The sequence below is a fragment of the Camelus bactrianus genome, chromosome 5 (genome assembly GCF_048773025.1).
Source record: "Camelus bactrianus isolate YW-2024 breed Bactrian camel chromosome 5, ASM4877302v1, whole genome shotgun sequence".
Lineage (NCBI taxonomy): Eukaryota > Metazoa > Chordata > Mammalia > Artiodactyla > Camelidae > Camelus > Camelus bactrianus.
The window spans coordinates 48576358-48677787 of record NC_133543.1 but is presented as its reverse complement, the minus strand read 5'-3'; the positions used below and the strand labels follow the sequence as shown (position 1 = coordinate 48677787).

The 101430-nt window shown below is 36.9% G+C and overlaps 1 protein-coding gene and 1 non-coding gene across 8 annotated transcripts; both read left to right on the top strand.

The window, feature by feature from the left end:
• The first annotated feature begins 9244 nt into the window (after positions 1-9244).
• Positions 9245-101032, top strand: TTC21B (tetratricopeptide repeat domain 21B). 7 transcript variants are annotated; one of them, XR_012507008.1, is made up of 32 exons: positions 9245-9385; positions 13319-13448; positions 13539-13649; positions 16547-16713; positions 18935-19057; positions 21812-21969; positions 23603-23687; positions 24753-24851; positions 25947-26139; positions 26541-26638; positions 26958-27158; positions 30454-30583; positions 38762-38919; positions 40448-40669; positions 42213-42451; positions 44229-44301; positions 45245-45355; positions 46038-46176; positions 49969-50075; positions 55189-55377; positions 56470-56580; positions 57554-57635; positions 62104-62254; positions 62460-62621; positions 64337-64532; positions 68132-68356; positions 73431-73551; positions 77071-77138; positions 78345-78591; positions 80224-80444; positions 89854-90416; positions 91570-101032. XR_012507008.1 is itself a non-coding variant. In XM_074363821.1 (29 exons), exons 1-29 carry the CDS (start codon positions 9365-9367, stop codon positions 78420-78422), a joined length of 3948 nt encoding a protein of 1315 aa, XP_074219922.1. In that variant the 5' UTR covers positions 9245-9364; the 3' UTR covers positions 78423-78876. The 7 variants fall into 7 exon arrangements, 2 of the variants coding, with proteins under 2 accessions (XP_074219922.1, XP_074219924.1); XR_012507010.1 differs by lacking the exon at positions 91570-101032 and having other exon boundaries at positions 90243-91553; XR_012507011.1 differs by lacking the exons at positions 80224-80444; positions 89854-90416.
• Positions 59182-59254, top strand: TRNAD-AUC (transfer RNA aspartic acid (anticodon AUC)). Its single transcript has one exon. It is a non-coding gene; the product is annotated as a tRNA-Asp (tRNA).
• Positions 101033-101430: the final 398 nt, after the last annotated feature.

The following is a 101430-nucleotide window of genomic DNA, read 5'->3' as shown; positions in this document are numbered from 1 at the left end:
TGTGGGAAATGGAGCAATGGTGGATGACCACTTGGGGTACAAAGAGAGAATACTCTGTATTAGAGTACTTTGTACAGAGAAGGTAGTCACTAGGTATTTAGTAAATGAGCAAGTTAATGAATTTTTAGCATTGCTCTAAATAGTTCTATTTGTAAAAGAGTTGTTTACCCCTCTAAGGTCTTTTCCCCTTTACTTACACACTTTATCAGAGGGCTGTCTTTATAAAGATATATAAAATAATAAAATATCACAAAAGTTACAAATGAAAATTGGCCTTGGTACAGTATAGTAACATTGAATATATGTAATAAATATTTAAATGGATATACATCACATCCATCAGCACATGTATAGTACCTCTCTGTTATCTACAAAGAAATAGACACAGAGACAAGTGTGAGTATATGTATAGTTGTGTATATGCATAAATATTTTCAAGGTGTGAGAGTCCAGAAATTGAGTTTTGACTTTTTAGAACTTAAGGATAAGGACTGTATAATACTCACCTCATTCTTTGCTATGATGGAACTATTGAGCTTCCCATTTAAATGTATTCCTCTAAAAGGAATTAGGGCTTCTGGACTTTGTTTTCTCTTCAGGATCACTTGGCCTGATCCTTACCTGCATTATTAATGTCCATCATTCATCTAAGGTGGTGAAGAAATGTCTTGTTCAGCTGTATTTCTTGCAGTCTCAGAAAACACAGATTTCTAAAGGTAAACAGATTGTGCTTTTAATCTACCTCAGCCCTAAGGGCGGCCATTTGCCCCACCCAGGAGAAGTATCTATTGACTTATACTCACTGATAACCTCAAATAGGGGCAGCACTCGAGCAGATCACAGAAACTATAAGATTGTGATCCTATAAACATGTAAGGAGGTGGATGATAGGATTTCTGGAGAATGGTTAAAGTATGTAGACATATTTCTCTCAATGACAAGGAGAGTGAGGAGGGAATTCATTCAAACACAGCAGAGGTTGTTCTATATGTAATATGTTATAATTTGCTAAAATAAAACTCATTCAGCAGTTAACTGCATGAAATTTAGTATGAAACTAGCTAGGTATGTCTTAGAATTTCATTTAATTTTTTTTAAATTGAAGTATAGTCAGTTTACAATGTGTCAATTTCTGGTGTACAGCATGTCTCCGTCATACATATACATGTATATACATTTATTCCTTTTCATAGTCTTTTTTCTTATAGGTTACTACAAGATATTGAATATAGTTCCCTGTGCTATACAGTGGGACCTTCTTGTTTATCTATTTTATATATAGTAGTTCATCTTAGAACTTTATGATTCTCCTCTCCCTGCCCCACCACACCATAATCCTAGCGTTTCCATGGCATTCTCTTCAGACTATGCCTTAAATATCCAAATCAATGCAAGGGTAACTTCAATATGGTGGATTCCAAGTCTCTGGGCCTATTATATAAACCTCTTTTACCTTTCAGCAATCTTAGCGCATTAAAAAAACAAAACAAAACAAAACAAAACAAAACTACTCACAGAATTCTAAAAGCCAACCAGGGCAACAGTTAAAAATATAGTTCCAAGTCTCACCTCAAATTAAATCAGACTCACCAGAAAAGAGCCTAAAAATGTCTAGTGAGTTGAACTATTAAAATGAGGTAGAAGAAATCAATACAAAGCTCCCCAGGAGAGTCTTACAATAAGCAAGTCTTGAAAAGCCTGTCTTAGTGGTTGGTAGCCTGGTAAGGTGCAAGGCCTTCAGGAACTCATCAATAGTTGAGTATAGTTCTTAATTAATAAAATACTCAAATGTCAGAATGTGCACGTCACCAGGTGGCCCCCTGAGTTACAGCGTTTGGTTCAGTATGATCCTGTTATGAACCCAAAGATTTCCCAGCAATATGGGCTGAATAAAGAGAATAAAACAGCTTACTCTTCAGCCTACATGATGAGATTTACTAAAAGAAATGAGTTCTAATATCAGGGAAACAATTAGCTCATACAGACCTTTGTAAAAATAAATTCCCCCTTTCTCCTCTGGGGAAAACAGCTCTGCGCTGGGACAAAGGATTCGGTAAATGGACTTCTGCTTTGGGCAGAGCAATCTGAACAACAGGTGGTCGTTTATTCATACAAACAACAAATACCAGGGGAGATCACGGAGGTAAAGATTAACTTCTAGGCCAATAACCATTCTAATATTTTAAGGCTATAGAACACTTTTAACCCCCCTAATGGTATCTTATGAGTCACATGAGGATTAAAAAGTTACGATAGGGAATGGGACAAGTACTCATAGGTCTTTGCAAATTTTATAGAAGTTTGCTGGTGTTTTTTGGTTAGGCTGTAAAAATAATGCATGCCTCTTACTTAAGGGAAAAAAAACTAACATGTACAGAAAGGTATAAAATACTATTGTCCTACTCTCCTCCCAGAACAGCTTCTTGACTAACTGCCCAGGCAATGTTTTATGTATATGCAAACATATTCTTTATTTGTTACTATAAATAATATAATATTTTATGTTGTTTTACACTTGACCTTACAATTAATACATCTCAGTATATTTCTATCTCACACTTATAAATCTACCTCATTCTCTGTAAATGATGCATAGCATTCCAGTCTATAAATTTAATTAAAGTCACTTACTGATGGATGTTTACATGTCTCCAATTTTGCTGTATAGCTAGCAAGGCTGTGATAAGTATCTCTGTTCCTGTATTTTTGTGAACTCTATAAATATTTCTGTTGGATAAGTTCCTGAAACTGGATTTTCTAGGTCAAAGGTATTCACATTTTCCATTTTTATGATAGACAGTTGGATTAAGTGAGGTGCTTCTCCCCGAAGCAGGGGCCATCATAGGATGCTCTTTAATTTTTTCATCTCCCAGCATCTTCCAGAACAAATAATTCTACAACTATAACATCTCTTAAGGGCAGGAACCACGCCCTTCTTATGTGGTATAAGACAGTGCCTGCATTGCACTTTTTAAAAAGTTGAATAAATGAACAACTTACCAACATGAATAGATATTACAAACTACACTGAATCCATCCTTTATAATATCTTGAAATTTATGACTAAGTACATAAAGCCAATAATACTTTTTTTCCCCAGTGAACCTAGCACAAAGCAGCATGCACAACAATGTTGTATTTCAGATGGTGGGAGCTGCATGACTGACCATCTGAAATATGGGATGTAATATTATTATTAAAAAAAATGCCTACTTGAGAATGGAAATGAGAAGGAATGGCAAATACTATTAGCCCATTCATAGGCTATAAACAGGAATATATTCAATTACTACATATCCTGTGAATGATAAATAATGTAATTAAATCATCCATGAACAATTATACTTAAAAGAAGTGACCTCATTCAGCAATAAAGTTCTTATTTTATAATACTGAAGAAGATTGCAACATTCATTTCTAAGGTAGAAATTATCTCAGTTTTTTATGACAGTAGCAAAACATGATTACACACCAAAGTCAAGGCCACAAAATTTATATAGTAGGAAATAAGAAGCCCAAATCAAATGTTGCTAAAACTTGGTGTATATTTTTTCATGTGTTATCACATGTAACATTAAATAAAAACATTTACTTAACTGTTCAAACTTCCTAAGCTACTGGTTCCTAGTCCCTCTTCCAGAAGATCAGAAATGCTGTTGTTACAAAAACTGCAACACCTTAAGCTCATCATTTAACTTTCCTGAACATTAGGTTTTTCACTCAGAAAATAAAAGGTTTGGAAGGCATGAAATTTCAAGGTTCACTCTACTTTCAAAACATTATTTTTCTGAGAATAAAACCAATTTCTGGTAGCATAAAACAAACGATCATAATTAACAAGGTGAATCAAGTAAACCTCGCATTAGTTTTCTAGGCTTTTAAGACAACAGGCAAAGGATTTCTCATAAGAAGGGATAGCTTCTGTCTACCCACTGATTTTGGTATAATAGTTCACTGGGGGAAAAAGATGTCCACATTACAGAAGGTCACCTGGTTCTTAGGAATCTGGGGAAGATAAATTTCTTTCTGCTTTGAGAGGCTGTCTTTCATCAGGGAGCCCAAGTCCCAGTCTCTAATGCAGCTCTGAAGTAAAACCTAGCTCTGGCTTACCCTGACAAGTTCAGTCCACTTGATATTGTCTGAATTACAATTTGGAAACAAGTTCATGGATTTTAGAGCCTTTTATAATCAGGCACTCATCTTGACAGCATCTCCTAAACCAATGGTTTGAGGATCAAGCTCTGCCTGGACCTAAGCTAAGTTCATCTCGGAATCCCTTTAGTGTTTTGGTCTTAAACCTCATTGCAGATCCCCTTGCACCACACTATATAAAATGATGAACTTCAACTACATAGAAACGACGACTTTCTAAAGTGTTCTTACCAACTATTGACACCCTAAAATCACATAAAACCTTTTTATGCTAGGCTAAGGCTGACTATTAGTACAGCATCCAGATTCTTCTCTGTGTCCATTAAATACCTTAATGATGAAGAAAGTGTAGTCAATAAATAGTCTTAATATCATATTTTAAAATGATTGTTAAAGCAGTGGTTTTTCAAAGCATGGTCTTCAGAACAAGAGCATCACATCACTTGAGAAAGTGTTAGAAATTCGTATTTTTGCCTCCCCCTCCTCACTGAGCTAGAATCTCTGCACAGGGCAGTCCAGTAGTCTGTTTTAACAAGCCCTCCATATGATGTGACGTTGGCTCAAGTTTGAGAACCACTGCTTTAAAGCATTCCTTGCCTTATGTTGGGAGGGTAATGTTCCCCAGTGGTCAAAAACATGTATGCTATTTAAAAATAAAAATTATATATGTATATATAATAGATATATTTTTTCACAGTTTTCACAATTTTTTAAGTGAACTTGGAACTCAATCCCAAAATTCACATGTGCAGGAAATTTCTACTTCTTTTAAATCTAACAAAATCCAAAGCGAAGCATCAGTCCTACTGGATTGCCAGGAAATCAATTCTCACTGAGTATTATACAATCTTTTCTCCCAGGACTCAACCAGAATCCAAGAGGCTTATATGGTGTTCAGGAAAGAGAAAGTTTCTTGACCCTCCAGTCCATTGTAGCCTCTGATGACACCGTTATTGTCCAAACTGAAGTAGATCCGTGAGGTCAGTATCCTAGACCCAGCTCTGGTGGGTGCACCCTACAACCATCTTTCCGACCTGACGTTTTGCCTCCTTCTGCGTGCATTGCCACGGATGGGGAGAGGGGAATCTCCAGAAATCATGGGAACCCATTGCTTTATATCTCTCTCCCCGTTCCTGGAAAGGACTCCTCCCTCTCTTTTCTCAAAGGCACATTTCTGATTTCTCCTACCCACCAAGAAACACAGGCTCCTTTCTTTCTTTCTTTCTTTCTTTCTTTCTTTCTTTCTTTCTTTCTTTCTTTCTTTCTTTCTTTCGATTTATTTTTTCCCTTTTTTTAAATTGAAGTATAGTCAGTTTATAATGTGTCAATTTCTGGTGTACAGCATAATGCTTCAGTCATACATACACATATTCGTTTTCATATTCTTTTCCATTATAGGTTACCATAAGATACTGAATATAGTTCCTTGTCATTTCTTTAATAAACGTATCCATTTGCAAAAGATCCAAAAGGCTTTTAAAGTACTGTAAAACAGAATTTCCTGAGATGATGCAAACGTCCTAAATCTGGCGTGTCCAGTCCAGCAACCACTAGCCACATGTGGCTATTGAGCATTTGAAATGGGGCTGCTACAACTGATGAATCTACTTTTTAATTTGAATGAATTGTAGTGTGAACTTAAACAGCCTCCTGTGGCTAGTGGCTACCTTTCTAAAGGCTTCTGCTTCCACCCTGCTATAAAAACACTCATGGGCTAGCCATCTACGTGAATCAAGGGGAACAGAAAATTTGAAGAGCTACATGAAACAGCATCTCAAGGAAGTTCTCTGGTGCTGAGTAGAAGGGTGTTCATTGCACTGTTTAACTTTCCTATATCTTTGAAAATTCTCAAAATAAAAATTCGTAGGAAAAAAAAAATCCTGCCACAAATTAAAGCCCAGTTATAAATGGATTTACGAGCAGGGATCTTGAGGTATGTGCTCCAGCTGTTTTAATTCAGCCAGTTCAGACGAGTGGTAGGGCTGATGAGGAGGGCCCAGTGCACGAGAAACCAGGAGACGAATGTGAAGAGAGAAAACCCGAAGACTTTTGAGGTGGGGAAAAAAAATCTCCTCAGTCGTCAGCAGGAAAACAGAATCCCCGCCTCCAAGCATTCCTCAGAATGGGCGGGCTCCTTCCCGAAATAGATGCAAGCCCTGCACCGGGGTGGAGGGAATGTCACGGGCGGCAGTGTGAAGGATACTCTGATGGGCTTCTGGCTTAATTCCTCACAGATGAAGAAGTCGGGCTGGCAGAGCAAGAGGTATTTAGGGAAACACATTGGAGCCACAAGCTGGGAAGAGATAGTCTGGTGGGGCAGGGGAGTCATACAGGGACTGGTAGCCACAGATGTTGAAATGGACGCAGGGAAGGGAGGGAACAATGGAAAAGACAGAGAAAGAACTACATTTGCCGCACCCAAGGAAGATCGCGCTAGACCATAACATCCTGCAGAACCTCTAGTCTACGGGGCAGGCACAAGGTCTCTCTTCACTCCTTTATTTCTGCAGACGCAACACTTGACATTAGCATGTATTGCCTCAAAGAAGTATTGGTGACTATTTGGAAACACTGCCCGAAACAAAGTTTTTGAGAATCAGACACCTAGAAAGCTAAAGCCTGATTCTTCTCAACCTTAAGATAAAAATTAGAACAGAGCTCTGGTTATCACACATCCAGAAATAACAGAGTGTCTAGGAAAATGTGCAGTGTGCATTTGAAGTCAGGGAAGATTTTTCAGACATGAACTTGGACCTAAGTGAGTAAAATCTAACCTAATGTACTGTCTTACCTTAACATCACACCAGGTAGACAGGGAGTGATCACTATTCTTTGTTGTTATTCCATCAACTAAAGATTCTTTAAAGTAGTGGAAGGAAAGACAGATGCCATCTTGTCAAGATATTCTGTATAGCACGGTTGTAAACATTTAAATAATTCATTATTTGTATTTCAAAGACCACACTCTTTTGAAATGTATTTGTTTTCTCTCTTACTTTTGCATAGATGAAATGTCAAGATGTCAAGAAAATCAAGAAAAAAATTACTCCTGGTCAGTCTCTGTCACAGTATGTGAGTAGAAACATTCTCTACATCTGATAGTTCAGGTGAGGAAGTAGCAAATTTCCTGGTATCAGATGTTCTTAGCCACCAGACAGCTGAAATGCTCAGTTATTTTTAAAGAAAAAGTATCATCCAGTGGCCTAAAAGGAGTTAATTGTAGGAACCGAGGGGAAGGATTCCCTGGACTATAACAATTGATGTGAATTTCACTTTACTCTTGATATGCTAATCCTTACAGCTGGGCAAAGACAACTCAATTTAGCCCATTTATTGCCCTTAATACAGCTATTAAAGCTGCTAATTTATTCATTTCCTTTTGTGAAAATTTATTTAATGTCTATCTACCTTTACTAGACTTTAAATTCCAGGAGGAGAAGACAAGGATTTTATTCTCTGCCATTGGCACTCATTAAACATTTGGTAAATGAATGAATGATTAAATAACACATTGTTAGAACTCAGATCACTTCCTCAACTTTCTCCATAGTGTCATTTAGCAAAAGGAATAAGAAAGGTAAGTGACAATTATCATCTTCTCCCTAATTTACTTAAATGAATAAAACTGGAAAATTTTAAAGGGATGAGTTATGAAAACCATCTAATTTTTTGCATCAGCAGACACCATGGTTCATACACAATTCAAATGTACATTTGTACTGTCTTATTTGGAAAAGAAAAGAGGACCAGATAGCATGTGTAAGGCTGGATCGCAGAAAGTTAGCTTGATTGTCTGTTTTTTTAATCATGATCCTCAGATACTTTCTTCCAGATGAATTCTTCCTTTGAAACCAAAAGCATACAGTTTAAAATTATATTCTCTGCTGAGCACTTTGGCATGTGGTATTGTTGCACACTAAATACAGATTAAACTACAGGCTTTGAAAATCAGACCAGCAGGTGTTACCGGTTGTCCATCACCACATTTAGCTTGACTATGAATGTTGGAAACAAACAAAAAACCCACTCTTCATGAAAATAATATATGCCTCTTTGGGTAGAATGCTCTTATAAGGGAAACCAGTGAGAAATACTGCCTAGCACTGCAGCCTGTGACAGTAGTCACCCTTCCCCTCAAGATCGTCATTACTAAACCACTGGCATGAAAAAAGGTTCAGGTTCGTTGCTGCTTAACAAACTTAAAATCTGATTTAAGGCAACTATGAATCAGTAACTAAAGTAAGATAATTAGAACTAGGATTGAAAATTGGAATCCATGTTAAGAGTTTGCAAAGATTATTTAAACCTCACATCTTAACCACTGTTTTAAAAATATTTAAGAAGAAATAGGAAATCTCTTAGTTCATTACATTTCAATTTAATTCACTAAATAACTGAAGAGATCTATGAGCAACTGGCAAGTTACCCGATCAGTACAAAAATAAACGTTTTCGTAGGAATTAATTTTATTCTTAGTTTAAAATTAGCAGTATTTTTTTTAACTGAAAAAAAAAAGTTTACTTCATTTGTTCCTCCCATTATGAGGGGTGGGTGAAAATAGGACTAATTTAACGTGCTTTTTATCAACAGACACGGGATTGCAGCAACGCCTGCAAAGATGGGCCCGAGAAGCTCAGCCCTTTCTGCTGAGAACTTCTCTGCGCCACCTTGTGGCCATAATGCAAGTACTACACGTGAAAGTTAAAGGCTTTTTCCTGAGCTGGTCAGGTCTTCAAATAGCCGCATTGCGGGAACCTGCCTCTACACAAACTTGTGGAAAATGGTGTCCTTCTTTGTAGCCACTGATGGGAAACAGACTTGTCCGTTTTCCTACGTCCTCCCCATTTCCTTCATTCTTTAATTCCTTCTCCTTGGGCCAGCCCACGCACCATCCCCCTACAGTTGTTTCCCTGTTAGACCTCCTCTGCCTTCCCCATCATCCGGTCGGTCTCCCCCTTTCCCTCTCGCCGCCCGCCCTCCGGGTTCCCGCCCGCACCTGGACCCCGCAATCCCAGCGGCGGGGGCCCGCCCCCTCCAGCCGGCAGCCAATGGATGCGCGGCCCCGCCCCGCCCCTCCCCGCCCCTCCCCGCCCCTCCCGCCGCGTCCCGAGCGGATTTGGGCCTGGGCAGCGCGGCCCTGCGCCCCTGGCTTTTCGGCTGCGCTGGGGAGGGAGAACGTTCCGGAGGCCCGAGGCCGCGTCTCGGGGCAGCCATGGACTCGCAGGCGCTGAAGGTGAGCCGGCGGGACCTGGTCCTGTGTGGTTTTAAGGGTGGTGAGGGGCTGGGGGCGTGGGGCGCGCGGGCCGCCTTGGCGAGGCCGCGGCTACCCTGCGGTGCCCCCGCCTCGCGGGCGGGCCTGTAAGCTCCACCACCGGCTCTCCCGCCGCGGGCTCTGGAATCTGGAGGTCGGGGGCAGCCTTCCCCGCGCGCTGCTTTCTGAATTGCCGTTAGTGTGCTTGGTCAACAAGAGTTGGTCAACATATGACTCCTAGTGCGCCTCCTGGGTGCGGTTTTGAAGGACTTAGAGCAAACTAGTGCCAGCTCGTCCGCGGAACGGTAAAAAGCACAGACAGATTGTATGGAACCAATTAAAGACATAGGGCTTGAAAATGGAGGTGTCTTTATTTTAGGGTGGTGGTCTTCCCTATTTATCACTGATCCATCCATTCAGCAAATATTGAAAGACGGTCCAGTTAAGAAATGATATGAAAACAAAGACATGAGGCTTCAAAATAAGTTACTTTGGAGCATGATGGCTTCTCCATTTGTTAACTGATTTACTTGTTCAGCACATATTGATAGAGGGCTCACTGGGTGTCCACTGGAGCTGGAGATAGTGGTTCACAGAACGGAGCAGTCCTCTCCTTCACAGATTTTATAGCCTAATGATGGAGAAAATCTTTTAAATTAATTCAGCAGATGTTTCTTGAATGCCCTCCTGTGTGTCTGGCTTTATTCTGAGCCCTGCAGTAATAAAGCTAAGAAAACCCCTTCCAAATCTTCCTACATTTGTGGAGGGGGAGTCAGTCAGTAAACAAATCAATAACACGTGTACCATGTTGGTGATGAGTGGATGGTGGACAATTTGGCCATGATAAGGAGTGATGGAGTGTCTTTTGCTTTTTTTGCCTAAAGTTTTTTTTTTAACATCTTCCTGTGAAGCCTTCCCCTAAACTCAAGTATTTTTATTTCCTTAAATTTATCTTTTTACTGCCACCCAAGTTAAATTTTTATTAAAAACACTTTCATGCTAAAAACTTGTTTAGCTCCACATCACTTAGACTAGAGGAGCAACTAAATCTGAGGCGCGTCTTGACCCTGGCGTTCTCTCCAACCTCGTTGTCTGGTACTTCCTGTTGTGCTTCAGGCTCTGCAACAGGGAGTGGCAAGCTTTGTCGGTAAAGGGCCAGGTAGTAGGTGTTTTCAGGCTTTGTTGGCCCTAAGGTCTGTGTGGCATCGAGTCTGCCATGGTAGCGTAAAAGCAGCAAGCAAATGAGCTTGGCTTTGTTTCAATAAAACTTGACTTACGGACACTGAAATTTGAATTTCATATAATTTCATGTGCTATGATATAGTTTTCTTTTGTTTTTTTCCTCAACATTGCATTTGAACATGTACAAACTGTTCTTAACTTGCTGACTATATAAAAACAGGCAACAGGCCGAATACGGCCCGGAGCCCACAGTGTGCCAGTCCTGCTCCTGCCTGTAGGGTGGCTTGGTCCTCTCCATCCCCACCCCATCCCTGTGTATCACTGCTCATTTCTCACCTCTGCCTGGCTAACTCCTGTGCCTTGGGAATCATGAAAGGGGAGCAAGAAGAGTGTGTGAGTGTGTGGGTGTGTGTGCAAATCCAGTCAGGTCTGAAGTCCTCCCCAGGAATCTTTCCCTTCATTTTACTCTTTGAGCCTCCCGTATCCCAGCCTCATTCTCCTACATTCCCACAGTCGTTTATAAGCTCTTTTCTTGCATTTACTACATTGTATTTCAGATAGTCTTTAGATTCTTGTCTCGGTTGAAAATTTTAAGCTTTTTGGGGACAGGAACCATATCTTAATCATTCATATTCATAGTACCTAGCACAGTGCCTGGCACTCGTGGGCAGTCAGTAACTGTTTCCTGGACTGAACAAGTAACCTGAGCCAGGGCCGTGGTCAGAGGTGCAGGGAGTGGGAAGTAGACCAGGGAAACAGGAAGGACCTACTGAGGGGTTGGAGTTGGGGGACTGTGCAAGTGGGAAGAGAGGATTCCCGACTCCATGTCTGGCTTGGGTGGTGGGGAAAATGCAAATAGGAATCTGGACCTGCGATGAGTGATCTTGGTTTTTTTATGTCATCAACATACGAGGTTTGGAGGAACTCTTTTTTTATTTCAGAATAGAGGCTTTACAGTATGATCTCCTAATTAATCCTCACAATCATCTGTAAATGACTAACAGCGTTTTACAGATGAGCAAACAGGTGCTGTGAGAGGGACCAGAAATTTGAAACCAGGTCTTTTCACCTGTAAGTCCATGTCCTTTTTGTGATAACATGCCGCTGCCTTTCAGGAGAGTTGCAGGTGCTTGGTGATGCTAAACGCTGTACAGAAGGCAAGTAAGATATTAAAAGTGTCCTTAGTTGTGGCAAACTAAGAGGTCATTTGCAACCTTAGGGAAGAGACTCTGGAGGAAAACTGCACTTTACTGAGGTGTGCCGTGGGGGTCTTGGAATTGGTGTCCAAATCATGCTTTGCAGAAACTGGCAGAGAAGGGAATGGAGAAGAGTAACCATAGGAAGGAAACAGTAAAAGTTAGAGGACGGTTGCCTAACTGTTCCAGAGAAGCATGTGGACTGGAGCTCTCCAGAAACAATAGACTGCTTAAAAAAAAAAAAAAAAGTTGTCTAGACACTCATTTTTTCTTACTCAATTCAACAAGTATTCATTGAGCATTGATGGACCACTGTCCTGGGCACAGGTGGTTGGACTTAACATTTCTCTGCTCTTTACTGACGTAGAGCATCTTTTTATAAACTTATTGGCTATTTTATAACTATTTTTCTGAATATTTGGGATTTTTTTTCTTTTTTTGACAGACCAATTGACCTTTTTTTTTTTTTCTATTGAAGTGCAGTTGATTTACAATCTGTAGTTTCTGGTGTACAGCAGAGTAGACACTCATTTTAATCCTGTCAATCAATGCTTCATCTGCATTTCTGACTTCTGCCAAATGAGCTGTAGAGTCAGACTAGGTAGGTGTGGGGTGGCCCGTATTGGTTTATGGAGGTGAATCAGGTGTATCACATTGATGGTGAATATGTTCCCTCTTTGATTAGCAGCTAAGCCTTAGCTGTGATCCTGAGGAAACTGGTGTAAGCCATAGACCCAATTAAACCAGAACTAAGATCTCCTGATAGTAGTTTTCTGCCTTGTAAACCAAAATGATACAATTTTGAAAAAAAGCTTAAAGATAGTGATTTCCATTAAAAATAGTTTAGATCGTTTTTAACTGACAATTATTTGTTGTAGAACTCAGAAAGCAAGATAACACTTGACAATAAACTGCTGAGTTTAATTTGACATTACTGTGAGGTGCTGTAGAAACAAAATAGAGGCAAGGGTTTTCTAAAAGAACCTGTAGTCTGACAATGGAAGATGGAATGGAGTAATGGAAAATGTTTTTTTTTAATTCTTGCTTTTTTGTCTGTTTTCCCATTTTCTAAAACCTTTTTAAGAAAGTGGGCAAAGGAAAGTGGTAGAAAGTAGCCCGATTTCAGTAATGTTAACAAATATGGGGGGAAGAATGTAGCTCAAGCACTAGAGCTCATGCTTAGCATGCACGAGGTCCTGCGTTCATTCCCCAGGACCTCTTCTAAAAATAAGTAAATAAATATACCTAATTACCTCTTCCCCCCAAAGATAAATAAATAAATTAATTTGTAAGATTAACAAATAGATTAGAAAAAAGATTGAAATTATTAGAAAACATTGAGTTATTTCAGTCACATTGCGTTCTACATTCCTTAGTATTAAGTGCTAGCCTTTAACAATATTTTAAAGAACTTGGAAGAAAAAAAAATACATCAGCTAAGTTTTAGATTGCACAAGATCTTAGGTTAATATCTGCTTCTTAGACTATTTCAGGACACCAGAATTTCTTTTAACATTTAGTCTTTATTTCCTTTCAGACTTTGATTAATTACTATTGTCAAGAGAGATACTTCCATCATGTGTTACTTGTTGCCAGTGAAGGAATTAAGAGGTATGGCAGTGACCCGGTCTTCAGGTTTTATCACGCCTATGGGACATTGATGGAAGGTATGTGCTAATTATCAAACATGTTCTGTAAGTTTTAAATTTTTGTTTTTCACTAAGAAGAATTTTTCACTTCATGATTTTGATTTTTAGGTAAAACTCAAGAAGCTCTTCGAGAATTTGAGGCCATTAAAAATAAACAGGATGTATCACTTTGTTCTCTAATTGCACTGATACATGCTCACAAAATGAGTCCCAACCCAGGTATAGTATTTAAGTACAATGCTTAGTTTTTTCTACTCAATTCATTTTGACTTTTTTTCTAATTACCACAGCATTCAGTCTGATCATACTCTATTGTATTTTGTCTGTAGGTACTATTTATATCATATTTCTTTTATCTTCCTGACCAGATTATAAGTTTATCAAACAAATATTGCTTTCATGTTCCTTATATCCTGTGGCAGTTTCATTAGTATATAGGGATTACTTGAATTGACAAAATGGTGAATGTTTATTAACAAAGGTTAAACAAAAATAAGGACAGCTCAAAACAGGTATATACATAAAATGCTCGGTAGCAGCCAGATTTACCACTTACGTGCAAATATATAGAACGCTACGTGCAGTTTCTCTCTACTGCTGTGTCTTAAGCTTCTTGAAAGCCTTTACATCAGAGGGGTTAGCTCCTGGAAGATATTCAGTAAATTTGTATCCAGTAGTAGACTGGGAAATATGGCTAGATTATAGAAGGAACTTTATGCATAAACCAGCAATTAAAATTGTGTGAACTGTCTTAATGTATAGTGTATCTTAATGGCTGTATATGTCCAGTAACAGCTAATAGCACTGTAAATATAAATCCTGTTTCAAATAATTAGGCAATTACTAAGTGTCATAGAATTTTTTAATATTGGAAACAGTTTTTTTCTTAAGCAAAGTATCACTTAACCTCCTTCACCCATGTATACTTGCACACATCAATAAAAAGTTATTTAAAACGTTAAATGTGTTCAGCAAATAAATAAATCTAATTGCTGCCTACTTTCTGCAAGGGACTGTGTCAGATATAGTTGGATACAAAAGAGAATACAAAAGAGTTGTAAGAAGTAATCTATGACATCAAGTTTATAATCTAGTTGAGAAAAGAAAATGTCAGATCCACAAAGATTAAATTCTAATGTTACTACTCAATAAAACGATAGAAAATAAAACAAATGAATCCATAATTAATTGAAAGTGGTGTGTGTACTATTTATCCATAGGAGTAGGCTGGGAAGGCATTGTGGAAAGTGGAGACCCAATCTTGTCTTTTAAGGACAGCTGGAGTATGAAGCATATTTGTCAGACAGGAGGACTTGGTGGGCAGATACATGGAAGTGGTTCAGGATTAGGCTCCTCTCTATCCCCTTTCTCTGTGTTCCAGCAGGAGTGTGTTAGCCGGATCAGAGAATTTGTATAGGAAAGCGGTAGTCAGTAAATCTTTAAATAATAATAGTAATATTACTAAATATTTTCTTCCTAGAATCAAGCTTTCATTTGATTATTCTTGAGAGAATCGATTCTGCTGGAAAATGTGATTTCCAGGACACTGAAGATATGGAGACAGAACTCTTGTTTAGAGACACCTGAGTACTCACTCTGCCTTTCTCCATAGGGGGTGCTGAGTGGTTTTGACTCAGGAAGGGGCAAGACGTCCTGCAGTATTGCCTGGGGAGGGCCTAGATTTTTCATGTACATTCTTCCTGAATGCTGATATAAGTCTGATTATAAAAGGGCTGTGATGCATTGAGAATATCTAGCTGATTTCTTCTAGCAAGAGCTAGCTTTGCAGAGGGTATCACCACTGACTGTTGCCCTACGAGGGACTTGATGGAGCTCTGGGCGGGAAGGTATGGTGCCTGTTCCTGTCCTGATGAGTTCTGTTTCTCTCTCAGGACTATTTCGTGAAAACTTCTGAAGATACTCAAGTAGGTGTATTGAGGGCAGGGCAGATGGAATTTTCTTGCCAAGCAATCTGTAGCTCTCCAGAAACAATTTTGTTTCCTAAACTCTTGAAAGTTGTACCTTAGTAATTCCACATTAAGTTTAAATATGTATTTTTAGAGTTAAAAGGAAGAGTCACATACCTTTCCTTGGTAGCCAATTCCAGAAAGGTAGTCTGTCAGAATCTTGGCCCTCAACTTTGACATTTCTTTTTCCTTATTGCATAGCTGATCCACATTCTGATTCAATCCAGGATTTGAATCTAATTGACATTTGTGCCCTAAGCACATATTTAACAGATTAAATAGAGTGATGAGGGTTATTAGAAGTAGACCACCTTTTAAGGGAGCCATTGAGCAGTCAGTATTAAACTGTGTAAGTAACAATACTTGTATTACCATTCACTGGACCATGACAGCAGCCTGATATGTTTATATATTTAAGAATTGAATTAGGGAGTTAGGTAATTTCACTAGTATTCCTGGGTTTTCCCCTATATAATTGTATCATTTTAGATTCATTGCTAAGTTTTTCAAGTCTTATTTTTTTTTTTAAAACTGCATATATAGCCTTCCTGCCTCTAGAATGACATAAACTATACAACTGGAGTGTGTGTTACAGTGGTCGTTAAACATGTGTTAGCACTTGAAATACGTCTTGTTTGACCTTAATTTTAAATTCAATACTAATTAATTTACTTTTAAATTTAAAGCTGACACTTGATTCGTTTATTAGATAAGTTATGTTTAGAACAAGTATATGATTCTACTTTTTTAATTACAAATTTTATGAAATCTAAGTGCACATCAAATTTCTGAAGGAAATTCAGCACTTTAATTGAGCTGTGCTTTGTGTAAAGTACATATCAGCTTTTAACTAGTAAGAAGAAAAAAAGTGTGTCATTAATAATTTTCACATCAATTATGTGTTGAAGTGATAATTTGTATATATTGGGTCAAGTAAAGCATATCATTATAATCAGTTTTCCTTGTTACCTTTTACTTTTTGGATAAAGTTGCTGGGAAATTTTAAATCACGTGTGGCTTGCTTTTTATTTCTATTAGGCAGTGCTGCTGCAGAGAGAACTGTATTCTCTGCTGTGAATCATCTGACCTGTTAAAAGCTCTTGATCTAGAATTTAGTTTTTATTTAATGACTTTTTATTCCTCTCTCAGATAGAGAAGCTATTCTGGAATCAGATGCCATTATGAAGGAGCAGCGTAAAGGAGCTGGCCCAAAAGCTTTGTACCACGCAGGCTTATTTTTATGGCACATTGGTCGTCACGATAAGGCGAGAGAATATGTTGACCGAATGATCAAAATGTCAAACGGCAGTAAAGAGGTAGATGGTTTTCATATTTTGAAATAGTAACATTAAAAGGAGCTTGTGATATTTACATATTCAGTAGTATCTGCCTTTAAACCTCAGAGGAAACTTTTGTTACTTACAGATCCAGTAGTAGTCTTTGCTCTCACCCCCTCTATTCATACTTTATAAATAACTTTATTTTATTTTAATATTTTATAATTTGGTAAAGTTGTGGTTCCCTGAGGTTGTTTATTTTCACGCTGTTTATTAACTCTTGACAAGGTCCCTCCCCAACTCCTCCCCTCCTTTCCTTCCTCCTTCCTTCCCTCCCACTCTCCTTATCAGACTGCTGTAGACACAGGGCACCATTATTTGCACTGTTAATAATAGAAAGATGAGGAATAGCTAAATGTTACTTTCACGGGTGGATCATCTAGCAGTGTTACAGGGCACATACTCGGCTAATACTGTGAGAAAATTGACAAATAACATGAGAGAAGTGTGATGAAAACGCATGGGAAATAAGTTATCACTGATTGCTCTTTGTGCTAAGCACCACTGTCAGTACTCAAGGAGAGATCACATCTCTGAATGTTAGAATGAGGAAGGATTTCTTGAAGGAAATAGCATTTGAACCCAAACCTGAAAGATGGGTACAGTTTCCACAGACAAAGTTTATGGAAAAGGGAAGTAGATACTCCCAAAGTGGGAAATGAGGAAAATCCGGAGGCATGTTGCTTGTAGGGATAGTGAGAACCTCGTGTTTGATGGGAACTCGGGGTACCCAGATGAAGAAGGTGGAAGAAAAGCTTCTAGAGGTCAATAAAGCCTTTTTGTTGTTGCTGCTTTTTGTTTATTTATTTTTTAATTGAAGTATAGTTGGTTTACAGTGTTGTTAACTTTTGGTGTACAGCATAGTGATTCAGTTGTACAAATATATATTCCTTTTCATATTCTTTTTCATTGTATAAAGGTTTTTAATCATGTCAGTGATATCATTAGAGTGTAAATCCAGAAGATTAACTTAGCGATGGTTTATAGGATGACCTGACCTGGGAGGAAACTAGAATGCAGCTCAAAAGGATAATACTTCCTAGCAGAAGGTTTTGAGGGTCTACAGTAAAATATTGTACAGTGAGTAGGAAGTTGAGAATTGTTAAATATAAAACTTGCAACTGATTATAAACAGCGGGGGAAAGATACTGAAGTTTCAGGTATACCAGGGATGTCTCTCTGGGGTTTTAAATGGATGATTCAGAGGCCAATTAACATGAATAGAAAAACACATTGGGATGAGAAGGGATCTTGGAGGGAAGTGATGTACTGGTTTAAGACATGCCGTATTTCAGGCTCTGGCAGAACAAGGAGATGGAAGATAGTAGATGAGCTTTTAGAAAACGAAAAGTTTAGAAGAGGTATTGAACAAGAAATAGAGGTTGGGACATCCACACAGAGACAGTAGTTAAAATGGTTCAGATAAGGACACCAATCTAGTGAATAGAAATAGCATTGTTTGAGAATCTCATCTGTTTTAAGGTGTGGTACAGGGAGGAAAATAAAATCTTAAACATTTATAAAGTTTATGAATTAACCTGGAAACTTTGTGATAGAAGAGCAGATTTCATAATTTTTTATTTGGGCATTAAAAAGAAAAATAATGAACCTGTATCCATCTTCTTTCTAATTCTATAAACTTTACAACCCATTGGCTCACTAACATTTCTGAAAGTGAACATCTATGACTTCTTCATTTTTAAATTTCTGAGGCCATTTTATCCTTTCATTTGAAATTTACTGGTCTAGTCAGATTGAGGAGAAGATAGTTGCCAAATTACCTCAATTTTTAATAAATGTGAAGCAAAGCATTTCTGTTTTCCTATCTTAGTTTATTTGGTCTGTTTGCCCAAAAGAGGTAGTTAATTCTTAATAGTGTATTGAATTATGTGTTTAAACAGTTACTAATAATTTACTAGCAAAGCCCCAAGTAAGAATATTGGTTATTTAGCATTAATGGAATATTTGTCAAGCTTATTAATATTGAGCACAGTAGTAATCTTAAAAGCTGAAATTCCTAATAGTTGCCAAGACACTGATCTGGCAAAAGCTTGAAAGCAATTTTATTACACAGTTTTATCATTCATAACATTATGTGATAGTGATTTTTGTTACTAATTACAAATAAAAATGACTCCTTCATCAACATTTCTTTATTTCTAAACACATGGAAATATGATTAGAATTACTCATTTTACAGGGACAGATTTTGAGAGCATGGCTTGATATTACAAGAGGAAAAGAACCTTACACTAAAAAAGCACTAAGATATTTTGAAGAAGGATTACAAGATGGAAATGATATTTTTGCTCTGCTGGGTAAGGTGAGTTGGAGTTATGGTAAAGTAAGTTTTTTAAATGTATTTGTAATGAATCTGAAATACAGCTAAACTAAGTAGCTCAAAAAGATAGTTTTCATGTTATTTTTTACCAACTCAACTATAGGAGGGACTTACATTTGTATAGGACAGTGAACAAGTAAACTAGAAAAGTATTCCCTGCTAAATTCCTGAATTCTGGGTCAGATTTAATTGTTTTTGTTGTTGCTGTTGGTGGTGGTGGTTTCTGTATTACTGACTCACCAAACGTCTATGATGTGTCTAATGCATGAGGCATTGCTCTGCATACAAGGGGTACCCTGAGCAAAAGAAAACCTCTTGCTTTTTTATGGAGCATATGTTCTAGGGGTAGAGACAGACAATAAACAGAATCAGTGAGTGAATTACATAGTATATTAGAAAGTGATAAGTGCAATGGAAAATAAATAAGTCGGGGACAGATGGAGAAGTACAGCTAGGGTATAAACTTAAAATTTGAAATGATGTAGTCAGGGAAAGTGACATTTGAGCAAAGACTGGGCAGCTTGAGAGCACATTACAAATAGAGGAGATGCTTTAAGGCATGTTCAAGGCATTGCTTGAAGAGGCCTGGAGACTGAAGCAGAGTGAGTGAAGAGGAGAGAAGTCGAGGCTAGAGAGAAGGAAGGTGGGGGTCAGGGCAGGTGAGCACAGGGGGAATGAGGTGAGGCCAGCTGATTCTGTAATGCCTTTGGCTTTGACTTTGAACCAGATAGATCACAGCCAATGAAAAAAGAAATAATATGATCTGACTTACATGGGAGGGATGACCAAGTGGCAGAGACATTAGAAATCGTTAGTGGGTTCGAATGTTTAAATTCAGTTCCTTTCTTTAGTTCCATTGATGCCTTCTGAATGCCTTAAATTTAAAAAAAAAAAAATTTTTTTTGATTCAGCAAAAAGAAATTATATTAGGAAAACACTATGTTAAATTAGCAGTAATTTGTGGAGGAGGGGTATAAAAAGAAAAAAAAGAGAGGAGTATTAGTGTGTTGGCCGTCATCAGTGTCCCTCCATCACTCTTGTCAGTTTCTGTGGGTAGTGAGCTTGGTCAAATGTTTGCTACCAGTATTCATGCTAACTAGTACTCACGCTAATTGGACTCAGGTTTTACCTAATGGCACTGCTAGAGGTCTGGGGAATTTAGCAAGTTTATAAAAAAGTTTTTCTTGATTATTTCTCCTCCCTGTTCCTTAAAGAGAAGCTAGTTGTTAATCTTCTAAGGTAGGGCTATTTCAAGGGTAAATATAAGCAGCTTAGATTAGAAACGGACTCAAGTTTAATCCACATGATACAAACAAACAAGCCCAAATCACTAATCTAATATGTAAGATTGGTTTAAATTCTTTTTCTGATAAAACCCATTCCTATTATATATTTATTTTCCAGTTCATTCAGCAGGACGTTTATATTAGTCTAATTGCAAATGGGAATGATATGAACCAAGTACATAGCAAATTTAGTTTTGTTTAATATGATAAGCTGCATTCATCACGGAGGTGATAATCTAAGGAAGTATTAGATATGGTCTTTTAGCATGATTTTGTTAATTTATATTACCAGCTATTTAGGCAGATTCCAAGGACATACGTATTTTTAAAAATTACCTGTGTTAATCTTTTTGCTATTATTGGTAACTACTGAGAAATTTAAATAATTTATTTTGACATACTGCATGGCATAGTCATACTTCTTCAGTTATATGGCAATATAGTCTCAAACTGATTTCAGGAATATATTGCAGTTCTACACATCTGTTGAGGCTGTATGCTCTTTTTGAGTTGAGATATTCCAGGACTAAATTTATTCTTAAAGGATATCCAAAAGCAAATATTTAAAAATCTGTCATATGATAAATATGCCTCATCATCTGTTCTTAAAACACTAGCTATATTTATAGCTTTACTTTTTTCTGACTACGAAAGTAATAACATGGACATTGTAAAAAAAAAAAAATTCTTAGAATACAGTAATACCTGAATTGAAAATAAATATCACTGTTGGAGATAATCAGTTCAGCTATTATATTGTAAATGACGTTTCTTCATGTCAGTAAATACAGATCTGCAAATTTACATAATGACTTTTAATGGCCACCTAAAGTTTTATTAAATAGGTACACTATAACTTAATCCCTTGCCATTTTGGGTTGTTTTAATTTTTTTCTGTTATAAATCTGCCATAAATGTAATCTGTATCCTTTTTTGTGTTCTTGTCTAATTATTTAAGATAATTCCTAGAAGTAAAAATGTTGAGATAGGCTTAAACTTTATTTTGCTTATGCTTTAAGATTTTGTTTTCTTTAGCCTGAAAGTAATTTTTTTTAAAAGGTACAGAATCTCTTAGTTTTAGATGCTACTTGCAAATATCCTGGGAATATTTTCTGAAAAGTAATTCTTCTGTTGTAAATAGAAACATTTTATGGTGTTTCTAAAAATATTTTTAAAAATTTTAGCCTGTAATTATATTTCTCAGTTATTTAAAGGTAGATTTTGAAACAGTCACTTGTTATGTCAAATATTTTTATTCTGTGCTATTTAAAAATTTTATTTTGATAAAAATATTGTTTTTCTGATCATAAAAGAGATGACTTCCTTACAGAAGACACAAAAAACAAATACAGAAAATATTAAACACTAGTATTCTGCTTATTCCAGGATAACTGCTGTGAGAACCTTAGTATACATGATCACAGTTTTGATGTCACTTTTTCTTCATTAGGCACAATGCCTTGAGATGCGCCAGAACTACTCAGATGCTCTGGAGACTGTGAACCAGATAATAATGAACTTTCCAAGTTTCCTTCCTGCTTTTGTGGAGAAAATGAAACTACAACTAGCCTTGCAGGATTGGGACCAGACGGTTGAGACAGCACAGAGGTGAAGTAAAAAAAGATGATAAGTATCTTTGGGTCTGATTATAACTGAGAAAAAATAAAATCTGTGTACTTCTTTATTGTAAGCTTTTTTTAATTTGATTTTTTTTTCAAACAATATAGAATTGAGGAAAACCTTAACATTGCATTTTTTTTAAAAGTGAGTATTTTTAGTTTTATTTCACTGTATTTGATTTTAATTTAAAAAATTTTAACTGAAGTATAGTCAATTTACAGTGAGTGTTGTGTTAGTTTCTGGTTGATGACATAGTGATTCATAAAAACTGAATTTATTGATTTACATAAATATCTGAGTGGCTATTCTCAGACAGACCCTCAAATGCAAAAAGACAAAAACATCCCTGACCTCATGAAGCTTCTATTCAAATGAGAGGGACCATGTAATAAGCAGAACCAGTAAAAAATTATGCGGTGCAGTTCTTTTTCAATAGTTTTCTTGGCTCCTCTTTAGCAGTTGACTATCAGAGTAACAAGTTAAAAAAAGAAACCCTGTAAGAGATTGGGTTGAACTGCATTAAATCTATAAATTATTTAGGGAGAATTTTTTTAACCCCAAATGAGTATTATCATTAGGCAGCTATTGGTGTGCAGCAAACAACCACAAATCTCAGGGCATGTGATAATAAGCACTCATTGCTCATTTGGTGTGGGTCAGCGATCTAGACCAGGCATGGATGGGGCTCTGCTTCAAGTTTCAGATCCAGCTGGGAGGGTGTGGCACCTTGTTGCAGTTTGGACTCTGCTATGAGTGTGTTCTTCCCTGGGCTCAAGCCAGCTACCCAGGAAGCTCTTCTTACGGTGACAGCAGAGGTGCAAGAGGACAAAGCAGAAATATGTGATGCCTCTGAAACAGGCTTGGCACACTGCCATTCCTGTCCACATCTCATTGGCCAAGAAAAATGTCCAAGTCTGTAGTCAGGGGGCAGTGAAGTACAGGCCAGCATGTGTAGGAGGAACTGCTCAGTTACCTGGCAGAAGGCGTGGATCTAGGTAGAGTGGAAAAGCTGGAGCTAATGATTCAATGTAGCACACCATGCTCAATAAGAAACCTACTGTCTTACCCCATTTGTTCAGTTCCTGAATGCCTTTGAGTAAAGTTTTATAGGAATTTTTTGTAGCTTTTGCATATTTCTTACTAAATTTGATTTCTATTCCTATTATAAAAAGGATTTTTAATAGTATTTTCTAGTTTGTTTTTATCACATTGGAATCTGTTTTAATCTTGTGAATTATATTAATAGATTTTTTAACATTCAGCCCATCTTTACATTCCTGGAAATCTTATAATAAATCTACATAGTCAAGGTGAATTATTCTTTTAATATACTGTTGGGTATGGTTAGCTAATACTTTATTTAGGATTGCTGCAGAATTTAATGAGACCAGTAGACTATTCATATCTTTCTTAAATATTAAAATTAAGATCCAGAGTTTTTTTGGTTTTAAATGAGATTGATAATTTTCATAAAGCAGGTGTCATTTTACTAATTAAAATTACTTATTTAGACAGTGGAATAGTCAGACCAGCAAGCCAACTTTTCAAGCCCTCGAATAAAAATACATAAGTTTATTTCAACATTAACTGAGGTGGGGTTTTTTTGTTTTTGTTTTTTTAGGTTAATTTTTCAAGATAATCAAAATGTGGAAGGACTCAGAATGCTGGCCCTTTACTATTTGTGTAGGGAGGGGGATTTAGAGAAGGTAAGTTGTACTATTTATATCTCCTGTATTAAATGTATTTTTAGTGACACACACATGCACCTACATGAGAGCCTTGAAGTGCTCTTTTAGAATGTATGACATGGTAGTTTTTAGTTGATTCCTAGAAATACACCTTAACAAAGAGGTAGGCTTCTTAAATCAACCAGTAGAGCAAAAATATCATAGAGTTAAAACTACCCTTGGAAGCTTTTAAAATTATTGATGACAGCTTGTGCAGTTTCTATATAAAACTGATGTGCAATAATATATGTGATTAATTAACACTGGGTTATTAATACTGGGTATGCAGAGAACATACAAAATATTCATAGTATTTTTACAATTTTATTGAGTTCACATGAGTTAAATGGGCTTAGGATGAAATTCCATTGGTCCTTATAAAGCACATGTTCCTCCAATAATGAACACATTGACTGTATACTGGGTTATGGAATGCCAAAATCCAGTCTGAAGTAAATAGTGTTAAACAAGTAATACATTTAGTCTGTGTTTAGTCTGGTTAAATTGGTTAGTGAAGTACTTATTAAACACTTCAGTTAATACTAGAAGAATCTTAGTAGGAACAACTCTTCAGTAAATCTTCCAGGCATTGAAATTACTTCTGCTAAGTATCTTAATGATTTTTTCTGTTCTAGAAAATATTTTAAATATAAACCAGGCTATATAGGTAATCCAAGGACTGATTTCATATAATATGAATATTTGTAAATATGTTATCATTCATCTCATATGTGTCATGAATTAATTATTGAAGAGGGTGCTTGGCACATATAGTTAATTGAATATTATGGGTATCTTTACCCACCTAAAGATTTCCATTCAATAACAACTGCTTAACGCATTTAAAAATGCGATTATTTATAATTATTGAGCTTTTTGAGAAGGACCTTTTATATTTATTGCAGCATGTAAGATTTCATTGGAAGAGGGGAAATTTATAAAAGCAGAGATCTTTTTAAATAATATTTGTTAGTATACATGTTATGCATTATGTTCTTTCATTCTTAGTTTATTTTAAAATCATACGGGATACTTCTGTTTTAGGCTGCCACAAAGCTGGAAAACTTAGAAAATGCATTGGATGTCATGGAACCACAGAATGCTCAACTTTTTTATAGGATCACAATAGCCTTCAGCAGAACGGTAAGAGTGCTAACAGAGCTGCTATTTGTAGCTGTAAGTATGAAATAAGTCACAAAGGCTGAGGCAGCAAAAAAGCATATGACCCAGAGTGAAAATATGGCATGTCTATAAATATGTGATACATTCTTAGGAAAGGTAGTTTAGAGGAGATAGTTTCCAACTCTCAGAAGCCATCATGGAGGAAGTGACTGATTCTTGTGAATCCGTTAAGGATAGGGAAGTGCCTTCCAGACAAAGGAAGTGAGAAGTGGTTTCTTTTCATAGGATTTATGACTAGGGTTGTTCTTTGTATTTGTTTTGTGTTTTTAAAACTGTTTTTAAAATGTTTTAAAGTGAGTAATAGAATATTTTGGTGGGGGAAGTGGTTGCTATCTATTTTTTTATAGTAGTAAAGAAATAATTTTATTACAAGCATCCAGTAAAAAGTAATCAGGAATGGAATAGAAAAATATAGCAGAATTTGAAATCAATGTAAGAAATGAAGGGACTGAAAAGTTAGCTAAACTAGAAAAAAATAGGGAAAAAGCACACAAAGTAAGTAAAATAATTGTTAAAATAAAGTTGAAAGAAAATGATCAAGGATATTAATTGTTAAATGACATGAATAAGCTGAATTCTCTTACTTGAAAACAAAGATTGTCAGATCATGTGAAAAAAGCAGATCCTTGCCCTAGTTTTTGATTCAGTTCTGTATATGTCTATGAATATATGTGTAATGCTATATATACATAAATATATATATATAAAACATTAAAGTAGTGATTTTCTTGTCTAATTGTAAGACAATCATGAGGCAGTTTGAATAAGAGCTCCAAAAAATTGACTTTTGCAGTAGTATCATTAGAAGCAGTATGCTTGTCAAGATAGCTGTTTTTTAAAAGCACTACTCATTAGGATATTTAAGTTCTGATAGGGGATAAACTTGCTGCACTGTCTACATAGTAAATAGAGCAGTTTTGTTTCTTTGGTTATGAAATCATTTATTTTTTTCCTACATTCTGCTTCTGTGAAATACAAATAATATATATTATGAAACTAAATCTTCCATCTGATTAGAAGTGTTAGAGTTCAGCTTAAATCTTTTGTTCTCTTTAGTGTGGACGTAGTGAACTTATTCTTCAAAAGACTCAAACATTGCTAGAAAAAGCTTTTAGTTTAACTCCTCAGCAGTCGGAATTTGCCGCAGAACTTGGATACCAAAAGATTTTACAAGGAAACGTTAAAGAGGCATGGAAGTGGTATAAGACTGCCATGACACTAGATGAAACCAGTGTCTCTGCACTGATTGGTATGACAACTCTTTCTGTGAAGGTTCCTCTTACAGATGCAAGTAACGATTGCTTTCAATACCTGTCATTAAGGAAGAAAAGACATATTTTATGGTTTTCTACAATTAATCTATTCTCTACTATCTACAATAGAAAAAAATCATGTAACTTTAAAATTTTTACTTAAAAATTTTGGGAGAATAGTTTTTTATGAGAATTCCCATAAATTATGAATTCCTTAGTAACTGATTTTATATGGGTACAAAGCTACTCATTTTATTTCCCTTCACTCTTCTTTCTGTTTTTTTAATCTAAAACTATAATGTATTATGGCAAAAAATTGGTTAATTGTTTGTGTTAGCTTGAAGTGTACGTGCCTGAAATGATGTGGATTTTGACTGTTTTTGTCCATTTGGTTTAGGACTTATCCAATGTCAGTTAATAGAAGGGCAGTTACAGGAAGCAGATCAGCAGCTGGAATTCCTTAGTGAAATTCAGCAGTCTATTGGAAAATCAGCGGTATGGTATTCTGTTTTATCAGATGGTAGTTCCTAGCTACTATTTTTAAAATAAGAAATTTTATATGTCTTAATATTTAGTAATGATTTTAGAGGACTGATGTATACTAATTTTAATATGTAATTATATGTGTTAATTTACTTCCATGTAAAATTAGACTTAATTCTTCCACAAGATTCTAAAAATCCATCCAAGCTAATACTTTAAAGTTTGAACAAATACTGCACATAAGAGTGCTTCACATACATTTGAAATCTAAGTAGAAATAAATGGCTTTATGACTACATGGAGTAATTTACGAAAACTACTTATTTTCCAGGAATTAACCTATTTACATGCAGTTCTTGCCATGAAGAAAAATAAAAGACAAGAAGAAGTTATTAACTTGTTAAATGATGTCCTAGACACTCATTTTTCACACTTAGAAGATTTACCTCTTGGCATACAGTACTTTGAGAAGTTAAATCCTGATTTCTTGCTAGAAATTATTACAGAATATCTGAATTTCTGTCCAATGCAGGTAAGTAATTCTGGGACTTATTTTCAGGGCTGCATTTACATGATGTTTTGTAAAAGGTGCTAATAAAGTACCTTCCACATGTTAGACTATATCAGTATCTTAAAAGGAAGTATTTGTATCTATATTAGATGAGATAATTTTAATGAAAATATTTACCTTAATGACTGCTATCAACTAATAAGTATATTGATTTACAGATTGATTTGCAATTCATCAAATCTTAGACTTGAGTTTAAACAAATAGTAATTTGTTTAAAGACACCCACCTGGTTTGTAAATTCACTCCATAGCATCTTCATTCAGTGCTCTTCCACCTTGGGATGCATTCAAAGATGCAGTTCAGTAACTATGATTATTAGACTGTGTATCCTATGTTAAGTCAGACTTGGCTTTGTGTTAAAAAAAAAAAAAAAAAAAGATTCACCCATTTACTGGTCCTCCTGTCCTGCTCTCTGGAGTGACGTGGAGCAAGTCCAGTTACTTAGTCTCGGCAAGGATCATTCGTCATTCAGAAAACGGACTGTAGATTTTGGAAGTTAGTTTTCATGTTCCTCTAAACAGTTCCAGGTTTTCAACCATTTATTACCAAGTTTGAGAACCCTGGTTGTGAGCCTGAGGATATTATTTATTTTGTCAGTGCCTCGTTAAGCTCACTATTCCAAATGTGGGTTTGGCCTTCAAGACTTTAGTTGGATCCTTTGCTCCCTAACTCTAGTTGTCCATCCAGCTTTCTTTCTGTGAATCACATTATGTTATTGACTCTTACTGAATTAATAGTTAACTAAAGTCCTTAAATCTGTTATTCACTGTAATTTTGGACCCAAGTGTAGGTACTCTGCATTTATCCCTATGAAATTTTATCTCCCCAGATTTATCCCATAATCCAGATTACCGTATCCTTTTGGATCCTGATTGTTATTTATTTGGACCTTTCTTGTCAAACATTATCTACCTTATTTAGCTCTGAGTAGAACTGAGACTGGAACCCTCTGTTGTATTACCAGGGAGTTCATTCCAAGTTGATGTGGATCCATTAGTCAACACACTTTATTACAGACAGTGAGCAGGTGACTATTATACTCAACTCACAGTTCAACACAGGGATATTATGACAGGTGCTATCAAATACTTCATTCCCAAAAGCGTAGCTTTTAGTATTCTCCCTGATTTATAGCTACAGTAACTGTGTTAATAAGGGAATGAGAATGATGACCTTTCCTTAAGGGAGCCCATGCTGCCTTTTGTTGACCATCATGTCCTTTTCCAGACTATCATAATCTATTTTTTTTTTTTTCAACTAATCCCCCTGGAATCTCACCTTGGGATTGGTCTTTGTCTCTGTAGTCATGACCTGTTTTCAGTTGCTCATGTGTTGGAAAACACTATTCAGTACTCATGCAATATTCAGAATTCATTCAGCACATGCTTATAGAGCACCTAGCACTGTTCAGAGCTGAGCAGATGGTTGTGTAAAGACAAACTACAACCCTTGCCCTCCTGATGCGTGAATACTAGTAGGAGACAGACGGGATAACCAAGTCAGTCTTATAGTATGTTAGAAGATCACGGAAGAAAGTAACAAGTATGTAGGGGTTGGTGATTTTAGATAAGGTGGTCTGGGTAGGCCTCACTGAGGTGGTAAAGTTTGAACCAAAACTTGAAGGTCATGTGGAAATATGGTGGAGAGTGTTTTAGGCAAGGGGGAGGCATTGTGCAGTGGCCCCAAGGGACACAAGGAGAGGAGAGTGGCCAGGACAGAGTGAGGAGGCAGGGAGCAGTCACTGCAAGGTCACAGCCCAAAAGACCAATTGTAACTTCTCTGGTCTTACATTTTTCCATAATATATCAGCATGATAGAATCAAATCAGTATTTGAAATGCTGTTTTCATGGGGAAATATCAGAAAGGCAGGCTTGTCTTTCCAACTCTGTTTCTACTTCTTTAGCCCTTTTATATATGATTTTTTTAATCAAGCTGATACTGTCTTAGAGATTGTCCATGTAAATCCTGGGGCTTTTTTTTTTTACCCATGACTCACTGAAACTACAGTAAAAATGCAGGTTATTTTCAATAAGTAATTCTTAGCAAGTGGCAAAGAACATTTTCAGAACCTCACTCTGTTACCTATACTTTCATTATTTTCTGTTACACTAAAAAAAAAATAAGTATGTTTTAAGAATATACTCTGTATCCATTACTGGGTGTAGAAGTTTTAAAAGTCTGATCTTCAAGACACATAAAGGCCCTGAGCCTGATGAAGGAGGCAACTAAATATGAAACCACTATAGAGCTGTATGACAGAGAATGCTGAATTTTATTACATAGATTACAAGTGCGGTAGAAATTTCAAGAAGTTAAAGTATTCCAGGCACCAATGGTTATATACACTGAAAATCGTCTTGCGCATATATTTTTTGTGCCTCAACTAAGTGAGAAGATGCCACACTTTCTCGTGAGTAACGATGGCTCCGTGTAGGAGTGATGGGCCGGACTCCAGTTAATAACCTGTATGCGGAGTGTAAGGGGGTTGGGGGGAGGATTGTACCTCAGATGAGGGAAAGAGCATTCGTAAGGCAAAGCTGGGAGAGTGAACATTTTATACGTAAACTGTAATATCCCACATCTGAGTTGTGAGTGGATAGCTATGGATAAAGACTGGGTGAGTAGACAGCCATTAAAATGATAAAAAACATGGTCTAGTACTGCTTTAGTTATCATGTTCACTATTAATAAAAAGAGGAAAAACTGTGCAGGCCTACAACATGGCAGGCAGAAACGCGGGGACAGTGAGGTCTGAGTGTGAGTGTGTTCCACCTTCACATTTTTATTAGGATGACAGATCTGAATTCCCTAGAAACTGACCTTCCAGTATTCTAGGGGGTGTGAAAGTTACTGAATTGAGTAAATCACAAAGCAGGTTTAGAGTTAGAACTGACATTGCCTCGACTCTCAATTCCAGCAAGAAACTCTACCTCTTGTTATCCTTCCTTTGAACAGATATATCTCCGTGATAAAGTTTTTGAACTGATATGTACATATACTCCTTTTATATGTTATCAAATTATAACTGTATATTAATTTCACAGTTAATTTTTACTGAGCAAACGCCATTATTTATATAGTCTGTTCATAGATCCCAGGGAGATAAATTCGTTACAGTAAAGATTGGACAGTGAATAGAATAAGAAAAATTTTAGAAAAATAGGTGGTTTTGCTCTTCGCATTACAAGTAATACCTGTTTATTCTTAGCTAAATACTATTATAAACTTATAAAATGATCTGTTGATTTGTTTAGCCTGCAAGTCCTGGGCAGCCTCTTTCTCCGCTTCTCAGACGTTGCACCTCAATCCTGGAAACTATAGTAAGAACTGTACCAGGTCTTCTGCAAGCTGTCTTCTTAATAGCAAAAGTGAAATATTTGTCAGGTAAGGTATACATTAAAAGCTTAAAATAACCTTTATATTCTGATGTTGATTTAAAAAAAAAGTATGAACAAACTAAGCACTCCCCATACATGAAGAATAGTCACAGAGTATGCGCATTATACATGTGCACAGTTAAGTAATTTTTATCCAGAATGAAACTGCATAACTTTATCATTTCATTCTTAAAAAAAAAGTACTATAAACTTTGGTGATTCAGGTGAATTTCTGGGGTAATACAGTTCTACTACTTAAAAAAAACTCATCAAATAATAGTGGGGCCTGGCAATAATAATTTATAGTCTTTAATCTTTCCTTTGAACAGATCATAATCCATCATTGTTGACTCACCAGCATCACCAAATGTGATATTTACCAGGCTTCAGGCCCTTAAGAAATTTACTGATTGATTCTTATTTAGTTTCTGTGATTGGTTATGTATAGCTTTGAAAAATAACCTCAGTTATAACCTTAGCTTTTTAGGACACAAATGTATGTATGACTCTATACATAAAAATAGACCATCATACAATGCTTATATATGTACCTTTGCTGGCTGACTGCTGTACAGGGTGAATTAAGTTCGTAAAGTCCTCAAGGGCAGAGACTAATTTAAAGGTATTCATTCTAACGAACAGTTAATTCTTGTGCATAATAGAAAGAGTTAAGAGATTGACTTTACTAATTTTTTTGGATCTCAGTTTTAACTGTTTTAAAAAAGAACCAAATGATTTCAAAAGCTTATTTCACCTCTGAAATACTCTAGTTGTAAGAATTCTCTCTGGTACCTTCTTCTGATTGAGTTCTGTTGAACCACATGCTATTTCTACCTCCTGCCCATTTGGAATGGATATCACCTACTAGGTGATCCAACTGGGACTTTGAGTTCTGTGATTAATTTATTAAACACTCATTTATTTTGAATTTTGATGTAAATTAGTCTCAATATAGTAATACTTAATTGCCAAAGTCTCTTAGAATGAAAGTCTTGTATGTTAACTCCATGATTTTAAAAGAGCAGCCTGAAATAATTTGAAACACTGCTGGCATGTGTGTGAATAGCAGTATTTTTGCTAAATTGCCATCTGCAGTGACTTCTGGCACCAGCTACCTGGAGTTGGACCATACTTCGCAGATTAAGGGCACTATCCTCCATCAGGCTGCCCTCACTTCAGACAGCAGCCACAAGTTCAGGGGTTCCCATTGCCACCTGCACTTTTGACTAGCTGGCTACAAATTTAAGGGTTCTTATGACCCTCTTCAGGTTTGATAACTCACTAGAAAGATTCACAGATCTCAGGAAAGCACTGTATTTAGGATGAGAGTGCTATAATAGCAAAGGATATTAATGTGGACCAGCAAAAGGAAGATATGCACAGGATGAAGTCTGGGGGGTCCCAGAGGTGAAGCTGCTTATATATTCCGGAGAGCAAGCCTTTGTCGGTTTCATCTTTTGCAAAAATTTTCTCCCATGCTGTAGGTTGTTGTTTTGTTTTGCTTATGGTTTCCTTTTCTGTGCAAAAGCTTGTAAGTTTAATTAGGTCCCATTTGCTTATTCTTTTATTTCTCTTGCTTGGGTAGACTGCCTTAGGAGAACATTGTTGAGATGTATGTGAGATAATGTTTTGCCTGTGTTTTCTTCTAGGAAGTTTATTGTATCTTGTCTTACATTTAAGTCTTTGGTCCATTTTGAGTTTATTTTTGTGTATGGTGTAAGGGAGTGTTCTAGCTTCATTGATTTACATGCTGCATCCAGTTTTCCCAACACCATTTGCTGAAGAGACTGTCTTTATTCCATTGTGTGTTTCTTGCCTCCTTTGTTGAAGATTAATTGACCAAAAATTTGTGGGTTCAATTCTGGGCTCTCTATTCTGTTCCATTGGTCCATATGTCTGTTTTTGTACCAATACCATGCTGTCTTGATGACTGTAGCTCTATAGTATTGTCTGAAGTCTGAGAGAGTTATTCCTCCAGCCTCTTCCTTTTTCTTCTGTAATGCTCTGGCAATTCTGGATCTTTTGTGATTCCATATAAATTTTATTATGATTTGTTCTAGTTCTGTGAAATATGTCCTGGGTAATTGGATAGGGATTGCATTAAATCTGTAGATTGCCTCCGGCAGTATGACCATTTTAACAATACTGATTCTTCCAATCCAGGAACATGGGATATCTTTCCATTTTTTAAAGTCTTTAATTTCCTCAATCAATGTTTTATAGTTCTCAGTGTATAAATCTTTCACCTTCTTGGTTAGATTTATTCCTAGGTATTTTATTACTTTGGGTGCCATTTTAAAAGGGATTATTTCTTTACTTTCTTTTCCTGTTGATTCATCATTAGTGTAAAGAAATGCAACTGATTTTTGTACGTTAATCTTGAACCTGCTACCTTGCTGAATTCTTCGATTAGTTCTAGTAGTTTTTGTGTGGAACTTTTAGAGTTTTCTGTATATAGTATCATGTCATCTGCATATAGTGACACTTTTACCTCTTCTTTTCCAGTTTAGATCCCTTTTATTTCTCTGTCTTGCCTGATTGCTGCAGCTAGGACTTCCAAGACGATGCTGAATAGGAGTGGTGAGAGTGGGCAACCTTGTCTTGTGCCAGATTTTAGTGGGAAGCTTTTGAGTTTTTCACTGTTGAGTACTATGCTGGCTGTAGGTTTGTCATGTATAGCTTTTGTTATGATGAGGTATGTTCCCTCTATACCCACTTTGGTGAGAGTTTTTATCATAAGTGGATGTTGAATTTTATCAAATGGTTTTTCTGCATCTGTTGAGATGATCATGTGCTTTTTGTCCATTCTCTTGTTGATGTGATGTATTACATTGCTTGATTTGTGTATGTTGAACCACCTTGTGTCCCTGGGATGAACCCACCTTGTTCATTGTATATGATCTTTTTTATGTGCTGTTGGATTCTGTTTGCTAGTATTTTGGTAAGGATTTTTGCTTTATGTTCATCTGTGACATTGGTCTGTTATTCTCTTTTTTGGTAGTGTCTTTGCCTGGTTTTGGTATCAAGGGTGATGGTGCTTTATAGAATGAGTTTGGGAGTGTTCCCTCCTTTTCAATCTACTGGAAGACTTTGAGAAGGACTGGTGTGAGTTCTTTGTATATTTGGTAAAATTCCCCAGTGAAGCCATCTGGTCCTGGACTTTTATTTGTAGGGAGGTTTTTTACTGCTAATTCGATTTCATTTCTAGTGATCTGTTTGTTCAAGTGGTCACTTTCTTCTTGATTCAGTCTTGGTGGACTGTGTGTTTCCAGAAATTTGTCTATCTCTTTTAGGTTATCCATTTTGTTTCCATAGAGTTGTTCATAATATTCTCTTGTGATATTTCATATTTCTGTGATATTGGTTGTAATTTCTTCATTTTTTCCTTTCTTATTTTGCTTATTTGTGCTCTTTTCTTTGTAAGCTTGGCCAGAGATTTGTCGATTTTATTTACTCTTTCAAAAAACCAGCTCTTGGTTTGATTGAGTTTTTTTCCTACGTTTTTTTTAATCTCTATTTTATTTATTTCCTCCCTTATCTTTATTATTTCCTTCCTTCTGCTGACTTTTGGGGGGTTTTTTGCTCTTCTTTTTCTAATTCTTTTAGCTGGCAGGTTAGATTGTTTATTTGAGATTGTTCTTTTTTGAGGAAGGCCTGTATCGCTATAAACTTCCCTCTTAGCACTGCCTTTGCCGTGTCCCATAAATACGTGTGGTTGTGTTTTCATTGTCATTTGTCTCAAAGTAATTTTTAATTTCAACTTTGATTTTATCATTGACCCACTGGTTTTTTTAGTAGCATGTTTAATTTCCATGCTGTCATTTTTTTTCTCCTTTGTTTTTCTGTAGTTGATTTCTAGTTTCATGGCATTGTGGTCAGAAAGGATGCTTGAGGTAATTTCTATCTTCTTAAAATTGTTGAGGCTTCTTTTGTGCCCAAGTACATGATCAGTCCTAGAAAATGTTCCACGTGCACTTGAAAAGAATGTATATTCTATTTTGGGGGGGGGGGTGTAATGTTCTGAAAATATCAACAAGACTAGTAGTTGTTCTGTTGTATCATTTAGTTTCCCTGTTGCCTTATTTTCTGTCTGGAAGATCTGTCCAGAGTGATGTTAATGGGGTGTTAAAATCTCTGACAATGATTGTATTCCCATCAATTTCTGCCTTTATCTCTGTTAGTATTTGCTTTATGTACTTAGGTGCTCCTATATTGGGTGCATATATATTAACGAGTATAATATCCTCATCTTGTATTACTCCTTTAATCATTATAAAATGTCCTCCTTTATCTTTTTTATGGCTTTTGTTTTAAAGTCTATTTTGTCTGAAATCAGTATTGCTACTCCTGCTTTCTTGTCATTTCTATTTGCATGGAATAACCTTTTCCACCTTCTCACTCACAATCTATGTGTGTCCTTCTCCCTAAAGTGGGTTTCTTGTATGCAGCATATTGAAGGTTCTTGTTTTATTATCCAGTTTGCACTCTGTGTCTTTTGATTGGAGCATTTAGTCCATTGACATTTACAGTAATTAATGATAGATGTGTGTTTGTTGCCATTTTGAACTTAGTTTTGCAATTGATTTGGTATTTCCTCTTTGTTCCTTTCTTTTTCCTTTTGTGCTTTGATAATTTTCCTTTGTATTATCTTGGATTTTGTTTAGTTTTTGTGACTCTATTGTAAGTTTTTGGCTTGTGGTTACCATTTTTTGTATGTATATTAACCCATTACTGTAATTTTATTAAACAGATAGTAATTATAAGCTCAAATCCATCCTACCGAGAACAAAAAATTTAAAGAAAAAAAACTATTTTCTTGCTTCCCTCTCCCACTGTTAATGATTTAGATGCCTTCTTTTACAATTTCGTGTTTATTCTATTTGTAATTCATGGTAGTTATCACCTTTACAGTTACGGTCTTCTCATTTCTGTAGTATCCTGCTTCTTTTCTATTTAGAGTAGACCTTTCAGTATTATTTCTAGCATGGGTTTAGTGTTGCTAAACTCTTCTAGTTTTTGCTTGTCTGTGAAGTTCTTTATCTCTCCTTCTATTCTAAAGTATAACCTTGCAGGATAAAGTATCCTAGGCTGCATCTTTTTTTTTCCATTTAGGACTTGGAATATATCTTGCCACTCCCTTCTGGCCTGTAGTGTTTGTGTAGAGAAATCAGCTGAAAGCCTTATGGGGGTTGCCTTGTAACTCACTCTTTTTCTCTTGCTGCCTTTAGGATCATTTCTTTATCCTTAACCCTGGCCATCCTGATTATAATGTCTTGGTGTGGATCTGTTTGGGTTCTTCCTGTTTGGGACCCTCTGAGCTCCTGTACTTGGATATCTGATTCCTTCTTTAGGTTTGGGAAGTTTTCAGTCATGATTTCTTCAAATACCTTTTCAATCCCTTTTGCTCTTTCTTCCCCATCTGTAACCCCTATTATGTGTAGATTGGCACGCTTTGTATTATCCCATAGGCCCCTTATATTGTTTTCACTGGTTTTTGTTTTTCTCTCTGCTGTTCTGATTGGGTACTTTCTGTTGTCCTGTCTTCTAAGTCACTTATTCATTCCTCTGCATTATCTAGCCTGCTTTTTACAGCCTTTAGATCAGCTTTCATCTCAGCAAATGAGTTTTCCAATTTTAATTAGCTTCTCTTTACAGCTTCAATTTCATTTTTGACATAGTCTCTGTCTCTAAATACAGTCTCTTTTAGTTCCTTCAGTACCTTGATCACTCCTTTTTTGAAATGATCTAGTAGGCTATCAATGTCTATTTCATTGATCATCCTTTCAGGGGATTTCTCTTGTTCTTTTAATTGGGAGTGGTTCCTCTGCTTCTTCATTTTGCTCACATCTCTTTGGCACTGTGGCTTATGGAGTATCAGTTATCTACTGTGGTCCTTAAGGAGTTTATTTATCTAAAGCATATGTGGAAATAAAACTAAAAAAAAAAAAAGTTTAAAAGAAGAGGGGAAAAAAAGGTTTGAAAACAGTATAATCAATAACAGAAGAACAAACTGAAGCAAAATAAAAATTGAGTTGAGATGTATTTTAAAAACCTTAAAAGATGAAAAAAATATTTGAAAACTGAGTATAATCAACAATAGGAGAACAAAACCAAGAGAAATTAAAATGAAATTGAGGTGAATTTAAAAAATAGTAAAATATTTTAAAAGAAAAAATTTAAAGGGATTAAAACTAGAGACATATATAATTGTTTAAAAAGTAAAAATTTTAAAAAGTAACAGAAAATAGAGCAGAGGGGAAAAAAGTGGTTGTGTTCCTGTGGAGACTGTGTGCTCTTAATGATTTTGTTGAAGGGTGGTTGCCAGGTCTTACTTTCCTTTGGTTAGGGATGTGGCCATTGACCTGATGGTCAGAGTCTGCCCGTGTTATTGAATGGGGCCTCCTTTTTGTTTCGTGGTTGTCACTGCTTCTGCCTTAGCCCTGTTGAGCGAACTCAGCTCTCTGCTTCCAGAGGCCCTCCGTTCACACCCCTGGTCTGTGCTGCTCCCAGTGCTGGTGGGCAGGCAAGGTCACACCCCCCTCCCAACACCTGGTCAGGTGCTGTGCTCCTACATGGTAGGCGGGCAGGTCACACCATCTCCCAGCACCGGTCGCTTCCCTGCTCTGTGCAGTTGGCTGGCCACGTGCTGTTTTGCTTTTTCTTCTTTCCTTTTTCCTTTTCTCCTACCAGATTTCGTGGTGTATTTTGTCTTTTGAAGAAGGTAATGTTCTGTCAAAGTTCAGCAGGTGCTCTGATTGGGTGGGTCTATGGATGTCAGTCTTGGTGTATTTGTGGGAGAGGATGAGCTACGAGTGTCCTTCTACTCTGCCATCTTGGCTAATCCAGTAATAATCTCTTTTTTCAAGTTATTGCCTTAATTCTCCTCCTTCCTAAAAGAATATGGGGGTGGTAATTTGCATGCAGATTTATTAAGCTTAACCTTCCTTTTTCCTTTTTTGTGTGCACAGTCTGAGTGTTGGATTGTATCACAATGAAAAAGAATCTGATATTTATTTTGCTTGGTGGTTAAAATTTTTTGACACTGTAGTTAATAAGTTATCATGCTACCTCAGCCAAATTTTTGTTCCTAATCCTTTGTCTCTAAGAAAAATATTTTCCATTTAAATGGATTTTTTTTTAGAAGAGGTTGAGTTTTTGGAAACTGAAGGCCCTGTCTGTAAGCCTTATTTTGTCTGCTAAGGTGTCAGGTAAGGTTACGGACAGTAACTGGACAGATAATAATTTAGGATCTTTTTCCCCAGTTCTCCTGACAAAGTTATGTAGGGGGTTGGCCTAGCTATACCTAGTGAAGGCCAGTTTATGAGATGGCTGAATGCAAGTCAGTGTGGGTTACAGCACGAGACACTCCTAGCACCTTGAGTCTATGCCGTTGTTCCTCTGAGGAGTCTCTTCCTGCCCCATCTGTCAGCCGCAGGTGGATTCCAGTATGATAGTCACTTTAATCTTAATCATTTCCTTCTAATTTAAGACTCTAGGTGTACTTAATAACCTGTGATGGAATATAGTGTGCAAAAATACTGAGTCACTATGCTGTACACCTGAAACTAATATAATATAAATCAAATATACTTCAATTAAAAAAAGGACTCTCAGGTGTACAATAGGTATATTTTCAAAACATTTGCTCTTTCGGTTAGTATTTAAAGGCATTTAAGATCTATAACTCACATTTTGTAAACCTCTGGTATATATCCTTCTGCCTTTTTTGTTATTTTATGTATAGTAAAATTTTTTGGTCAAGAATGATTACTAGACTAAACCTTGTTTGTTAATGTAGCACTATAACATTCTAGCTATTTAAGTTTCTGTCTTTTATGTAACTTATTTTAATGAAATTGTAAATTAGAAAAAATTTTGACAAGGAAAATAAATGAAGTTACACTTCATAGGACTCTCAGTAACAGTGGTGTTGGATTCTGCTCATTTTACATTCTTTTCCTGATCTGCTCCTTATGACCAAGAGGTGGCCTGACTTTAGGTATGTACTTTCACACAGACTAAAATGAAGCAAACTAGTGCAGGTAGAGGCTAAACTATGGCCTGATAAATGGGGGACTTTATCAGAACTGTTCATAAGTTTAAATACTTTTCTCCCTCTTCTTTCAAACTTCTGCCTCTCAATCTTTTGAATTTGAATTATAACAGCGCTTTATTTCCTCATTAGGTGATATTGAAGCAGCTTATAATAACCTGCAGCATTGCCTCGAACACAGTCCTTCCTATGCAGATGCTCATCTCCTGATGGCTCAGGTTTATTTGTCTCAGGAAAAATTCAGGTTGTGTTCTCAGTCTCTTGAACTTTGTCTGAGCTATAATTTTAAGGTAAGAGTTCCAGACTTAAGTGGATAAGACATAATCACCCTCCTTGAACCGTGAGCAGATGTTTACATATTTAAGTATTTTGTATTTTAGCTTGTAATATTTTGCTAATAAATGTGTTTTTAAATGGAAGATATTTTGAATCACAAGCAATAGGAGAAAAAAAGGAGGCTATTGGGATGTAGTTAAAAAAAAAAATCTATGGACTTGGCAACACTTGTGTTGCCTGGAATTAGTGTCTGGTCTTTCCACTTCTCTCTCAACCTCTGTTTTCTTTTCTATGAAACTTATATAATACTGTACTATTATAGTGAACATTAAATGCAATAATGAGTGTAAAGATAATTGTAAACTATAGAGCGTTATGCCAAATATTTTTATGTAAAGGATTTTACTGTGTTGCTTGTTTCTTTCTTGGACCTTGATTTTTAGTTACTTCTTTTTAGATATATCATCAAAAAATGCTTAGTCATTTTGAAAGTTAGCATGTGGCTTAGGGATATAAGCATGCTAGACTTCTATCCAAGATATTCAGTGTGAACACCCCATATCCCCAAGCATTTCAGAAAACACTGGGTTCAGGTGCTTTCTGAGCTACCTGGAGTAGTGGAGGAGCGCCTCAACTTTGATCTTGGTTGGCAGTGTCTTTAGCCTTGTGTGAGAACCCATTTTCTGTGAACTGAAGAATTCAAGTTCCAGGCAAGGTTTTCAGGAGATAATGCCTGTTTCTTAGGACAGTAGTTCTCAAGACTGGCGGTGCATCGTGACCCCAGTGCCAGTGCCCACGCCCCACCCAAAGAATCAAAACCTCCGAGAGATGAGTGTAAGCACATGTGTTTACACAAGGCCCATAGGTAAATGTGATGCCTGCCTGTTGCTCAGAACCACAGCCTCAGGAGGACTGTGGCCATCCTAGATGTCAGATGGCTGCCAGTCACCTCATTCTCGACCGTCTTCTTCCCCTTGATTCCTTCCTCATTTGTTTTGTCCTTCTCCAATTTTTTCTGTATATGCCTGTATATGTTGGTATATTTTTTCTGTATATGTTGTGTATATGTTGATAGCCAAAATAAAGACATTACTACATGTTTCAGAGTAGTATCAAAGGCTAAAACCAATGTGTGACCAACGTGTCCTGAAATTTTTAATCTTAAAATTAGAAAAGAAAGTGTTTTTGGAAATCTAATACTTTGGAAATCTAATGTCTGTACTGGAAGTCTCAGTTAAAGCAAATCACTTTCCTCAAATAATTTCTTAGAATCTGCTAGCTTTATAAACTTTGGGTTCAGTTTTTCTTTCATGGTAGAAGCACTTAATCAACTTGTTTGTCATCCAGGGGGACACACGGTAGTGGCAGGTTACTTTAATTTAATACAGGAAAAGATCAGAAAGTAAGAAGACAGACATAGACCTCATGTGTACAATCACAGGGTAGATGGTCTTCAAAGATCCTGTTAGTTTAATGTTTGATGGATTGTTAATTATGTGTTGATGTTGTCCAAGGAAGTATTTCTGGATATTATTTTTTCAGGTGAGAGATTATCCTCTATATCATTTGATAAAAGCTCAGTCACAAAAGAAAATGGGGGAAATAGCAGAAGCAATTAAAACTCTGCATATGGCAATGAATTTACCAGGAATGAGAATTGGAGCTTCCTCAAAATCAAAGTACAGAAACACTGAAGTTGATGCAAGCCATCGTCTGTCAATCTTTCTTGAGTTGGTAGAGGTTCACCGCTTAAATGGAGAACAGGTGGGTCAAGTTTTAATTCAATGGCTTCAGTCTGAACTTCATTATTCAAGTATATATATTTGTAGGAAATGAAAAAGCTGAAATTATTCCCTTGACCAAGTGGTAAAGTTTAGAAAATTTATTTCTCAACACTTGGCACCAGATCATGTACTTTCTGTAGCTCTTGAAGTTAGGCATAAGTTTGTCCTTTATGTATCAGTGTACTTATGTTGGCTACCATGAAATGTAATAGTAAATGTATGTGTAATATAAGTAATAATCAATGTGATACAATGTACTATGATAGGTATTAATGTAATGTATATAATAATGTATAATTACTTTGGCTACCATGAAAGGTAGTAATAACGTAATATAGTTAGAATTCTGTGAATTCCTAAAAGGATTCTCACACACACACACACACACACACACACACACAGCTAGAATAAAATGAAAGTGGTAGCCTGAAATCCTTATAGTTGAGAAAATGAAAGAACCAACCACTGAAATAATGCAGCTTTGGTAAACACATAGGACAATACTTAAAAAAATACAGATAGATCATTAAAATCAAATGCTTGAGAATAATACAGATAGATACATAGAAAGATAGAAAACAAGCATGTAATTCTGAGAAGAATTGTACAAAATGAGGACCTTAACATTTATATCTGTTTTGTAGGTTGCAGCAGTTGTTAATCAGTTATTTTCGTATTTCATATTTTAGTGGGAGTTAAGAAGGCAATGTCTAGATACTTGCCAAATATCAAAGAATTTTTTCATTAATAAATTAACATAAAATACATTTAATAAGAACCAATTCCACCAGATATAGTTGATTCTCAGATGCACTATTTATTTTCACACTTTAATGTTTCTTAAATCAGAATGTCTCAAATGTGTAAAGTTGAGATGAATTAAAATAAATGACATTTCAGATTCATTGAGGTACAGATTTGGAAATGAGGAAATATATTCACCTTAAGTATAACAAAAATGATACCCTGGCATAGGGAATAAAATAATTTGCTATATAATGAAGAGCCATTGGTTACAGTGAATGACTGTGGACTGGATCCCACCAGAGATGCAGTAATGAATGTGGCTAAGAATTTAGGCTTTGGAGTCAGGCTGCCTGAGTTTGAATTCTGATTCTGTTGTTCGTTAACTTCTTAACTCTCTGAATCTCATTTTCCTTACTGCAAGGTGGTAGGTAACAATAGTAATGACCTTAGAGGATTTTTGTGAGAATTAAATGGGTTAATACAATGCTGGACGCAAAGTAAATGTTTTTAAATTATAGTAGCAGCGATTCTTGTGTAGCAACTGCTGCTGACCTAGTTACGAGAACACTTTCCAGCTAACAAATATTTATAATGTCATCTGAATTTGGACTTGAGTTTAATTTTAAATTTTTGTACTTTTCATTCAAAAATCCATCAATATTTCATGAATATCATAACTGTGCTAGCATTTTTTGCTCATTCTCTACTAGTAGAAATTGCTGGTTTCTAGTGTAATTTGTTGAATTTTGAATGTTATTTTAATTTCATCTTTACAGCATGAGGCAGCCAAAGTTTTACAAGATGCTATCCATGAGTTTTCTGGGACATCTGAAGAGTTGCGTGTTACCATTGCTAATGTAGACCTAGCTTTGGCCCAAGGAGATGTAGAGCGGGCTTTAAGCATGCTTCGGAATGTGACAGCTGAACAGCCTTATTTCGTAGAAGCCAAAGAAAAAATGGCAGCTATATATCTGAAGCACAGAAAAGAGAAAATGTTATATATCACTTGTTACAGGTAAGTGGTCATTTCAACCCATTATATTTTGACACATTTATCTCCTAAAATTAACCCCCAAATTTATTTCTTTCCTTTAACTGCTTTTTAGACACTTTATAGATTCTTTCCTTAATGTGTTTTTGCTTCCTTCTACTGCCACCAACCACAATCACTCTAACCAAGTTACTCACTCTCCCTAAAACATAAATCAGAATAATCATGATTATTTCAACCTGTGGCTTACTCTGGGTTCTCAGCTCTCCTCCCTCATCAGATGTTATTTTTGGACCCTGAATCTTCCTGTTTGGGAAGGGAAAGAACAACAGTTACATATATTCTAACAGCTTAAAAGCATTATGTAACGTTAACAGTTCATGGGCTGTAGTCATATTTAACACTCAATACTATAGTTATAGCAAAAGAAAATTATGGCTTAGTATACGCCACACTAAGGTATGGGTTACAGAAGTGGCAGCAATTTAAAAAGTTGTGTCATATACTACTATATATAAAATAAACAACAAAGGCCTACTGTATAGCACGGGGCACTATATTGATGATGTAATAGCATATAACGGAAAAGAATCTGAAAAGAAAATATGTATGTATATGTATAATTGAACTGCTTTGCTATACACCTGAAAGTAACATTGTAAATCAACTACACTTCAATAGAAAAAAAATTTTTTTAAAGTTGTGTCATACACTGATACCTTTAGGTTACTGGAATACACAACACACACATACACAAGTGCATATATGTGCGCACACATACACACAGACATGCACGTATACACACACACAGGTTGCTCTCATTCCTCTCCCCAAACAAAAAAAGATACAGGCACATACTCCATGTGAGAGAAAATTAATTTTTATCTTGAGAACTTAGTAAAATGTTGATGAATAAGTCATATTGCTTCATCTATATTTTGTAAATATCAAAACTCAGAAAGCTGCTCAGATTCTTTGTAGGTGCTGAGTGACTCGAAATTGAGCAGCACCCCCTGTACAGGTGGATGGAGTGGAGTTCCCAGATTATATTTTCTGTGATGTTTCCAAAAGATCAGTGCTATCATCTCTAATGATAGGAAAATACTTTAAAATAGAGTTGATGTGTTTGGGTACACTATAGTATAGTAGTTAAAAGCAAAGGGTTTTGTTTCAGGTAGATCTGACACATTAGCTATAGTAAACTCTTAGCGTCATTTATAAAATCATAATACTCTTTTCTCATGGAGGTTTTGGACGAATTAAATGAGATACTGTAAATTAAAGACTTAGCATCACATTATTATTTGAACTCACACTTTGGTATTTTGACCTTTAGAATCTGCATTTTGCAGGTAAGAAATAAGCAGCAAATACCAAAGAAGATTTTATATTTTTTAAGGTAACTTGCAGTATATGATTTATGCCATGAATATCAGAGTTCAGGATGCATAGGAGGACAATAAGTGTTTATCATGTTTTGGAGCTTCATTCCCGTATCGTTTCAGAATTAAAGAGAGCAAAACATATTTCTGGATAATGAGAGTTTACATGTTTACTATCTACCTGTACAGATTTACCTGTGTTTCAGAAAATGGAAAGATTTAATGAAAAAAATTGTTGACCTAGCATAAACAATCTGAGTATGAGTGGGTTTTTTTTTTTAACATTACACTTTTGGTTGGGTATGAAGAAGGTACTCTGAAGGCAATTAGTAAATTGAAATAAATAAGCTTATTTTTATTTAACTGATTTAGAAGAAATTTGTATTCAATATACTAAGTAGAGCTGGTCTGATTTCCAGAGAAATTGCTGAAAGGATGCCCAGCCCTCGTTCTTTTCTTCTCCTTGGTGATGCATACATGAATATTCAAGAGGTAAGGTCTCTGATGCTACTGAACATAAATTTTAAAACAAACAAAATACCCAAAAAACTTTTCTTTGTAATTAGTATAACATCCTATTGAAAGGAATTTAGGGTTTTTTTTCCAGTATTATTGGGATATAATTGACATGCAGCACTGTATAAGTTTGAGGTATGTAGCATAATGATTTGACTTACATCATGAAGTGATTTTCATAGTAAGTTTGGTGGATAGCCATCATCTCACATAGATACAAAATTAAAGCAATAGAAAAAAATATTTTTGCTTGTGATGAGAACTCAGGATTTACTCTTTCAAAAGCTTTCACGTGTAACGTACAGCAGTATTATATTTTTTGGAATGTTGTATATTACATCTCTAATACTTAATTGTAGCTGGAATTTTGTGCTTCTTAACCACCTTCATCCAATTCCCCCTCCCATTTTAATAATGTTTACCTAATGCTCAAAGATCCAGTCATCACAGTACAAAGGAGACAGCCATTATAATGAAGTTATTTTTTCAAGTTGAGATCCAGTTGTTCAGCACTACTGTTTGAAATAGAGGTGATACGAAAGATAAGGTCAGAGTCACCTTTAAACAGAAGGATGAAGAGAGCTACTGGTTGAAATGGTGATTTCTTCACAGGGAAGCAGTCCTCTGACTCTGATTCTAGCTGTAATAATGACGGCCGGATGAAGAGTCAAGAAGCCGTCTCTGGCATGACTTATTTAGGAAGACATGGGCATAAGTAATGTGGGTGGGATTATACAGGTAGTTAGACCTGCACTAGCGACTATCTCCTCTCTGAAATTGTTAAGGTTTCTGGACTTCATATGTACTTTATGAGTCTTGTTAAGTATTTCAGATGTAGAGCTTAATTACAGAAATGTTGCCATCTCATGGGATCCAGCTAAGCTGTTACTTTATTATCTCTTGTATCTGCCAACATTAGCCTGAAGAAGCCATAGTGGCATATGAGCAAGCATTAAATCAGAACCCAAAGGATGGAACATTGGCAAGCAAAATTGGGAAAGCTCTTGTCAAGACGCACAACTATTCAAAGGTAAATAAATACTATGAGAGATTTCAGCAAGCATCCTTTGTATCTTAATGGTTGTAAACTCCAAATGTGTCTTTATAAACTGGAATTTGTGTTAAAGACTTTCTCGGTGTCTCAGATTACTCTGCTGCATTTTGTAAAGACTGGACCCTAAGAAGTTTACTTTGGTGTCTTACACCAAAATTTTGCCACCAAATAAATTACGATAAACTTACTATTGTTGCATGTCTTTCATCATATGACAGCATAATAGACGTCCTTTCTGTTGAAGCAGTTGTGGTGTGCCATGTGCTTTGAGGGTTGGTTGGTTTGCTTTCTAGTAAAGATAATGGATTTTCCTTTAGTTGTTATATTAAAGCCCTACCCCTGGTAACTGTTAAATGTATATACAACAGCTAGCAAAGTATTTGCATTCAATGAAGTTCACTAACTTCTGCAATAAAACTGGTAAAAAAAAAAAAATTTTTTTTTGAACAAATACTTTAGCTACTTATCTTAAGAAATGCTAGCTTTCTTGTGTGATGTTTGAGTCTAAGAAGAACGGCATACTTAACCGATAGTAGAAATACATGGTAAGCTGCTTTTAGGTTATTTCCAGTTGCTCTAGGTCACAATGTGTGCAATATCTGTGCTTGAACGCCATTCTCATTGCCTTTCTTTCCTAACTGAAATGGATTTTGTGTAGGCAATCACTTACTATGAAGCAGCTCTGAAAAGTGGACAACAAAATTATCTTTGCTATGACCTGGCTGAACTCTTATTAAAATTGAAGTGGTATGACAAAGCAGAAAAAGTTCTCCAGCATGCTCTAGCTCATGAACCTGGTATGAAAACCTTTCTGATTTGAAAAAATATACCTGATATCTCTGATCTTTTTATTTTTATAGTAGTATGTATTTGTATCCTCAGTATATTATGTGTGAGGTTGGTTATTTCATTTATCAGAATATCACTCTCCTAAAATAAGATATTTAAAAATCTAAAAACAGATTTATGAAATAGTTAATTGTGGTATACAAAAGTACTTTACTTTCCAAAGTGACATAAAGGAAGTTTCCTTTAAATTGCAGGTATACCTGGTGTTTAAACAAGTAAACATTTTCATAAACCTTTTTTTAAGTTTGTTTTTGTTTTTGTTTTACATTAAGCACTATGAAAGAGTGTAATGTGGAAGTCTCGATTTTCTGCTGTGAATTCTACTTACCCTGTTCTCAAACTACCTCCCTAGGGGTAACTATTTTTATGCTTTACTGTATATTTTATATATATATTTATGTAAATACCTGAGTGTAACATGCATATTTTTTTCTTCTCATTCTTCCTATTCTGCAACTTTTTTCACATATAGTATGTTGCAGATATAATTTGATGTCAGTACGTTCATATCATTCTATCTGATGGAGTCACAATATTTTATAACTCTAAGTTATTTAACTTCTACCTAGTGAGTTTGTTTTCCATTCTTTTGATATTGTAAACCATGTTAAAATGAATATCCTGGTGTCTCATTCCTTGGTGTACACTTGCTTATGTTCTTAAGAGCAAAATGCTAAGTTAAAGGGCATGTACATTTAAAATTTAATTAGGTACTATCAGATTGCCTTCTTACAAGTTCATACAAATCTACTTTTTAAAAAAACATTTATTTTTAGTGGGGGAGGTAATTAGGTTTATTTTTAGTGGAGGTACCAGGGATTGAATCCAGGACCTTGTGCATAATAAGCCATGCACTCTACCACTGAGTTATACCCTCCTCCCCAACAAATATGCTTTTTAAAGATCTGTATTTTTAAATAAAATCAAGTGCTTGCACATTGCAAAAATTTAAAGATGACAAAAGTAAATGAAAGTTGTGTCCCTCTCCCACTTCAGAAAAATCCCCATTTAACCGCTTGTGTATCATCCTGATCAGTCTCCCCACCCCTGTCTCTCTTTCTGTCTTTCTCTCACATACACACAATTACATCACACTTTTCTACCAAAAAAGGAGTCATTATACCTATAGGTCTGCAGTTTGCATTTTTTATTTAATAGCTTCTCTCCATGTTGGCAAGTATAGTTTTTGTTTTTTTTTGTTTTTTTTTTTTTGCGTAGGTAGAGTATTTATTCTATTGTATGTTGATACGATAATTTATTGGTGAGTCCCCTATTGATAGACATTTAGATCGAAGAAAAGTTAGAAACATTACTGAGACAAAATCCTGTGTACTTCCTAGAGTTGAATCTTGCCCCATTGTTCTTTCTTAAGGGGAAAAATGTCCTGACATTATGTAGTGTTAATTATAGAGAAAAAAAACTACCTTGCTTTTGTTTTGAAGACTCATAAGGTTAGATATCATTTTATAGCTATAGATCCTATTTTCACTAGGACCTTCCCTTCGTATCCTTTGTCTAGTCATTTACCTATTACTCATTCGTCTGTTCCTGGTTACTCACGTGGCAGATGTTTTCTCCCAGGCTGTCCTTTCTTTACCAAACTAGTTTCTCATTTCCTAAGTCAAGTAGAATATTTAACACCCACCAGGCTTTTCTCTTTTTGACTTCTGAATTTCTTGTCATGCTCAGAAAAATCTTCTCTAATCCTAATGTTACAAAAAAATTCTTTTGTTTTCTGGGATTTTTGTAGTTTTAATTTTTGTAATGGAGAACTTTAATTCATATACTTTAATTCACACACAATTTTCACTATATAGTTTCCCAAGTGAATAGCCAATTTTATTGAAATGTCACCTTTACCATACAACAGACTTTTTTGTACCTATCACTCTGATGATTCTGGTTGAGTAATTTTCTTCCTCCCTTCCTTTCTTTCTCGCTTTTTCTTTCTCCCTCCCTCTCCCTCTGCACTTACTGTATAGTGTTATTAATTCCATGAAAATATTTGCATGAGTCTTGGCAAACTTTGCTTGAAACGTTACACATGGTCTTAAATGTGGATATGCATTTTTTAAAAGGATGTGGAGGAGTGATTCAAGTAATATGTTTTACTTTTATTGGCTTGAGTATATTACATTTATGCAGTATACTTTCATTTAATAAATATCTGCGGAACACATCCAATAGTGTACTTAGACGCCTTCATGTGCATTTCATTACATATTATTTTATTAATGCTCACATTATTTTTGGGGCAAATCAAATTATCTCCACTTTCAAATTAGCAATCTAATACTCAGTTTTCTTGATATATCCAGGTTTACCTGGCTGATGAATAGTAGCACCTGGGTTCTAGTAAATATCTTAAACTTAGCATGTCTAACACTGAATCCCTGGTCTGTCTCCCCACATTTGTTCATGTGCAGCCTTCTTTATCTCAGTAACTTCATCCTTCTTTGTAGTTGCAAAGAGCCAAAATCCTTACCTTCTCCCTTGTCCTTGCCCATAGGAAATTTTCCTCGATTCTACCTTCGGATGTATTCAGAATCCTCCTATGTCTCTTTATTTCCACCGCTGTCACCCTGTCTAAGCTACCGGTCTCTTAGAGACGATGGTCTCTTCGGTGGATTATAGCAGTAGCCTCCGCCTGGTCTCCCTGTTTCCATCCTCAGCCCCACACCTGACACAGCCTTTCCCAAGCCAGCAGCAGTGCTGGCCCTTTTACACAATGGGAGTCCAGTCATGCCTGCTGGAGCTCAGCCTTGTCCCCCTTGCTCTCTGAGCCAGTTTTCCAGCGGCTCCCATGGCCCTTCACGTGTGCTTGTCGTTGCTCCTCTGACCTCTCCTTCCAACGTGCTCTCACCATTGTCGCAGCCTCCTTGTTGTTCCCTCTTCCAACTTAGAGCTTTTCTACCTGTAAGACAGCAATAACAGAACCTCTCTCTCAGGATGACACTTTAAAGAAATAACCTATATAAACCGCTTCAAACAGAATGTGGCATTGACCATGCACTCAGTAAATATGGAAGAAACATCTTGTTAATTATCTAAGCTTCTTTTATTACTCTTAGATTACAAAATAATACCAAATATTTAAATAGTCTTTACCATGTACAAGACTTTATTTTAATTGTTTTGCATATATTAACTTATTTAATAATTTACTAACTTTTAAATTTTTACAACAACCCTATGAGATAGGTACTATTATTTCCCCTATTTTACAGATGAAATAAGGCACAGACTGGATAAGTATTTTTCTTGTTCAGTTAGTACCATGGTTAGCCAGTAAGAGAGAAAGCCTAGATTTGAAACCAAGACAGGTTGGCATCAAAGTCAGTGTTCTTAATGACTACTTTATTGCTTATCAAGTTCTATTATTTAAAAAATAGCAATTGTCTTCTTAATTTGCATTTATCAGCTACCCTATCTTGTTTTTGAATGATTTCAATAAGCATAAATGCTTATATACTTAATGAAAATTGAAATTCTTATCTGCGTTACTGTTACCTCTTATATGTTGAAGAAGAGCCTCCAGTTGTTCAGTTCTTTAACTTTTCTTCCAGGCAGTTTTTATCCTAAATTTTTTTCCAGTTTAGCCATTCTTCAGTTAACTTACTGAACATTTTTTAGTTTTATTAACTATTTTTCAAAATCAAGTTTAAAAACTTACAGAAAATGTAAACATTTATTTTAAATGAATTACTGTTTTTTTCCCTATATATTTTATTCTTTCATAGTAAATGAACTATCAGTTCTCATGGAGGATGGACGTTCTCACATTCTTCTAGCAAAAGTTTATAGTAAGGTGGACAGACCTGATGATGCAGTCGCTTCATTACAACAGGTAAACTAACGCCTGTGTTTGTGAGGGCTTGAGGGTGGGAGGTGGGTGCAGAAGAAAATGTGCCACATGTGAAAGGTAGACAATCTTTTGGCCCAACTCACAGAAGTTAAGTCAAATAGAAATAATGACTGAATGCCAATGGATTGTACTGTTCAAATATATCATTGCTAATTATTGTAACAGTTAGGGAAGGTTGATGTTTTTAAGCCTATTTTACAGCTGAGAAAGCTTGCTTTAATAACTTGCATGAGGCCACATGACTAGTGTCATAGGCAGGATTTGAACTCACCTTTTTCCTCTTCCACTTGCTCATATCTTCTTCAATTTATCTTAATATTTTGTGGTTTTCAATGTAGAGGTTTTGCATGCATTTCCTTAGATGTATTCCTAAGTGATTGATGTTTTTTGATGATTTTTCAATTTCTAGTTGGCTAACAGGTTTTTTTATAAAAGATAAATTTTCTCTAATGCACTCTCTGCATCTGTTGATAGTCATGTGACTTGATCCTCCAGTTTTTTTCTATTGTGGTGTATTAAATTGATTTTTGAATGTTAAACCATATTGAAATAAATGTCACCTGTGGTTTTTTTAAAGATATTGCTGGAATTTAAAGATATTTCCTAATATTTTGTTCAGGGTTTATACATACATGTTCATGAGAAAGACTGGTCTCTAAGACATGCTGTTTCTTTAATGTTTGGAACAATTTAGTATTAATACTGTTGAGACTTTGAGGCATCTTTGATGGAAGATTTTTATTAATGGATTCAACATCTCTAAGTTTCAGACTCATTTTAAAATTTGTTGGTTTGGATGGCTATATTTTTTAGGTAATTTGTTCAGTTTATTAAATTGTAAAATTTATTGACATAGGTTTGTTCATTATATCTTATCTTTTGAATATCTGCAAGTGCTGTAAAAAGTCATCTTTTTTATTTTATTTTCCTTCTATTAATTATCAATTATGCCATGGGTTTCTTATCTTAATGTTTTCAAAGAACCAACTTTTGCTTCTCTGGCTTTATTAAGTGTTTGCTTTTTACCTCATTAGTTTCTGCTTTCTTTGGGTTTGATCTGCTGATCTTTTTCTAGTTTATTGAAATAGTATGTTAGGTAGTGGATTTTTAGCCTCTGTTCTTTTGTTATTCATTTAAGGTGATAAATTTCTCTCTAAGCACTGCTTTAGCTATATCCCACAGGTTTATTATTATTCAGTTCATAATATTTACTCATTTGCACTTTGATCACTTCTTTGACCCATTGGTTATTTAAAAGTGCAGTGGTCAATTTCCAAGCAGTTCCAATTTCCTTATTATCATTTTAATACTGATTTCCAGTTTAATTCCACTGTGGTCAAAGACATACTTTGAATGATTCAATCCTTTGAAATATGTTAAGGCTTGCTTTATATCCTACACTGTAATCAGTTGGTAAAGGTTCCATGTGGATTTGAAGTTAATAGGTTTCTGGCATTACTGAGTGCTTAATTCATTGTATATCCAATTAGGTCAAATCTGGTCATTGCTTTGCCCCACATCTCTGAGCTTGAAGTACAACATCGAGCACTTCACTACGGATCAATCCCATGTGCTTTCCAGAATACCATAGTACTTGCCACCTTTTGACCTGATTTTCATGTACCTGGAAGAGTTTTACATTCTGCAAATAATTCATTGAATGTTTTGACTTTGAGCTTTAGCTAACAGTGGTTAACATATGCACACATACATACATACACACATATAAAATGACCTGTGTTTCAGTGGCAGTGTCCAATAATATTTATTTGTTCTAGTTGTGAATGAACTGGGCTTGTACTAGTAGAGTCCTGTGATCCCCATGTAAACTTAGGATTTTCATTAAGATGTAGTCTTCAACAATCTTAGTATCTTTTAATTGTTGGTATGTTATATCTCTATTTTCTGAATCACATGATAAAAGAATTACACGTAACCCGAGGTTAGTTACCATTAGCTACAAGGAAAGTGTAATTTTTGTAAATTTAGACTTTCAAAACATTTTAGAAGTGAATTTGACTTAAATCATTCTATTATGAATATCATTAGTCCCACTAACCTGGTTGCATGAGCCCCTGTGTTAATATGACCAGACACATTGAACAATACCAAAAAAAACAAACAGTATACTATGACTAGACAGTGCCAACAAACCAAGGTCAAATTCACTTTAAGTTTATATGTTATAGCACAGGGATTATTCATCTTTCATAAAATTTGAAGAGCCATAACATTCTTCCCACCTGTAATATTCCATGCATTCTAATCTCTAAAAAGATAAAGCTTTTTGAAGTACAATTCAAACAACTTGAATCTGAATGTAATATTACAAAATAATTCAAGAAAAATACAGTTTCAGTAGAAACTTTCTAAGTGTAATCCAAGTTTTTGATATTTTAAATTCATTTATTCAGCAACTATTTATTGAGCTTAATTCTCCACTTGATGGAACTTGGGAGTTCCATCATGACAGTTTTGCATGGTTGCTTAACATTTCAGGCAGTGGCAGAACCAGTAAATTTAGGGAAATCCCAAGTCTTACTCATTTTACTTCCTACAAATTTCATACTCCTGAAATAACTCCACATTTCTTCTTCACCCCTCTCTGTCACCTTGTAGCCCTGTCCATCATCATCTTTTGCCCAGACTCCTCCTAACTAATCCTCATCCTCTTGTTGTACGAGAGGTGAAGCTCGTGGGATCCATCTTCAAATCTGTCCACCGTGATATGTTCTCAACATTTCTGTTGAATGACTGAAAGGAAATCATCGATCATTGTCATTCTTTTTAATTGCAGAAACAATTATAGGAAAAATCATTTTTTAGTATATTAATTATATTTTCTATGAAAATAAAAGCTAAATCAGGAATAAACAACCTATATGCCATAAAACAATTTTAGGACTTTATAACTTTTATAGTTTTAATATGTACAGATTATATTTGCTTTTGCTTCTTTCACTTAACATTCATTTGTATGGCTTTTTCCAGTATGTTTACATAGCTCCATCTTCATCACATACAGTAATGTGTATTCTAATTTTATTGGTATATTTTATTATGATATGGTCTTAGTAAGATATACAGTAAGGCTATAGAAATTAAAAGGGAAATTAAGAAGCCTTTGAAATAAGATGTTCATATGTATACTTTATTCTACCTAAGGGTTTGAGGGAATTTACAAAAATATATATTAAAAAAGGAAGGGGAAGGGAAAAGTAAATGTGTTGACATTCAAGATTAATATAGTTATTGTAACAGATAATTAAAATTTATTTCTGATGAAACCAAGGAAAAACATAGGGAATGGTATCAATTCTTCAAAAAAAAACTTTATTCTACATGAAAATATTTCTTAATGATTATTGTATACATTTACAGAATTTGAGCATTCTTTTATGTCTTTAATAGAAAATGCAAAAAACTTTTACTCAAAAAAACTCCCCCTTTATTTACCTTTAAGAAAATTGCAAAGCATCACAAAAGCTAACTTGTAATGGGTTTTCTCTAGGATGCTAAGCTCATGAAGCCCACATATTTGACATTTAGAGATTTATTTGATGCAGAGACAAAATTCAGACTGTCTAGAGAATGAATTGCATATCTCTTAAACCTAGCAGGACCATATAATTTTTCAAGCCAGAATACTCGTTAGAAAAACAAAAGGCAGCATTTGTCATTAAGCTGGCACAGCAGGTATAAAAGGGAAGTTAAAAGCCAGACAGAGAGGCATGATCACCCTACTTAGACCAGTTGTTTCAGAATTCTTTGACTATGAATGTGTGCACATGTGCAAAACCATGCACGCTGATGTATGCAAAATGTAAAGCATCAAAGACACAAATGTATACATACTTCTATCTGTATATAAACACACATTAATATAACCAAAACAAAAATTTCACAAAGCAGTATTAACTTTTGACACATGCTGTATACACTAGTATTTTCTAATCTTTTCTCTTCAATTTCCAAAAGAAAGCTTATCATGATGCCCTAAATTAATATTATGACCTGTAATTCCAAAAAAATAATCAGCTTTAGACCATCTTCATCAAATACCAGTTGTCAACCAGTATTGTGACAGGAGTCCCCAAAAAGGCTCCCTGTGTGTAGCATTATGTGTGGCAGATGGTGGGCATTTATACTGTTCATTAAATGGATGCATGAATGCATGAGTGAATGATTAGCTCTAGCTCAAAGTTAAATTTTATTGTGCAGGCCTGACGCATAGGAGTTCTGTCACTTGTTAGAGGAAAGTCTCAATGTTTCAGAAACCAGACTGGGTGGAAAAGCTGATACTCTTCCAATTTAGCAAACTCCATTATTACCCTGAGGAAGGCCCCTGCCTCCTTTCAGGGTGTCTGTGCATAGTATAGGACCACACTCTGAACTGATTAACCATTTCCCGATCATTAGGCATTTGGGTTGCATCCAGATTTTTTAATTTTGTTTTGTTGTTGTTTTGTTTGTTTTTGCAACAAATAACAGATTGTTTTTCTTTATAACAAATAATATGTTTCCTTTTTTCCTTCTGAGTGATGTCCTTAATACCTTCCCAGGAAAGGAACACCTAACTTCAGTAGCCTAGTTAGTTTTATCAAGTTAGCATGTTTTACTAGGGTGATCCTCAGAGAGACTGGACTGATTTATATGCCACTGACAGTATATAGATGAATGTATTGCCTGAAACCTGCCAATATTTGATTTAGTACCTTTTAGGTACTATTTTTTGAATTTAATAAACATTTAAAATTTTAATTATAGCATCTAGACGTCTTTTCTAAATACTCGTTTCATGGTTGAATTCCCCTCTTAGTGAGCTTTCTGTACATATCCTTATTACAGTGGAAAAAGACTCAGTAATTTTATAGTACATTTGTTCCAAAGGTAAGTGCATGCTGGCTCATTTGCAAACAAGTACATTTTTAAGACCTCAACTAAGACATTTTCTTTGGATCAGGCTTTGTTAAATTGAAGGCCAATAGTGCTCAAATAAATCTGTAAAACTATGCTACATGTGAGTTACTGAGAACTATTTTATTTCTTTTCTATTTCTTTTTTTATTTCCTTTTTTATCTCTCTATTTTTCCAGGCTCGCGAATTACAAGCTCGGGTACTAAAACGTGTTCAGATGGAACAGCCAGATGCAGTTCCTGCACAGAAACATTTAGCAGCTGAAATTTGTGCAGAGATTGCAAAACATTCTGTTGCTCAGCGAGACTATGAAAAAGCAATTAAGTTTTATAGAGAGGCTCTTGTTCATTGTGAAACAGATAATAAGGTCAGTACCTTTATAAAATTTTAAGCACTTTCTATTCCAGATGTTGTCTAATTTTCCCAAATGTAAACTTCTTACCAGCTTATTTATAAAGATTTGAAAAATGTAACAAAAATGCAAGTTAAATTTTAATATTGCTTCTAGAAATTCTTCAAAATACATGATGCCTTAAATAATGTTAGAGGCTAAAAATTATTATGGAACAAGTGATACAAAGTAAAACTCCAAGCTGTTTGATTTTTATATTCATCTGTGTCACTTAAAAAACAATTTTCAGTCTCAAATATCTGAATCTGGATGGTTCAATTCCATTTACTAAACAGTGACTGTACACTTCGGTGTTTCAGTTGCCATTTGGTGCTGGGTATACAGAAGTGATGAGATTGAGCCTCTTACCTCAAATGGCGTAGCATGAGAATAAGTGTCAAGATTATACTAGTGTAGAAAACTTACATTCATGGCCAGTTTATAAACAAATGTTGTTACTCTCTCAGATCATGGTAGATGATTAACAATTTTTTTAAAAAGTCTAATAAATGGCTAAATACCTAAATAGGTGATGTAAAATGAAAGGCAACCATAAATTTAAAGTTTAAGATTGGACATTTTGAAATTAATACAACTCTTTCAGATGTAAGGCAAAAATAACCTTTATTAAGTCATAACCAAACAGTGCCTTGTTCAGTGTTGGTTAAAGGGGTTGGAATCAGAGTTGTAAATCTGGAGCCTACTTAGGGGTAATCCGCTGCAACCTTTTTATTGCACAAATGAGGAAACAGGTTTGGAGAGGGGATAGGGACTAAGCCCCATCACGGAGAAGCTTGGACTAGAATCCTGTCTCCTGATTTAAGACCAGTGTTCTTTCCACAATGTTTTGTCTCTCTCCACTTTTCAAATGAGTTAGGTCTGTTTTTCCTTTTTTTCCCCCAGTATAAAAGAAACCAGAGTTGAGCAGACCTATAGTTTTCCTGCCTATCATGCTTGGCGTTTTTATTGCAATAACTTTTGGTCAAATGGTTTACTCTGTGCCGAGACATTTTCCTAATTCACTTTTTATTCCAGGCAGTTTCTGACTCATCTTGCCGTTCTCTGCAGATCATGCTGGAGCTGGCTCGACTGTACCTGGCCCAGGATGACCCCGACGCCTGCCTGCGGCACTGCGCTCTGCTGCTCCAGAGCGACCAGGACAACGAAGCTGCCACCATGGTCAGTCCAGGAGGCCACGGTGCTGTAAAGGCCGTTGTGTTTTATATCTGTTTAGTGTGGACGTTCCACATTTTAGCTGATGAAACTAATATTAGATGCGAGGCCTGGCTCATTCTATCTTTTAGAAGAAATAACATTCATTATTAGTACATTTTACTGATCAAGACCAAGACTGTAAGAATGGTGAACCTCGGTCAGGCCTTTATTTGCCCTTTTATGTCTTGTTCATTTTCTTTATGACTTAAGAGGATGCTCAGTGAGGAAGAGTTCATGTGGTAAAGCTAAAATTTGCTACAGACTTTTAAGTATTTACTCAAATGTGCTGCACTAATTTAACAGTTTCAGTGGGACTTTTTGGAGTTACAGAAAAAAATCTTTATGTATCATTGAGATGGTGTGTTTTAAATAGAGTTTTGCTTTTCTTTCTCATTTTTACCTGGATTGAGGTTTTTGTTAGATTTTTCAAACACATAGATAACAGTTTGTGAGGATCATTTAATAATTTTATAAATGAGTCATAACTAAAAAGAAATATAAGAAATCTCCTTTTTAAAACACAGAAGGAAATCTCAGTATGTCTTGCTTACATTAAATTCCTTTGAAATATTTAAGAATGTTTGGGTTTTTTAAAAAATTTTTTCTCATTATTTTAGCTGCATCTTCTCTATGATAGCACACAGAGTGTGTGATTCCCTTCAAATTTCAGTTTTTAAATAACTACTTAAAACATTTCCTGCTAAATACAATTTTGTGAACAGAGTGATCTGTTTCACCTCCTTAATTATCTTCTGTTACACTGATCTCAGTGCTAATCTGTTTAAGGTGTGCTTGAATTTTAAATGGCTCCATTTTGTAAGACTTTGCCCTCCTCATGTTTTCCATATGTGTTTTCATAGCAATAAATCTTGATACAAAGAACATGCTTTTGTAAAATATATGGCAATATTTTTAGAACTAACTTTTACCTTTATAGATGATGGCAGATCTCATGTTCAGAAAACAGGACTATGAACAAGCAGTGTTTCATTTACAACAACTTTTGGAACGGAAACCAGGTAAATATCTGCTGGTTATATTATTCAGTGCAATCAACTGCCTTTCTCCTTTTTTTGTCTGCTATGCTCCTTGGGAAAACCCCAGCCCTGGCTGAATCCAATGCTCTGCTTATTCCACCCCTGTCCTTGAGTAGCTGAAATGGTTATAAGGAAAATGCAGCACCACTGACTGGTCTCCCTTTAAGCTACACCCACAGACCCCAAATTGGCCCTCAGATGCTGCCTGGCAGACCTGCTGTATTTCTCTAACGAGTTTACTCACTACATATACTTTTTACACTTTCTTCTCAAACCCCGGACACCCTTTCCCTCTTCCTGTCCTCAGCCAGAAACCTTGTCTCCTGCCTCACTGAGGAAACATAAGCACCTGGAAGAGAACATCTCCATCTTCCTGTCCCCCAGCCTGCCCGCTCCCCAGGTCTGCCCTCCTGTCCTCAGCAACTTCTCCCTGGGGCCCTGGCTGCCCCCTCCTCTCCTGCAGGGACTTACTCCTGCGTCCTCTCTCCTGCGTCACGGTTTCCTTCTCAGTCAGCCCACAAATGTGCTGTGACATCTCCCCGCTTTAAAGACACCAGTAAATAAAACCCAGCTCTTAACTCCCCCACTACTCTCGCCTTCCACTTCCCGCTCCACTCCTCTGTCTTCCTTTATGGAAAATTTCCTCTAAGGAGGTTGTGCTGTCTTGACTGTCTGCTCCACTCCTGCACTCCACGGGGGTTCTCTGGGGTGCCTGGTGACCTCCGTGCTGTCAGATCCAGGCCTGATTCTCACTTCTCTGCCTACCAGGCCTGACTCTGGATGTAGCACCGCTTATCCCCATCCGTCACGGAAGGCTTCCTGCATTTGTCTTCCAGGATGCTCGGCTTACCTGGTTTTTCATCTCCCCTCAGATGATGCTATTTATCTTTCCTGTGTTAGCCTGTCTTCTCTTTAAGACCTACAAATATCAGAAAGTTCTAGACCTCAGTTCTCGAACCTTTTTTCCCTGTTGTATACCTTCACCTCTTAGGTGGCTTCATCCAGACCCACAGCTGTATGTCCTGTGTCCAGATCTGACTCACTGACATGCTGCTCGTTTGCAATCCCCTCAGCTGCCAGGAGGCTCTCAGCCTGGCGTGTCCACAGCAGAGCGCGGGGTCTTTCCCTTCCCTCCGCATCTGCTCCTTCTCATGTCAGGAAGTGGCATCACCATCTGTTTGCTCAGGCTCCAGACCTTCCAGTTACCTTTGTCTCGTCTTGTTCTCATACACCACATCCAGTCTGTCAGCAGATCCCTGGTGCTCTGCCTTCAGGGTACATCTGGAGTTCCATCCCTGTTACCGCCTCTGCGGCTGCCACCTGGCCTCAGCATCCGCATCCCTCACCCATATTACTGCAGCATTCCCATAGCTCATCTGTTTCTACTCCTTGCCTCCAGATGATTTAGACACATTTTGAGCTGAAAGTAGCAGAGACCTCCCCCACACCCCACAAATTCTAGTGGCCTAAGTAACTTTGGCTTTTATTTTTCTCTTATGTAAAAGAAATTTAAAAGTAGATTATGGAGGGAGGGTATAGCTCAGTGGTAGAATGCGTGCTTATCATGCACAAAGTCCTGGGTTCAATCCCCAGTACCTCCATTAAAATGAATAAACCTAATTACCTCCCCACCAAAATAAATAAATAGATTAAAAGTAGATTATGCCAGGATGGCCTAGAGTTTTCACAGTATCATCAGGGAGTCTTAAGTCCTTCTTTTTTCTGCCATCATTAGCCAAACGTCCACTCCAAGTATCACGTTCAAGATGCCCACTGCAGCATGAGGCATTGACGTTCCCAGGCCTGGACGGGCCAGGTCGGGGTGGAGGTGGGCCAGAGGGCATACCTTCCCAGTGAGTCTTCCCTTTTTCTTTCAGAAAATTTTCTAGAAACACCTCCATGGCTGCAAAAGAGGGTGAGAAATGTAATCTTCTAGCTGAACACAGTGCCACATAGAAGCAAATCAGAACTCTGATCGTGAAGAGGGGGCAGCAGATATTAGGTGTAGGCGGCAGCCCAGGCAGGGTGGTGTCTCGAGGCTTTCCAACGCTGTTCCCTCTTCCTGGAACATGTTCTGCTTCATTCCACCCAGGACTCTGCTCCAGTGCTGCCTCTTCCTAAGAGAACCCTTCCCCAGCCATCCTATAGCAGTAACACCTCACTGCTCTCCATCTGCGTGTCCTGCTCTTGGTTTTTTGTTTTATATCACCTTTGTAAAACAAAGCAAAACAAAAATTGTAAATCATAGGTAATGGCATCAGGTGGCTAGGAACCATGTCTTCATTGCTATCAAGATCGAGAACAGTATCTGGCTGAGTTGGTGCTCAGTAAATATTGGATGGAAAGAAGAGTGGGACGGGAAAAGGAAGAAGGGAGGGAGGTGGGGGAAAGGGAGAAGCGGAAGGAAGGTGGAACAGGTATGTATGTTACTTCCATGTGTTGCTCAAATAGTTGAGATCTTAGAGGCAGTCCTCGAGCTGTCATTCAGGTCTTCCGACCCCTCATGCCCTGTCTCAGGATGACGCCACGGGCAGTCAGAGCTGCTTGGTTAAGGCAGTATGGATGGGGTGGCTGTGCTTCACGTGGGGCAACGCAGAACCAGGTAGACTCTACTTGTATTTATGGATGCTTTTAATTGTTAAAAGTGTGAATTTAGAGAACTGTGCTTTATACTTTCAATCTTTGCCTTAACTAGGAATATTTTAAAGAAAAAAATCCTTTCTTTCTGTGGTGATATCAACATTTGAATTTATTTTTATTATCTTTTAAAATTTTCTTCCACCTTTGGACTTTCTCGGGCCATGTTCTTGTTTCCTGCCCTGTCTGCTCCAGCTTATATTCTGGTGTTATTTGAAAGGGTGCTGTTAATTAACTTCTTCTGCTTAATCTGAGTTCAGAGTGTGGGCCATCCTTCCAACTGATTTGCCCAGACCTTACTCTTACTTTCTTTGAGCCTAAGTTTGTTTTTGTTTTTTTCCTGTCATGGCTTCTGCCTTAGCCTCTAGACTCTATCTGTCCTTTTTCCCCTCTCTGAACTACCCTTTAAGATGATACACATAGTACTTTCATTAACTGTCTTGTTTCCACTAGTTTTGGTTACTGTGAATGCTGCTGCTGCGAACACTGGTGTACAAATATTTGAGTCCCTGCTTTTAGTTCTTGAGGGATATATACATATATCCAGAAGTAGAACTGTGGTATTATATGATGTCTTCTCTTTTCTTGGAAAATAGAATTAAGGATAAATTGCTTTTAAAAGTTTGTGTGTGTGTGTGTTTTAAGTGTAGGAGTTCATCCTATCGAAGTGATAAGGATAGCTTATATAAATAAGGGTTTTTACAAATCCCCTACTATGAGTCCTATGTAACTTGTGAGTCTAAACACCTAAAAATACTAAAGAAGAACAAAAGTGAGCCATCAAGATAGCAGACTATTGTGCAGTCACTAAAATATTTTTGAAGATCATTTAATGACAACTGGGGAATGTTAACTTTATAATGTTGAATCAAAATCAGAACCCCAAGTGTGACTCCAACTTTGTATATATGTAAGCAGTGTATTTCTTTGTTTACATTTAAATATTTATAGATTGATTTTCACTCATAAATATATGAAAGGAAACATACCAAAATGTGGTCATCTCTAGCTTGTGGGGGAATATGAGTAATTTTTTTTTCTCCTTTGTTTTTCTGTATTTTTCCAAATTTTCTAAAGTGCCTATACATTATTTTTATAATCTTAAAAGGTATGTATTAAATGATTTTCAAAATTTAGTATCTTAGTGATGAGAAAGAACTGAACAGAATTGGGGGAAAAAGCCTTTTAAGGAACCTGCAAGGAAATTATACCTGAGACCAAATAACTAAATTATTTCTCCTTAGAAGAAGATAAAATAGAATTAAAATACTAGGACTAATATGTTACAGTTCTAGTATGGTGAGCTGGTATTTAGTGTGTTAGGTACATATACACAGTAAGGCAGGTCTGGAGTAAAATCCCTAATTGCCCAGCTTAAATATGACCATCAGGATGTCCTATTCTCCTGCTCTTTCTAGCTGCAGTAAGTAGAAGGTAGATCTCAGACATAGACTTGGCCCTTGCAATCAAATTGAGCCTCCTGAATTTTACAGTTAAGAGTTTAGATTCTAGAAGGGTTTGGGTCCTAGAAATAATAATTGAAAAGTAACTTACAAAAAATGTACATCTTTATAGATTTGCCCATGTTGAACCCTCTCACACTGTGACCAGAACAACCCAACCTTTATCATTTCATGAATCATCCATTGTCCATACAATCTCTCTAGGGACTTAAAACCTGTAAGGCACCCCCTCACTTATATTTAGATTGTACTTCCTTTGAAGCAAACTATACTTTAAGGAAGTAGGATTATAACCATCAAAACAGAAGATACAAAATGTTGTCCATAACTGAAATGTTCTTTGTTTCTAGATAATTATATGACATTATCTCGTTTAATTGATTTCCTAAGAAGATGTGGAAAACTTGAGGATGTCCCAAGATTTTTCTTAATGGCTGAGAAGCGTAACTCCAGAGCAAAACTGGAGCCAGGATTTCAGTACTGTAAAGGACTATATCTCTGGTAAATTTATTGACAAATAAATTCTACATAATAGGTTTTTTCCCTCATTGTGACTAGAGTAAAATAAATGTGCTTTTCTTTGAATTAAAAATTTTCTACATTTTAAAATATGGTAATAGTTTTATTTACCAAATAAATTGTAAGCGACTTGAAGTTTGTAGTCACTAATTGAAATAAAGTAATCTGTTTTTGAACACCTAACAAGGTATACTGGAGAACCAAATGATGCTCTTCGACATTTTAATAAAGCTCGGAAAGACAGTGACTGGGGCCAAAATGCCCTTTATAATATGATAGAAATCTGCCTGAATCCAGATAATGAAACTATTGGAGGTGAAGTATTTGAAAATCTGGATGGAGACCTGGGGTGAGTAGTATTTGGCAAGTTACTTTTTTTTTTTTTTTTTAAATACTTTGGGGATAATAAGCAAAGATATTCTATAAAGGAGAACTAAATTCCAAGATAGCACTAATGACAGTTCAGTGAATACATCAAAGCTGGAATAACTGTTCTCTGAAACAAGCATGAAATGCTTTTAGGTTTCCTGAATCAGAACAGACATGTTACTGAAGACATTCCCCTAATTACTCTGTGGGAAACAGGGTGAACTATAGAGTGTGACTACTTGGCAGAAATTGTCCACATAATAACAACTCCTTAACAAATGGTACTAGCTATCTGCCAACTCCATACTGTATAGTTTATATGCATCGTCTTATTTTACAATATTGTTACTGGGAATAAATAAGCCCAGAGTTAATTTGTCTAATGTGATAGAGATAGAAAATGGTGGATGCAAGATTCAGGCTGAGTGCTGCCTACCTTGGGTTATAGAGGCCATTGAAAGATTTAGAGCAGGGGAGAGGCATCTTTATTTTTTGTTTGTTTTAGAAAGGTTAAGGTAACATACTCTTTTGCAGCTATAAGCTCTTCCTGTGGGAATCCTCAGCAAGTAGTTGAAAATGCCAAACTGGAACTCAAGAAGGGAGGTCACAGCTGGAGATACAGATTTGGGAGACAGGTGTTCAGAGTGGATAGTTGGAAACCTAGGAATGGCCTCGAGTAGAAGGCAGTAACAAGTCTGAGAACAAAATTTTGGGTGTGCTGACATTTGAGGGGGTTGAAGGAGGGAGGTTGGGAAAGGGTAATCACTTTGGTGAAAAGAGAACCCAAACTGTTGACATTACAGAAGCAAAAGAAGGAGGACTTGGAAGAAGGTTACCAATAGTGGAAAATGTTTTAGAGAAGATAGAAGCCTGAGAAGACCAGTGGCTTTAGTGATTAGGCTTTAAGAATTTAATTTGCTTTCATTAATTGATTTGTTTATATGTTATATCTAGGTTTTGGTGTGTACATAGAAACATAAGTTGCTGTTACACATTCAAATTGTTACTGCACTTAAAATTTACAGCCTTTTGACAAATACAGAATTTCTTTCCTGAGACTCTGATAGGCAACTGGGTAAAGAAAATTAAGTAGACTGTATGTCTGGCAAACTTAAATTCAAATCCCAGGTTTAACATTTGTTAGCTCTGTGACCTTTGGCGAATTAATTTATCTGTTGGAGCCTCAGTTTTCTCATATATAAAACGGATTCAGCATAGATTGAATGAAATAATACAATGCATAGCACACAGTAAGTGCTTTAACAAGGTTACTTTCTGCTTTCTCCTCTTTAAAAAAATTTTTTTTAAATTGGAGTGTAGTTGATTTACAGTATTATATAGTCTCCCTTTCTTTCAAGTAGATATGCTACTTGAAAATCGTATGATTCTACTTATCCTGAATTCTGGTTTTAGCTGAAATGAACCTACTTACCACATGTAGATATGACCCAATTTTTGTTTTCAGTCTAAAGTGAATGTTTAATGGTGTTTTATTGAAGCTATATTAGTTTTGTTTTTAAAAATATACCTGTGCCTTATCTTATATTAGGAAAGAATGAGTGACATTCTCCAATAGGATGACTTTTAAACTGGTGAGAAAAAAAGATGCCAGTGTACCCTAGAGCTTACTCTAATCTCAATGAATTTTACTTCGTGAGTAATAGACATAGGAGATTTACTTTTAATTCTGTACAGTAATTCAACCGAAAAGCAAGAGTCTGTGCAGTTAGCAGTGAGAACAGCAGAAAAGCTCCTTAAAGAACTGAAACCGCAGACTATTCAGGGCCACGTACAGCTTCGCATAATGGAAAACTATTGCCTAATGGCTACCAAACAGAAGTCTAACGTTGAGCAGGCGTTGAACACCTTCACCGAAATAGCAACGTCTGAGGTTAGTAGATTTTCTTTTTCAACTTCCCGTATTTCGTTGGTGGTATAAAAACAGGTATTTTGGTTGGTTTTTTTATTTTCTGAAGATGGACTTAATTATTTACTGTTCTTAAAAATTAGATACATAGTTTGGTATGATTTTATGTGCTGTACTTTTGTTTTCAGAAGAGGCCTTTTTTATGTTGATGTGTTGTTGATATATTTATCTCTACTAGAATGGTGAACTCCAGAGAAAGGAAGTTCTTCAAGAGGGCATATATTAATTCTCACGGGCATAGCTTTATCTTCTGTGCCGTAGCCTCAGTTAACTTACTAAGTGAAAAACGCGTGGCTGCATTGATACCTTACCTTTTCACTCACATGAACTTGGAACTTTTCCAGCTCTAGGGCTAAGTGAGATCAATACTGAAAACTTATAATTCAGTCATGCAAATAATGTTTTTTAGCAATACTTAAACCACCCCCTTGCAATAATAATAAATATTAAATAGTAATATTATTTAATAAGTATTATTATATCCTTTTTTCTTCATTCAGATCCACCTCCTTTCTCACCCACTGGGTTTCTTTCCCTTACACAGTGTTGTATTTCTTCTGTTACTTGCTGTTAAGGAAGGAGTCCTGGGAACTCACCCCATCAATAATTGGTGTAAGAGCTAGTTCTAAGCGTACACTTGGGATTTCATATTCTTCTACTCATCAATGTTGAAGATCATGGAAGACTCCAAATTTGGAGCCTCCCAGAGGCTATACAGAATTCTGCTATGTTTTCTTGTGGTTAAGGGGTCATAGTAGTGACAATAAACTACCAGAAACCCCCTACAGTGACCCCCTTCCCCCGCCTCCCAGGACCCTGGAGGGCTTTGGGAAACCTACAGCTCCTGTTGGTGTCTGCGTTCAGGTATCCTTGGTGGCCCCTGACTGCCACTCTCAGCCACCCTGGGGACAAAACAGCATCTGCAGCAGCTCCGTCCAGAGCAGAGCCCTTCTGCTGACACTGAAGCAGTGCTCTCAGGGCTTGTGCTCAGGGAACTAACTGGCTGTGGGCAGCAGACAGGTGACAGCAGCTGCCTATGCCAGAAATAGGGCTGTCCTGTAGCCTAAGGAGATCCGTAAGGGCGTGATGAAGCACCCGTTCAAGTAAGGAGTCATAGCCGCTGAGTGTCGTGAAGTAGCATTCTGTTGTGTAACGAGAAAGGGTTTAAATTGTGAGGTTTGAGAGAACGTGAGCAGCAGTGACGTCACAGCTATTTCCTAGAAAGACACTGGCGGTTTTCTGTTTTGCTGAGACTGCGTTGTTTTTTAATCATTCTTTCTTATGTGACTAGTAATATACTATCTTCAAATGTGTTTACTGACCACAGGATCCAAAGACTGATGTATGAATTGAAGTCTCATAAGTGAGTTTTATCTTGCATTTTTTAAACTCATAGGCTGCATATATGAAATGCAGTAAATATTCATTAAGCAGCCAGTGGGTGCTAAACACAGAAGGAATCACAGAGGTAAACCACATATAGTCCCTTTCTTCAAGTTTCTGGTAATCTAGGGAAGATGAGACAAGCATACTGACTTGTAGTACAAAGCAAAGTCTGTTACAGTCTGTCCTAAAGTTGCAGATAAAAGTGCTGTAGGAGGCAGTGTAAGGAGCACGGACGGGAGGCCCTTCCCGTGCTCCTTACACTGGAGAAGGTATGACTTAAGAACCAGGATAGCTTGCATTGTCACAGACAGAGATGAAGGAAGTGCATTCTGAGTTACGGGGGAAATGTGAACGAAGGCAGGGAGGCAGCGCAGCACAGGGTGTATGCACAGCAGCGTGTGGCGTTCAGGTTGGTTGAAAAAGGTATGTACAGGAAGGCATGGGAGGAAGTGGAGGAAGATGCATTCAACCCAAGCTAAAGTGTTTCCACTTGCTCTCATCCCGGCACCTTGAACCACAAAGGTGCATTGTTTATGTAGAGCCACACTGTCCTTTGTGATGTAAAGTTGTTGCAGTTCAGAGTGAGAGACAGAAGCTGGCTGAACATTTCATGATGTCTGCACCAAGAAAGGTATCACGGGTCTGGTGCAGGGCTTACATCGCAGGCTTGCAGTTTTAGAAACCATTCTTCAGTTCACTCAGGAGTGATCAAGTTGTGAGGAACTGATTCCTTCTTATCAAACTCAAGGTGTGTGCCTATAAAATCAGAGTTTATTTTTCAATGTATAGTGTGGGGTATTTTTAATATGTGAATAGGTCTGGACATTTTTCCAAGACTTCTTGGGCTGTCAGCACTAGGATTGCTGACAGATAACATAGCAGGTCTCTATTTTCTTTCCTCTCTAACCCACCTGGGATGGGGATGCAGTTCAATAATTGATAATACTCCACGCAGATCTTCAAAATCTGATACCAAATTGGTTGGATTTGGCATTCAAATAAAACCTTTCTGCCATTCCTTAATTAGGAGAACAAATTATGTATTAGAAGTTTATTGCTAGACATAAAATTAGACCCAAGGAAGTTCTGTATTCCCACAGGCTGTCATCAAGCTCTAGTGAATTGCCCTTCTCTACTCCAGGGTTATTTCTGACTTCCAACCATGACCAGTGTTGAACATTTTACCATTCTGCCCTCCTTTTGTTCCTTATTAGTTACTGAAACTTGCTGTCTTACAGTGGCACCTTTATAATAGTTATGATATAATTTCTAAATCAGTTTCTCATCTTTTATTTATATTTTAAACTGAAGCCTTTCTCTTTATAAAAGCATCATAATCCCTTTGCTGAAATTTGACACCCTCTGGCTTTATCAGGCACGTACCCGTCATTGCTTAGGCTTGTTAGTTTTCTGGATAGATGGCTAATTGCCTCCATCTTTTATACCAATTCTTATTAGCTTGTTGGTTGCACAGTGACATTTTCTGACTTTGAACTCTGTCTAAAAAGAACATCGTGTTTCATAGATACTATCAAGGATCTGCAGACTTCAAATCTAAAAGCATATTTTAAAGCATGAGTTTATTTCATATAATTTCCAAGTGATTAATTGCATGCCTTATTTATAACATTTTACTGGTTAAACTTTATTGGGAAAAGAGGCTTTTGAATAAAATGAGAAGGGAGGGGGAAAAGAGAAGTAGAAGTCAGTATAGACACGGAGTATCATTTGATGGGAAATCATTGTTTGTTAGTACTGTTTTACAAGTGAAAGAACTACGGGGCCAGAATGCTAAATATGAAACACAAATGTTCCACTAGGATTACACTGAAATAGAATTTTATTTTTCCAGTTTCTGTACAAAACCAAAAACAGCCAGTCAATCCCATTAAAGATCGAGTTGTCCTAATTATCTGGGATTGTGTGGTCAAGGCACCTGCACACTTACTGAATTACCCTGACCACGTGGCACCTGACCAGGTTCTTCCTGGAAGCTTGAGGTGACTTGCTGTGTTAGGTAGTGACCGTGTCACGGGCATCTGTGTGGAGCCAGAAGCAGAATCCGCAGGCCGGTTCCTGTATTGTGTGGCACCTGCTACTTCCCATGTGTTTTTCTTCTAAACAAAGGACATCTGTGTTTTGTGTATCTGGGGGTCTGAACTCTTGTTCTCGTACAGAAGGATCATATCCCAGCGCTCCTGGGAATGGCAACAGCTTATATGATCTTGAAACAAACTCCTAGAGCCCGAAACCAGCTGAAGCGGATTGCAAAGATGAACTGGAATCCTATTGATGCTGAGGACTTTGAGAGGAGTTGGCTGCTACTCGCTGATATTTATATTCAGTCAGCAAAATACGACATGGCAGAAGAACTGCTGAAGCGATGCCTGCGTCATAACAGGGTAAGTGACCAAAGAGTAAAAGTAACTTGTTAGTCTTTGTCGGCTAAGCTTTCTGTAACAGGTTTTTAAAGAGTGCTGGTCCATTTCTAGGGATTTTTGTGTGTTTTTGGAAAATTAAATGCTTATTCTTACCACAATCAGGAAATAAACATTAATAATAAAGCCATTTGCCCTTGAGAATAAAGAAAAATAGAGATTTATGCAGTTTCACGTTTCAGCTGTCGTATGCCCTTACAGAAAGTGTTTTTGGAATGTCAAGCGTTTGCCTGTGATTATCCTTCTCATCCCAGAACTAATGAAAATTGCAGAACATTAATTGCAGAGTCTGTCCCTCCTATTAAGAAATATTCTTGATGAATTTACTGCAGCTGCAAGTTATTTTCACATTATTAGAATCCACTCTGCATATTTTGTGAGGGAAAGTCTTTCCAGCATTTAATTTGATTTAATAAAACTCCTTATCGTTAGGTATAAGATTGAAAATCTTTAAAGTCCTTAGAATTTTTTTGATTAAAAAAATTTTTTTAATTGACGTATAGTTGATTTACAATGTTGTGTTAGTTTCTGGCATGCAGGAAAGAGATTCAGTTATACTATACATAAATACGTATTCTTTTTCAGATTCTTTTCCACTGTAGTTCATTACAAGAAACTGAATATAGTTCCCTGTGCTATATATAGCAGGACCTTGTTTATCTGTTTTATATATAGTAGTTGGTATCTGCTACTCTCAGACTCATAATTTAGCCCTTCCCCCCTTCCCCTTTGGTAACCATAAGTTTGTTTTCTATGTCTGTGAGTCTATTTCTGCTTTGTAAATAGTTTTTGTATCATTTTTTAGATTCCACATATAAGTGATACCATATGAAATTTGTCTTTGACTTACTTCCCTTAGTATGATGATCTCTAGATCCATCCATGTTTCTGCAAGTGGCATTATTTCATTCTTTTTCATGGCTGAGTAAGTATTCCTTTGTGTGTATATCCCACATCTTTATCAGTCACCTGTTGATAGACATTTAGGTTGCTTCCATGTCTTGGCTATCGTAAACTGCTGCTGTGAACATTGGGGTGCATATATCTTTTTAAGTTAGAGTTCTCCAGTTATATGCCCAGGAGTGCAATTGCTGGATCATACGGTAAGTCTATTTTTAGTTTTTTAAGGAACCTCCATATTGTTTTCCACAGTTGGTGCACAAACTTACATTCCCACCAACAGTATAGGAGGGTTCCCTTTTCTCCACACCCTCTCCAGCATTTATTATCTATAGATTTTTTGACAATGGCCATTCTGTTAAAGTCCTTAAAATTTAAGGTGCTTTACTAACAGTGAATTTTGGTGCTTGATTGACCCCCAAAAAGGATATCTTTTTATAACATTTTTAAAGTTAAGAATGTGTCATTGTAAATAAACTACTTTATTTGTTGAAGAAATAATTGTACTCAAATTAGAAACTTGAGGATATTTATAGATTCATATGTTGCTTCATATCTTCATAACAGTATTTTATCCCCTTTGAGCAAACTGATTACACATTAAATCTTTCAAAGAAGAGTCATGACCACCTAATACTATTAAGTTACTTTAAGAACTTTAAAAACCTAAAACATCAAGCCATTTATCAATTTATAGTTTATACATGTAATTTAAGTTACATTGACCTTAAAAAATAGAATACTCATTAATAGGCTTTGGAAAACCTAAACTGCCAAATAACTGGCCCTTACATGCCTAATCTTGAACTAAGGAAGATCTGGAAATTAAGGTTTCAATGCAGATAGAATTTCAGTTTGCCAGAACACTGACAGCACTACATTGCATGATTGAATGTGATGGCTGCTTTAGGGGTGTCAGCCCTGCTGCTTAGGCATGTCAGTATTCGAAGGATGAGATGCAGGAACTGTGCAAGATGACACTTGTCATACCAGATGACAGAGATGCTATCAGAGATCATTAGAGTCGCATCGAGGACTCAGGAGCCAACTTGAGGATACTCCCACTAGCCAAAGTTGAGAGACTTTAAATATCAATAATAACTACAGTGAATTGGAACACCAAATATGTTTAAGTACATGAATTTACAAAGATCCGGAAAAAAAAAACCCTAATTGGTCACCACTGAAATATGCTAATAAACTATTATTTCTAAAGCTGGCGATTAAAGGTAAAGAATTAAGCATTTATCCTGCCTTTGCAGTATGAACCATAGTGCTGGGAAATGAAATAGCAGAAAAGGCAGTTTCTTATTAGAGATGTTTTCCAGCTAATAAATGAAAAGAGAATGATAGAATATCACTATTTTCTAACCCTGGTGAATTAATGAATGAGTATAACATCACAAGATGTTACATGCCTCTCAATATCACTAATTATCAGAGAAATGCAAATCAAAACTACAATGAGTATCACCTCACACCAGTCAGAATGGCCATCATTCAAAAGTCCATAAATGATAAATACTGGAGAGGGTGTGGAGAAAAGGGAACCCCCCTATACTCCTGGTGGAAATGTAGTTTGGTACAGCCGTTACAGAAAACAGTATGGAGACTCCTCAGAAAATTAAAACTAGACCTACCATATGATCCAGCAATCCCACTTCTGGGTATATGTCCAGAGGGAACTCTAACTCGAAAAAATATGTGCACCCCAGTGTTCATAGCAGCACTGTATACAAGAGCCAAGACATGGAAGCAACCTAAACGTTTATTGACAGATGACTGGATAAAGAAGTTGTGGTATATTTATACAGTAGAATACTACTCAGCCATTAAAAAAGAATAAAATAATGCCATTTGCAGCAATATAGATGGACTTAGAGATTGTCATTCTAAGTGAAGTAAGCCAGAAACAGAAAGAAAAATACCACATGATATCACTCACTCATATGTGGAATCTAAAAAAAGGAAAAAGAGGACACTAGTGAACTCATCTATAAAACAGAAACAGACTCACAGACATTGTAAACAATCTTATGGTTACTGGGGAAAGGGGGTGGGAAGGGATAAATTTGGGAGTTTGAGGTTTACCAATGTTAGCCACAATATGTAAAAATAGATTTTTTAAAAAGTGCTGTATAGCACAGGGAACTATGTTCAATAATAACAATAATCTTGTAATAACCTTTAATGAAAAAGAATATGAAAATGAATATATGTATATGCATGACTAGGACATTGTGCTGTACACCAGAAATTGACACATTGTAACTGACAGAACTCTAATTTTAAAAAAATAGAAAAAAAAAAAAAAGTCACGTGCCTAAGAACACACCATCTATGACAGGGCCGTCCTGGGGTCACACAAGTGAAACACTCACTCTTAAGTCTGAAGTGTAAACGGGCATTTAAAATTTCAGTAATTATCTTCATTAACTGATGCTGCTATAACAAAGTACCATAGACTGGGTGGCTTATAAACAGCAGAAATTTATTTCTCACAGTTTTAGATGCTGGAAGTCTCAGATGAGGTGCCAGCATGGTTGGGTTCTGGTGAGAGACCTTCCTGGTTGCAGGCTGCTGACTTCTCATCGTGTCCTCATGTGGCAGAAAAGGAGGGCAAGAGAGCTTTCTGGGGTCCCTTTTATAATCCTACTCAGGAGTGCTTCACCCTCATGACCTAAGTACCTCCCAGTTCCATCCCATTGGAGGTTAGGAGTTCAACATACGAATTTTGGGGGGGATACAAATCCTCCATTGCAGTGTTCAAGATGAATGATACTTAGTGCAGAATTTTTTAAAAAAATCAAAATCCCAGAACGTGAAACACACAGCATCTTACGGTGCTGTGCTGAGCTATACGGAAGCCTGAAGCAAAAAGGAAAATATGTACCCTGATCCACACTTACATTTTTCAATGGTTCATTTTCCTGCATTAAAGTCAGGAAAGTAAAATTCTAATAAATAGAGAAAATATTGAAACCTAAAATAATGTGGTAAGTTTTAATATACCTACTTTTCTATTTTTCAATTTTTTTAATTAACATTCTGAACAAATAGCAATTAAAAAATACCTAAAAACGTGTATACAGCATTGTGCATTTTTGCTTTTTCCTAAGGAACAGTGTGGCTTGGCAGAGTGCTGATCTATGAAGTAAGTAGTTTCACCTCTCCCCTCCCAAATCAAAATCAGATCCGAACCTCTGGATCTAATACAATTTTCAGGAAATATTAATCACATAGGAATAGGGGGAGGATATAGCTCAGTGGTAGAGTATATGCTTAGCATGCACAAGGTCCTGGGTTCAATCCCTAGTACCTCCATCAAAAAATAAGTAGACCTAATTACCTCCCCCCTCAAAAAAAAAAATAGGATTATATTATATAACTATCACAAGGATGCACTCAACTAAATTTGGGCTGTGAGAAACTTTAGGGTAAACATTCTTATTTCTGCTACATTTAATTGGAAAGAGAGAGAAAGAAAGGAAACCTCTAGAGCAAAAAGAAGTTTAGAGACATTTCAACCAGTCAAAGTGTGTGGGCCTTACTTGGATCCGCATCCTAACAAGCAAAAAAGTACATTAAGACCATCTGAAATTTGAATAGTGACTGGATATTTGGTGATGTCAAGGAGTTTGTTACATTTTAGGTGTGATAACTTGTGGTTATGCTTAAAGAAAGTCCTTATTTTTGAAGAGGCAAACAAAATATTTATGGATGAAATGACACAGTATCTGAGGATTTTCTTATGTGATAACACAGAAGGACAAGTGTGTGGGGTGGCGGTGAAATAGTGTTAGTCATGAGTTAACTGTTGAAGATCTGGGTTCATAGGGACTGTTATACTGTTATTTCTATATATGTGTTGAAATTGTTTGTAATAAAAAGCATACATGTATATGTATAAAACATGTCCTTTCATCTCACCCCAAAATCCTGATTCTGTAGGTTTGGGGGGGGGGGGCATCAGAATCTTTTTATGTTCCATAGATGATGTGATTGCATAAGCAAGGTTGAAAACCACTGTTTTATGTCATTTGAATGAGTTAATATAGTTGACCACTATAGTCATAAGCATGCCATAAAATCTTAGTGATAGCAAGTTTAATCTGATACATGTCCCATTTTTCTTCAGTCTTGCTGCAAAGCTTATGAATATATGGGATACATTATGGAAAAAGAGCAAGCATATACAGACGCTGCCTTGAACTATGAGATGGCATGGAAACAGGGCAACCAGACAAATCCAGCAGTAGGTGAGTTTAAAATTTAGACACGAGATTTTCCCAGGAAACATGGTTTTCAAATGTAAATCTTAATTTAAATGCATTTGATTTTCTTTTTAAGAACAAAATATACGTTGAGTCAACATCCTTTGTCAGTCCTTCTGAAAAATAAATTTTATATTCATAACAGATTACTGGCTACCAATAGTTATTAGGTATAGTTTCCTGAGATTCAAACTTGACCTCAGTCACTGTACAGACCATCTAATCTAATTCTGCCCTTTCTCTGCCTTCACCCTCTGCTATCTTGACCATGGTATTGCTGTTGGGGAAAGTGTTCCATTGCCAAGAAAGTTGGGAAGACACTGCATTAAATCAAGTTCTACTGGTTCCTCTACTTCAGAACTTCATGAAGTCTTTAAACTCTAATGTAGACTGTGAGGGCTATCACAGAGGGGACATGCTTCCCACTGTAGTTTGAGCATGGAACATTTTTTTCCTCAGCATCTAGAAACATGATCTTGTTCCGGTGGTAGATTATTAGGTTGAGTGGCATCTGGAATACACTGAGTGACAAATGTCTCCCCACATTGTGAGGGAGCTCTTCCCCCTGCTTCTTTTTCTTCATCTGAAGCTGAAATAGGCTTCAGTGACACTGTCCTGTCTGTTCTCTGGAGCAGCCCGCAGGGTCCTTTCCCTCTTATATATGATGTGGCCTCTTAGGACTGAGAGACATCACAGAGTTGGCACTGAGTTTCTCTCCAAACCATCCTCAGATACTTGTCCATTCTTCCTGAGACTCGCTTTCAAGTCTTTCTCCCTCCTTGTTGCTGTCTCCTGGAAATAGTGTTTCCCAAACTGTGCTTTGATATCCTAGGTGAGACAATAATGGTTATTTCTTTAAAGAAGAGAGAGAGTTGAACATGAGATTAGATTCCATGGCCAAGTAAGTTTAGAAAAGGCTATTTTACTTGTCCATGTTCCTCGTGACCTGTTGTACCAGAAATAAACAAATTCTCAACTATGATTTAAGAATGAGTTGTATGTATAATGAAGCTTTTTTGTTGTTGTTCTTAACTAGGCATTTAGTAGTTGTTCATTGAACCTAAGATGGCACCTGTCTTTTCAGCAGTGTCTCAGCAATGACTCAGATTTAATCTGCAGTCAGATAGTCCATCTTTACACTAACTGCTGTCAGTTCAGGACTTCCCCTACCTTGTATTTTTCTAAGGTTTGTTATTTTACTAGACTTATATAGAGCACAGGAGCTAACATTTGATGACACGGTTTTTCCTTCTCAGGTATTAATGCATATTAGAGAATAGTCAGATTGTAAAATGAAAATTCCTTAAAATCTTTAAAATATATGTAATTTTGATGCTTTATTCCCCAAAATGAATGCAGTTAGAAGTTCAGTTATTTAAATATTCTGTTCCTTGGAAGACCAGCAGGTAAAGAGGGTCCGACTCACTGTTCTTTGATTGTGTCATCTTTGTTTTTTTATAGACGATTTGTCAGTTCCTCTGACTTCTTAGTAGGCATTTCTCTGAGGCTCTCAATTAATTCTTAGTTTCTTCCTTAACTTAAGATTATCATTGCATCCAGTACCCCCACCCTGCCTGGCCAAGTTAATGATGCATTTATTGCACTTTTTCACTTGCTGGGAAATCCTTAAAATCATGGTTGTGTTCTTTCCATAGGGTTCAGGCTTGAGTATTGCCACTGTGAGAGGCATCTGGGTCCGAGAGCCCCGGAGAAGGAACACAGTCATGTTCACACCCAGTCCCAGGGTCCGTGACAGTCACCAGGCTGCTCATGAAGTTGGTGTTCTTGCTTGCTCTCTCCCTCTCTCTCCCATTATCTTTCCTGATTACAAAGAGTTGGATTCTTGTAAGCCTGACTGGTGTCATGCAGCTGTGGTACATGTGTTCTTGCCATTTCTAGCCCTTTGTTTCCTGTAAAATTTTTCAAAGGAAATGATCTATCAGGTTTCTTTCAGTATGAGAACTTTGTGCTTCTAATAAGAGTGTGTGTACAGAAAAAAAACCCTGCTAATATTCGCATGGTGCTCTCAAATTTTTAAAAGCATTTCACAAATATTTCTTTTGATCTTTAAAATTACACTCAGAGAGAAAAGTCATTGTCCCCATTTTTTGGATGAGGAAACTTGAAGTTGACAGCTCAAGTGACTTGCCTCGGGTCTCAAAGCTAGTCAGGAAGACAGAAACCAAAATTTAAGTCCAAGTTTTTTTTGGCTCTAGTTTCTGTCTTTGTCATGACAGCTTAAGTTGTTTTCCTTTTTAAATGTCACAAACTCTTTTTACTAGTCCATTTTATAATGACTTTCTAATGATAAAGTTTACCTTTCTGACACTTACTGTTTTCATCTTGGACAGTTCTAAATGCATCTGCATGTGTGTGCGTGTGTTTGGAATACTACGAATTTTAGACAGTTCCTACTCCTTGCTTTTTACTACCATATGATTACATTAGCCAGTAATTATTTTCAAGCTTTTTTTGAAATTCTAAAAATTTGGTTCTTAAAGCCCAAGAGCAGCAAATTCCTCTTTTTCATATTTCTAAGTGGCAAAGCAAAATACTTATGCCACAGTGTAAAGTAATAGGTAATTAACATCTATTGAGTCTACTTTTTTTGTCTTGTTCTTAGTTTGCTTACTATTAGGGTATTTTTACAGGAGAACAAGCAGTGATCTAAGAATGTCTTAACTTCTAAATTGTCACTATTTGAAATATGACATCTAAGTATCAGTGATTATGATAATTGTTACTCATCACTGATGTGGGCATCTAATGACTCATGCACTGTCTTCTGAGCCCCTCTCCTGCCTGCCCCGCCCTCTCCACATGTACTCCAGGGCTGTTGGTTCCTCTGTCTCCCTCCACCACTGGCCTTTCCATGTGCAGTTCCCTCTGCCTAGCAGTGTTCTCATTTCCCACTCCCTTGGCCTACTTTATGCCTCATCCTTCAGATTTTAAGTCTTGCCTGACACCCACCTCCTCCCCCTCCAGGTTTCTTATGAGAGTGCTCCTTGGCCTGTACCTTTATTTCATTGCATCATCTCACTTTTCAAATTATTCATGTTCTAACACAATTACTTAAAGTACTTTCTTTCCTAATAGAATGTAAATCTCATGACTGTAGGAACCAGTTTGTCTGATGTGTTAAGTGCTAGGTAAATCTATACTGTGTAAATGAATAGCTGTGTTATCATTTACTGCCCTGTGATGAGTTATTACTACAATCTGAAACAAATGGGACTTTTCTGGTAATTTACAAAACCACATTTGTGGGATGGCCGTCTTCTAACCCAACTGTATATCCACTGTGGTCCTTTATTCCAACTCCATTTTCCTTCCTACCTGTTCTATTTCTCCCCACCTTCTATCATCTTCTCATTTCTCTCCATCCTGGTACAGTCACCAGCCTCCACTAAGTGTTCTCTCATATTACAGTAAGCAAACAAAGGAGGAGGCCAAGAAAAGATATATAAATAGTACTACATCATTACTGGCTTTTTGTCTTCACAGGATACAAACTGGCATTTAATTACCTAAAAGCCAAAAGATTTGTGGATGCTATTGACGTATGTCACCAGGTAACACTCAAATTTAGATTTCTTAATATTTTCCAGATGCACAGTCTCCTAATTTTAATCTCAAGATGTACATGAATGGAGAGGATGTAGTATTTTGGTTAAGTGACTTACCAAATACATCTGGGTGAAATATGTTTTCAAAGTTTAAAAAAGTTTGCCTCAGTTAAGTAAAACATGTTTAAAAAAGACATGTTTTTAATTAGGACTCAAATAATAAAATATTTGTCAATTTAAAGAAAGGCTCAAGGAGAAGCATGATAAATAAAACATAGTTGTTAAGTCGGAAGATGTTTGAGGATTGTTAGATTCTCCAGGTCGTTCAGGATAGAAGTTCTTACAATCATGTCTAAGTCTGGTCACGAGAGAATTCAGATTTATAAATTAAAGATGAGGTATTTTTGTCATTTAGAAGTGATTCAGTTTCATTTCTATAATTGATTCCTGACAAAATGGCCCCTTACTAAAATGACAAATATTTAAGTTACGGTTTTAAAATTTGCAGTTTCTTTATATATACATTGTCCTATTGATATTCCGTGTAAGGCATTTTACTAAACTATTGGGCGCTCCAAGAAAAGCTCCTTAGGAAAGAATTACGTAGTGGCCCTTATCCTGGGTGGCTGTATCAGCATCATTATAGTAAATACTGGGCCTCAGTGATAGCTATTGATTACCGAGTCTGTAAGGCAGCATTTCACATTAAGGTTAAGGGTGTACATTAATGTAAGGTTATACATTAGAATCATTTGTGGAGTTTTGTTTTTTTTTTAATGAGTATCTCCTTCTAGACTCAGTAGACCTAGAAATTTGTATGTTTCAAAATCATTCCAGGTAAATCTAGTGTGTGCTCCTAGGTAAAAATAACTCTCTAAGGGTTTACTGAATATCATGCATAGCTAAATTTTAAAAAGTATCTTAAATCTATTGACATGTAACTTTTCTGTAACTTTTCGGTAAGGAAATAATTATATATCTATTTTCCACATACAGTATTCAGATTCTACCATTTTCATCTAATCACTGTTACTAGAAATAAGACATCACCTTAGATGTCACCTTTAAAAAATGTTGTTGTATTTGTAGTTAATATAATGAAATCTCGACTGTAATGCCACTTCTGCTAAGTTTTGTAGCTCCCCAGTTCTTGGTAACTAAAAGTTCTAGTGCTCCTGTTTTATTTTGGTTTTCGTGTGTGTGTGTTTGCAGGTTCTTGAAGCACATCCAAGTTATCCAAAAATCAGAAAGGATATACTTGATAAGGCCCGTACATCTTTAAGACCTTGAAAATTATTTTAACTCAGTTTGTTGTTGAAGCAAGGAATCTGAGTTCTTGCAGTTCAAAATCGACTTGAGCTAATACTCTGCAATGGGAGCATACTTTCCTTTCTCCATCAGAGGCCGCTGTTGTGTATAAAGAGGAAGTGCTACGTTAGATGGATGTCTTCTGATGGAGGTGAATGAGAGCTGGTTTCTTTGACTCAATTAGGTACAGATTTGGTAACTTTGTGCTGAAGCTTATAACCCAATTTCTACAAAGAATATCTTGTTGAAATCTAGGTAATTAAGTATCCTATATGTTTTCTAAAGAATATTAGTTGTTTCTTTCAGGAAATATTTAAAATACTATTGTTCTGTTAAAAAAATTTTTTGTAACATTATTACTTCAAAGGTTTGAGTAAATTTCCTTGTAAATACTTAAGAAAAAGAATATATTTTTAATAAATATTTTACAAATTTATGATTTATAGTCCTCTTGGAACTCAAAAGGCCTGGTAAGTTTTGCAAACTCAAGGTAAGCTCCCCAGGCAGTCTGCAGTACTAATGAGTAGAAAATGTGACTTTCCTAGAAAAATCTTTTTGGAAAAGTATAGAGTGTGTGTTAGTTCAACAAAGAGAAGGGAAACTGATTGTTACTGCTCTCAGTGCCAATGTGATCTTAAGAAATAACCAGTACCTGAAATTGGTAAACCTTTATAGCAATATTTAACCTTAGCCCAAAGATTAGGTCTTCTGGTGTAACTTTAGACACTGTAACATCTGGTGGAGAATAGTTTTGATCAGCAGGGACTCACAAAGCACACCATGTGAAAGCAACTGCTGACCCCAATCTCCTTTACAGCTCTACCACCACCCTAGGAGAGCATTCTCACCCCTTTATACTGAATTTAACCTGATCTTCATAAACTCAGTTCTTAGCATTATTTCTAATATGTTGTCTACATCATTTTTAGTTGCCTTTAAAAATACAGTAAACAGTCTTCAATTTTAATTACATTTTCAATAAACACAGTATTGTGTAAAGAAGTATAAAGTCACTTTTCCAGGGGGGTACAGCTCAGTGGAAGAGTGTATGCTTAGCACACACAAGGTCCTGGGTTCAATCCCCAGTACCGCCACTAAAGAAATGAATAAATAAACCTAATTACCTCACTGCCCCCCACCCCCAGAAAAGTCACTTTTCCTTAAATACCTTGTATGTTTATTTCATTTGAACTACATTCTCTTGATCACTTCTCCAATTTTTCAAAATCCTTTTAAAATTCTGATTGTTGTAAAATTCTAATCAGTCTTATTTACGGCATTTCATGAAACTGTTTAATTAGAGCCTTTATGAAGCATTTTGTGTCTGTTAAAACACTTTCACATGTCTTACTACATTTTATCCTCAGAATCCTCAAACATAGATACTGCTATCCCTGTTTTACAGTTCTGGCGCTGTGACAGATTCTTCCTCTGTAATTCAGGGGAAAAAAGTCTCTCTCAGCCTGAATGGACCATCGTTAAGGACATACTATATCAGATTACCCTTAGTAGTTCCAGGGAATCTGTATCATGGAATGTGAGAATCATGGAAATTCGACAGAGAAAGCAGAACATCTGCTCTCCCAGTGGGACATCTCCACATAAGTTTCCCTCTCTGTGAAGTGAGGGGTGTGTGCATTTCTTAAGCAGCCACTTAGTCTGCCATTTATTAGATACTCTTCTAGGAACTTTCCTTAAATTGTCTTTGAATTGTCACTCAACTCTCCAGAGAAAGATTTTTCAGATAACAAGATGAGGCTCAAACTGTATGATTTTGTCCAAGGTCACAGAAAAATTGTCAGAACCTGGATTCCACGGCAGCCTTTCCCACGTTAAGATGCCTTCCATAACCAAGAGACGGTGTCTATAAGAAAAGTCACCTGCTCCGCGTCTGACTAGCAGATGAAACAGTGTTCTGTTACAGAGATGGCTAGGTGATGAGGAACAAGGCGAACGGAGTGGAGTGAGCAGTTCTTACAGACGTGCAAACTACCAAAGAGAAGCGTAAGTGAGGAGCGGTGGAGTGTCGCAGTTAAGAATGTGGATTTGAAGTCACACCAGCCTAGCTTTAAGGTGTGACTTTATTTACTACCTACTAGATCTTTAGTCTCTCTCAAGTTACACAGGCTGAGGATAATAACCTTCCTCAGGTGGTTGTTAAGAATTAAATGAGAGAACATACATAAAACCTATAAGAAATCTGACTCACTTAGGCTCTTAAAAATGAGTAGCTCTACTTATTTATTATAAGCCAAACAAGGGCAACTAGTAATTGCAACTGAGAACCTTCACAGAAGAAAAGAGACAGTGCAGATGAAGCTGAGATGCAGAGGACCAGTAAGTTCCCCCAGAAGCACAGCTGTACAGGAGTCAGGATTCCCACTGTCACCCTCCCTCGCTCCAGCAGACATTAAGCTGCTCTCTTTACATGCATAAATCTCATTTCACCCATCTCCAACAGACTTTTGCCCTACGCCCTCTACTGGAATTCTCTCCCCATGCTCCTCTCCCTTATCCCAGCTTCCTGGCTCACAAGCTTCCCTCTCTAGGCTTATTATTTCTTTCATCGGTTTATTGTCACCTCCTGAGAGGCCATGTCCATGTCCAGCCATCATGCCAGTCTGTACCGTATCACCCTTTTAAAACTATTTAGCATTTAGTAGTCTCTGATGTTTTTCTTGTTCACATAGCCAATATCGCTCATCCAGGAAAGCTGGAGCTCAAGCTGAATTGCTCCCTGAAGGAACTGGTGCCCACTGCAGGTTACACGAGTTTGGGTCCTGCACTGAGGATAGAGAGGGGAGGGACACAACGTGAACTGAAGAATTTCTGTGACTCTGAGGTCTAAATACCACCAGCCTCCCAGGAAGGAAGCAGTCACAAGTTCAGTGCACTTTGACCTTAGGCCAGCCAGTATGGTGAACTGGGTCCCAAAAGGAAATTGCTTTCTTCCCAGAAGTCAAGAACCTAGAGCAATTCTGGAAGGGTTTTATGTATGGACAGGTGAGCTAGGTTAAACTTTGTACAGAAAGGTAATGGAATCACTATGGAAACCAAAAGACCAGTTAAAGACTGGCAGGACTCATGAATAGCCTTATAACAGGATCATATAACAGTGCTAGTGCTGATAAAGTAGCAAATGCTTTTATGTTTTGCTTTTTGTTAGAAGCTTGGCAACAGGGCAAGGAAATTCCCACATTCATACTCTGCTGGTGGAAGCGTAGTGCAACCTTTCTGAAGGGCAACTTGGCAGTATGGATTAACATTCTGTCCTCTGATCAGGTAATCCCATTTAGAGAAATTTATCACAGGAGACATTCAGAAATTTTCTTAAGCTTTTTGCTTTTACAATTTTTTAAAGTGAAAAACTTTTTAGTTTTTCTGGTTATTGTCCAAACAATCAACATAAGTGAAGTAGTCAAATATATTCGTTTACCTAATAGCGGAGTACTATATAGTCATCAAAAACAGTTTTCAAAGATGTTTTTACTATTTTTTTTTAACTTTTTTCAAAGATTTTTAACTTAAAATTCTCACAAAGTAATAAGTGAAAATACAGGAAATATAACTCCGTATAAGATTAATTTGTAAACTATAAATAGACATATAGACAGATACGCACACACAACTGAATGAAACTAACCAGATTTCTAACAGTAGTTATATCTGAGTGATGAAGTATCAGAGCATTTTTATTTCTTTGCCATTTTTCAAGTTAACTGCAGTGAACACACTAAAAAATTAAGGATTTTCCCTTTTTTTAAGAGAATTGCTTTCTCAAACTTGCTTTTTTACTGACTATTTAAAGCTGTTTTGCTGAGCAAAGATAAGCAGAAAAAAACTAAACAAAAGCTGACATTCTTTCAACTCTTAACACCTCCCCCTTACTACTAGTGGTTTATACAAGATGTAATCTGATTCATTTCAATTGTCAGGAAAAGATGCAAGAAGTAGAAGACAGAGAAAGAGTCTGTGGGAAAATGGAAATAGGAAGGTGGTGCTAGCAGTAGCCAGGGGCGAGAAGTCTCGTCAAAACGAGTGAGGAGCCCGGCCCTGCAACCAGAGACAAAAACGAGAGCAACACCAGTTCTATGCGCTTCCCTTGATTCTAGTCACAGACCTTTAATGATAATCCTACCAAATATAACTAAGAAGCCAGAGGAAATAACTGAAGTCACAGAGGGCCACAATGTGTGGTTGTGTAGTGTGTGTCCTAGATGGGGTGACCTGGCTGAGGGGGAGCAGAAGCCGCACTCTGGGTCTCACACCCTCAACTCTGCCCCCTTGGAGGAGGAGGATCCCTTACTAATTTGAACAAAATTTGGATGGAAGGTGAGGAACTAGAGACAGGGAAGAAAAATGTCTGCCTAGAGGGCTGAGGGTAAGGGAGCAATAGAGTGATGGCTGCAGGGGGATCTAAAAGGTTTTAGTTTTTCAAGACAGGAGCTACTTGAGCATCTTGGAATACTGATAGGAAAAAGCCAGTAGTTATTGAAGGTATAAGACAGAATGGGGTCCAGGGGGTGGTTTAGAAAAATTAGAGTTCAATGAATATATATATGTTCATGTATAATTGAAAAATTGTGCTCTACACTGGAATTTGACACAACACTGTAAAATGATTATAAATCAATAAAAAATGTAGAAAAAAATTAGAGTTCAGAGAGTTTTGTAAAGGGAGTAAAGGAACAAAATAACTGCAGAAGGAGGTATTACACATAAAGGGGGCCTCAGGAGCCCTTATGCTAATTGGCTCCAATGATTTTATAATCATTAAAATGGCCGTTGACCTAAAGGCAGTACCACTCCTTCATATGCATGGAATTTGGGGGCCTTAGTGTCCCTTGGGCTGTGAAGTATTTTTCACTTACTTCCAGGTTCCTGGTTGTGGTTGCTGGAAGTCGCCTGCCAGATTAGAGGGGGTTACTGTAACATCATAAATCATAGTTATGAGCAAAAAAGTGTTACCCACCTTTTAATACTCTTCTTAAGAACCAGATGTTTTCTAGAGAAATGCTTGACTCTACAGTCTGCCTTACAGTGCACATAAATGAGTCTGGCACACTGCCCATAAAAGCAACTTGATCCCATAAATGAGGAAGGCTGAGTAACGAGCAGGTTCTAAATGACTTCCTTCCGAGTGGTATAACCTTAGAATCTATGGCAATCTTTAAACCAGGCTGTTTTCAAATAGTGTGTATGTTATTTTTATATTTCTTCAAACAAATTCTTTTGGCAATGTAAAATAAACTCTGTTTTTAAAAAAAAAAAAAGTGTATTTTAGGAAGGTAATTACTATTTCAGTTTCCGCCAAAAGCAGGCTAGTTTTATTTTTAATGGGTAAATGATGTAAGAACCTGAAAAAAACAAAAAAACAAAACCACTTGAAACACTAAGAATAGGGCTGTGAAGTATTAGGTAGTATCCTCACTTATAATGGGCAGTAAGTCCTGTTTCACAGGTAGAGTAAACTTTCTGAAAAACACACTAAGCTTAAGAACTATTGGAGGGGGAGAATGTGCTAAAAATGCTAGGCAGTTACATAAATGCTCTTTTCAAACAGTTTAAATACGTGAAGTTGCTCTAGTCACTGAATGAAAACTCCAACATACACTTTCTTGAAAAATTAATGTGAAAAATTGGCTAGAAACTTAAGTCACACATTGCAGAGGCTAGTTTGAGGGGGATACAGGGGTTGGGGAAAGACCCAGATACTGAGAACACCCAAGAGCAAAGTTAAAATGATGGAACACATACCACACAAAGAGGCCAGGGGAAGACACAGAACCAGGGAGATGTGTGTGATCCTGATGGCACTTCTCTGTGCTAACCACTAACTCTGCTGTCTCTTAGGAACTGCGGTATCTGTATGTGTTAGGTTACTGCTGTTTGCACAGATTTCCTAAAAATGTAAATATTTTAGTTCCAATAAAGTTGTTTTTTTCCACAAAAAGAAAAAAAAAACTTTTTTTTTAGACTTTTTCATTTGGACATCATTTCAGACTTAAAGAAGTTTTGTAAATAAGAAAAGCACCCACATGCCACTTACCCAGATACTGCTAATACTTTAACTGATTTGCTTTATCATTTATGTCTTCTGTGTATATACAGATTTTTGTATATAAATGTATACACAGATATACACACCTATACATACCATGTTTTCTCTGAACATTTTGAGAGTAAGTTGCATACATCGTACATGCCTCTGTACTCCTCAGTACTTCATTGTGTATTTCCTGAGACTAGGGATATTCTCCGATACAATCACATTTCAGTCATGAACTTGAATACGTTCAGCATCGATCCTATACTTCTAATCTGCACTCTTTACTGCCAATTGATCCAATAATGTCCTTTATAGCATCTTTTTCCTCCAGTTGGGTTCCATTCTGGGATTGGGCATTACACTGACTTGTTATGTCTCTTTAGTCCTGTTTAACCTAGAGCGTTTCCACAGCCTTCCTCTCTTCTTTATACAACAGCCATTTTTGAAGAATACAGTCCTCTGTCCCCCTTTGTTTTTTCTAGTAGGATGTTCCTTTGTTTTGGGTTTGTCTGGTATTTCCTTAAAACTCAACCTGAATTGAGCATTTCTGACCATAATACTATGTAAGTGATGTGGTGTCCTCATGGTATCACATCTAGAAGCACATATGTCCATCTGCCCTCACTGGTGACATTAATCTTAATTACACAAGTCAAATTTTCATATTATATAGTTATTTTTTCCCTTGCCCCTATTAACCAATCTGTAAGGAAACACTTAGAGCATACAAATATTCTGCTCCTTTAAAAATTTTCCCTAGATTAGCATGATTCTTGCCTGATTTAATTTTCACCATGATGATTATAAATGATCATATTCTTATGTCAGCACTTTCTCCACATGTTCAAACCAGTCAGCCCTTAGCATTTAACTATTAGCAAGAGCCCCTCTTTTGATTATTATTTCTTTACTTTTTACATATCTAATTCATCTATTTAATATCATGTGTTCATGAATTCCTATTTTTTCCAATGGTTCATAATTCATTAATGCCTATATTTTGGTGCTCAGATGGTTTCAGATTTGGCCAGCAGGAGCAACTTCAAGTTGGCTCCTTTGGCGTCCCTTTTTTTTTTTTTTTTTTAAAGCACTTTCCTACTTTTTAGCATAACAAAATATCCCAGGTTCAACTTCTAATGACCCTGCCCCAGCCCTGGAATCAGCCAGTTCTCCAGGGAGCCTTGGCATTGGGACAGTGGCATTGGAGATCAATATCTTAGTGCTAAGTGTGCTCACTGCCACTAGGGTGAATTGCTTCTAAACGCTTTCAACAAACAGAAGACATACGCACATATGTGCACTCACATACATATATATGTGTATGTGTGTGTGTGCTCACACGTATACATACATACAGAGCTATAAATACACACATACTGAAATTTGTTTTAGGAATCACAAAATTACACCGGTTCACTCAATTCAATTCAATTTATCGCCGTAAGTTTCTTATGTTCCTGCAGTTTTCATCTGTATGCCCCTTTCACAGTGAGACCCTGAATCCCAGCAATGTCAACATATTTGTTCATTTCATCAATCCTATAATCCATCTAAAATAGTTTCAAAATTGCTTCACCACTCATAACAAAAAAAAAAAAAAAAACCCTACCAAAAAGAACTCAGGATTTGTCTCCCCACTTCTCCCAGCACCACCAATTTTGATTGATTTTTAATGTTGATAAATTAAACATATTTTAAAATGTTACCATAAGCATTTCCCAATGATATGAGGTATTTTAAAAATCAAACTAAATAATTTATTGCTGACAGGAGGGTGCGCTCTGCTCCTTAGACCAGCTTTGCAATTTCCTTCCAAATAGGCATCTACTTGCAAAATAAGTACCATCCACTCCCACACCAACCAGTGTCATATTAATGATGCAGTGGCAGGAAGAAGAGTAGGAGACTCTGGAGCTTAAGCAAAACATCATGTGCTGATTGAGAGTTGAGATTTTTTTTTTAAGTATGTAGTAGATATATATCATCATAAATGGATTTTTTTGTTCGCCTTTACGTATTTTCAGACCTTCTGCTGTGATAGTTTACATGGTGGTTATAAACGTCTCTAAAAATACAGTTAAGAAAATTTTCTTCTTAGATTATTCAAAATACTAATTTCTGGTTTATAACAACTAATAGCATTTTCCCCTCAACCTGCTTTTTCAAACTGCTGCCTTTTTCGTTGAGTAAATCCTGCTGGTCTTTACTTGAAAAAGTCAGATTTATTTCCTTTCGTCTTTATTTTTGTATTTATGTTTTATATCTATTTTCTGGAGTCCTACGGCCTCATAAAATGATTTTGAATAGCAGAGATGATGGGGAGGTCAGCTATGTTAATTTCAAAGCGCCCCAGTCTTCAGTATGAGGTTGCCTAGCAACCCCCTCAGGCCTCCTTTGTGGATGCGAGGAGAGGAAGCAATTCTCCTATACACTCTCAAGCCGAGATGGTTTTATAAAGTGAAAAACCTTTTGCAGAGGGTCCAGCACAACCCGTTTCTTCTTTTTTGCCCACTTTGTGCACTTCATATATGATGAGAGAAATATTCCACCCTTTGATGCCTTAGATTGATAGAGATATAAAACGGAGCTACACACGCTACAGTCAAACAGTGGAAGTGACCTGTATCCCTATGTTAAATTGAAACACATTAATTAAATCTCTCGTCGTCCCTTTTTTTCTCACATGAAAGCACGCTCTCCCCTCAAGTTCTAAAAGCCAGTTATGTTAAATGAAACTGCAACTGCCTGCTGAGCATCAGTTACCATAGCGACGTGAGGCGGGAGTGTTTTTATCCTTAGGCACAGGATGGCTGAAGTGTGTTCAGCCAGGGACTCAAGCAGCACGCTGACTAGAAATCAGGCATCTGGGAAGAAACAGCTCTATTCCCTTTTCTCTGTACTAACTTGAAAAAATAACTACCCCCTCTGCTATTCCTCCAAAGTTATTAGCTTTTTAAAAGTGAACTTCAGGGGGTGGCAGAAGTGCCCTACCTTCGGGCACACAGGAGAAGGGAGAACAATGACACATGGCAGCAAAGCCCACGTGAGCAGCTGAGCCACGCAGAGAAGAGTGCTGTAGGAGATACGCTGCCCTTTCAGATAATCGAAAATACACAGCAAAAGTAACAGCTAGAAATCCATGTATTTCCACATTGTAAAAACACTGACGTCCAAAGTTTTGAACCATTTATGATCCCCTGACCTTATTTTCTAGGCAGTCGATGCTATTCAGGAGAACATTCTGATCCAGATCAATACCAGTTTGTGGAGAGACTTCATAATTTATAGTCAAATCAGGTATAAGGCTACAATGAAACACTACTCAGCCATAAAAAATTTTGAATAAAATAATGCCATTTGCAGCAATATGGATGGACCTGAAGATTGTCATTCTAAGTGAAGTGGGCCAGAAAGAGAAAGAAAAATGCCATATAACATCATTTATATGAGGAATCTAAAAAAGAACAATAATAAAGACACAAATGAACCACTTATTATTTATAACTAAGATGATTGATTTCTTGAATATGTATAAGCACATTTGACTGTCCTTTAGATTGGATTACCACATTCTGTTGATTCTTATTTTGTAGTTGGCTTTATTCCTTTGATAACTATGTAAGTTTAAAAAGCTAAAGCTCTCATCTCTTCTTAGAAACAATAAGTAGTACATATATGTAAACTAAAAAGTGCAGTGTTACTGTATATATGTATTTACATGCAATATAATGTGTATGTGCAGTCGAACCGTAATAATTCTACCTAATAAAACTGAAAAAGGAGGGAAAAAATAAAAAAAAAAAGTTTATACATGACCCTCCAAAGGAGCAGTCTGAGTTCCACAGAAAGGCTTATTAATACAGGTGATAGGATCAGATTAACTATCAGAAAGGAAAACAAAAAATACTGCAAAAAGTAAGAGATAGGTTGTCAATTTGTCAGTATTAACAAGAGATGGGCTTATTTTCTCAAATAAAGACAGTATGTGGGAAAGAAAAATCAGGTGTAAGGCAAAATGCTTTGAGTCATCCTCACTTGCCTCCAATCATGGCTGATGTAGAGAGGCAGGATAGCACAGTGGGCTTTGGCGTCAGACAACCTGGCTTAGCATCCTCTGCCACTTATCAGCAGTGTGATTTGGGGAAAGATCCTTATGTTCTTGGCGTCTCGATTTCCTAACACTTAAAATGGGAGAAAACATAAGACTGTCGACAGTGTGAAGTAAGAGAATGTCGGCAAAGGACCCGGCATTAATACGGGTTCAAATGCTGAGCGCTGTTGTTATGAATGTGGCTTATCAATCACCCATTGCTTACTGAACACCTGGCCATGCTCGGCATTGTGCTTGATGTGTGAGGGATACTGAGTTTCCAGCAAAAAGAGGGCAGCCAAGTTTGAGGGTGCCTACTACTGGTCATCCACCTTTGGGGCACTTCAATTTGGTACATCATTCCCACCAAGATTCTTTCCATATAGACGTACTCTTCGTGGGTCTGTCTCGAGCGCCAAATCATGAGGGAAAAGTCTCACTGCTATTTTACAGCTAAATTTTTCGTTTCTACTCAAATTGACGTTACCAGCACCCTCAGTCACCATATTCCTCAGACTAGACAGTGCCTTCCACAGGCAAGGTTAAAATAGTATGTGACCACCAAAGAATGCACTTCCAAAAGAGCTGCCAAACTGTTTTCAGCAATGAAACAACATGGAAAGTATATGAACTCCCAAAGTGCCTAGCTTGGGCTCTCTTTTTCTGGCAACAGTGTATCTTCTGGTGTTTACTAACACATCTTTGACATAATTCCTAGAAAGCATAACTTCCTAAAATTCAGATCATGTAGTCTAACCCCTTTATTTTAAACATAAGTAACAGAACTCAGGGACATTGACTAATTTATCCAATTCATATGGCTATATACATATACATATATGATACTACATGTATATAGACATGCACACATATACACACACATATATAAAGAGAATGAGTAAGTTCTATAGGCTTTTTTCCTATTTATCTCAAAGTCGATCCCAAGCTCCTCATTATTAATACTGATTACAGTTTGCAAGTAACAGAAACCAACATAAGATGGCCTGAGTTCTGTGCAAATTTCCACAGATCATGGAGGCTTACTAAGGTCGGCCCTGAAGCTAAAAGACAGGAAGCAGCTGGAACTGGGGACTGGAATGCGGGCAGGACTGTACCTCTCTGCTGCTTTGCGCATGTCTGTATTCATCTATCCACCCATTTACTAATTCAGGTCATTCAACAAATACTCCCTAAAGACTGATTCCGTGCCTGCACCGCACCCTCACTGAGCAGACGTGTCCTTCAGCTCACATTTCACTCTTCCCGTGTTACAGGTTTGGCCACATGCAGAGACATGCACAGCCCCTCAGCCCCGACCTACCTGACTCTGCTGAGGAGGGAGGCCACCCAGTGAAACAGGTCACCCGGGTCTACCTCTGTGGATCAGAAAGTTGCTGGGCAGACAACCCCAAAGGCTCTACTACAAGCATGTCATCTGATCTTTTGCACCTCTCCCTTCCCAGGACTTAATGCAGTATTTAAAAAAAAAAAAAAAAAAAAAAAAAAATCCTCAGGCACTAGCATAGCTGACCAAAGGCATTAAAAAGCACAAAGTTCAGTTAAAAAAATAGACAAAAATCATTCAAGTTCCATTAATAAAATTATTTTCAATGTGGTGAATTCTTCAAAATCCTAATTCCTCCACCTGTTTTCTTTCTACTAGATGTCTGAAAAACCCAAACCAGGACATATCAAGGGCTGCCCTACTTCAGTGTTAACTAGATTTGTGGAGCCTGCAATGCTGAGAGTCTCAACAACTTGATAGCTGCCTAGGACAGAACTTTTCCAAATCAGGGAGGAAGCCACCATAAAGACCCGTGCTTCTCCAAATCGATTAGTAAGCTGTGTCAAAGAGCATGTTGATATATGGCAAGACCTTTGATCTTTATATTCCTTCCTCTGTGCAAGATGGCTCTTATATTTACGCATTATGTTATTACCATGTGAAAGGAAACCATTAATCATTATCCCAGCTTGTGTGAAAGGCAGGTTGATACTGGGAGGGGAATAAATCAGGCTGGACCCATTTAGCTCTGATGTATTCCTTGTTATGCTCCCCCATTAAGTGTCCGGGACTCCCTCTTTCCTGCCGCTACCAGCCCCAACCCCACCCCCACCCCCCTCCTTCCTTTTCTCTCGCTCACATATGTCCTGGGGCATCGTGAGGTGAGAATAAGTTAGAAACCAAGCAAAATTTAAGGCAATCAATAAGCATCATTTCTTCAGAGAGGACCCGTACAAGATGTCTGCTGATGGAGTGAAATCTTCAGAAGCAGCAGCCAAGAACAGCTAACTGAGCCCCCAGGGGCAAGAGATGCTCATTTGGATAAAAGTGAAGGCTTCTCAGTGACATCTCTGCTCCTGTGAGAAGAACCACATCTCACAGCACACACTTGGGCAAGAATATCATTGCAAGGTTGCTTGAGGTCCCATCTGCATAGCTATAACCACCCCTCCTGCCCCTTTGCCCTCACCTGTCTGTTCACATATACACGTTGCTTTCCTCTCTCCTTGTCTGTCCCCATCATATAACCCCTTCCTTGCCTGGAGTGAAGCCCTGCTCTCTTCTGTTTCTGTTCAAGATATTTTCTCAATGCCCTAAATTATCTTATCCTGGCTTCTACCCAAAGTATTTTGTCCTTTCCTATAACTAATCTAAAAAAGAAAATCTCTTCAATATTCAGATTTTTTATAATAAACCTTGATGGCACATTAGACCCAAAATCTAATCAACAACAAGAACAACAACAACAAAAAATGTCTATTTTTGCTCAAATGCAGGAGGAGTTTAAACTCCCAACTCTTTGAGTGAAGCAAGGAAAGAAGAAAAACAGAATAGTTGGTTCTGAATTAAGATTTTAACAGGAATGAAATATCTACAATTCAAAAGATATTACTAAAGAAGCAGAGAAGTGAAAAGTGTGCTTTAAAGAGTTCCTGTCTCATGCTGGCCTTCTTATATCAATCATTTCTCTCCTGCTTTCATGTAGATAGTTGGGCGCTGCCTGTCCTGGACTTCCATCTGTCATCAGGAGAACACAACCATCTGGTGTCAGAACAGATCATCAATCCTTCCACATATCCAAGTTATTTTTTAATTTAAAAAAATTTAAGTGAGAAGCTGTTGTTAAATTCCTCTGGTGGTTCTGTCCAATTCCTGTTAGGGATCTATAACAACTATGTGAGTGGTGCTGTGATGTCAGGGCAGAAACACTGCCCTAGAAGTCTGTATTAGTTTCTCATTGCTGCGATAACAAATCACCACAAACTCAGTGGCTTGAAACAGCACAAATTAATTTCCTTACACTTCTGGACATCAGAAGTCCAAAAGGGCAAAAGGGGTCTTATGGGGCTAAAATCAAGGTGGCGGCAGAGCTGAGTTCCTTGTGGAGGCTCTAGGGGAGGGAGAATTTGTTCCTTGACTTCTCTAGCTTCTAGAAGCTGCCTGCATTCTTTGGCCCATGGTCACATGACTGACCTCTGCTTCCATCATCACATCTCCTCTGACTTTCCTATCTCTTTCTTGTGATTATATTGGGCCCTGCTGGAAATGCAATATAATCTCTGCATCTCAAGATCTTTAAATTGATCATATAAGCAAAGTCCATCCTGCCATGTAAGTTTATATATTCATAGCTTCCAGGAATTAGGATATTGATATCTTAGCAGGATTGGGGGAATTCTGTCTGCCACTTGGTCTGACATAACTAGAGGCTTACTTCCTGGAAATCCGAAAGCCTGATTTCCAATCCATGATTAGGAGCTTCAGTCACAAGAATGCATGGGGATTGTTGGTGTTTGGGTTTGACCTTTGGCTTGCTTGACTGTGTCCAAGTCCTGGCCCTGGTCCATAAGGGTGTTACAATGAAAAGCACTGGCTTTCAGTTAGACTAATCTGGGTTCTTATCTCTGCCACTTAGGAATTCTGAGAACTTGGGCAAGTCCTTCAGCTCCTCTGAGCTTCAGTTTTCACTTCTCCTCCATAGGATGTTTTGGGAGAAACAGACTCAGACTTGCTTACAGGAGTGCTCTTGGGACTAACAAACACTGAGGGGAACGAGGGAAGCAGAACTGGCTTCAGCTGATCCCACTGGGACTCTGCAGCTGGGATGACCTTTCAGCACTGTCTCCCTGGAGGGCAAACAAGCTAGGCCTTGGTACCCCCTGCCACAGCTGGGACTAGGGTGAGGCAAGGGAGGCACACACCTCAAGGACAAAATTTAGGAGCAAACAAAAACCTCAATAACCAAGATGAATAATATTTTATTGCACTATTTTAAAAAATCTAAATTAATACAAAATCCACAATGAACAAAATATTGAACATTCTGAATAAAGACAGTATCAGTAAGAGAGCTGCATGGAGTCTTACTGGAGCCTCTGGCAAAAGGAGGAATTGGTCATTACTGATACTGTCTTTATTTAAATTGGGGTATTTTGAGCAATCCAGATTCCTGACATTTTTGATTTTTAAAAATAGTGCAGTAAAATATTTCTCTTGCAGCAGGAAATAGCTCAGTGGTAGAGCACATGTCTAGCATGCACGAGGTCCTGGGTTCAATCCCTACTACCTCCATAAAAATTTTAAAAAATATTTTTTAATCTCGATTTCTGAATTTTTTGACAACCCTAAATCTAGCACCAAAGACTATTCCTCACTTGCTTCCCCCTCCTCCTGGCCCTGTGTTGTGTGTGGGCTGCCCTCCCCTCCCCCCAGGAGGAGAGATGATCTTAGGCCAAGGATCATTCCTGGAGAGAGGCTTAGCTGTGAGCCATCCACAGCCAACACTCCTGGCATCTAGGGGAAGGAATACCTTGATCCTGAATCAGGGGATGGGACCTTCCACAGCATCCACTGGCAGGATGACAATGCTTACCTACAAGGAGACTTTGTCACATAGTTTTTCCCTCATTGGGATGGAAGGATAGTCATGCAACACTTGTGTGGCTACTAAAGCTAACTGTTTCAGGTACCTGTGAATGAGGTCACAAACCTTGACCTGAACTCTTCCTTCCATCTTCCTGACAGCCAAACATCTGAGTGAAGGGTCTGAGTTATTTACTTGGACCTGAAGCTGCCATTAATATTACTGTCAACATACTGCTTTGATCTATGGTTTCTTAGCTTTGGTTAGAATTGCTGAGCAAATGTGCCAAACTGAAACTTGTCTATCCTGTGACCTGACTAGACCCTTACCCCCAGACAGCCTTCTTATGCTGGTGATCACAACCAAGTGGTGGGTAGGCATAACTCTTTCATTGATACAAGGGGGAAAAAATACATATATATATATATAAAGTACAAGCCTTACCAAATGTGGGTTCATGAATGCCTTTGGTGACTCTACCGTATATACAACATGTTCTAGAGACTTGTTAACCTAGCATGAAGAAAAAAATATAGATTCTTTGTCTTTATCCAAAGAGTAGTGATTCCCAAAAGGGAAGGGGTTTATAACCCCTGGGGTTGTGTCAGAATCTCCTGGGAAAGGTGTGTAACTCTGCAGTCCCTTCTCAACTTCCCACTGGAGAAAGGTTCTAGCGCTTAACCTGGTCTCCTGTAAAAGGTTTCATACGACTGCTGGGAGTCACTGTCACTGATGGGGGAATAACACTTACATCAGGTACACTGAAACATAAATGGCCAGAACCACTGTTACAAATTATCTACAGTGCACATGAAACAAAAGTGGCAAACCACTGAACAACTGACATGCATAGTGGCCTTTTTGTCACACGAAAAATTTAACTGCAGCTTTTTCATGAGCCAAATTTCAATAAGGTCTATTGAATAGTATTTAAAGAGTGCATCAGGTAAAGGGGGTGGGAAGGGATAAATTTGGGAGTTTGAGATTTACAAATGTTAGGCACAATATATAAAAACAGATTTTAAAGAAGTTTCTGCTGTATAGCACAGGGAACTATGTTCAATGTCTTATAATAACTTTTAATGAAAAAGAAGATGAAAATGAATATATGTATGTATATGCATGACTGGGACATTGTGCTGTACACCAGAAACTGACATATTGTAACTGATAGTACTTTAGTTAAAAAATAAACAATGCTAAGACTGTTTGCTTATACAGTTCATCCAAGCAACTAAAAAGTCAAGAATAGTACATACATGGAATCCTCACACACTGTTGGTGAAGACGTAAATTAGTACAGCCACTATGGAGGACAGTATGGAGTTTCCTCAAAAAATTAAAAACAGAACTACCACATGATCTGACAATTCCACTTTTGGATATTGTTCTAAAGAAAACAAAAACATTAATTAGAAAAGCTATAGGCACCCCTATGTTTAATGTAGCATTATTTACAAAAGCTAAGATATGGAAGCAACCTAAGGGACCATCAATAGGTGAATGGATAAAGAAGATGTGTGAGATACACACACACACACACACACACACACACACACACACACAGAATGGAATATTACTCAGCCATAAATAAGAATGAAATCTTGCCATTTCTGACAACACAGATGGACCTAGAGGGTATTATGCTAAGTGAAATAAGTCAGAGCAATACAAATACTATATGAGGAATCTAAAAAACAAAACAGACATAAAATAGAAATAGGCTCAAAGATACAGAGAACAAACTGGTGGCTGCCAGAGGGGAGGGGTTGGGGGAGGAAAGATATAGGCAATGGAGATCAAGAGGTATGAATTTCTAGTCATAAAATAAATGTCACAGGGATGTAACGTACAGGATAGGAAATATAGTCAATAATACTGTAATAACTTTGTATGGTAACTAGATGTATTGTGGTGATCATTTTGCAGTGTATAAAAATACCTAATCACTTTGACGTACCCCTGAAACTAATATTGTAAGTCAATTATATTTCAATTAAAAAAAAAGAATAGTACATGAAAAAAAAGAGTGCATCATTTGTAGAAGCAGTCTTTTTTCAGTCATACTGGAGATTTTTAATTTTTATATATTAGCTGAAAGATAAAGATGGTACTTTATTATATTTTCATAAGCCTTCACCAAATTGGAAAATGAACATTGTTCACAGTCCACTTTGCTTCTTGCCTTGACACTAGTTCTCTAGCTTTTTTTTATTCTCTTCCTTCTTTAAATAATTTCACATCTTACTAATGCCAACCTCACAATGACTGTGATGAAAACAGCAACAGAATTTGTGACACTGTGTGCTCGTCAGATAATGCACCTCTGCAATGAATCAGTTTCTTTTTCTGATTTTGCAGATCATTTAGCAAAGTGTACATCCTAAAATGGATCGTGTAAATGCTTTTTCATCTGTAAGCTTATTATATTTCCTTTGGACATTTTTCTTTGTGGCTTTAACATCTTCTGGGGTAGGGTAGTAATGTTTTCTATTTACTTTGAAAAATTCTGCCTGATTGCCTTGTAAATCCAGCAGTCACTCCTCTTTCCTTGTGATAACCATTTCTTTCAGGATCTGAAAGAACTTTGGGTTTTTCGATTAATGTTTTGCTGTAATTCTACAGTATCTTCATTGTTACTCAGTGCGTGAATCTCTGAGGTTTCAACCTCAGTGTCCAAACCATGATGACCTTCAGTCACGACCACTGACAAAATCTCCAGCTTTTCCACTGATCTTTGGAACATTATTCACTGTCTTTACTATGCTGTTGTCAGACAACTGTGCATCTAGATGATCTGCTGGAGGCTACACCTCAGCATCACATCCTTGCAGTGCCAAAGATTTATCTTCCTCTCATTCATTAGAGAGGAAGAGACAGAAAATATAAAATGAACTAATTGAAGAGTCTGCATGACAGTTATCTTTTTGAGTATTTTTCCCTCCATACCCTTCTAATTTAAACCAGGATAGTGTGTATATAGCTAAATGCTCACACACATTTCACATTTTTTCTTGAAACATCTTCTATATATTAAGGGGGAGAAAATATCAGTATTTTCAGAAATATGGGAGGAACTCTGAGATCTAGAATATTAAAGGGATGTTTCAGAAAAGCTAATCTTGGAAGTATTAAACTGAGATAAATTACAAAAAAATTTGGATTATTTGTTGACATTTAAGGTAGAAAATGTAAGGATGATGTTTTAAATTTAATGGACTGTAAGTTATTTTCATTATTATCATATTATGCTTTAATAGTGGCTTTCCACTTGGACATTCTTAAATCAAGTTTTTAAAATAACATTACATTTTTAATTGCCATTATAGTCTAATTTCTATGTGTATATCAGAAGAAAAAAATTTAGATATACATTTTTTGTGCACCACTATTGAAAAGTTTTTATACTGTCACAGAATGCATCAAGTACTCATTCTTTAATTTCTGCCACAAATGGTAAATTGATTTGGTTGATAGTTTTCTTCATTGAAAATTATCATCTATCAGTTTTGGTGATTTTGTCTGAATGTGGCTGCTCAGAAATATGCCTAAATGCTTTGAAGGAATGGGGTTCTTTTAGGGGAGGACTATCTATTACCTGTGAGCTTGTGGCTTGAGAGTGAAATGAAGATGTTAGATTTACACAAAAATATTCTCAGTATGATATCAGGGTTGACTATACCTTATTATTTAATAACATTAAAGAAATAAAGGTAGGAATTAGAAGATAATCTTCTAGCATTTTAAATTCCCTTCAGGAAAATAACCTGTGAACCCTTGAAAAAAAGATCTTCTATTAATATTGGTTCAAGACATTACTGGATTAGAAGAGTGATTGTAGGAGCCCAGCACATTGCAGCTGATGCCTTCTGGACCTCGTAAGCATCACTCTAGTGTTCCCTCCGACTGTGCTCACATATTGAGAACCACTCACGTAAGCATTCACTTGCCCTCACGCTGTTCTGGTGGTCCTTTGATCAAATGGGCAGTGCCTGACATGGTACAGAGCCCAGACCACCCAGCCCTTCCTCAACTCCTAACAGCTACACTTCTGCAGAGAGGGATGGTGGCTGATGCTTAAGGAAGCCCAAGCGGGGAGCCTGCGGAGCAATTCAGAAATGGTTTTACTGCTGAGCTTCTCTAACCAGCCCGGGTAGTCAATTGTATCTTCCTTCACAGCGACCAAGTGGGGCCAAGTCGTTATTACTATTACTTTCTTTTCATTCTTAAAAATGAGATAACAATGTTTACTAGTAAAGGCTGTTTTGAGGATTAAGGGAAGGGAGATTGTGCTGTATTATTTCCAGAGTACCTACTAGAAATAGAACACTGTATTTGGTGTATGAAAGGCTTCTGTTTGCAGGCTGACTTTAAGGTACTGTCAGCCATGCTAACAGTTCAACTTCAGGGGACGTCCAAGGAAAAGTTGGGGTCACTATAATTTTGATACAATTCTTCTGCTACCTGTGTGGACATAGTCTCATTCATGACACTTACTCTATATCTGTAGAGAAGTATTCTAATGAGAAAAATACCTGGAAGTTTTATTTCTGTCTCTTCAGATTAAGTAGTATTTGTAACTCCCAGTGCTAAATTTGGCTATTGCTGTAACTAGGAGCAAATAAAATTCAGATTTTGCTAGCCTCTGAGAACTTTGGCATTAGCAGAAGAGAGAAAAGAAAAAATTTACTTTGAACTCACTAGTAAAATGCAGGAACTGCACAATAAAATAGGTACTACTAAAATTCTAGCTGGTACTTTTAGCTGATCACCTGGTAGAATGAAATGAACTATGAACTCAAAATGGGATACATATAACTGTTGGTAGACAGAAAAATCCTAATAAAAATCATGACAGTTTTATTTAAAATAGTTTTGAACAGAAAGGATACCACTAAGCTTTAAGAATTTCCCTTGGGTATTTGGACACATACACCTGGAAGTAAAGTAACTTCTTTCTATAGTTGTCACAAAGCCCATGGATTTTTCCCCATAGTAGAGGATGTGGGTGCAGGTGCGGGAATAGCCAAGGAAGAGTGGTAGAACAGCAAAAAAAAAAAAAAAAAAAAAAAAAATCATGGCAGAAAGACATAACAACAGAAGACAGAGAAAAAAGATACCAGTAAAAAGGACACTGGGTTTAGATAAGTAAAGAAATTTCTTATTCATCTTCTTTTTTCTTTTTTCCTCCATCTATCTGCTACTCATGAAAATATGCAAAAAATATTTTGAGCCAAATAATTACATTTATTTTGGGATATACTTCCCCAAAGTTGTAGCCAAGGGTGATAATTATATTTAAGGCAAGGACATGTATCCTACGTTTTCTGCTTTGTGTCATTTGCTTTCATTTGCTTATTTATTCATTCATTTATAATTTCTAATTCACCTAGAAATTCAGTTATAATTTCAGTCTAGTGTTTCCAAACTACATTCTGAGCCTGATGTGTAAACAATGTCAAATGTGTTTGATTGTTTGGGAAGGAATATATTAACTATTCCTAGTAATTCATTCCTTGGGAAATGAGACTGACCAGGATAAAACAAAATTCCACTGGTATGCCCTTGTTGAGCCGGGTACCCACATGGACCTGAGTGTGCAGGTCCCACAGCCCTTGGTTGGCGAATGAGTGAGATGCACTATGAAATTCAGGCTGAAGGGCTCTTTGGGTTGTTTATACAGAGTAATCATCTATCACAAGACTGCTCTGCTCGAATGGAAAATTTTTGCCAAACAGATTCTCTTCCATTAAGACAAGACTAATGCACAATTTCTAACACCTTGCCAAAACATTAGTCATCATGTTTTCTCCAAGTACAAATCTAAGAAATTATCCACCTTATTTTTAGAAAAAATTTCCCTCTATTCCACTCAGCTTTTGAGAGTGCATTATCCTGATGTGGCTCCTCTTCCCAATAAAAAGTTAGGTGCCTATATTTTTTAATTGAAGTATCTCAGGTCAGCATAAGTTGCTTAGTCGATAAACAACAGGGCTTCATTCTACAGCATTTTTAGTTGCCTTGTGGGGGAACTCGAGGGCTGAGAGCTGAGCTAAACATACCCTTTAGTTCATAATGAACAGTCTGGTCAAGGCCCTTTGCATGTTTCATTCAAATGTTTTTTCAAATCATTCCTGATTATCCACCCCCTCTCCCACCGAACAATCCATTTTTCCCCTTCCCTACAGGCAGCCATTTTAATGAATTTGATATATGTTATTAAACATGTACCTATCTCTGAAAAATACATAAACTTGTTATATGTATCCATGTTTTAATTTAAGTGGCACTGTAACAATAGATCTCATTCTCTGCCATACTTCTTATTCACTCAAAGCTATATTTTTTAAGATGACGCTAGACTGTTTAAGATCATTGCTTCTAATCACTGCATGTTATTCTATAGTATGCATACAACACATTTTACTTATCCATTGCCCTAATAACAGATCTAGATTGACACCTGACTCCCAGCTCCTACACACTAGATAGTACAATCTTGTACTGGGTCTTGGGTATACATGTGCTAAATTTCTCCAAATACTGCAAACTGATCTCATCAGTTCTAAACAGCTACTAACCTTGGTTCCCACATCTCACTAGCATTTGGTGTTTTTGAAGGTTCTAATTTTTACCAATTTGATGAGTATAAAGGGATGTCTCATTCTGATTTGTGCTTCTCTGATTACTAGTGAGGATTGCCATTCTACCATATACTCATTAACCAGTTGGAGCTCTTGTCTGCAAATTGCCTTTTCACATCTTTTCCAAATATTTAAATTTGTTTTACTCCATAGCATATTCACTGATTTCTTTTTAATATAAAATGATAGTAGTGAATCGGGATGGTTGCCAATATACCCTTGGACTTAAAATATGGCATGGCAATTGGAAATCAGATTCTCTGGAGGAATTACCAGATAGTGAGAATTGTTAAATATAAGTTTGAATCATAATTTCACAATTTAATTGCTTGAAGCAAGTTACTTTCTGTGTGTCTCTGGCTGTGCATGCATGTGTGTGTATGTATATATGTAAAATGGGAGAAATAATACTTGTGGCTTATTGTGAAAGACTTACTGTTTTAAGATTATATAAAGTCTGCAGTACAGTACATGGACTAATTATAAGTGCTCCATAAAAATCACTTTCTTCCTATTCTGTCTGGCATATAAAACAACACAATAAATAGAAGCTCATTTATTGAATTTATTATTGAGAGTATTATTTTTTATTTTCTCACAAAATTTCTCATATAATTCATTATAAGTTCTCATTTTTGAGAATATTATTCATGTCATCATCGTCATTGTATGTTTGGGAAAATCCTTACCTAAAGATGAATACAGATCACCTGTCTTCTTAAGCTCTTTTCTAGTCCTATGTGTCCATAGAATTCACCCATATAAATTTGCCTGAACCTTAGTGGTGAGTTGTCAGATTTCTTACGTCCCCTCCCAGGTCAAATAAATATTTGATGTTTGCTATTTTTAAAAAATCTTGTTAAGATAATTTCTTTGGGTATTTTCTATACAGATTGTAAAATCACCAAATTAAGTCTAAAAATAAAATCCAGAAACTTTAACTGAGGCTGTATTTCTTCCTTCCTTCCTTCTTTCCTTCCCTCCTTCCTTCCAGTGCGGGGGGGGGGGGGGCATTGTTATTTTTGTAGCTCCTTTGTAACCTAACATCTTATATTAGTTATCTCTTGCTGTGTCATGATTTATCACAAACTTTTGGCTTAATAAAGCACACATCTATTATCTCACAGTTTTCTGTGAATCTGGAGTCTGGTGTGGCTTAGTTGGGTTTTTTCCTTAGGGTCTCACAAGACTGCAAGCAAGGTGTCAGCTGGGCTGTATTCTCCTCTGGAGGCTAAACTGGGGAAGAATTTGCTAAGTTCATTCAAGTTGTTGGCAGAATCCATTTCCTTGCAATTGTAGGACTGAAGGCCCTGGCTTCTTGTTGAGTGTCAGCCGGCAG

What these genes read in the sequence shown, in the direction of transcription:
- TTC21B (XM_074363821.1), top strand. Translation starts at nt 9,365, where the DNA reads ATGGACTCGCAGGCGCTGAAG. An exon ending in CAGTGTCTCTGCACTGATTG is followed by an intron (nt 26,140 to 26,540) that starts GTATGACAACTC and finishes CATTTGGTTTAG; the next exon opens with GACTTATCCAATGTCAGTTA. An exon ending in ACAACGAAGCTGCCACCATG is followed by an intron (nt 56,581 to 57,553) that starts GTCAGTCCAGGA and finishes TTACCTTTATAG; the next exon opens with ATGATGGCAGATCTCATGTT.